Source organism: Furipterus horrens, unplaced genomic scaffold (genome assembly GCF_987537825.1).
Source record: "Furipterus horrens unplaced genomic scaffold, mFurHor1.1.pri manual_scaffold_8, whole genome shotgun sequence".
NCBI lineage: Eukaryota > Metazoa > Chordata > Mammalia > Chiroptera > Furipteridae > Furipterus > Furipterus horrens.
The window spans coordinates 40977338-41118452 of NW_028327178.1; the positions used below are offsets into that span (position 1 = coordinate 40977338).

At 37.2% G+C, this 141115-nt stretch overlaps 2 protein-coding genes across 4 annotated transcripts; one reads left to right on the forward strand and one right to left on the reverse strand.

The window, feature by feature from the left end:
- The first annotated feature begins 462 nt into the window (after window positions 1-462).
- USP14 (ubiquitin specific peptidase 14) lies at window positions 463-55108 on the forward strand. 3 transcript variants are annotated; one of them, XM_090285756.1, is made up of 16 exons: window positions 464-777; window positions 5016-5161; window positions 11538-11570; window positions 15929-16033; window positions 16762-16865; window positions 33600-33658; window positions 36996-37126; window positions 38522-38602; window positions 38938-39023; window positions 39698-39812; window positions 43019-43084; window positions 43240-43332; window positions 44868-44996; window positions 50346-50406; window positions 50794-50901; window positions 52069-55108. In XM_090285756.1, the coding sequence occupies exons 1-16, from the start codon at window positions 762-764 to the stop codon at window positions 52218-52220; spliced, it is 1485 nt and encodes a 494-aa protein (XP_090141882.1). In that variant the 5' UTR covers window positions 464-761; the 3' UTR covers window positions 52221-55108. The 3 variants fall into 3 exon arrangements, with proteins under 3 accessions (XP_090141884.1, XP_090141882.1, XP_090141883.1); XM_090285758.1 differs by lacking the exon at window positions 44868-44996 and having other exon boundaries at window positions 463-777; XM_090285757.1 differs by lacking the exon at window positions 464-777 and having other exon boundaries at window positions 5000-5161.
- THOC1 (THO complex subunit 1) lies at window positions 55000-108644 on the reverse strand. The gene is made up of 21 exons (XM_090285755.1): window positions 108552-108644; window positions 106363-106436; window positions 106211-106271; window positions 104922-104988; window positions 100911-101029; window positions 100412-100460; window positions 99685-99780; window positions 91220-91302; window positions 88914-88987; window positions 79177-79285; window positions 77934-78065; window positions 67855-67955; window positions 66454-66520; window positions 66205-66255; window positions 66043-66113; window positions 65551-65646; window positions 64959-65024; window positions 62170-62253; window positions 56720-56867; window positions 55900-55975; window positions 55000-55400 (listed from the first exon to the last, which is right to left on the reverse strand). The coding sequence occupies exons 1-21, from the start codon at window positions 108603-108605 to the stop codon at window positions 55105-55107; spliced, it is 1974 nt and encodes a 657-aa protein (XP_090141881.1). The 5' UTR covers window positions 108606-108644; the 3' UTR covers window positions 55000-55104.
- Between the last annotated feature and the right edge of the window lie 32471 nt (window positions 108645-141115).

The window sequence follows — 141115 nt, forward strand, 5'->3', positions numbered from 1 at the left end:
CTACAGCTCTCCCAGACATCGAGGAAGGCCAGCTATGTAAATTGTTGTATGTTTCCGTAGTTACTAGCATCGTTCCCACAACCTCACTTTGCCCTATGTGTCTTAAATTCAGATCCTCAGGCCCCCTTGAGGATAAAAATTAGTTGCACCAATGGTGCTAGGGTGTGCTGAAAACAAACTTGGTCATATTTATTTTTGCCACAAAAATCCTTAAAGGGAGGACGAGAGGACGAGCCATTTTCATTAATAAGTAGACCGACTTGAGATGTAGCACACGCTCTCTTAGCTCTTCAACTGGCTACATTATCAACAAAAATTCCCGGCTTGTGCTGACCCACCGTTTCAAAAAAAGGGGAAAAGACTTTAAAAAAATACAGTCACAGGAACATCAAGTCCCTACACCACCTGGGGCCACAGGGCGAGGGGCGCGGCGAGCAGTGCGCAGGCGCCCACCTGCAGCGGCGCAGAGGCCGCTTGTCCGCCTCCGCTTGTCCTGGCTTCCCTCCCACCGCCAGGGTCTTTCCACCCTCCAGGCCCCGCCTTGCCGCTCCGCTCCTCGCCTCCTCCAGCTCTGCGGGCGGACTGCGTGTTGCTGCGTCATCGCTAGTGGCCGGTTTGAATGAGGCTCTCGTCGCACCCGAGCTGCCGCCGACACTGTGTCTCCATCTCGGCTGCTGCCACAGCTTCTTCGTGTACCTTTCCTGTCGCCGCCCTTGCCGGGCCCAGCCTTCCTGCACTGCCTCCTTCCCTCTCGCCCCGCCATGCCGCTCTACTCCGGTGAGCCCCCTCCTCGCGTCCCGCAATCCTGCCCAGCGCTAGGCCTCTAGTAGGCCTGGCCTCCGGGGCGGAAGCTCGGCTGAGCACGGGGCGGGGGAGAAGGGGGAGGCGGGGGCGACTGCGTTGTGGAGTTGACCCTGGTCCCTTTCCCCTTCCTTGCCAGTTTCTAGCCCTGCAAAGCGAGGGAGCTCTGTCTTCCGGGTCGCCTGCTAGGTGGGGTGGGAGCGGGAGCGGAGACGGGGAAGCCGCGAGCGTCGGCCTCTGGGAGTGGTGACTCTGCAGAATAGTTTCTGTCGCTGTCCTCGTGTGCCGGGAGGGCGAGGGTGTGTCCTGGAGCCCTGGGGACCGGGCTACAGGTGTGGATTTCCTTGTGCTCTTTAGTGGTAGCTGTGGAAGGGAGCAACGGGAGGAGGGAAGCCTGAAGTAAGAGAGGGATGGAGGAACCTGGAATGTAAGATTAACCATCATCCATGGAGCTTCCTTCGCTTACCACTTGCTGCCTTTGGCTCAGCCCCCTTTTTTGTACCAATTTCTGTGTTATCCCAAGACAGATTGCGACTCTTCTTTTGCTTTGTTTTTATTTCATCAGACATTGTATTGCGTTTCTATGTCCGAAGCAGTGTTAGACGAATACCCACATCCACGGGCATAATTTTCTTTTGATTGGCGTTTCACGGATATTTTGCATGATGGTAGTCTAAGGGATTGGCCAGGGATCACATTTTTAGTTAATGAAGCTTCCTGTTTCCTAGTCTGATTCCAAATGGCACCTGGATGAAAGAAGGTGAAGGGATTAGCCAAAGAACGTATATGTATAGCCCATAGACACAGACAACTCTGGTGATAGCCAGAGGGAAGGGGGGCAGGGGCTGGGTGGAGGAGGGCAACGGGTGTAGGGGTGGGGTAGGGGAGGAAATGGGAACATCTGTAATAGTGTCAACAATAAAAATAAAGGAAAAAACCAAGATACTAAAAAAAAAAAAATGTATGTGGTGGTTCCAGTTGGCTATGGATGTGTGATTCCTTGGCCATACCTGACTATCATAATTCCTTTATTGAAGATTCAGCATTTTCAGAGAATGATATGAAACAAAAGAGTAATGTTTAATCTCAAGGTGTATTCTAGATATTGAATCAAATGCATTAATAATGATTGCTTCTTTCTATAATTATTAGCAGTAGAATAATTACACAATAAACAGTATAAGAGTGCTTGAAATATTCCATTTATGCAGTATAGAATTGAGGGGGCATTAAGTAATGGTGCTAAATCCCAGTGTAGGGTAACAAAACCAACCCCTCTAGTCTCAAAAAAATGCCTATATTCACAACCCTGAGTGGTGTGACTCAGTGCATTGGGCTGCGTCCTGAAAACCTTAAAGTCCCTGGTTTAGTTCCAGTCGGGGCCCATGCCTGGATTGTGGGTCAGGTCCCGGTTGGGGCTGTGGGAGAGGCAACCACTGATGTTTCTGTCTCGAATCGATGTCTCTCTCCCTTTTTTTCTCCCTCCCCCCGCTTCTCTATAAATAAAATCTTTTTTTTAAAAAGCTTATATTTACCAAACCTTCTATCTTAAAAATTGAGTTCCTTCGTAAGTGTTTATTCAAGCTTTTTCTCATTTCCAAAAGGAGGGAATTGAAGTAGATTTCTTAGATTTCTTCCTTTGACGTCTGTATTGAGAATCTGTACTTTCAGGTTCTGCAAAAAGCCCTATATTAAAATGAGAACATTTTAAGTGCTGTTTCATAAGTTTTGGTAGAAAATTAAATATCCAGATTCTTAACATGGTTAAGGTAAGTGCCATAAAATTTCATGACCATTTGTGCCTGGCACAAAGTTAGTGTTTTTTACATGTTGCTTTGTTTTAATCTTCAGCATAATCCTGTGATACTGGTATAATTCTCCTTTATGGGTAAGCAAAAAGTTTAAGTGACTTGCCCATGTGACACAGCTAAGTACATTTCAGATGGGTTCCTTTTCATTTGTTTTTTTCTTTTAAAAAAATTTATTGATTTTAGAGAGAAAGAAAGAAGCACACATTGACCCTGCTACTCCACTCAGGCACCCGCAACTGGCCCTGGACACCCAGACCATGAGCCAAAACCTTCCCCCAACCCTGATGTGTGGGGATGATGCTCTAACCAACTGAGCTACCCAGCCAGGGCTCCTCTTCCTTATTTTTGATGTTTTTGGTTTAGTCATGTCTTTTACTTGTACTGTTGTTGTTTCTAGCTTATCTCAATGATTACAATTGTACCCTCTTTTAACCCATTTTCCCTGCTGCTGCTAGAGTAATCTTATGTTCATACTAGACCCAAGTGGCCTTGATGAAAACCTTTTTGAGATTGCATATAAAGCCTGTATGTTTTAGCACAACTTGTTATCTTCCTTGACTTGACCCTTGGCCAGCTTCCAGTTTCAGCTGCTTCCCCTCCATTCTAGGAATTATATCTTTGAACACACCATACTGGTACATGTTTTTGTTCTTCAGGAATGCTTTTATTTTTTCTTTTTCTCTAACGCCTAATTTTTCTTTGAGTCTCAGCTTGATAGTGAAGAAAAGTTGACAGTGATAACACAAAATTATCACGTCTTCTAGGAAAATCTTCCTTACTCATGGAACATTCTTCTGTGCTTCTGTAGCCTTTATAACATTTATATTGCATTATTTATTTTAATCCCCCCCCCCCTTTTCTCCCTTATTAGACTATAAGTTCATAGAGTTTCCCTAATGCTTGTTACTTGGCTTATCATTGAATGAATGCTGAACACATTAATTAAATCGATGATAGAATTTTGAGTTGGAGTCATGGTCAATTTTTCATATTCTGATTTTAGTAGTTGAAAATCAGCCAGCTGTTTGTTGTGAAATTCTCATTTTGAGGAGGTATAAAGTTTTAGTGTAAACATGTATATCCTTGAGTTTATTTTTAAATATTTCAAAAATTAGCTATTTTATGAGGCTAGTTGAAAATTTTTTATTGTGGTAAAGTGTATGTAACATAAAATGAACTATTTTAACCACTTTTAAGTGTACAGTTGTTGGCAGTCAGTACATTTACATTGTTGTGCAATCATCATCACTATCTACCTCCCAAATTTTGTCATGTTTCTAAGCTGAAACTGTTCCATTTAACAATACCTCTCCATTTGTTTCCCTTATTCTACTTTCTGACTATGAATTTGACTACTCTAGGAATCTTACATAAGTGGAATCATATATGTCCTTTTGTATCTGCCTTATTTCACCTAGCATAATATTTCCAAGGGTCATTCATGTTGTACCATGTGTAAGAACTTCATTACTTTTTAAGGCTGAATAATATTTATTGCATATATATGTCACATTTTGTTCTCCCATTCATCTGTTGATGGACATTTGTGGGTTGCTCCTGTCTTTTGGCTATTGTGAATAATGCTGCTATGAACATGGGTATAAAATATCAATTTGAACCCCTGCTTTACCTACTTTTGGGTATATACCTAGAAGTAGAATTGCTGGGTCATGTAGTAATTCTGTGTTTAATTTTGTGAGGTACTACTATACTGTTTCCACAATAGCTGCACCATTCTATAGTCCTATTAGCAATGCACAGGTGTTCTAGTTTCACCACATTCTTATTTATTTTCTGTTTTTTCTTTTTGAAATAGCCATTTGTATGGCTTAGAAATAGGAATTCTATGTTTTTTAGTGATTTAGTTACATTTTTGAATTCTTAATATTTGGCCATCTTATGCTTGGGAACCACACTTCATTTTTAGAATGCAGAATCTATTCCTTGTTTTAAATATGTTCCCTTTTTTTTTCTTTCAAATTACCTTCCTAAAACCTTTTTTTCTCCTCTCTATTTCAACAGTATGTAGATTTTAATGACTGCTTAATTATGTAAGTTTTGGAGTCTGAACCTTTTTCTGTGAAGTATCTCAGTGTGATTATATCTTGCAAGGATTATTGATGTAGGATTCAGAAGACTTGAATATTTACTAACTAGTTTTTTGACATTAGTAAATTAATCAACTTCTCTTAAATGTTGGTTTCCTTGTTTGTCAAATGAGATGTTGGATTAGATCCAGTTAAATGTTATTCAGGACCTCGTGCATTCAGGTCAGTCCTGATTTGGTGTAGACATGAACATGAAAAAATGAATGACATAGTTTGTCTTAGAAGAACTAGCTTTCTAAATCTGAAGTTTTGTGATTTTGTAAATGAAAAAAATAAGTTATGGTTTTGTTTGCAGTTACTGTGAAATGGGGAAAGGAGAAATTTGAAGGTGTAGAATTGAATACTGATGAACCTCCAATGGTGTTCAAGGCTCAGCTTTTTGCACTGACTGGAGTCCAGCCGGCCAGACAGAAAGTTATGGTGAAAGGAGGAACATTGAAGGTAAAACTTAGTCTATATTTTCATTATACACTCTTACTGTATCATTAGTGAAATGTAGCATTTGAGGTTTATTTGGTGAGTATATAGTTATGGGATTACAACTATTTATGTTAGTGTAAGGAGGAACACTGTAGCCATTTCAAACATTACATTATAAAAGCATTGTTACATATTTTATTTTCAAATGCATTGTATTAATGAATACCTCTGGGGGTCAGGGGAGTGGGGCACTTCCATTTATTTGTATTGTTTAATTTTTTTTCCTAGGAGGGTGAGTTAAAAATATTACTTTTATTTTTAGACTATTATAAAATATTTATTTTCTTAGTAATTTTCTGTTATGGGGTGGAAAATTTTATTTCTGGTAAAAATATGGAACAATATGGGAGATTTTTTAAAAATAAAAAGACTGCTACAAAATGTACATGCATTTGAATATTGAAATTCAAAATATTTCAGTATTTTTACCAAAGCCCTGGTTCTGGGATACTGGAAAACTTAACTTTTTCTTGTGCCCTTTTTGCATCCAACCCATTAAAAAAGAGCTCCTTTCTCTTAAGAGTAATTGCCATCTAACATCTATCTGGAGGTGGGAGAAAAAAAAATTGTTGAAGAGAGGGAACTTAATTTTTCCTTTATTTTCCTTGGAATGATCACATTGAGTACAGTTAAAGAGTCCAAGCTTACTAGCATCATTGATGAAGGGCCACCAAAAAGATACAAAGGTATTTTTTCATTGTTGTTTGTAATATTGTATAAGTATAGTTTTTAAAGAGTACTTTTTCAGGAGTTAGATATGAAATTCTAAAGAGCTATAGTTAACTTTATTTTTATTTAAAACTTAAAAAAATGCTTTTCTTTTAATTTTATTATTATTTTTTTAGAGAGAAAGAGAGATACATTGATTTGTTGTTCTGGTTATTTACGCATTCATTGATTTGTTCTTGTATGTTCTCTGATTGAACCCACAACCTTGGTATATCATGAGGGTGCTCTGACCAGCTGAGCTACCAGGCCATAACTTTAGAGATAAGAGCTGGCTACCCTTATCAGCTGGGCAGTAAAACAGATGTTGGTGAAGAATTGTTTCCTTTCCAAGTTGCAGTATGAACTTTTGAACATTGATACCCAAATTTCTGCTGAGCTTGTATAGGTATACCTCAGATATATTGCAGGTTTGATTCCATACCACTGCAATTAAGTGAATATTGCAATAAAGCATGTCACATAAATATTTTGGTTTCCCAGTGTATATAAAAGTTATGTTTATACTAAAGTCTATTTATTATGTGTGCAATAGCATTATGTCTAAAATAACAATGTACATACCTTAATTAAAAAATACTGTATCGCTATAAAATGATAACCATTCTTTGAGATTTTTTGCTGGCGGAGAGTCTTGTAAAACACACAGTACCTACAAAGCACAATATAGCAAAGCATAGTAAAACGTGGTATGCCTGTATTATTGGTGTACTGTAGAAAATTAAAGAAAAAAGCTAATTAAATGGAACTGACTACTAATAGCTACCACTTATTTAATACTTATTTTTATTTATTTTTTATTCTCAACTGTATTTAAAAATGATGAAAGTAAATGTATTTTATATATTTTATAAATGAAGAAACAGCATCATAGAGCTTTAAGTAATTGACCTGTAATTTACAAGTCAAGCAGATCTGGGTTCATTTCCCAGTTTGTGCTCTTGGATAAGTAAGTTTTCTGAGGGCACATATATAGTTATCATTACAGATGATTAGCAGTAGTATCCCTTAAACTGAGAAGGGTCTTTATGAAGTTTCTGGTCCACTTTGAAGTAGGGTGTCCAGAGAGAGAATTCATGGCACCACCAAAGGGAAGCAGATTGAGTGCCTGGTACCTTCCACAGAAGGTAAGGCGTGATATAGAACTGACTTTATTCTGTGAAGGGAAGGGCTTAGCTTCAGTAGGCCAAAACATTCATGGACCAATCATGACATTAAGAAAAAAATCTTGATTTACTTGAACATATTCAAGTAAAAGTATTTCTTAATTGTTTCATAGATGTGAAATTTAGTATTTGAGAAACATTTGTGGACATGGCAAGTATTATTAAGGGTTGGTTTGCCTTGGGTAGTCCTATTTACTCTTCTGGTATAATTTTTTTTTAAATATGCTTTATTGATTATGCTGTTACAGTTGTCCCAATTTCTTTTCCCTTTGTTCCTCTCCACCCAGTGACCCCCCTCTCTCCAGTTGTCCACCCCACTTAGTCCATGTCCATTGGTTGTGCGTATAGTTCATATAGTTCTTCTCAAGATCTTCCTATCTACTCCACTCCCTTCTACTATGCTTCTTAATTCCTGTACCATCTCCTTTCCTTCCCCCCACCCCCTCCCAGCTCACCTACCCCCAATATGTTCTCCATACCTATAATTCTTTTCCCACTCTTGTAGCCTACTTAATTTGCCTTTGTTTCAATTCCCTAGCTTCTGTTGTTGGTTGTGATATAGTTTTCATTTTAATGTTCATGCTTTTGATCCTCCTTCTAAAGAAGTCTCTTTAACATCTCATATAACAGTGGTTTGGATCTAATGAACTCCTTCAGTTTTACTTTTGTCCTGGAAGCACGTTCTCTGCCCTTCTATTCTGAGTGGCAGCTTCTCTGGATAGGGTAATTGTGGTTGTAGATTTTTGCTTTTCATTACTTTGAATATTTCTTGCCAGTCCCTTCTTGCCTGCAGAGTTTCTTTTGAGAAATCAGCTGATAGTCTTATTGGGACCCCTTCATACGTACTTCTCTTCTCTCTTGCTGCTTTTAAGATTCTCTATCCTTAATTTTTGACATTTTGATTATAATGTGTCTTGGTGTGGTTCTCCCTGGGTCCAGTTTTTTTTGAACTTTCTGTGCTTCCTGGACCTGTAATTCTATTTCTTTTCCCAAGTTAGGGAACTTCTGCTTCATTATTTTTTTCACATAGCTTTTATTTTTTTTTAAGTATATTTTATTATGTTGTTACAGTAGTCCTATTTTTTTCCTCTTTGCTTTCCTCCGCCCAGTACCCGCTTCCCTCCAGCAATTCCACCTCACTTAGTTCATGTCCATGGGTCGTGCATATAAGTTCTTCGGCTTCACCCTTTCCTATATTCTTAACTTTCCCTTGTCTGTTTTGTACCAACTGATTATGCTTCTTAATCCCTGCACCATATACCCATTTCTCCCCCTGCCCCCTGGCCCAACTGATAACCCTCCAAATGATCCCCATACCTATGATTCTGTTCCTATTCTGGTTTGCTTAGTTGGATTTTGTTTTTATTTTTTAGATTCAGTTGTTGATAGTTGTGAGTTTATTGTCATTTTAGTGTTCATAGTTTTGATCTTTTTTTCTTAAGTCCCTTTGACATTTCATATAATAATGGTTTGGTGATGATGAACTCCTTCAGCTTCACTTGTCTGGGAAGCACTTCATCTGCCCTTCCATTCCAAATGACAGCTTTGCTGGATAGAGTAATCCTGGTTGCAGGTTGCCATTCATCACATTGAATACAGTCCCTTCCTTCCTGCAAAGTGTCCTCTGAGAAATCAGCTGATAGTCCTATAGGCACTCACCTGTAGGCAACTCTACCTCTCCCTTGCTGCCCCCTGGACTTTCTCTTTCTCTTTCACCTTTGGCATCTCAATCATGATGCGTCCTGGTGTGATCCCCTCCAGGTCCAGCTCACCCGGGGTCCTCTGTGCTTCCTGGATTTGTATGTCTATCTCCTTCGCAAAATTTGGGAAGTTTTCCTCATTTTTTTCAATTCTTGCTTTCTCATTCTGCACTGGTTGACTGTTTTTCTTCCTTATGTTCCAAATCATTGATTTGAACCCCAGTTTCATTCCCTTCACCATTGGTTTTGTGTGGATTTTCCTTCGTTTCACTTAGCATAGCCTTCACTTCTTCTCTTATGCGTTTGCCGTACTCAAGCATATCTGTCAAGCCTGTGAGCATCTTTATCACCAGTGTTTTGAATTCTACATCTGTTAGGTTGTCTATCTCATGTGTTAGGTTGGCTATCTCCTCCTCACGTAGTTCTCCCACTGGAACCTTGATCCGTTCCCCCTTTTGGGCCATACTTCTCTATCTCCTCATTCTGACTGGCTCCTGTGTGTGTTTCCCTCCATGTCCCAGGTAGAACTGTCTCTTCTGTTACATTGTAAGGGGCGGAGCCTTAGGGATTCGTCAGTACAGAGCGACCTGTTTCACCACGTAGTGGCGCTGTATGTGGGGGAAGGGCCTGAGAGCGAACAATGCCGCCTGTCCAGCACTCGCTCCTTTTGCTGGCACCTCTCCAACTTCCGCACCTGACTGGTGCCCCTCTAGCTGCTGCCCTGGCCATCGATCCCAGAGTGGATGGGTCTGCAGATGTTCTAGGACCATGCAGGTGGACTCTGCTGAGCGACCAGCAGTTTCTGCCTCCACTCCAACCCCCACTGGTCTGCATAGTCAGAAGCAAGGAGGCTTGATTTTCCCCAGGTGTCCCTCCTGACTTTTTAAAATGTGTGACTGCACTTTCCACTGGCCTGCTGCTCCTGCTGCTGCTGCTGCCACCACACCACGTCTTCTCTGCCCCAGCTTCGCCCATCTTACCTGTCTGGATAAGTATTTTTTCTTTATATCTTTGTTTACTGAACTTCCATACAGTTTGATTTTCTGAAACTTTTGGTTGTTTCTAGTTTGAGGTAGTTGTACTCTTTCTTAGCTGTGGAGGGAGACACAGCGTGTCTGTCTACACCTCCATATTGGCTGGAAGTCCATAGTTTTTCAATTTCTAGCTCTTCTTCTTCATCTTCTGGCAACCCTATGATTCGGATGTTCGCCCACTTATAGCTGTCCCATAGGTTTCTGATCCTCTCCTCATTTTCCTTACTTTTTGTTTCCTCTTTCTGCACTGGTTGACTGTTTGTTCCTTCCCTATGTTCCGATTTGTTGATTTGATCCCTGGTTTTCCTTCTCTCTCCACTTGTTTCTTAAGTGTTTTTGTTCATTTCAGCAGGACTAGCCATCATTCCTTCCCCGTCTTGTTTAAGATTTACTGTCAGGTCTGTAAGCATTCTTATAACCAAAGCTCTGAACAGTGCCTCAGAAAGATTTCCTATCTGCTGATCCATTAGATTAGATATTTGCTGGCTGGTCAGCTGCGTCACCGGGATCTCTATCATGATCTGTGCCATCCTGACAGTTTTGTGTTTCCCTTTGCTTCCTGGGCAGGGCTGTCACACCTCCTACACTATAGGGGGCGCAGCCCTGTGCACTCGTCAGTACCAGGCAACCCTTCTCACCACACTGTGGCGCTTTGTGTGGGGGCAGGGGTCCAAGATGGATTCCTGCCGTTCCTCCTCAGTCCCCATGTCCTCTGGCCGTCACAGTCCGAGACAATGGGGGTCTGCCTTCCCTGGCGTTGGAATTGCAAGATGAAGGGTCTGGTCTGCAGCCGGGGGTGCTCCCCAAGTGTTTCTCGCCTCTTTTTAAATATGGGTGTCTGTGCTTACCTCCGTCCCGCTGGTGTTGTCGCAGCCGCTGCTGCCAGCACAGCTTTACGTCTCTGCCCCCGCTTCGCCCCTCCTACCCATCCAGATGAGCACCACTTCTTTAGAAGTTCTTACGGTGAATTTCCATGTAGCTTTATTTTCTGAAACTTCTGGTTATTTCTGGTTTTGCAGTAGATGTATTCCTTCTTAGCTGTGGAGGGAGACAGAGCGGCCTCCATCTTGGCCGGAAGTTCTGGTATAATTTTTAATAGCATTTTCTCAAGAGTCTCCTGATTTTTATGATAAATTCTATAATTACCCTAATTATGTAGAACTTATTTTATGTTGCTCTTCATTCTTGTCACCTAAGCTAGTTATTAGCTCTGCTGGTTCCAAACATGCAACTTTCATGCAAAAAATTAGCATCTTTTCATTTGTCATCCATCAGGTGTTTTTTAGTACTTTTGGTGCTGCCACGTTTACTGTCTTTTAGATTGTGTCTTATGTAAGTAGTTGAAGCAATTGATAGACTTCCTATCTTTAGGACTGCACCTATTTTTTAAAAAAAAAAAGGGAGGGAGAAAGAGAGAGAAACCTTACTAGGTTGCCTCCAGCCTAACTGGGGATCTGGCCCACAACCCAGGGATGTGCCCTGACCAGGAATTGAACCAGTGACCCTTCAGTCCATGGAATGATGCCCAACCGATTGAGCCACACCAGTCAGAGCTGCATGTATTTTCTTAAAAGTACTTTTGATTACAGTAATTTAAATAAAATGTGTTGACAGACATTTCTATTTGAAAGTGGCTTAAAATTAGTTGATTGTTAGATTACATTCTGATTGTACAGGGGTGATTAATGTTTTTTATTTGTCTTTAAAACAGGATGACGATTGGGGAAATATCAAAATAAAAAATGTAAGTATTATCCTAAGAACATTTATTTATTTATTTATTTGCAAGATTATTTATTTATTTATTTTCAGCAAGAAGGGAAGGGGGCATGAAAGAAAGGGAGAGAAACATCAATGTGTTGTTGCCTCTTGCGCACCCCCAAATGTGGACCTGGTCTGCAACCCAGGCATGTGCCCTGACTGAAAATCAAACTAGCGACCCTTTGGTTTGCAGGCCAGCGCTCAATCCACTGAGCCACACCAGTCACGGCAGGACACTTATTATAGTGCAATTTTCTAATTATTAAATACATTCCGAATGCCTTTTTTTCCATGTGTATACCCAGTTGTTCCAGCACCATCTGTTGAAAATACTTTTCTTTTCCCATTGACTTGTGTTGGAGTCTTTCTTAAAAATCACATGTAGGTCTATTTTTATATTCTTTTTTCATTGATACATTTGATGAAACAAATTACTACCACAAGGTTTTTATTACTAAAGCTTTACAAGTCTTGAAATATTGTTTAAGTTCTTCAACTTTTTCTTCTTTAAGATTATTTTAGCTCCTTTGCATTTCTGTATAATTTTAAAGAAGTCTGTCAATTTCTATAAATGGATGCCTGCAATTTTGTTTGAGATTCCATTGAATTTGTAATTCAGTTTGGGGAGAATGAACATCATAATGGTATTGAGTATTAAAATACTTGAATAGGGTGTGCTTCTCTTAGCAGAATTTTGTAGATTTTCAGTTCAGCATAGAGGTTTTGCATGTTTTTTGTTAGATTCCTGGAACTTAATGTTTCTTAGCTGTTGAAAATGATAATTTAAAAAAATTTGTTTTCCAATGTTTGTGGCTAAATTATAAAAATAGAGTATGTTTTTCATTCTGTGACCTTACTAAATTCATTTATTAGTAGGTTTTTAAAAATTTTTATTCCATTAGGTTTTCTCTGTACATAGCATGTTATCTGCAAATAGAGGCAACTTTCCTTTTCCTTTTTCAGTCTTTATGACTTTAATGTCTTTTTTATTGCCTTCTCTGGCATATATAAGTATAATTAATTATATATTGACCTGTATCCTGTGACTGCTGATTTTATGTATTAGTGTCTAAGAATAATGTAAGTATGCAGTCATGTCATCTGCAACAAAGAAGAATATAATTTCTATTCAGTTCTGTGGTTTTTATTTCTCTCTTTTGCTTGTTTTATTGAACTGCTTAAAATTTCAGTACATTGTTGAGTAGAAGTGGTTGATAGTGGACACCATTGCTTTTTTCTTATTAGGAAAGTCTCTGGACTTAGCTAGAAGTGTGTTTTTTACAGGTCATCATAGGTTGAGGAGATTCTCTTTTATTTCTAGTTTGCTGTAGTTTTTAGCATAAATAAGAGTTGAATTTTGTTGAATACTTTTGCTGTTATCTTTTGAAATGATCATTGATTTTTTTTTATCCTTTAATATGTTAATGTGGTGAACTACACTGACTTTTTTGAATAGTAAACCAACTTTATATTCATGCTGGATTCTACTTGGTAGTATTTTGTTAAGGATTTTTATGTCTACATGAGAGATACAGGTTTGTAGGTTTCTTGAATTGTCTTTGTCTGAATTTGCTATCTGAAAGAGTTTGTACTGTTTTTTCTTTACATGTTTTGTAGAATTTTCCAATGAAGCCTTGTAGATTTGAAGCTTTCTTTTCTGGGAATACTCTCAATTAAGAACTTAGCAGGACTATTGAGAAACTATATTTTCTTTTATATCAGTTTTGATAATTTGCATCTTTTAAGGAGTTGGTCCCTTAAATTTAAGTTGTTGAATTGCTTGGCATACTATACTCATTAATTCTAGAATCTGTGGTGCTGTTTTCTCCTTTCCCCCTGGTACTGGCAAATTGTGATTTCTCAGGTTTGTCGATTTCATTGATTCCTACCCTCTTAAGAATCAGCTTTTCTTGCTCATTGATTTTTTTATTGATTTCCCCTCTGTTTTATTTCCTCCTTTTACTTTGGTTTTAATATATGCTTTTTCTAGTTTAAGGTAGGAACCTTATTTTTTTTTGAAAGCCATTTTTGTTTTGTTTGTTTTGCCCATTTTTCTATTGTGTGCTTGCTGTAATGATTTTTTTTTTTAGGTACTCATTTTTTTAGGTTGTCCTTTTTAATTTTGATTATAGTAATGTTTTATGGAAGTTTTAAAGATTTCATCTTTTATGTCAATTTAAGAAAATATAACATGGCAAGATTTTTTTGATTCATTTACATGTTTTTGTAATTGTTTAAATTATTTTACATTTAAATCTTTAATTTGTAATTCATTTTGCTATAGCAAACCATGAGGTAGCAAACTGAAACTATTTTTTCTCTAAATCATTACCTGCTTTACCTCAACATTCTTCATTGTATAGTCTGTTTTCTTTTTTTTTAATACTTTATTTATTTATTTTTAGAGAGAGGGAGAAAGAGAGGGAGAGAAACATCAATGTGTGGTTGCCTCACGCTTGCCCGAAACTGGGGACCTGGCCCGCCACCTAGGCCTGTGCCCTGACTGGGAATTGAACCGGTGACCCTCTGGTTCATACTAAATCCACTGAGCCACACTAGCCAGGGCGAGTCTGTTTTCTTAATAATATTAAATGGCATTGTTTTGGTTTTTATTCTTTTTCAGAAATTTCTTAGTTATTATAATGGTTATGAATTTGGTACATGAATTAAAGATTTTGTAAAATTTCAAAAAGGAATTTCATTAAATTTGGGTAATAATTTGGAATCATATCTTTATAGTAATCTTTCAGTCCAGAAACCTGTCATTTCTTTCACTTATTTAGGTGTTTGTTTTTTTTCTATCCCTAACTAGAGCTTTATGGTTTTTTATTACATATTTTTTATTATGTTCACTGTAGATATTTATTGATATTCATTCTTTCTTGTTGTATTTTCTAAATGGTTGTCACTAATATATTTTTTAAATATTTGGTTTTCCTGACACAGTTGTCTTCAGAAAAAGGTTTTTTAGCACTATTTGGCCATTATCTCATAAGAGGTTTAAGTAAAAACAACAGGTGATAGAATGAGGGTTATTGGATTTCAACATAGGTTCTCTTTAAGACTGTGAGTTAGTTCATTGACCTTATTTTCTAATTTTAATGCTCATCTAGACAATTTTATTTTATCTTTCTTTTTGTTTTTAAATCTCCAGTCGGGTTGTTTTTTAAAAGACCTCTGTACTCTTTTCTGTGTTCCATGTATTAATGTCTTCCAATTAAGATATTGAGTAAGATCTTTTTCACATTTTAGGATTATGAGACTTAGGATGACAGTGTCTTCATTTGTCTTTTGTTGTGTGGAATGTTACATATGTATTGAATACAGTATTTCCTCATTTATCGTGGGTATTACGTTCTAGACCCCCTGCGAAGTACGAAGTTTACATTTATTCTACACTCTTAAACCTACGTAACTTTTAACAACATATGTATACAGTACCGCAAAGTCCTGTGATATAGTGAAAAATCCACGATATATTATTAAATATAATATTTTTAAAAATCCCGCGATACAGTGAGGCCATGAGAAGTGAACCGCAGTATAGTGAGGGACTACTGTATAAGCATTCTGTTAGGTTAACAATTTGTAGAATTATAAAATTGAGTATTCTGACCTTACGTGTTTGATTTTATATTTTCCAATAATGGAGAAATCAGTGCTCTTAAAATATTTCTATTTAAATGTAAATAATTGCTACAGTTATATAATAGATATTCACAGAAAGAATCTTACCAGTGTTTATTTGTTATGGGAAGAAATTATGCCATTAAATGATGATGATTGTTTGAAGAATTCCCTTCTCTGTGATAATGTAAATATTCTCAATTTTCTTTATGACAATATTTTTTCCTTTAGTTTTATTAATTTACATTTTACATAGAATAAAACTTGCCTTTTTTTAGTATAGTCATGTAACCATACCACAGTCAAGATATAGAAGTTCCACCACTCTAAAAAGTTTCCTTGTGGTTCTTTGCAGATAAGCTGGTGACCTCTGGCCTGAAGCAACCATTTTAGGTTTTTTTTTTTTTTTTTTTTTTTTTTTTTTTTTTTTACCATTTCAGTGATTTTTAGTATATAGAGTTGTGAAACCTTCTCTACAGTCTTATTTTAGGACATTTGCATTACCCTGAAAGAAATGTGTGTGCATTTAAAGTCACTCCCTCTTTCCACCTTCAGCCCCAGCAACTGCTAATCTACTTTGTGTGTCTATAAATATACCTTTCCTGGCAAGTAGAAGCATGTAATATGTATTTTTTCTATGTCTGGCTTTTTTCATCAAACATAAAAATAGTCAAGTTTTGAACATTTTATGGAATTAATTTTTTTGAAAAACAGGGAATGACTCTACTAATGATGGGATCAGCAGATGCTCTTCCAGAAGAACCCTCAGCTAAAACTGTCTTCGTAGAAGATATGACAGAAGAACAGTTAGCATCTGCTGTAAGACAAACCATATTTTATGTGATCAGTATCTTTCAGAAGTACAGTTACTAAGGTGCCTTTCAGAAAGTAGTATCATCTGAATATTTTGAAGATTTAATAGTTAATATCTAGATCTATGGGTTTTTTTGAAGTTGACTTGAGTCTTTCTATAATTGCATAATTCATTATACCATCAATATCTGTAATATAAGTCTGGCGAGTTGTCAATACTATTTAAGTATTTACTATTAATTTTATGGGGAGGTTAAGTAGTTCAAATGCTGGGTATTTAAATTCTTAAAACCTTCCATGTTGAAAATACATACAGTTTATTCTCAATTTAAATGCAATATTGGTTTAGAAACTGGCCAACATATACTTATCAAACGTTGTTATTTTACTACCCAGCATTTATATAGTACCATTTCTTTTTTTTTGGAAGTGTTTCTGTGTGTATTTTGTCATCCTTTTTTAGTGATAAGCCTGCAAAGAGGGCAGGATTGATATCTTTGCCCTTTTATTATTTTCAAGAAAGGAATTATTGATTAAAACATGGAATGGTTGTTAGTATGATGCAAGGAAAAATTTTTGGTGGAGATATAAAACATGTTACTTTAGAATAAAAGTAGAATAGAAATTGTTATGAGTTGGTAAATTATACTTCCTTTAAAGTGTGAACTTAATGTTCTATATATATATATGCTCTGTCATTTTATTAAAAATGATTTAATTCTTTTCTTTATCAGATGGAATTACCATGTGGATTGACAAACCTCGGTAACACTTGTTATATGAATGCTACAGTTCAGTGTATCCGTTCTGTGCCTGAACTCAAAGATGCCCTTAAAAGGTAAGGCACAAAAGAGGAATGTATTAAGTCTTTTGGGTAAGAGAGGTTCACATTTGGGTGAATAGTTCTTTTTTGTTTTTGTTTTTGTTTTTGTTGTGTGTGTGTGTGTGTGTGTGTGTGTGTGTTTAGCTTTATTGAGGTATAATTTATATAATTCATTCTTTTAAAATGTTCAAGTGGTCTTATTATATTCACAAGGTTGTGCAACAATCACCACATCTAACTTCAGAATATCCTCCCCCTCCAAAAGAAACTGCATACTCATTAGCAGTTATTACTTACACGCTTTCCACCTGCAGCTCTAGGCAACCATTAATCTGCTTTTTATATTTGCCTCTGTTCTGAACATTTCATATAACTGGAATCATACAACATGTGGTCTTTTTGTGACTGGCTTTTACTTAGCTTATTATTTTCTAGGTTCATTTATGTTATTGCATGTATTAGTACTTCATTCCTTTGTATGGCTGAATAATATTCAGTTGAATACCACCTGTGTTTATTCATTCATCAGCGGATGGATATCTGGATTGTTTCCACTTTTTAGCTTTTATGAATACTGTGACTGTGACCATTCAATCACAAGTTGTTGTGCAGATGAGTTGTTCTCATTTCTCTTGGTTATGAGTGAATTGCTTGGTAACTATGTTAAGCAACATTTGGGGGACTTGCGGAATTGTTTTTTTCTAAAGTGGTTTAACCATTTTACATACTCACCAGCAACGTAAGATAGTTCTAGTTTCTCCACATCCATGCCAATCTTGTTACTGTATGACTTTGATTATAGCCATCCTGAAGGTGAAAGTATTTCATTGTGGTTCTCATTTGCATTTACCTAATGACTAGTAGCATTGATTATTTTTTCATGTGCTTATTGGCCATTTGTATTTCTTCTCTAGAGAAATGTCTGATCAAATTCTTTGCCTATGTATTAAGTCACTTATCATGGGTATTACGTTCTAGACCCCCCCCTCCATGAAGTAGGAATCTTACATTTATTCTACACTCTGAAATCTACGTAACTTTAAAAACATATTTATACAGTACCGCAAAATCCTGCGATATAGCGAAAAATATGCAATAAATAATTAAATATAATACTTTAAAAAATCCCGGGATACAGTGAGGCCGCGATAAGAGAACCGCGATATAGTGAGGGACTACTATATTCTGGACACGAGTACATTTTCACCCTCTTCATGGTATTGTTTGTAGCACAAGTTTTGAATTTTTTTCTTTTTTTAAAATTCAATTTATTGTAACAGTTAAGTTTTAATTTTTGGTTAATATATTTTTTGGTGCTTGCTTTTGTGTGTTTGTGTGTGTGTGTGTGTGTGTGTGTGTGAGTGATGTAAGAAACCATTGCCTAATCCTAGGTCATAAAGATTTACTCCTATGTTGGGTTTTTTAAAGAGTTATGTAGTTTTAGCTCTTATATTTAGGTTTGTGATGCATGTTTATTTTTATGTATGGTGGGAGGTACATGTCCCATGCCATTTTTTCTTTTTTAGAGAGAGAAGAAGGGAGAGAAAAGGGGTAGAGAAATATCAATCTGAGAAACATTGACTGGTTGCCTCTCATGTGTGCACCCACTGGGGACTGAACCTGCAACCCAGGCATATGTCCTGACCGGGAATTGAACTGACAGCCTTTCGCTTTGTGGGATAACATCCCAGTGAGCTACGCCAGTCAGGTTTCATCCCATTCTTTTCATGTGCATTCTTGTGCATGTGGATATTCAGTTCTTCTAGCACCATTTGTAGGAAAGACTAATCTTTCTCTGCTGAATTGTCTTAACATCTTTGAAAGTCAGTTGGCCATTATGTACGTAATGCACTTTCTAGACTTTTCAATTCCAGTCTAGGAATAAATGCATTGATTTGTATGTCTGTGCCAGAGTATAAAAGAAATAAACTTTGTTTTATATCACTATACAAAAGAAGAGTAAATAATTATTCATGTTTGAGAACCTTTCAAATAGTCTATAAATGAGAGTTCCTTCTCTCCAATGAGTGTATATGTTTAACTTTAAAAAATATGTAACTTAATTCTGACTAAACTTATTATAACTATCATAATATATACATGTAGGGTTTGTTTTTTTAGTTTTTTTAAACATTTTGTTACAGAGGACAAGGGGCTCAGTCCTTCTTGGCTGCTGCCTTCCTCATGGCTGCAAAGACATTGCTCACTTTCACCCTTTTCTTTTTAAAAAATATTTTATTTATTTATTTTTAGACAGAGGGTAAGGGAGGGAAAAAGAGAGGGAGAGAAATGTGGATGTGCAAGAGGAACATCTATCAGCTGCCTCTTGCATGCCCTCAACCGGGGATCTGGCCCACAGCCCAGGCATGTGCCCTAACTGAAATTGAACCAGTAACCTTTCAGTTGGCAGGATGATCCCAACCCACTGAGCCAAACCAGTCAGGGCCCCACCCTTTTCTTGATGAATTTCAGGGCATTCTTGCCCTTAGAGACTCTGAGCAGCTCCATTGTATGCTGGTCATAGGAAGCAAACCCACACACCTCTCGGATAATGTTCGGCATGAACTTGGTATACTTGGTGAGGCACCTGCGGTGGTAGCTGTGCCTTGGCTTGCTCACGTTTTTGTCACCTTTTGGCCCTGTTGAGGCCCTTGGCCATGGGGTAGCACAAAGCCATGGCTACTGCTCCTTAATGGTTGCCACGGCAGAATGCTTTATTGCTATTCTTGATGTATGAAACAGTTCTAAAGTGCAATTTGGTTCTTAGCTTCCTGAATGTTCTTTTTTTAATCCTCATATAAGGACATGCTGATTTATTTTAGAGGAAGGGGCGGGGGTGAGAGAGGAGAGGAGAGGAAAACTGATGCAAGAGAGAAACATTGTATGCTCCTCTCATATGCCCCAATCAGGGAACATACACCTAAATATGTGCCTTGACCAGGAATCAAAACCTGCAGCCTTTCAATTTACGGAAGACACTCCACACCAGACAGGGTTGAATGTTGATTTTTTTATTTCCTTAGCGGCCTCTGAAGAGCTTTGATAGAACTGAGCGTTAGAGAGGAGATAGAAGGAATATGCAGAAACCTGAGAGTAATTGAAGGTTTTTCTAAATTCCTCTGAAGTGAATACTTGTCAGGTGTTTATATGATGTTGCCGAGAGTGCAATTGGTGTATTATCAGTGAACAAGACACAGTACCTATTTTTAAGGCACTTAAAATCGAATTGAGAAAGATGATCAAGTAAAGAGGTACTGTTTCAGAACTGCTTTGATAGGAAATGTTATTTTTCCTCAGATCCCTAGTTAGTTCTCTGTTTTAGTGTGCCCATGGTTACTGATGAGAGGTCTAATATCATTCTTAATTCTTGCTCTTTTCTGTTAATGACTTTTAGGGTTTTCTCTTTATTTTTCAAAGTTTTTCAATATATAAGTGAGGATTTGCTTTTGTGTACCTTAGAGCTCTTGTCCTAAGCTGCAGAATATTTTTGGCCATTATTTCTTCAGATAGCTACTCTTCTATTTTATCTAGATTCATCTTACATTTTGAATATTAGAACTTTGAATCTATATTTCATGTCTTTTTTTTTTCCTCTGCACTTCTGATTTATTTTTATGTGCTGTGTTCTGGGAGAATGCCTCAGTTTTGTTTTACTTACATTTAATTGATTTATACATTAGTTTTGTTCCACAGCTGCTTATTTATTACAACCTTGTGCTCTTTTTTATAACTTCCTGTCAAAATATTTGGATATGGGTCCTGTTTTTATTTTTTTGAGACTTTAAAATATTCTTATTTAAAGTTTCTCTTTTCCTTTAACTCAGTTATCTTTGGATGTAAAGAATGATCTTCCTTTATTTGTTTGAAGATTATGTACTTATTTTATGTAACAATATTCTCTTCCTCATGTCCTGATTGTAAATTATCTGAATGAGTAACTTGCTGGAGCAGCTCCCTGCTCTACAGGGTGGCTAGTTGGGAAGGACTTGCCTAACTTCCAAGACTTCTTTCATCTGGGATACCTTATAGCCTTTATTTGAAGGAGAGCTCTCTTTTATGTATAGGAGTTATTTCTCTAAGTTTGTATAAGCAGAGGGGATTTGATCCTGATTCTGTTTTCTTGAAACCAAATGATGTATTTTTTTTGAATTCTAAGTTTTCACAGGGGTGGAAGACCTTGTGCTCGTTAACTTAATCGCTACAAGATAACATAAATGGCGTTGTATGTCATGGGACAAATGGTACTCACTGATAAAATAGGAATGAAATAAGAGAAAAAATTACCAGAAAGGTGTTCTACAACTGGAAGTGCTGAAGTTTATTCTCAGATAGGGTTTTTATTTGGTAGGTTCTAGAGAGCAGGATGTAGAAATGATGAAGGGTAGAAAGGTAGTGCATTCAACAGAATTAGACTGGATTGGCTGAAGAGATAGTGAAAGCCAAGAATTATAGCTACAGGTAAAATCTGGTTTGCCCGATGCTACCCATCAGTGGAACCTCATTGTAGTGTGGGAGTTAAATTTAGAACCTAAAGTATAAAGTGCATATAATAAAAATTACCCTTGAAAATTCTTTAAGTTACTCATAAAAGACAGTGTCACTTGGCCATATTTTTGTCTTAATTGGAGACAGGCAAGCCAACTAAAACAAATTTTTTTTAAATTTATTGTTTTTATTGAGAGAGAAACATCAATTTTGTTGTTTCACCCATCCATGCATTTATTGGTTGATGCTTGTATGTGCCCTGACCAGGGATTGAACCTGCAACCTTGGTGTATTGAGAGGATGCTCTAATCAACCTAGCTACTCTGCCAGAGCTCTGGCAAGCCAACTCTTGATCAGTACAACATAGTCAGTTTTTCCATTAGCAATTATTAGATTGCCATTTTACTTTAATTTTCAAAATATGTATAGGAGTGATCTTTTCTTGATATAATTTACTCATAAAATTGGCTGGATCCATGCTTTTTTTTTTTTTTTTTTGCATTTCAAATATATATTTTCTGTGTCTTTTTGGACCTGCATTTCCCCTCTTTTATTTGTTATATTTGTTTTTTTCTCCTTTGATTATCTTGTATGTTTATGTATTTTATTTTTCCCAGAATGAGCTATTAGATTTATTGACTCAGTTATTTCAATTGTCTGATTCATTCTGCTTTTATTATTATTATTTTTTGATTAATTTCGTCTGTTTTCCTTATGTTTGTTTTATTGGTTTTTAACTTCTTAAGTTGCATTCTTGGGTCATTTATTTATACGTATATAGTAATGAAAGTATTTAATTTTGAGGTTTTGCTGTTGTTTTCTATTTATTAGATATTATCAGATATTTTTTAAAAAACACTATAAAATCTCTTATCTCTTACTGTTGGCCCAGTGTTTGATATTAGTTACTTATAATTCCATAAAAGTATACAAATGAATTATCCTGGAATGAACACATCCATGTAACCAGCACAGATAAACACAAACCTGTCAGCAGTCCCCAAATTTCCTCACCCTATCCCTTTCTAATCACTACCCCAGCCTTCTTTCAACAAAGTTGTTAATACTAACCTGTCTTATTTTGACTATTTTGAACTCTTTGTGAACAGAAACATACAGATTGTATTTATTTGGGTTTGGATCATGATTTTTTGTTTATCCATGTTCTGTGTATGTGTAGTTGTAGTTCATCTATGTTCGTGCTATATATAGTATACCATTTATACATACACTACTGTGAGAAATGCTCACAATAAAAACCGGGACTCAGGACTTGAGCAGCACAGCGAGGCTTTTATTCACGAGTCTGCAGAGTCAGGTGCACCCTCACCCAGGAGAATGTGAGCGCCAAAAGAGGGAGTTGGCTGCTTTTATCCCTAATGCATCTAAAGCCCCCCTCCCTCTCCCTTTCCTTTCCCATTTCTCCATGCTGGATACTCCTGAGTTACAATCTATAGTGTTCATCTAAAAGCCCCTATTGTGACTTGTGAATATGCTAATGCTGTCAACTCCCTTCTCAGAGATCCTCTAATTACATTTGCTCTTCGTTATTAATGACTTTCTACTGGTTTGGGAGTCACTATGTCCTTATTTCTTACACAACCAATGAGCCACACCAGCCAGGGCCCTCTTTAATTATTTAACAGTTTTTCTTTGTAAAGTTCATTCTTAATGTTATTTGGCTATTTGATGTTTTTATCTTAAATTAGGAAGTGTATGTTTTGTGATATTGAGAGATTTTTAGGGAATTGGTAAGAGAGACTCTGGGTCCTTCGAAGTGGATGAAGAAACCACTCAGACACTCTACATCTGAGGAAGAAGGAAAGGAGGGGGTTTTCTCTAGTGGAAAATCGCCCTTGTTTCTTTATTAGCTAGGGTTTTTATCCACTTTCCACATTCGGAAGTACATAAGGAAAGTATGCAGCCCTTCCCCAAATAGTTGGGAGTGAAAGGGAAATGCAGACCAATACAGGGTTGAAACATCCAGGTATTTTACACAAGGTCAAAAGCATTTCCTCTAACTTAATCGTTTTGTTCTTCGCATTTTACTGGCAAGGATTTGAGGCTGTACAGAGAAAAACAGAGCAGGTTCCCTTTTCCTTAAAAGCCACTTTGTATTTCTAGTCTATCTTTAAAATCCCCAGAGAGTGGGATTCAAAGCAGGCCTAGAAGACAACCTGCCGGCTAAGGGCCCGGGTGGGGGTGGGGGCGGCTCTGCACAGCGGTCAAAGTCTTTTAAACCAAACCTGTCTGCTTCCCACATCTCCCCAAGCCTGTCTGTCCCCCACAGAATGGTATTAAATTACCTGTGATTTTTCTGTTCTCAGTAACTTGAAAAAGATGGATAATTCATTAATGTAGTTTTTGCTATAAATGTAGAAATAGTTACTCATGTTACCCAATAACTAGAAGCAAAATTCAGTAATAATAGCAGTTATGTAATTATGTGAATATATCTGCTCTATTAGTACTTCATTTTATTATCAAAAGTGCTTTTGAAAAACCTGCTATACTGTTTGACAGGGAAACTATTATGATATCTTTTCTTAAATGAATATACATGAGGTCTGCACAAAAGGTATCCAGTCATGTAATATGAAAAATAGAGACATTTATTGACAGATACAAGATACAAGAAAGATTGTACATAGGACAATGACGCCTCAGTCCCTTTCAAAGTAGGCACCTTGGGACCTCACACAGTTCTCCCAATCGCTATCAGCTGCTCATCGTATTTTCCTGAATCTCATCAACGGTCTGAAACCTCTTCCCTTTCAAAGGTGATTTTAGTTTTGGAAAAAGCCAGAAGTTGCAGGGTGCCAAATCTGGACTGTAGTGGGACTCAGTCACCTGGGTGATTTGATGTTTCACCAAAAAACCCTGCACGAGATGCGTTACACGAGTGGGCACATTGTCATGATGAAGCTGCCAATCACCAAGTGCCCATAACTATGACCTTCTGAATCATCCAAATAATTTCTGCAGAGGACTGTTCAAGCTTAACACAAAATTCGATGTGGATTTGTTGCTCTACTCGCTCAGTCATTTTGAATGCGATGGCCACACAGTACATGTGCTCACTCAGTGTCCTTTACCGCTCACACTGACTGGTACAATGAAGTTGTCATTTTTCAAACATGCACATTCCAGTCCACTCCCCTTGGCTGCCAGGTTACATTTGTGTCTTGCAAACTGTTCTTGTTATGTTAACGATGGAATGGCTGGACTTTTTCCTGACACCTTGTATAATTTAGACATGAATTATTGTATATTGAAAATTTAAAAACAACTTAGTTGCAGTAACTTCCAACAGATCTAAATAAATGAAAAAAAGAAAAACAACTCCAGTTGAATATAATTTAACAACATTTTCTGTGACTTTTTTAAATCATTTTTTTAATTGGTACTCTATTACAGTTGTTTATATTTTTTTCCCTTTTGCCCTGATCCACCTGCTCTACCCCCAGCTTCTGCAGTGAATTTCCACACTGTTATCCATGTCTGTGGGTCATTCATACATGTTCTTTGACTAGTCCCTTCCCCATTTTTCCATTGTTATCCTCCTCCTCTCCCTTTTGTTCACTGTCAGTCTGTTCCATGTTTCCATAACTGTGATTCTATTTTGTTCATTAGTTTATTTTGTTCATTAGATTCCTCTTATAGGTGAGATCATATGGTATTTGTCTTTCTCTGACTGGCTTACTTCACTTAGCATAACATTCTCCAGTTCCATACATGCTGTTGGAAAAGATAGGCATTCTTTCTGCTGTGTAGTATTCCATTGTGTAAATTACCACAGTTTTTTGATCCACTCCTTGACTGATGGGCACTTATGCTGTTTCCAGCACTTGGCTATTGTACTGTATATAGTGCTGCTGTGAACATAGGGGTGCATAGGTTCTTTAGAATTGGTGATTAGAGATTCTTAGGGTATATACTGAGCTGCAGAATTGCTGGGTCAAAAGGCAGTGCCATTTTTAATTTTTTGAGGAAATTCCATGCTGTTTTCCACAGTGGCTGCACCAGTCTTCATTCCCACCAACAGTGTACTAGGGTTCCCTTTCTCCACATCCTTGCCAGCATTTGTTTGTTGATTTATTAATGTTGGCCATTCTGACAGGTTGAGGTGATATCTCATTGTGGTTTTAACATCCACCTCTCTGATGGCTAGTGATGTTGAGCATCTTTTCATATGTCTATGGGCCAGTTGTCTGTCCTTACTGGAGATGTGTTTATTCAGGTTCTTTGCCCATTTTTTAATTGGGTTGTTTGTCTTCCTGGTGTTGAGTCTTATGTGTTCTTTATATATTTTGGAGATCAAACCCTTGTCCAAGGTATCATTGGCAAGATATGTTCTCCCATATGGTCAGTTCCCTTTTCATTTTGATGATGGTTTCTTTAGACGTGCAGAAGCTTTTTAGTTTTTTGTTGTCCCATTTATATATATTTTCCTTTATTTCCCTTGCCCTAGGGGATATGTTGGCAAATATATTGCTATGTAGGATATCTGAGATTTTACTGCCTATGTTTTCCTCTAGGACTTTTTTGGTGTCACGGCTTACGTTTAAGTCTTTTATCCATCTTGAGTTTATTCTGGTGCATGGTGTAAGTTGATGGTGTAGTTTCATTTATTTGCCCGTACCAGTCCAGTTCTCCCAACACCATTTATTGAAGAGGCTATTTTTGCCCCATTGTATGCTCCTGCCCCCTTTGTCAAATATTAATTGACCATAGAGATCTGGGTTTATTTCTGGACTCTCTATTCTGTTCCATTGATCTATGTTTTGTTCTTATGCCAGCACCAGACTGTTTTGATTACAGTGGTCTTGTATTATAGTTTGATATCAGGTATTGTGATTCCTCCTACTTTGTTCTTCTATCTCAAGATTGCTGAGGCTGTTTGGGGTCATTTTTGGTTCCATTACCTTTTTGAAATAATTGTTCTAGGTCTGTGAAATATGAAATAGGAATGCAATAGAAATTGCGTTGAATCCGTAGATTGCTTTGGGTAGTATGGACATTTTAAGGATGTTAATTTTTTCAATCCATGAACATGGTATATGCTTCCATTTATTTGAAATCTTCCTTAATTTCTTTCTTCAGTGTTCTGTAATTTTCCGAGTACAGGTCTTTTTACCTCCTTGGTTAAGTTTATTCCTAGTACTTAAGTTTTCTTGTTGCTATAGTTCATGGAATTTTTTTCCTAGTTTCTCTTTCTGATATTTCATTTTTGGTGTACAAAAATGCCATTGATTTCTGATTATTGATTTTCCATCCCGCTATTTTGCCAAATTCACTTAATAGGCTGAGTAGTTTTTTGGTGGAGACTACAGGGTTTTCTACATTCACCATTATGTCCTGTGCAAATGACAGTTTTCCTCCTTTCCAATTTGGATGTCTTTTATTTCCTCTTCTGTCTGATCACTGTAGCTGGAACTTCCAGTACTATGTTAAATAAGAGTGGTGAAAGCAGACATTCTTGTTTTATTCCTGATCTTAAGGGGAAAGCTTTTAGTTTTTGTCTGTTGAGTATGATGTTGGTTGTAGGTTTCTCGTATATGGCCTTTATTATCTTTTCTTTTTCTTTTTTAATCTTGAGGTATGCTCCCTCTGTTCCCACTTTGTTGAGGGTTTTTATCATAAATGGGTCCTAGATTTTATCAAATGCTTTTTCAGCATCTATTGATAATATGTGATTTTTTACTTTCATTTTGTTTATGTGGTGTATTATGTTTATTGATTTCTGAATATTGTACTATCCTTGAATCCCTAAGATGAATCCCACTTCATCATGGAGTATGACCTTTTTAATGTTGCTGAATCCAGAGTGCCAATATTTTGTTGAGGATTTTAGCGTCTATGTTCATCAGAGATATTGCCCTGTAGTATTTTTTCTTTGTTGTGTCTTTACCTGGTGTTGGAATTAGGATGATAGTGGCCTCATAAAAAGTTTGGGAGTCTTCCCTCTTCTTGGATTTTTTGGAGTAGTTTGAGAGGAATAGGAGTTAGTTCTTCCTTAAATGTTTGGTAAAATTTACCTGTGAAGCCGTCTGGTGCGGGGCTTTTGTGTGCTGGGAGTTTTTTGATTATTGCTTCAATTTCACTAGTGGTTATCAGTCTATTCAGGCTTTCTACTGCTGCTTGATTCAATTATGGAAGATTGTATGTTTCTAGAAACTTGTCCATTTCACGCAGGTTGTCCAATTTCTTGGCATATAGTTGTTCGTAGTAATTTCTTACAATTCTTTGTATTTCTCTAGCGTGGTTGTATCTTCTCATCTTTCGTTTCTGATTTTATTTATTTGGGGCTTCTTTTTATTGATGAGTCTGGTTAAAGGTTTGACATTTTGTTTATCTTTGCGAAGAACCAGCTTCTGGATTTATTGATCCTTTGAATTGTTCTTTTAGTCTCCATGTCATTTAATTTTGCTCTGATCTTGATTATTTCCTCCCTTCTGCCCTCTCTGGGCTTTGTTTGTTGTTGTTCTAGTTCTTTTAAGTTGTTTATTTGAAAATTTTCTACCTTTAGGTAGGCCTGTATTGCTATGAACTTCCCTCTTAGTACTGCCTTTGCTGTGTCCCATAGGTTTTGGGCTGTTGTGTGTTCATTTTCATTTGTTTCCAGAAACTTTTATTTCTTCCTTCATCTGATTGTTGATTCATTCATTATGTAATACATGTTATTCAGTCCCCATGTATTTGACTTCGAGTTTTTTTCCTTGAGGTTGGTTTCTAGTTTCAATCCATTGTGATCTGAGCACATGCTTGATATGATTTCAGTTTCTTGAGTTTGTTGAGACTTGTGTGTGTCCTACCATGTGGTCTGTCCTTGAAAATGTTGTTCATGTGCATTTGAAAAGAATGTATATTTGGCTCTTTGGGGTGAAAGGTTCTGTATATATCAATTAAGTCAATTTGATCTAGAGTATTTTTCAGTACCACAGTATAGTTGTTGGTTCACTCTTTGTTTGGAAGATCTACCCAATGTTGACAGATGTTAAAATCCCCTAAGATGACTGTGTTGTTGTCAGTATTTTTCTTGAAGACCTCCTATATTTTCTTTATATATTTAGGTGCACTTATGTTGGGTACATATATATTTACAAAGGTTATATTGTCCTTTTGAATTACTCCCTTAAGTATTATGTAGTGACCTTTTTTGTCCCTTTTTATAGTGTTTGTTTTGGAGTCTAAGTTTTGTCTGACATAAGTGTTGCTACCCCATCTTTCTTTTCATGTTCATTTGTTTGGAATATTTTCTTTTCCATCCCTTCATTTTCAACCTGTGTAGATATTTTGTTCAGAGGTGGATCTCTTGTAGACCACATATATGCAGGTTGTGTTTTTTTATCCATTCAGCTACCCTATGTCTTTTGATTGGAGCATTTCATCCATTTAAGTTTAAGGTTATTCGTGATAGGTACTTATTCATTGCCATTTTTACGATACCTGTGCCCCCCCCGCCCTTCTCTCGTTCTTCTCCTTTATATAGTTGTCCCTTTAGTGTCTCTTGCAGTGCTGGTTTGGTGGAGATGTACTCTTTTAGCCTTCTTTGGTCTGGGAACCTCTTTATTTCACCTTCCATTTTAAATGAGAGCCTTGCTGGCTATTCTGGGTTATAGGTCCTTGCTTTTCATTACTTAGAATATTTCATGTGAGTCCATTCTGGCTTGTAATATTTCTGTTAAAAAGCAGCTGATAGTCTTATTGGAGCTCCCTTGTATGTTACTAGCTGTTTCTCCCTTGCTGCCTTTAAGGTTCTCTCTTTGTCTCTAAAATTTGCCATTTTAATTATGATTTATTTTGTAGTAGGCCTCTTTGGGTTCATCTTGATTGGACCCTCTGTGCTTCCTGGACTTGCATGACTTTTCTCTTACCACATTAGTGAAGTTTTCTGCCATTATATTTTTCAAACAGGTTTTCTCTCCCTTACTCCTTTTCTTTCTGGTCTTCTGGGATGCAAATGTTGCTATGTTTCATGTTGTCCTGAAGCTCCCCTAAACTATCCCCGTTCTTTTCGAGTCATTTTTTCGTTTTATTGCTCTGACTGGGTACTATTTCTTTCTACCTTGTCTTCCATCTCGCTGTTTCGGTCCTTGGCTTCATCTAGCCTGTTTTTAATTCCTTCTAGTGTATTTTCAATATTGTATTCTTCATTTCTTCCTGGGTCTTATTCATAGTTTCTGTGTCCTTTTTCATGCTGCTGTCGTTCCCACTAAGTTCCTTGTAACTCCCATAAAGATCCTCGTAGTTTCCACTGAGTTTCTTGAGTATCCTTATAACCATCATTTTGAATTCTATGTCTGATCGATTGCCTGCCTCAATTGCATTGAACTCTTTCTGGGGATTCCTCCTTTCCTTTCCGTTTGGGGTTATTTCCTTGTCTCCCCATTTTGGGTTACTCTTTTCTTGTTTTGGTGTCTCAGGTTGCTTTGCTTTGCTTGCCTGTCTTTGTGGGGTGTTCTTCTGTGGGAAGAGTTTGTGGGATTAAGTGCTTCAGCTTCTTTGATCTCCTGATCTGTGTGCTCTAGGGTTACCCTTTATTCAGTTTGTATGGGCTGTCTTGTACTTGATTATTGAAGGCTCATTGATTGATGGCTTTAATTATTGATGAGTCATATGTTGTTGGGTTCTCCCGTCTTGCTGGCTGACTGGGAGTCTCCACTCCTGCCATATCTTGTATGCTGTTGTTGTACAGGTGCTGGTTAACAAGGCAGTTCTACCCAGAAAAACCTGTGCCAGCAAAAATAACCCCCTACCACATCAGCAATATCAACAGCAATTGAGCAAAGATTAATAAAGGTGGAGAGGGATTAAGAATATTATAATAGGAAAAAGGGAATATGAGATGACTAAAGGAGAGAAAATTATTTTGAGTGGGAAGAGGAAGGAGAAATAGTAAGAGTAGGAAATAGAAATAGTGAAGAAAGAGGGTAAATAAAATTTAAATTGTAAGTTAAACAGAAAAGAGTGATGGCAAAATGGAGTAGGAAAAGGAAAAAGAGAATAATAAGAGGTTTGAAATAAAATTTAAAAAGTAGTGAACCAAAGGGCACAAAATTGCAGAGAAACCACAACAGGGTCAATAACAATGTCAGCTTAGCAAAGATTAATAAAGGTGGAAAGAGAATAAAAATATTATATGAAAGAAACAAGAATATGAAATGTCTACAGTAAGGAAAAATGATTTTGAGGGTATAGAGGGAGGAGAAATAATGAGAGTAAGGAATAGAATCCAGGCTAAGAACAGGGAAAAATAAAATTGCAAATCAGATAAGCAAGGGCAGGAGGAAGGCAAAATGAAGTAAGATGGGGAGAGTAACCTATGAGATTTGAAATGAAAAAATATAGTGAACAAATGAGAATACAGTTGAAGAAGAACAGCAATAACTAATAATCCACACCAAACAAGCCACACTGTATAAAGGTGGAAAGAAAATAAGTATATTATAAGAAGGGGGAAAAAGAACGAGAACTCACTAAAGGGAAAAAGAATGATTTTGAGATGATGATTTTGAGAGGAAGGAATAGGAAAAAGGTGTAGCATTAGGGAAAATAAGATTTACAATGAAAAGGGAAGGAAAAGGACAAAATGGAATAAGATAAGGGACTGGTACAGTGTGAGAGTTGAAATAAGAGTAAAAATAATTTTAAAATTGATATAAAAATAATATGTAAAAGGCAGAGAATAGTGAATTAGTTGGAATACAGTTGATGCAACAAAGAAGTCTTAAAAGGCTATGTAAAAGAAAAAAAATAATGCAAATTCTGAAGAGGAACGAGGTGGAATTATTTTCAGCAGAGGTTGATGTTCACCTTCTGACGTCTCTTTCTCCATCTGCCTCTGTTTTTTTTTTTTTTTTTTTACCAGCTCAAGGTCCTGGGGTGGGTGGTCCAACTTCTGGCTGCACCTACTGTATCACCTTCACCTGCCTGTAGAGGGATGAAGGTGGGACCCCTGAGTCTCCCCTGGGAGGCACTGTTCAGTCTTCTGGGAAAATTGTGGGTGTGCCCCTTGCCCCTGCACCTCCTGTCTTGGTCTGTTCCAGTTTGTTTCCAGTAATGTATAGTTTCTGATGAGTAGCTATGTAAGAGGGTCAGCTCTTTCCTTCTTGGTGCTGAGGGCAGCTCTGTGTAGGAGTGGAGACTGGGCAGGGCCCTGAGTCCCTCTTTTTGCACTGATTTCTGATCTCCCTGTGTTGCTGGCCTCAGTGGAGTGGCACCCTAGGAACCAGTGTATTTTGTCTCCCTGAGAGTAGTTTAAAATGGGCTCTTTAGTCATTTCTCTTTCTGTTTTTCTCCTGTGGATTTGCACCCTGCAGGGGATTCTTGAGCCTCTCCTGAGTGTGATCCTGCAGGATGTGTGGGCTGGGTGCATCCTTCCCTTCTAGGAGGTTCCATCTCCCCTTGGGGTCTGGCTGTAATTAATGTCAGGTGCTCCACTTCCTGCCTGCTTAGTTCCCAGCCTACTGCCCTCACAACAGACAGAGTCCTGAACTCTCCACTCTGCGGAGCCTCCCCTGTCAGCTGCACCAGCCTGGGGCCAAGAAATCCCCTTGTTGTGCATCTTTCTGCTTTCTCTGCCTAGCTGCACTGAGTGGGAGCAAACAGTGCCCTTAAGCCTTTCCCCTTGCTGGCAGGGCAGCTGCACATGGGGTCCCTGCCCAGCACTCCTCAGCTCCCACTGCAGCACTGAGTCACTGTCCGGCTTTCATTACACACCACCTCTTAAAAAAGTCAAGAGTCCCACAGTCACGGCTAGTCTTGTCCTGTCACTGCCCGGCCCAGAGACAGATAGAATCCTTCTCTCTCACTGACACTCTTCCAATTGGCGTTAGCCTGGATCTCCCCAGCTTTGTGTATCCAAGTCACTTCTGGCCTGGGTCTGGGCATTCTTTGCCCAGGAGGGGAGGGAGCTGCAGAGCTGTGATCTGACCACGCTCTCCGTGGCTGGCACCTTCCATGGGGTATTTCCCCTTCCAGCTATAAAATCTCCTTACCATCCATTGTAAAGTGTCCTCTGTACTTCCTGGCTTCCAAACTTCATATCAGCTAAGTTCTGTTGAATGATCAGTTTATTTTTCAGAAGTTTAGCTAAGTATCTGTGTTGAGGACAAGAGTAAGTGGACTCAGCTTCCACTTGGCCACCATCTCTCATTTTCTACTAACATAGCACAGAATTTTTGTTTTTTGGTTTCTTTTTAATTGAAATTTAATCTACATATAGTGAAATGCATGTATCTTCAGTGTTCAGAGTGATACATTTTGACAAATACAAATTCTCTGTAACTCTTCTTATAATCAAATTATAGAACATTTCCACCATCCCAGAAAGTTGTCTTGTACCTTTTCCAGTCAGTCCTCATTCCCTCCCACTGCCCAAATGCCCAAGATGCTATTGATCTCTTATAGTTTTGTGGATTCTAAAATTTAAATTGTACAGAATGTACTTGATTTCTTGGCTTGGCTTAGTTCACTCAGTATAGTTTTTGAGATTCATCCACGTTATTGACTCTTTATCAGTACTGATTGCTCCACATTCTTGCCAGTCTTGGGTGCTATCACTCATTTTCATTTTAGTGGGAATGTAATACGTAAGCATAGTTTTGATCATAGTAAATATGCACTCCCTCTCCTACCCCCAATGTTTGAGTATTACCTGAATGATGATTTCTGATCTTTTGTCATAAGACATTATATTAGTAAATACTGTGTTTTGAATATTTCCTTTGGATGGCCAGTCCTTTGTATTATTGTAAATTAACTGAGAATCATAAAGCTGAAAGTGCATTTAGAAATTATTTAATAGAAATCCCTCATTTTATAGATCAGCAAACTGACTTCAAATTTAAATGACTAGTTAGTTTTGAATGTAGGTGAACTGATTTTGATTTAATGTTTTTGATCTAATGCCTTTTTTCTTCATTATTTTTGAAGTTGTATTTTATTTTCTTTGTAATGGACAGTTAATCTGTACTTTTTGTTTTACTCTGTTTTCAGAAAATGTTTGGTACAGGTGAGTTAGACAAGGGGAAGGAATTTTAAGTGGCTTCATTTATTTAATTTCCCTTTTCTTTAGCACTCCATTTTTTGCCCTTATGCTTAAAGAAATAAGACCAGAAGACTTGAAAATAGAAAGGTGGGAGAAATTCTGAGAAACTTGCAGCTGAGGATGTCATAATAAGTTCTTTTAATTTGTTTCTTCTCATTTGAGCTTCAGAATTTATTGAATCCTATTATTTAATCCTGCCTTAATGTCCCTAGGTATGCTGGTGCCTTGAGAGCTTCAGGGGAAATGGCTTCAGCACAGTATATTACTGCAGGTAAGTGTCTTAAAAATATGTACTTTTCAGGAGAGAGTATAGTATTCAGTGAATGTTATTTTTCACTCATAGTTTGTTAGTTACCTTTCAATTTACGAAATCTCTTTTGTAACACATCACTTCATTAAAATTGGACTGTATACTGTCAACTACTTGGGACTTACTTTAGTATCCAAATTATAAACCCAGTGATGTGTGTCCTTTTTGAAAAATAGTATTTGGGTTAAATTACAATTTCGACTTTAGGTTCTATTAGTAAAATATATCTTTGGGGATATCCGGAGATAGGCTTTATTATAGTTGATGAAGTCATTAATAAAAGAGAGTCTAGTGGGTATTAGTATAAGGAAGTGGTATGTGAGGAATAAGGTGAAATAGAAATAGTTAAAGGATAGAAATAACTTATTTCTTCATTACATGAAACCATGTATCCCCCTGTCTCATTTTGGGACAGTCGGGCAAAATGAGTACCCTCTTCAGTCATGGGGCTAGCTTGATAGGGGTTTTACAGGTGTGGTCTTTTTTTTTTTTTTGGTAGCAGCTTTATTGAGATATTCATATACCATACAATTCACTCATTTAAATTGTACAATTCATTGTTTTTTAGTATATTCATGGAGTTGTGCAGCCATCACCAAAAACAATTTCAGAATATTTTCAGCACTCCAAAAAGAAACTATAACTTTTAGCAGTCACCTTGTTTTCCCTTCACCACTCCCAGCCCCAGGCAACCACTAATCAGCTGTCAGCCTCTATAGATTTGTCTATTCTGGACTTTTGGTATAAATGTGTTTTGGTATACAATATGTGGTCTTTTTGACTGGCTTCTTTTCACTTAGAATGTTTTCAGGCTTCAACCAAATTATAGCATTACCAGTACTTCATTCCTTTTTATTGCTCAATAAGATTCTACTGATTAGATACACCATATTTCATTTATCCTTTCATCATTGAAAGACATTTGGGTGGTTTCTACTTTTCGGCTATTATAAGTATTGCTGAACATTCTGTGTACAAGTCTGTGTGGACATATGTTGTCATTTCTCTTGGGTAAGTCTAAGAGGAATTGCTGAGTTATATGGTAACTATATTTAACCTTTTGAGGAACTGCCAGGCTATTTTCCAAAGCAGCGGCATCATTTTACATTCCTTTCAGTATACATGAGGGTTCCAGTGTCTCTGTATTCTTGATATCTCAGTAAGGCTTGATGGTTTTTGTCCTTGATAATAGCCATTCTAGGAATCTGAAGTAGTATCTTACTGTGGTCAACCATTAATTTTTAATACTACAAACAGTAAGTTTCTTTGTGTCACTTGGAATTAGAGATTTCCTCTAACCTTTTTCCCTAAAAATAGATTTATTTTTTTGAAATGAAGTTTTTAATGAGAAAATGTGATCACTTATATCTAGTTCATTTGATTCCTTGTGTATCTTTAACTCAGAATTTTCAAAAACTTCTCCAATGTTATATAGAAGCTTGTATTGATGGGATGAAAAATTCTGTTCTTTACTTTTTGCTTCTTGACTTTTTAAACTTTTTTATTTTATTATTTTACACATTTTTTTAAAGGTTGATTTTTAGAAAGAGGAGGGGGAGGAAGAGAGAATGCATAGATTGTATCTATGAATTCATTGGTTGCTTCTTGTTTGTGCCCCGACCAGACATCAAGCCCACAACCTTGGTGAATTGGAATGAGGCTTTAAGAAACTGAGCTACCTGGCCAGAACTAAACTTTTATTTTGAACTAAATTTAAATTTACAGTGAAGTTCCAAGATTTCACCAATTATGATTTTTTTTTGTCACTCTGGTTCATCATTCTCTATAATGCATATTCTTTTTTTCTGAACAATTTGAGAGTAAGTTGCACACATTGTGTCTTTTATTTCTAAATAATTAAGTATGTATTTCCTAAGAATTAGGACATTCGTAACCAAAGGACAATTTTTAAAATTTCGGAATTTAACACTGATACAGTACTCTAAAATATAGATGTTATTTATTTATTTTTAGTCCTTACCTGAGGACAAATGTTATTTAAATTTTGATAATTCACCCAATATTGTTCATTGTAAAGTTGCTTTTCTTTTTTGCTTTAGGAGCCAGTTTTAAGATCACAGATTGCATTTAGTTTTTGCCATGTCTCATTAGTCTCTCTCTTTTTTTTTTATTGTTGTTCTTTTACAGTTGTCCCAAATTTTCCACCATGCCATGCCCTCCACCCTGCTCCAACAGTCAGTCCCCACCCTGTTGTCCATGCCCATCACTCCTTTATACTTGTTCCTTGATTAGACCTTTCCCCTTCTTTCCCCCCTTTTCCCCCTCCCCTCTGGTCATTAGTCTGTTAATATATAGTGTGTTCTTGACCTTTTTTAAAACTAATGAAATACTTTGAGATGCTCTGTTCATGGTATATATTAAATAATCTTAAACCATTTTTGAGTATTGTGCACTTGAAAATATTACTGTAATTTAGGCAATTTAGGCTTTTATATTTTACAAATAATTAGCTCAGTGATGTTTATATTTCAGCCTTCCAAAAATATTTTATAAACATTGTGCTTAGTTGATTTATTCAGGAACATTTTATTGAGCACTTGCTGTGTGCTGAAATGTAGTATTTTCTGGGTTTCAGTCTGTAAAACAGTAATAGATAGCATTTCCCATTTTAATTAACAGGACAGGTCAAGATAAGCTAGATTAGAGTTTTGTTGTACATGAAATAGGGCAAGATGTGATAGCTAGGAAATCAGCAAAGGAAAAATGTTCTCACCTCTGGAAGGCAGGGCTGAGTCCATGACAATGGGATTTGTGATATTGACTGGGAATAAACAGAGGGCAAATTAGTTTTGTTTCTTAGCTCTTTGGTAGAATCAGGAAATATGTTTAAAGAGCCAGGTTTCAGTATTCTGGAGTTCAGAAGATGGGAACCAAGTAAAGGAAAGTGGATTGGGAATGGTGCCCTGATGACCTGATAATAGCAGAGTGGCAGAGCAGTAACATTATACCTGTTTGATCTCTAGACAGAAGTTCTATATTCTTTATATTGAATGAGTATATACCCTGCTTTGTTTGAGGTGACAGTGGCTGGAAAAGAGAGAAGGTCAGGGCTCAGAAGATGTTTATAGCTAGTGATTGCATTATAAAGTCTGGTGAGTTCCTTACGATTTAAATACACATGTTTTTGTTATTAGGAATCTAACAATTAAAAAAGGAATAGATGTATATAAAAAGTCATCAAACAGTTTTTTGTTTATAGTAATTGAGATTTAATTTATAGTAGCATGTGCTAAATATGCCACTGTTTTACTAAGGTACTGTTTGCTTTGTTTTTAAGCCCTTAGAGATTTGTTTGATTCCATGGATAAAACTTCTTCTAGTATTCCACCAATTATTCTACTGCAGTTTTTGCACATGGCTTTTCCACAGTTTGCAGAGAAGGGCGAACAAGGACAGTATCTTCAACAGGTAATCAGGGCAAGGTTTTTGGTTTTCATTTTGTAAATGTAAAACTTAGGTTTTCTATATTTACCATACTTAATTGGAGTATATTTGGAAATACAAATATTAGTCTTCTCTAGTTCAAACCACTATTATGTCTTGCCTGGAGTGGTGCAAGTAGTCTGTTAACTGATCACCTTGCTCTGCTTTTGTTTCTTTGCAGTGTTTCTCTAATAGCCCTCAGACTCCCTTTAAAATGTAAATAAGATTATGTTGGTCCCTGTTCAGTACTTTCTAGTGTTTTTCTAATCCTAAATAATTTAAATCCTAAATAATCCTAAATAATCTAAGCCTCTGGCTACCTTTCTGAACTCGTCATGTGCTACTGTCCTCCTTGTTCACTTCTCTCCAGGTACTGGCTTACTTACTATTTTTTAAACCCTCTAGAATTTTGTTTCTGCAGGGCCTTCGCTTTTTTTATTTTTGTTTTTATTTTGGAAGTACATTTATTATAGCTGGGGATAGTGAAACAAGGAAGGGTCCAGGATAGAAGAAGCAACAGGAGAGCCTGCCTAGGTGGGGCTGCTTTGGCTCTCTAGAGACATAGGAAAGAAGTCAGCCATGGCAGGGCTGCTGTCAGCTTACTGGAATGTCAGAGCAAAGGGGACCTTGGAGTCAGGTTCAGGGGTCAGCGCAGGATGAGCTGCCATTGCCCATTGCTCCCCTGGTTGCAAGTCTTGTGGGGACCCTTAGAATTTAGGAGAAAGAAAGTTCACATGGACAGGAGACTTGAGTGGGCGTGCCCCAAGGAGGGCACCTAGGGTCTTTGCTCTTGTTCCTTTGGCTCTCAGTGCATGACTTTCCTCCTTACCCTCAGGTCTCATGGCTCAAATGTTGAGGCTCAGAGAGGCTCTCCTTGATTATCTTATTGAAATAGCACACTTTTTCTTCCCCCAATTGCTCTTTGTTCCCATATTGCTTTTTTTCCCCCTTTATTACCCTTCTCTTTACTTGAATTTATGTTATATTTTGTTTATCTAGGTTTCCCATTAAGACTTTTTCTATTTTGTTTACTCTTATGTGTTCCTAGTGTCCTTAACAGTGTTTAGCATAATCAGGACCTCTGTAAACATTGCTCTCTTTTTTAAAATTGAATTTATTGGGGTGACATTGGCTAATAAAATTATATACGTTTCAAGTATGCAGTTCTACCATAAAAACATCTCTTGAATAAATGGAAAAACTTTTGGAATTTCTTTGTTGTTTTGAATATCATAAAAGATCAACACAGGCTTAATATCTTTAAAGAAAAAAATTAGCTTGCTTCTCCTTCCCTAAGGACACTAATTATTTTGGAAGGATTCTATAGACCAAACACTGTCACAGCCAGGATTATTTACTGTGTCATTTTTAAAATTACAGGATGCTAATGAATGTTGGGTACAAATGATGCGAGTATTGCAACAGAAATTGGAAGCTATAGAGGATGATTCTGTTAAAGAGGTAATTGAAATATATTTGTCATTGTTGGTTTACATTATATTGAAATAAGTTCATCTTAATAGACGTGTACTTGCATACTTTAGATGTTTAGTCTGTAGTTGGAATTTGAAAGCTTGCATTTGACATTTGAATTTAATGTATTTTTATTAAACCTAATTGATATTATTGAGCATCTGTAGTTTTTCATAATTTTTTTGAACAGTAGAAGGATTTTTCAGAAAGGGATTACATTTTGAAAAGCGTAAATATGTTTTGTGAAATTGGGTTGTATGGGAGGAAATACACATTAATAACCACATAATGTAAAATAGGAATTTTTATTTTAATTTTTGCAGACAGATTCTTCATCTGCATCAGCAGTGATACCTTCTAAAAAGAAAAGTTTAATTGATCAGTTCTTTGGAGTTGAGTTTGAAACTACGTATCCTTATGAGCCAAGATATGTATAAACTACTCATAACTTATTAGATGTGTATGAAGTGAATTGGTATAAATAGTGTTGACTGATTGGAATGGTGGGTGGTATGAAGAAAAATTCTTCGTAGGTTTTTTTGTCTAAAAAATATGGAAATTAAAGGTTTGGAAAAATATACCCATTAGAGTGATCTTGAAACTTAGATAAGGCTATACTTTAAGGATATTTATTATTTTTTCCTAAGAACATCTTAATGAAGATTAATTTGCCTCATAGAGAATTAATTTTTAATTGTATGGAATGGAGTGCATCAGTTATGTAAATGAGATTGAACCAATTCATTAAGCATGAATTTAGGAAAGTAGTATTTTCTAGGTGATGGATAGAAACTTATGAAAGATTTCTCTTTATATATCTTTGGGTTATTAAGACCATTTTAAGACTGTATAAATAACATATTTGTTTAATGTTTATCCTTTTTCATGCATTCATTGCTCAGTATTGTTGGTAAGTGAATGAGCATTTTAAAATATGTTCAAATAAATCTATATTGGAAGACCAAAGTGTTTTAAATACTAATGAATGAATGCTATTAATTTTAATAGCATTAGGATAGCTTATTCAAGATTATGTAATAAATTGAATTCCTGTTAGCATATTCCTTATCTTACTTCACAAAGCATGAAATGTACAGAATCTGAAGAAGAAGAAGCCACTAAAGGAAAGGAAAGTCAGCTTCAGCTTAGCTGTTTTATCAATCAAGAAGTGAAGTATCTTTTTACAGGACTTAAATTGGTAAGAAAAATTAGAGTTGTTCCACTTAATTTGTGGATTCCATATTTGCAAATGCACCTACTTGAAAATTTATTTGTAACCCAACATCAATACTTGTGGTGTTTTCATGGTCATTTGAAAATATGCTTAGTGTGGCAAAAATTTTATTTTATTTTTTATTTTTATCCTCACCTGAGGATGATATCCTTTTTGATTTTTAGAAGGAGAGAAAGGGGACTGAGGTGGGAGTGGAGAGGGGGAGAGACAGAAAAAAGAAAGAAGAAAAGGGAAAGAAAGAAAGATGTGAGAGAAACATTGATTGGTTGCCTCCCATAATCAAACCTGAAACCTAAGTATGTGCCCTGACCGGAAATTGAACCTGCAGCCTTTTGGTGTATAGGATGATGCTTCATCAACAGAGCCACGTGGTCAGGGCTAGTGTGGCAAAATTTTGAGTCGTCTGGCACACAGTATCTCGCCTGAGGTCTAGTAAGTTGATGCTCTGACTTTTTGTTACAGCTCTCATACTATAAACTAGTGTCCTTTTTTGCAGTCATTTTATAGTGTCACATTTTTGTATTTTTGTGCTTGCTGATTTTACGGTTTAACATGGCCTTCAGATAAAGTGCTGAAGTGCTATCTGAAGTTTTAAGTGCAAGGAGAAAATTAATTTTCTTAGATAAGTTTTGTTCAGGGATATTTCAGTGTAGTTGCATGTAAATACCATATTAATAAATAACAAATTATGAGGTATAAATTGGGATTGTAATGTGCAGATCAGGCCATATAGTCATTCTGTCTTCCATTGCACTAGAATTGCAGTTGAGGCTCTAGAACTTAAGTGACTTAATTTGGTTTATGGCAGAGCCAGATCTAGAACTTGCTTCTCTCATTTTCACTTAGTACTGTTTGCTTAGGGTCATACTAAAGAATGCACTATAGTGAGCAGATTGATAAAATATAATGAATATGCTTGCCACCATATAAATTTGATGTGATTTGGGGAATATGCACATCCTTTTGAAGGACAGGCAGTGAATTGGGGCAGGAATTACATTCATATACAGGGTAATTTGTAGCCTGAGGAGTAGAAAGACAGACATCATCATTAAGATATGTATAATGACCAAAGGCTTTCCCTCATTGGCTAGATTAACAGGGTTTTTATGGTATGATTTTTCTCAAATTGAACAATAGTTGATTGGTTCTGGAAGGCTTTTATACATCAAGCATAAAGAACAAGGATTTCCTCCATTCTCTTCACTTTTCTCTAATATGAATATTTTTATAAACCATAAGTAGAGGAATACCATAAAAGTCTATCGTATATTATGTAAAATGCAGTACAGACTCTCAGAATCTGAGTCACATTTGGGTCATAATTAAAAAACTTTAAACACTATATATTCCAGTGAATTCACACCAGTGTAAAGTTTTTGATGCCTTCTGATGCCTTTTAAAATTAAACCATAGTCCTTACTGGTGTGGCTCAGTTGGTTGGTCTTTATTCTGTAAAGCAAAAAGTCACCAGGTTGATTCCTGGTCAAGACATATGCCTGGGTTGCGGGTTTGGTCCCAGGTCAGGGCACATACGAGAGGCAACTGATTGATGTTTCTCACGTCAATGTTTCTCTCCATCTCTTTCTCCTTTCCTTCCCCTCTCTCTGAAAATAAGTAAAATATTTTTTAAAAGAACTAAACCATATCTAAAAATAAAAGTCTTCTCACATTGTCTTTATTCAGATTATTTCTCAGTGGTATAAATCCACTGATGTACGAGGTCTGTCCAGAAAGTATCCAGCCATGTACTATGACAGGTAGAGGCATTTATTGAAGACAGTAAAAGAAACATTGTACATAGAATAATGATGCCTCAGGCCCTTTCAAAATAGGCACCTTGGAACCTCACACAGTTTTGCCATTGTCTCTTCCACTGTTCAAAACACTGCAAAATCCTTTGTTGGAATTGTCATCAGCTGCCCTGTCGTATTTTCCTGAATGTCATTGAGGGGCTGAACTCTCTTCCCTTTCAGAGGCGATTTTAGTTTTGGGAAAAGCCAAAAGTCACAGGGCGCCCACTCTGGGCTGTAGGGGGAGCTCAGTCACTTGGGTGATTTGATATTTCACCACACAGCTCTGCATGAGATGTGATATGTGAGTGGTGCATTGTGATAAAGCTGCCAATTACCAGTTTCCCATAGCAGCTGCCTTTTTTGTTGAATTGCAGTTCTCAACCAATGAATAACATTGAGGTAGTACTCCTTATTAATTATTTGGCCTGGAGGGGTGTACTCGTGATAGACAACACCTTCTCAATCAAAAAACACAGTTAACATGGTCTAGATCTTGCTGCAACTTTGCCACACCTTCCTCGGGCATGGAGATCCAGGCGACTTCCAGGGTGACTGGGTCTGTGTTTCCAGATCGTGGCCATAGACCCATGATTCATCTCTGGTTATGGCCTTCTTGAGGAAGTCTGGTTCATTGATAGCGGTTTGAATCAAGTCATTAGCACTGCACCATAATGTCCCTGCTGCTCTGGTAGCAGAAACCATGGAAAGAATTTTGCCACGACACATCTCATGCCAAGAAGATCTTGCATCAAAATCTTGGACACAACAGTTTTTGGAATGCCCAGATCAGCTTCTAGCTCTCACACTCTCAGTTGCCAATCTTTGTTGATTGCAGCCCGTACATGTTCAGCATTCTCAGGTGTTCTACTTGTTGCAGGCCTTCCAGAATGTGGATCACTTTCAACAGTTTCTCGACCATCTTTGAAGCATTTGTGCCACACTTTTATTTGCACTGCACTCAGTGCATCATCCCCAAAAGCCTTCTGAATCATCTGAATACTTTCCGTGGAAGAATGTTCAAGCTTAAGGCAAAATTTGATGTAGATCTGTTGTTCTGCTCACTTAGTTATTTTGGATGCAACTCTCACACAGTACACATGCTCACTCAATGGTGTCTACGAGTCCCGCTGACTAGTACAGTGAAGTCATCATTGTTCACACATGTGCATTCCAGTCCACTCTCCTTGGCTGCCAGGTTACATACATGTTGCGCAAACCCTCCTCGTTATATTAACAGTGACTGGATGTTTTCTGGACAGACCTTGTACGTTGTCTATTAAGTAGTGCTAATTTTTAAAAGAATTAAACGTGTGATTCTATATAGTGGAAAATTTTTTAAACTAACATTTGATCTTCTATTATGTACCTTTTAAGCGACTACAGGAAGAAATTACCAAACAGTCTCCAACATTGCAAAGAAATGCTTTGTACATCAAATCAGTAAGTTGTGCATTGTTTTTGAAGTTGAATTCCATTTTGTTAGAAGTTTTTCAGTTAATTAATGTTGCACAGTCTTTGTTTTTACCAAACCAAGGAATTAAAAACTTGTGTGCTATTTTCAGGTAATAGGATTTCTTTGTATTTTCTCTCCTCAGTCCAAGATAAGCCGGCTGCCAGCTTACTTGACTATTCAGATGGTTCGATTTTTTTATAAAGAAAAAGAATCTGTGAATGCTAAAGTGCTTAAGGTTAGTAATGAACTTTTTAATTTTTTACATTTATTGATTTTTAGAGAGAGAAAAACAATGATTTGTTGTTCCACTTACATATGCATTCATTGGTTGATTCTTGTATATACCCTGACCAGGGATCTGCTACCTTGGTGTATTGGGATGTTGTTCTAACCAGTTTGAACTACCCGGCTAAGGCAGTAATGAACTTTTTAGTGTAATAAAAAATTATTATTTTTTTTAAGACAATCCCTAAGTTACAGTAGGTTTTTTATTCTTTTAGGCATAGTTAAATTTTCTTTGAAATACTGTAAATAGAAAAGTTATTAACATTATACTAGTGCTTGTTAACCAAGATGTATATTGGAATTATCTATTCTTTTTTTTAAAAAAATTATATACATGCCTGGCTTCTCTAGGTTTTGATTAAGTGGGACCTGAGGTAGTACATTTTGGAAAAGATTTCCAGATAATTTTGATGGGTATCCTCTAGTCCCCAGAAACACTGGCTAAACTCCAGAGATACTGATGTAGCAGGTTTAAGGATGGCGGTGGGGTAGGGTGTAGTGCAGTATAATGCCCTGTGCTCTGTTCTAGGTGGTTTTTTCTTCCAGGTGAAAAGAGCGTTAAATTATTGGAACTCATTAAAGAGTACTTAAATTGTAGTCAGTTAATGTAGGAGTCAGCGTTATGATTTAGCTGTTTTATTAAACTGTAGCTTTGCTACATATCTGGCATCCCTGGTCCTTGGAAAAGGTATATATAGTTCTAGCCTACTGAGCTGAACTTCATAATATGTTTTCAGATATACTTAGTGTTATATTAGAAGGTTAACTGTAGTTGAAGTATCTACTAGTGTTAACTTCATATATTAATATTAGTTATTGAACTATGTCACTATTGTTTCTGTATAAAATTATATTTCACATTACAGTCAAAAGTGACCCAATATTTGTAAGTTGACTCCATTGCTGGTTTTAGGCTCCATTATTTTCACAGCCACTGGTCTAATATTTCTAAAATGCTTCTTTGTCATATAAATTATGGTAATTGCTCTGTGGTCAGTTTCATGGGTTGAAGTGTTTAATGAAAAAAAGTTTTAAAACTTTCTTACCTTAAAGTTAGGACCAGATTGAAAATAGCACTATGATGTTTCCAACTGCATAGATTTCTAAGTGATTCACAGATTTCATTTTCAACTTAATTTTGAATTACGAAGACATTACTTCAAAAGTGTGACAGAGCCCTGGCTGGTGCAGTTCAATGGATGAGTGTTGGCCTGTGAACTGAAAGGTTGCCAGTTTGATTCCCAGTCATGGCACATGCCTGGGTTTTGGACCAGGTCTCCAGGTGGGGGCATGTGAAAGACAGCTGATTAATATATCATATCTGTCACACATCAATGTTTCTCTGCCTCTCTTTTCTCCCTTCCTTCCCAAATGTCTAAAAATGAATAAATAAAATCTTTTAAAAAATTAATAATAAAAGTGTGATAGATATTTAAAATTACCTTTGTAAGTCTGTTTACACATTTTTCTTTGACTTGTATCTAGGATGTTAAATTTCCTCTTATGTTGGATATGTATGAACTATGTACACCAGAACTTCAAGAGAAAATGATCTCTTTTCGATCAAAATTCAAGGATCTGGAAGATAAAAAAGTGAATCAGCAGACAAAGACAGTAGGTTCTTATTGCTGATTTTTTAATCTCAACATCTTAATATTCAATCTTCAACAGTTACTTTGTATTGTTCATCTGTTTTGAAAATGGATGAACCTATATTTTATTTAGCTCATAAACAAATCCAACATATTGGTACAAACCTTTAACGTTTTAGTTGTACTTTAGCTTAAGAAAAAGAACTCTAGTATGGTAAGGGTCCTGTATATTAGAATAAGCCTAATATTTTCTTTTCTCTTATCATCTGCACCTCATGTTCATTTTCTATTTATCTCTTCAAAGCACCTCACATGAAATCTTGCTTAGTATTATCAGTGTATTTTATTATTTTCCTTGGAAGGCATGGAGTTACCTCCATTTTTTAGATGGAAGTGGTAGTACAGAATATTGATTCATTTATGACCACTGAGACAGCTAAGTTGTGTCTTTTAATAAGTGTTGCTGGTGTTCCTGTAACTCCTAACATTATAACCTTATCAACTTTATATTTAACAGATTATATTATTTTGAGTTCAGATAAAGTATAACCAAATTATTATATGTTGATTTTTTTTGAAAATGAAAAAGATTTCCTGGTAAAGATTTTCAGTGTGGTATTATAATTATCAAATTTTAAATTCTTCTGCTGATTACCGTTTGTGTGTATATAAAGCAATTTTTAAAAATTAAACTTTTCTGAGATAATCGTAGAATCATAATTATAAGAAATAAGTCACATGCAGTTCTAAGAAATAACACAAAGAGATCTTGAGTACCTTTAACCCATTTTCCCCTAGTGGTAACATCTTGCAAAAGTATAATTACAATATCACAACCAGAATATTAACACCGATGCAGTCTAGATACAGCCTGTTTCTATCACCACAAAGATCATGCTGCCCCTTTGCAGTCAAACCCACTTAACTTTTGCTCCTGCCCTCTCCTTAATTCCTAGCAACCACTACCTGTTCTCCATTTCTATAATTTTGTCATTTCAAGAAAGTTATATAAATGGAATCATACATTATGTAATCTTTGGGGTTGACCTTTCTCACTCAGCATAATTCTCTGAGATTAATCCAGGTTGTTTCATATGGCAGTAGTTCCTTTTTTATTGCTGAATAGTATTCCATGTGGACATGGATATACCACAGTTTGCTTAACCATTCACCCATTGAAGGGCAGCTGGATTGTTTCCAGTTTTTATCGTTTATGAATAAATCTGCTATAGCATTGATATACCAGTTATACTGTAAACCTAAATTTCATTTATTTGGAATAAATACCCAAGAATGTAATTTCTAGATTGCATGGTAGTTATATACTTAGTTTTTAAAGAAATTGTCAAATGTTTTTTATAGTGGCTGTATCAGTTTAGGTTTTTATCACCAGTTTATGATTAATCCCCCTTTTTTGCATTGAATTTGGTAGTGTCACTTTATTTTAGCCATTTGAATTGGTTTGCAGTGATATCTCATTGTGGTTTTAATTTGTATTTCCCTAATGGCTAATGCTGTTGAACATGCCTTCATATATTTATCTGTTATTTCCTTTCTGGTGAAATGTCTCTTCATGTCTTCTACCCATTTTCTAATTGTGCTGTTTTCACTCTTGAATTTTGAGAGTTCTGTATATTTTAGATACTAGTCCTTTGTTGTATATGTGATTGCCAGATATTTTCTCCCGGCCTATAGTTTTCTTTTCATCCTTTTAACAGTGTATTTTGCAGAGGGAAAATTTTTAATTTTTCATGTAATCTATTTTTTTCTTTGGTTGCTCTTGCTTTTGTTGTCATGTCTAAGAAACCATTGCCTAGTCAAAGGCCATGAAGAATTATGCCTATGTTCTAAAATTTTTATAGCTTTAGTTCTTCCATTGAGGTCTTTATCCATTCTGGGTGAATTTTTGTGGATGAAATGAGGTACAGGTCCAGATTCATTCTATTACATGTGAATATCCAGTTGTTATAGCACTATTTGTTGAAAAGACTATTCTTTGCACAGTGAATGGTCTTGACGCCCTTGTAGAGTCAGTTGGTTATAGATGTATATTTCTGGATTTTTAGTTTTATTTCATTTGTATGTCTGTACTTTTGCTAGTACTGTAGTTTTGTAGTAAGAACTGACTGTAGCAAAGTATGAGCCTTCCAGCTTTGTTCTTTTCAAGATCTCTTTGGCTTTCCTGAATCCCTTGTATTTCCATATTTATTTTAGGATCAGCTAGTCCACTTCTTCAAAAATAGGGATTGCAGTGAATCTAGATCAATTTGGGGACTGCTGGTCATTTTTTAAAATTTATCTTTTTTTAAAGATTTTTTTAGAGAGAGGGGAAGGGAGGAAGAAAGAGGAGGAGAAACATCGATGTGAGAAACATTGATCAGTTGTCTCTTGCACACCCCCAGCCAGGGACTCCGCCCGCAACCCAGGCATGTGCCCCAACTGGGAACCGAACTGGTGACCCTTTGGTTCGCAGGCTGGTGCTCAGTCCTCTGAGCCACAGCAGCCAGGGCTATATTTTTTCTTGATGTTTTTATAAATGGCATTGCTTTCTTAATTTCATTTTTTTGTTATTCATTGTTGATATCTTGTATTTTCTACTTTGCTGAACTTCATTACCTGTTTCTTGTTTCCTTTTCTTTTTGAAGAGAGATTGGGTAGAATTGGTATTAATTTTCTTCAAATGTCTGGTAGAACTGTCTGGTGAAACAATGTGGGCCTAGAGATTTCTTTTTCAGGAGTTTTTAAGTTACAGATTTATCTTCTTTTGTAGTTATAGGCTATTTAGCTAATCTATTTTATAGTTTGTGTTTTTATCGACTTGATTTATTTAATTTGCCCTATTTTATGTATGGGGTTGTCTCTGTTATTTATTTTATTACTCTTTGGATGCCTGCAGATTGTGTAGTGGTATCTCCCCTGTTTCATTCTTGATACTGGTAATTTGTGTCATTTTATTTCCTTTGTCAGTCTTGCTAGAGGATTGTCAGTTTTATTGATCTTTCAGAGAACTGGCTCATTTCATTGATTTTCTCTTAATTTTTCTGTGTCTAATTTTATTAATTTCTACTCTTATTCCTTTCTTCTGCTTGCTTTGGGTAGGTGCTTAAGGTAGAGAAGCTTAGTTTTTATTTCAGACATTTCTCTGTTTTCTAACACACACATTTAGGGCTATAAATTTCTCTCAGCAGTGCTTTCTCTGTGCCCTTACAAATTTCATTATACTGCACTTTTATTTTCATTCTGTTCCTTGTATTTTTTCCTTGTATTTCCTTTTGATCTTGAAGTTTTTAGAAGTATCTTGTTTAGTTTTCAGGTATTAGAAAATTTTTCTGTTATCTTTTTGTTAGTGATTCTAGTTTGATTTCATTGTAGCAAGAGAACATACTCGTGTTATTTAAATTTTAAAAAATTTGTTGAGGTTTCCATTACATGCCTCAGGATGTGTTCTATCTTGGTGTATGTTCCATGGGCACTTGAAAAATATATGTATTCTGGTGTTGAGTGTTCTATAGATAATGGTTGGATCCAGCTGGTTGATGGTATCATTGCATTTCCTATAAGCTTGCTGTTTTTCTGTCTAGTTCTATCAGTTGTTGAGGGAGGAGTGGTAAAGTCTTCAACTAAAATTGTGGATTTGCGTACTTCCCCACCCAGTTCTGTTAGCATTTGCTTTGTGTGTTTTGTAGCTCTGTTATTTTGGTACATACACATTTAGGATTGCTTTGTCTTCTTGGTGGAGCGAACCTTTTATTAAAATGGAATATTCCTCTCTGCCTCTGGTTGTTTTCTTTGCTCTGAAGGCTACTTTAGCTGCTATTAATATTGCCACTGCTACTTTCTTTTCGTTAATGTTTGCATGATGCATCTTTTCTATCTTTTTACTTTAAAATTTTCCACATTGTTATGTTTGAAGAGTTTCTTATAGATATATATTTGGATCATATTTTTTAGTCCACGCTATTAACCTCTTTTTATTGGTATATTTAGACCAGTTACACAATGTAATCATTGATATGTTAGTGTTTAAATCTGTTTTATAGTCTTTTTCTCATTTTTGCCTTCCTGTAGGTTGCTTGAACATTTTTTAGAATTCTAGTTTATATAATATTTCTTTATATAGCTTTTTTTGTGTTGCTGTAGGTTTACATTATATACAGTTGACCCTTGAAAAACATGGGGGTTGGGATGTTGACCACCCACATAGTCAAAAATTCATGTGTAATGTAAGTTGGTCCTCTGCATACACCAATTGCCAACTGGCAGTTGACAGGGAACAATGCTGGTTTGAACCGTGCGGGTCAATTGGGAAAAAAAAATGTGTGTAAGTGGACTCACAATTCAAATCCGTGTTGTTCAAGGGTCATCTATATATAAAAAGGAGTAGCTGGCCTAATTGTATTTTTTTGTTATAGAATTCTTTAACTTCTTGTCTGTCTTTAAGCTGCTTGTATTGTCTTCATTACCATTATAATTTTCAAGAACTTTGTGCCCATATGCCTTGACAAGTTGTTTAATTTTTTTGTATTGCACACGGAACGGGTTGATCCAGGGAGTTCCCCACAAAGATTCTTGTCTAAAGTAATAAATCATGCTTCTTTTAATATAGGTAAATAATTGCTGAATTAAATATTTCAGTTTATTTGGGCTAAAGTGGCAGGTGGCCATGGCTTAATAGATTTAATATTAGTTGCTGTAATTTAATTTTTTTTTGAGGCAGTTTAAAAAAATTTTTTTTAATGTTGTTTGATAGTACAATATTTTGGTAAAATAAAATTAGACACTTTTGATCTACAATACTATCTTCACAGGTGTGCTCTAGCTTCAATGGTTTAACTAAGGTCCTATAATCAGAGGGCCTGTTATTATACATACAGGATTGTATATCGTTCAAGTGTAGGATCTTTGGGTTTCCAATTTCATGTTAACTGTAGTCATATCATTTTAGTCATTTATAAGGCAGGCTGTATTTTGTCTTTTTTTTTTTTTTTGCCTCAATGCTTTGCATTGTGTGCAGTAAATATTAGTGAAAATGAATAGTTTTCCCCACTTTCTAAAAGTTTGCTTTATGCCAGTTCACTTCTGTGAAAGATCTACCTGTTTTAGCTAACTGAAAGACATCTGAAGAGGAATTTTCCTTTTATGAAAACATCCATTACCATACTAATGTAGGTTTTTTGTTTTTTGTAAAAGCGAAATGCATAATGTGAACTTTCTGAAGGTGGGAGATACTCTCTTCAATTTATTTATGCCAGTTTGGTTTATGCAAGTTTTTATAGGAACGCTGTACTTTCAGATACTGGGGAAACATGTACTCACTGAGAATGCAAGTTTTATTTTTGATATGGTTTGAAATTAAACTTTTCCCCTTCAGGGTGACCAAAAGAGTAGTCCCCAGAAAGAAGTTAAGTATGAACCTTTTTCTTTTGCTGATGGTAAGTGTAATATTCATTTCAGTTGTGGGGTGGTGGGGCGTGTGTGTGTATGTATGTGCGTGTGTGTGTGATATTCATTTCAGTTGCGGGGTGGTGGGGTGTGTGTGTGTGTGTGTTTTAAGGTAAAATTACTGTCTTGCCACATGTTATTTTCAGATACTGTGCTTTTATGAAAAGGTTTCTTGAAGTATAATTTATCTCAATGGAACATACAGTAAAAATCAATCTTTTTAGCGGAGTTCTATGAATGATACCATATTTCTTACTGGATTCTAATAATAGAGCAGTGTGCTTCTCTAGGCTAAACTTCAAGATTGTTCTTGTTACCTGGCTTTAGAAAGTACATGTCTGTTTGTCTAATATTACTGGATTTCTATCTTTCTTTAGATATTGGCTCCAATAATTGTGGATACTATGATTTACAAGCAGTGCTAACACATCAGGGAAGGTCTAGCTCTTCAGGTCATTATGTATCATGGGTGAAAAGGAAACAAGGTAAAGATTCTATTATTTTTTTCAATTGTTACATACTGTTTCAACATTTGTTTAATATAAATTTTATAGCACAATGGTTCTCAAACTTTTTGGTCTCAGAACCTGTTTACATTCTTGATTAGTGTGGATGTTTGAGGATTATTTACATAATAGAAACAGAGAAGTAAATTCACTTAAAAATGACATAAAATAACATTTAAAAAATAAAAATAACCATATTTTCCAGAACAAAAACATTAGCAAGAAATGGTATTCATTTACATTTTTGTAAGTCTTTTTGTCTGGCTTAATAGGAGACGGGTAGAGGTAGAGTCTCCTGAATTGTTTTCTGCATTCTGTCTGTTGCTTTATCACAAATCATGTAGCTTCTGGGAAATTTCAGAGCACACTTGAGAGAATGAGAGGGAAAGGCATTTAATGCTTTAGTACTGTTATGAAACTGGCTGGTTTGGCTCAGTGGATTGAGCGTCGGCCTGCGAGCTAAGTGTCGCTGGTTCGATCTTCCAGTCAGGGCACATCAGAGAAGGAAAACTCTGACTCCAAAAAACCTCCGCTGCCTTGCAGCATACCTCTTCAAGGGAAAGGCTAAGGGAGTAAACCCCGACAGAAAATCCGGAGCCGGAGTCCCTAAGGCGGTTTGACGTTGTAGTCAACACCGGCAACTCCTGCGGCGCACCTGAAGCCAAGCTGTATTGACTCCGTCTTTCCCTTGGACCCTTCAGCTGCGAAGAGAGGTGGGGTCTGCTGCATGGGCAACAGCAGACCCTCCATATCACCCTGCCCAGGCTCTGTAGCTTCAGCTTCACTGGAGAGGACACTCCAGCGTCATCGCAAGATGTCGATTCAACACGGGAGGAGACAGATACCGTGTCACTCCCGAGTTGGACTGCACAGCCATTCTCAGCGGTGCAGATAGACTCTTAAGAAGCTACACCATCGTCTCTCGAGACGGACGGCTGCCAACAACAAGTGTTATGAAAATAGTTGTAACCTTTGAAGAACTCCTGAAATGGTCTTGAACCTGAGTAGTCCTGGATTGTGCTTTGAGACCTGTTGATATATGGTAGACAGAATACTGTTGTACATAAAATTAGTACCATTTTTTGAAATGGAATTCTGAAAAAATAGTGTATGATTTTAATTTCATTTTCTTCTCTTGTTCTTCAGATGAATGGATTAAGTTTGATGATGATAAGGTCAGCATTGTGACACCAGAAGATATCTTGCGGCTTTCTGGTGGTGGAGACTGGCATATAGCTTACGTTTTACTCTATGGGCCTCGCAGAGTTGAAATAATGGAAGAGGAAAGTGAACAGTAATCTTCATTTTAGCTATTTATGCTTAGGTGTGAAATAAATTGTTATTTGTTGATCATTTCTGTAATACAGAGCTTTAGAGGAAGCTATGTGTTTTTATTTCTCCTCATATGGAACAAAGACGGCAGAAGCAGACACTTTGTGTATCAACCTAAAAAATAAGAGAAAAGAGAAAATTGCCTCTGGAATGTGCTGCCCTGTATAAAGGTGGCAGGAAGACATTTTTAAAACCTTTATCTCATCCATTAATTTTTAAAAATTCTGAGTTGAAATGCCTTTCAACCATTACCTTCTGTGATAATTTTCCCTGCCTTTTTCAGCTCAAGATTCAGTAATGAAATGTTTATTGCACACCTATTACTGTTATTTGTTGTTGTTCTTGCATGGTTCAAACCACAGGTAATTCAGTAGCTGTCCATCCTTTGCCTTATCTAACAAATTTTGCCAGGAAGATGGAGAAGTGTTGCTCATTGTATCTCAGTGCTGCTGTCCATATTCCGTGGAAACATGGGTACAATCAAGTATTTGTCCAGCCTGATTGTTGCTGGCTTTTCATGACTTTAAAATAAATTGTGATCAATAGTACATTTGATTATACATTTATTACTGTGTCTCTGATGTACTATGGTTTGTATGTTTAACTTTGCAATGGTTTTATAGTAATCAACCTTAAAAAATGTTGACAGGCTCTGATTGCTCATTTTTAGAAAATGGGGATATTTAATAAAAAAAAAAAAAAAGCAGGATTAACAGTTTTTTACCTCAAGTCTTTTGTCTATTGAGTTGGCTGAAGTTCTGATATGTTAATCCTGATGGTTACTTTCTCTACTGTTAAGCATCCATTTAAAAATGTGATCTTTGTCTGCTAGCATTCTATTGTTTAAAAAGAAATACGAAGTTGTAAGAACAGTGGAGTTCTTTGGATGCTGAATGCAGCACTGTTATCAGTCATTTCTGTTCCTTGGCTCAGTTATTTTTACACTCCTGTCAGTTTCCACAATCTTCATGTGTGTTTCACTAGTATCAATGATTTTTAAAGGTAGAAATATCAAGAGTATGAGGTATTTCAATATGGTAGGTTTAATATATTCTAATTAGTTCACCTTTTTTAAGAGCTTGTTAGAGAAATTATAGGATATTACCTCATTGGTCTCTGATTTTTTTTTTTGAGTTGGGTATTTATAATTAAGTTTTAGGGATTATCATGAACTCTCATCTTTGCTTATGTTGTTTTAATGCTCTGCAGAGTATAGCACTGATAACCAGTAGATTCCTAGAGAATAATGGCCAGTGTGATATAATCTGAGAACACTAGGGGGCATAAAATAAAAATTTAAGGGAAACTTATTTGTAAATAACTTTTTCAGCTAATCTTTAATTACTTTAATCTTTGGCAATCAGTACTCCCTTTGCTTTGGGGAAGGGTGCAGAATAGAATGGGGAAAATGAGACTAAGAATCGTGATTTTTAAAAAATATATAAGTAGTATGATGCTTGTAACTTCATAGTTTTTTAAATTCACTCTTATTGGTCTGAAGAAATTTGAAGACATAATTTAGCAGTTAAAATTTAGGTTTTCTGATTGGCAGGATGCTGTAGCTACTCGAGATCAGGTGAGGTAGATTTAGAACAGTATGTAAGCCTTGTATGGAATTGTAAAAATTGTAATTCCTTATCATCATAGAAAAACTTCATTTCCTTTTATTTGATCCCAAAAAGCATTATTCCAAAGATATTTTAAGTATAAGAAATTGACTTATACCAGTGTTGTTTGAAACTAATAAGGCCTATATTAATTCAGCCTTGCATATAAGGTCTTTGAGAATAGACAAGAAAATGTCTTACTCCTGAGTGTGCCTTATATGCTGTACCACTAGCACTGGGGCCCTTTTGATATTAGAGCTCTGCTGTATACCGTTGGACTTACTAGGGAAGTTAAGCCCAGGCAAGACCAATTATAGTATAATACACATTTAAGAGCTGTTTTTCAGGATTCCAAACTGTGATAACCTAATCTTAGACCCCTAAAGGATAATGCTTATATGGGAACAGGAAAGTAGATGCTTCTGTCTCCAACCATTACTGCATAGTACTTTGCTGTTTATAGGGTGTTTTCACTTACATCTATTTTGAACTTCATAATAATCCCTGATTATGCATCCTTATTTTAATGACTTGAGGTTAAATAATTTTTGTAAGGTTAAAAGAACTAGGTTTTAGACTTCACCCCATTTCTTTTAAAGTTGTGGGTCGGCAAACATTTTCTGTAGTGGGCCAGGGAGTAAATGTTTTAAGCTTTGCAGGCTCTAACATCTTTGTTGCAATTATTTTGCTGTTGTAGCAGGAAAGAAGCCATAGATAGTACCTAAAAAATCAGCACAGTGATGTGCCGATAAAATTTTGCTTATAAAACCAGGTGGTGAATGGACCATTGTTTGCTGATCCTCTATTTTAAAGCAAGTGAGACTAGAGCAGTCATATGGTTTCAGAAAGTCTATTCTGGGATTTTCAGAATAGCAGGTTAAATTTTACAACTACTAATGGCATGCAGAATCTAATTTTCGTAGTGTATTTCAGGAAAGACCATGCCCCTAAATATCACATTGACTTCATTATGAATACATTTATTTAACAAAAATATATTGTGACCTTAACTGAGGTCACTTAATTTTGGCCATTTCCCCAACCTACTCCTCCCCCTCCTCCCAAAACCCTGAGGTCAGTTATTGAAAGCCCATATGTGTTCTGTTGTTCTCGGAGCACCAGCCAACTGTACAGCAACTGTTACAAAAATGTTTATTGTTTACCAAAACCAGTGGACCTCTTATCAAATGCTGCTTGGTAACAAAATCTTATCACAGTTTTAATAAAAAAGAAAAAAAAAAAGCTAACTATTTGTCTCATTGTCATTAGTTAGACTCTCTACAAGGTCACTTAATCCAGACTTATTCAGTGCATTAATCAGATTTTCGGGTGTTGCATGTACTCCCTCTTGATCTTGCCAGGCAACTAGTAGCTGCCTAGCTCTCATCTTCATGTCTTCGCTGTCACACTCAATCTGTCTAATTTCCGAGTCTTTCATTTCCAAGTAGGGAGCCAGAATCTTCCACTGTTCACCCAATTTGTTGGCAAATATCTCTATTTGTTCCCCTGTTACAGGTTTGTCTCTCCGAACATCAGGGCCTGGAAAACACAGGAAATGTAAATTATGTACCAAGTATGAGGACATGTACAATTCAAAGCATACAACAGAGTGGAAAGATAGGGGGCCAGTGATATATTCCCTTTAATATGCTTTATTTAAAAACTAAAACAATTCCTTTTTATATTTTCCATGGATTGTGTACTGTTCTTACAATCATGATCATTAGGAAATCAAAGCTAAAGCTGTTGCCTTTATTATAATTATGAAGGTTCCCTCTGAAACCAGCTGTCCCCCTCTATTCTCCACAGGAATTAAATCTTCAAATGTAAAATACTTTCCCATCACTTCCAAATTTTATTGTATAAAATGTAGTATTTTAAGGTACTGTCAAGCAATGTTTTAAATTTCTCACTATAAAAAACAGCTAAGATACACTGTAGAAGTTGAGAAGTAGATCAGATTAAATAACGTACCTCTCAACAAAGAACCACAATCATTTCCAATTTTGTAAAATAGCCAAGAAAATTCAAATCTTACTTTCATTTTCCTTCAGTAAAGCATCATTATCTTCCTCATCTTCATCCTCACCTGTTTTTATTTCTTCAGAAGGAGGCTAAAATGAGTAAGAAGATTGTTTAAAAGCATGCCAACTTCTAAAATAACTGGGGATATATTTGTAAGTGTGACTGTGACATTCCAAGGACAGGGCCCAGAACTTTACCCCCGAGTGTTAAATGTGAATGCCAGGTTGGCATCACAAATGAGCCAGTGTTCATCTGAAGTAGATGGGGAAGACCGAAAAGTTGGGAAGACTGCCCTTGCCCGCCCCCAACCTGGGAAAGAAGGGAGCCAGTAAAAAAGATGGTAAAATGACTTTCAAATCCCAAGCATATAGTAACAGTAGAAACAATGGTCTAGAGAAGACGGGTTGCACAACTGTGTCCTTAAAATTTTTTGAGTGACTTTATTAGGGTTTATGTATTATATAGTTAGTACCATATTGTAGTAACACAATACGAACATTTTACTGGAAAAGAGCAAAAAGGGCAAGTTGCTTACTGCTACACTCTTGATAAAAGACAACATAATGCACCAACAAACAGGAAAAATGGTAATATTTACTTAAAAGTATTATAGACCTACATTAAATTACCTGCTGTATTAAAAATTATCATTAATAAGTTAATGTACTTCCTATAAAATGTTATCTTCAAATGTATTTTTCCTCATTCTAAAACATGGGAGTTTGTGGGATTTTTTTTTTTAATGATTAATTCAGCTTTTTGCTCAAATAATGGTAATTTAAAGATGATAACATCAACTAAAGGCTATTAAAAAGCTGATCTATAATACTTACTGGTAATTCCTTGGCTAGCTTTATTACCATGTTTTCAAGATATTCTGGCAAACTTTTGAACTGCTGGTTGGTTGGCTGGAAGAAGTGAGGGCTTCTCCGGGCTAATAGCCTCAGGGCTCTCCAACCATAGTTTGAATTGTTCACAGCCCTATAAAAAGAGATGTTAGTCTTACAATTCATATTTATTTGTTTTCCCTTCTAGTTAATGTAATTGACCATGTGAAATTCTGTAAGTAGCCTCAGCACCATTCTTTTCATATTGATCATATTCCTAAAGAATCTGTGTGCAGTTCACTTATAAATAATAATAGAAACCAAAAGTCTGAAGAGGCATTTTAAAAGTTTATATGTATTTTATTTAATTTAAAAAAAGTCAACTACTATGTGTCCAGTACTGGCTAGATGCTATATATGCCGAACTGAAATCATCCACTTAGTTATTTAGGGGCAAAAAAATGAGTTCATAATAGGTTCACCATTTTTATGAGTTGATATCCATACTGGCAATGTCACCTACAGGTTTGAGTTCCAGACTATACTGTAAGCTCAACACAGTTTCAATCATGTTAATTTCATCAATATTTGGTTTCTATTTATGTAATGCCTAAACTTTAATTTGCTCAGCCTAATCTCAATGAATAGTAGTGGCTCCAAAACTATGAGAGCTATCCAGTAGTCAAGAGAGTAAGCAGTGATGCCAAGAATAGAACCCAGAGGGTTCCCTAATGAAGCAAAGCAATAATAGGTGGTATCCAGTAAGGTGAGAAATGGAAACCGCAGGGAAAGTATAAAGTTCCTGAAACAGGCAAGTTGCAGAAGAATCCAGAGCACAGGTTTTTTCCACTTAGGAGTTTTTGCAAGTTATTTGGAAACCGCCCCCCAAGTTGTTAGCTTAGCAACCTTTATTTAGAACCTCATTACCTTTAGGACATGCATGTTTGAAAAAGTCAGGAGGGACACCTGGGGAGCATTCCCAGCTCCTGACCAGACTGAGCAGCTCCCGGTCCCAGTATCAGGGAAAATCAAGCCTCATTGCTTCTGACTGTGCAAACCAGTGGGGGTTGGGGTGGAGGAGAAACTGCCGGTCTCTCAGCAGAGTCCGCTTGTTTAAAGGGCCCCTATGGTCCTAGAATGTCTGCAGACCCACCCACTGTGGGAACGACAGCTAGGACAACAGGTAGAGAGGTACCAGTCCCATATGGAAACGGGAGAAGTGCCTAGAAAAGGGGCAAGTGCTGAGTAAGTGGGATTGTTCCCTCTCTGACCCCTCCCCCACATACAGTGAGACAGAGTGGTGAAACGGGTTGCCCATACTGACAAATACCTAAGGCTCCGCCCCTTACAATGTAACAGGAGCGACAGCACTACCTAAAACAGAGGAAAACACAGGAGCCTATCAATATGAGGACGCAGAGAAATATGGCCCAGAAGAGGGAATGGATCAAGGTTCCAGTGGGAGAACTAAGCGATGAGGAGATAGCCAACCTAACAGACGCATAATTCCAAACACTGGTGATAAAGATACTCAGACTAGATAGATATGCTTGAATACGTACAGCAAATGCATGAGGGAAGAAGTGAAGGCTATGCTAAGTGAAACGAAGGAAAATCCTCACAAAACCAATGGTGAAGGGAAGGAAACCAGGTTTCAAGTCCATGATTTGGAACATAAGGAAGAAAAAAAGTCAACCGCTACAGAATGAGGAAACAAGAATTGAAAAAATGAGGAGAGGCTTAGGAACCTCTGGGACAACTTTAAACATGCCAACATCTGAATCATAAGGGTGCCAGAAGGAGAAGAGGAAGAGCAAGAAATTGAAAACTTATGTGAAAAAATAATGAAGGAAAACTTCCCTAATTTGGCAAAGGAAATAAGACATACAAGTCCAGGAATCACAGAGTCCCAAACAAGCTAGACTCAAAGAGGACCACACCAAGACACATCATAATTAAAATAACAAAAGTTCAAAATAAAGAATCTTAAAAGCAGCAAGAGAAAAGCAGAGTTACCTACAAAGGGATTCCTATTCCTGTAAGACTCAGCTGATTTTTCAAAAGAAATTTGGCAGGCAAGAAGGGACTGGCAAGAAGTATTCAATGTAATGAAAAGCAAGGACCTACAACAAAGATTACTCTATTCAGCAAAGCTATCATTTAGAATGGAAGGGCAGATGAAGTGCTTCCCAGACAAGGTAAAGCTAAAAGAGTTTATTATCACCAAGCCATTATTATATGAAATGTCAAAGGGACTTATTTAAGAAAAAGATGAAAACTGAACACTAAAATGACAACTCACAACTATCAACAACTGATTCTAAAAAATAAAAACAAAATTCAACTAAGCAAACAAGAACAGGAACAGAATCATAGGTATGGAAATTTATTTAGAGAGTTATAAGCTGGGAGGGGGAAAGGGGAGAAATTGGGAACTGGTGCAGGGATTAAGAAGCATAATCAGTTGGTACAAAATAGACAGGGGGAAGTTAAGAATAATGCAGGAAAGGGTGAAGCCAAAGAATTTGTATGCACGACCCATGGACATAAACTAAGGGGTGGGATTGCTGGAGGGAAGAGGGGAGCAAAGGGGAAAAAAATTGGGACTACTGTAACATAATAAAAAAAAAAAAAACCAAACCACACAGTGGGGACCTACTAAGTGAACACCATACTATGAGGCTTTCCCTAAAGGGTCATGAACCTTTTTCTGATGCATTTGCTTGAATAGTTTGAGTCTCTTAAGCATTTTATTCTCTATCAATTATACATATACACTTCCTTTTTCTCCAAAGATTCATACCATCCAAGTTCTTAAACTAATCTTACAAGGCTATAACTTTAAAGAAAAATGTACCTAATCTTACCTAGCAATAATAAATCAGTATTCACTCCTTCAACAAATACTTGTGGAGCTGGGCATTAGGAGTTGAGGAGATCCTAAGTTCACCCTGAACACTTAAGGCACCACAACACTGCTTCGAGCAGGGCTCCTGGAGGCCAATGTGATTTTCCTGGCTCTGCCACTGACTAGCTGAGAACTTCAGTAAATTAGTTACCTTCTTCCTTGATTTCCTTAATTGCAAAATGGAGATAAGAACAGTTTCTACCTTAGAGTTATATAAGGTAAGTGCTTAAGAAATAACTGACATAGTAAATGTGGAATCTGTTGCCAAGCATCATTATTGATACACAAGGTGTAAGACAATTTCAGATAGTGATAAGGCTGAGAAACATGAGAAATGAGAATTTCAGACACAACAGGGCTGCATTACAGAGGAAAAAGGCAAGAGCTTGGTCAAGGAAAACTGCTTGATACTTAAGCAGAGAGCTGAGGGGATTACCATGAGGGAAGTTTCATGCAAACAAGTACAAAGGTCTGAGGTAGAAATTATTTTTCTTTTCTTTTAAAGAAATGCCTTTTGAGTTGAATAGAAACGGGTGTATGGTTAGAGCAGAGAGAAAATAAGCAAAGAGAAGATGTGATTGGAGAGATAGGTCGGTAGGTAGGTGTGAACAAGATAAAGGAGGTCTTTTAGATCTCAAGGGGGTTGGATTTCATCTTAATTTTAACAGGCAATAGCTGGGAGATTTTAAGCAGGAGATCTGCCTTGTGTATTTAAAAATCACTGGCTGATGGGTGGAGAACTGACCAGAAGTGGTCAGAGCACTTTTTTTGCAATGCAAACTACGTCATGCATGTTTCAAAGTACGTAAATAATTTTAATCCTCAGAATAACCCTGTGAAATGGGTACTATTCCTATTTCATTGATGATAAAACAAGCAGAGGGGTTCAATTAGCCCGAGTAACCTAGTCAAGCGGTAGTGTTTGAAGACTGGAACCTAGACTGACACCACATAAGGCCTATTCAAAACCATTGGGCTCTGTGGTGTCATTGAGAAAACTTAGTTGAAGAACCTGAGACAGTCCTGAAGCTATTACACAATTCTAGAGTTAGGCAGAGGACGGGGAAGCCAGCAATGGATGTTACAGAGTGGGGGTGTCCAAAAATCCCGAGCCTGTGGGTTGAGGGATGGGGAAAAGGGAACAGCTTTTAAGATGCCTTTGCATGACTATGGCTAGAAGCTTAGTGTCTCAGTTATGCAAATGGCTTTGGTTCTTCCAAGGCCCCAAGAAGATGGGAGGGGTTTTGACCATGGAATGGTAAGGAAAGAGCATACAGAGCCTGCACAAGGTTCTGTGAATGGTCAGAACTGGTTACCACACCCACTGCATCAGAGGACGCAGTCAGTGGTTTAAAAATAGGCAGGAGACATTTTAGCGAGGTTCTCCATGCAATTTTGAGAAGAGGAGATCTCCATGCAGCTTTGAGAGGAGGGAAAGGAGATCCACACGGTTTGCAAGGAGGTCAGAGAACTCCATGTGGCTTTAAAAGGGCAAAGGGAGAACCATGCATGATCTAGTGCAACATGGCACGTGTTTTCCTGGACTGTTATACGGAGGCTGATGACATCGTACCCCAGATCCTGAAGGAGACAGCTGACAGATAAAGGATGGGGAACTTCTGGGCATGTTTCTGGCTTCTAGCCTTTTTGGGAGCAAGGGAAGTGCTGGGTCCCGTGGGAAAACAGGGCTCTAAGCTGAAGTGCTCAATGTCCTCCCCAGGTTGGAATATTGTAAATAAAGACCTGTTTTCCTCAACACTAGTCGTTGGGTTTTACACCAAGGCGCCACGTGAAAGAACCCCCTTTCGCTCTGTAACAGTTTTGGCGACTCCAGATGGGACTAACGGAACCTGTAGACAGGTTCACTCTGTAACTTGGAGACTGAGAAGCAGTGGGGACAAAAGGAAAACCAGTAGGAGCTTTAGTTACATGGATGTCAAGAAGAAAATGTTATCTAACAGGGAGAGATCAACGGGGAAATGCTGCTCAGAGGTCAAAAAAAGGGGTGACCTTGATAAGAGCTATTTGACAGGGAGACAGCCCAGCAAGAATGGGCTTAGGACAAAGGGAGGTGAAGAACAGAAGGCAGCAATTATCAACAACTGTTGGAAGATAAAGACACTGCAAAAAGTGAATATGGCAATAAAACGAGTTGTAATTTTTTTTTGCTGGTATAGGGTTTTGCCTTCAATTTGTAAAAAAACCCACCACTTGTTAAGTGTAATAGAGTGAAGCGCAGTAAAACGAGGTATGGCTGTACTGTGATTTGAAAGGGAACAGAGAAAAGCCGTGATAATTGGAGAGAGATATAGGCTCAAGAGGATTTCTGTAATTTTTGAAAACAAGTGTGATTTTAAGTCGTGCCTGGTAAGTCAATGGGAATGGTCACTGAGATCAGATATGTAATAATGTGAACTTGGTACATAAACGTACTCAAGAGGAAAAGTACTACTCTATCAACTGTCTCCCTTAATAAGCATTCTAGCATACATAAAATTCCTAAGAAAAAAATGTTGGAGAAAAGTAGCTAATGAGAAACATTACTTACTTATATTCATTTTCAACCATGCTTTCAGGGTCTGCCTGTTCAATGGCTTCTTCAAAGAATTCCTCCAAAGTTGGCATATATTCTCTGGATGTTAAAAAATAACTAGTGAGCATCATGTGTTCTTAATAAATACTCATAAAATGGTGGCAGAGGTTCTAATTTTATCCACACTTGACTTAGATTGCTTAGGAGCACGGATTTTTAAGGAGGTAAATGACTGAAAATAAGTTAAACATCTCAAAGGGGGAACACAAAGAGGGGGCAATGTGGGACTCCAACGCATTATCTACTATGTACTATTGAATGTAACACACTGTACTATACACTGTAATGTATAATGATGTTAGTCACAGGGCAGCTTACTAGCATTTGAATTTCTCCAGTAAGCAGGAAAATTTCATATTATATCCACGTTCATGAATTTTTTTTCTTTAAACCAGAATTAAACCAAAACTAATAACCAAACATATGGTTGAGATTTCAAGAGTTTAACTGAGCTTATTTTAGATTGTTGCCATGGTAGCATAGTTTTTAATTGCATCTTGAATTTAGTTTTAGAAATAAAATTTTGAGACAGACTCAAGTAAGATCTAAGGATCTGATCAGAAGACATCTTTGATTAAAACAAGAAAAATGGGCTCTCTAAAGAAAAACCAAGCATCAACTCTTAGGACTTCTGTTACAATAACATGCTCTATGACTGGTGAACATTACAGGCCTGTATGGTTGCTTGTGATTTTGCCATCACTGTTTTCTTCCAGACGTCACACGAGACAAAACAGGGTTCACACTAAAATCCCAACCACTATCATGCATAAATGGTTGGAACCATTTGCTAGTTTTGTAATGAACACCCCAGGCTCCTGCCCTATCTACTTCAGTTTCAAATGCTATAGCTGAGTGTGCCCCTGCACCCCTCCCTAGTCTTGTTCTCTTCTCTCCCCAGAGGCAGCCCTTCTTTAGAATTTAGCATTTATCATTCATGTGCTTTTTTAAAAAAATAAATATATACTGTGTGGTTCTTCAAATTTTTCATGAATGGAATTCTGCTTGGACCCACCTACAACCCTGATTTATCTTTTGCTTGAATTTTCTATATTTACTTTTTCCTCAACTTAGCAACTATGCTTTACTTGAAATCTAGTTATCTCTATCTTATCTGTAACATTCTTTAATTCTGATCACTCCTTATGTCACTTTTTATCAAGTAGGCTAGTTCCACCTTTTAAAATAACTCCCAGTTAGTAATATTACTGTTTATACAGTGAATCCTTGATGAAATTCATTTGTATTTACCAATGTTTGCCTAGTAATCCCTGCAACTGACACATTGTTTCTGGGTTCAGTTTCTTTCTGACAGCTTTTTAAAGTAAGACTGTTGATGACAGATTCTCAGTTTTACTCTGAAAGTAACTACTTCTCAATCACTCTTGACTGACTGACACTGTTTAACTTGTTACAGAATCCGGGTTGATACTTTGACTTTGAAGCTGTCCTTCCATTGTCCGGTTTTCTTTTAGTTTTTGAAGTTTGCTGTCAGCCTAATTTTGCTCCTTTGCAGCAGGTGTTTTTTCTCTGGTGACTCTACTTCAGTGTGTAGAAATAAGGATTTATTCTGTTTATCCTACTTAAATCTGTATACTTAGTGAACCTAAGAATTTATGCCAATTTTTGGTTCTGAAAAATTCTGTTTTGTCCTTGACTACTTCCTCTTTCCCATTCTCTTTTATTTCCACCTTCTAGGAGATGTTTGTTGGACCTTATAATTTTGTGGTTCTTGACTTTTACTCTTTAATATTTTCCATCTCCTGATACCGCTGTACTGCTTTTGGGGTGGTTTTTTAAATCATTAATTCTTATTTTACCTGTGTCAGCCTGACATTTAACCTATTTTGTAATTTCAATGACTATATTTTCTTATTGCTTGGAGTATTATTTATTTTTTTCAAATTCACCTGGTCTTTCTTGAGAGTGTCATCTTCCTTTTATTTTTATTCCTTCTTTTATGTCTTTAATTATCTTAAATAAACTTATTTTAAGCCTTTATCTGATGGTCTTATTTTCCGAAGTGGCTAATTTCTATTGCTTATTTTGACTCAACTCATGATAGATTGTCTTCTTGAATGAACTTAGCTTCAGATTTTTATCTGCAGGGTCCTTGTGTGGCTTAGGTTGAAGATGTAGCCTGGGACTTTTTGCTTCGCCTACTTAGCTCACTGCTGGTAGTATCTATTTAAACTTTAAGACCACATAGCAGCAGACTTGTGGTTATAATTCCCCAGGAATACCTTTTTCTCTATGCCCACAGCCCACGTAGTAACGGACAAACTTTCTTGTTTCTTCTACCAGTATACAAGTCACTCCATTTCCCGCCCTGTCCTTCTATCACAGATAATGTAATCCATCAGGGGGTTCAGCTTTATTCGGGGGGAACTCAGTTACAAATTCGTGCAGGCCTAAAGCCTTACGTTCTGCCCACTTGTGGCTGTTAAAACTCCAAGTTCTGTAGTCCCCAAAAGTGAGAATCATCTGTACTGCTCCACAGCTACAAGTTCATACCTTGGTTTATAGATCCCTCTTCTTTTGTGAATCCTTATTTTGTTGTGATTTCTAAAATTATTTTATTAGCACTTCCTTATAGCAGGAAGCCATATTTTGCTGTGCCGAATTCAACCACAATAAAATTTTATATTTCTTTTGAACTCTCCTGATAGCTGACAGAAGGCCATTCTATTCTACTTAACATTTGAGAAAAGCAATATACTTAATGCGAAACATTCAAAACTTGCCTTGTGTCTGATTTACAGGCTTCCATATTATCAGGGCAGAGGTTCCAAAGCCTTGTTAACTCCTCACTACAAAATAGACACATAAACAAATATATTTTTAATGGACACCATCCTCATATGTCATAAAGTTATAAAAACATCTGAAGTTAAATAGTGGAGTTTTAATTTTCTTTATTAATTTTTGGTACTTAGCAAATTTTCTATATGAGCATATACTGAATGATAATCAACAGTCATTACTTTTTCTAAAAATATTTAAGCACAATATAAAGCAATGAACAGTTAACTAGAAGTAACAGAAAGGATTGTGGTATCTTTCAACAACTAGAAATGAACTGGATCAATCTAACAGCAATTGTACTGTCTGTGATGTGGTAAAATGGTGTAGCCCAGAGCCCTGTATCCTGGAGGCAGGAGACATAGTGGAAGCACGTCTAGTTGCAAGAACCCACATAATGGGCTCTATAGATTGATAGGAGGTGTGTTACTTTAGTCATTTATGCATGTACCAAACACATAAAAAACTGCAAAAACACAAAATCTGGAGAGTTCTTACATAATAACATTCCACATACAGAGGAGGTTAACCTACTTTCCCATCAGAATCTTTTTGTTGGGTCCTCTTCCTAGGAAGTCCTCTGGTGCTGTCCTCTTGCGTACTACTCTCGCTGGCTTGGTATCGGATGTTCTGTGGTGAACAAAACATACTGGAATTACAAATGGACAGCAGAAATGGGAGAGTGCTTAATGTAAAAGAAAATTTATTGTTTTCTTCCTTAAAAAGACTGAAAACTTCATATTATAATAGAACACTCATCAGATAAAAGACAAAAATGCCACACCAGGGTACAAATTACAAGAAGTGGGTATACAACATTTTTTTCAATAATTAATAACAAACCAATTTATTCTGGGAGTTTAATCATAAGAAATTTGATGTAAAAAAAATCAAAATAAATCAAAGTGTTTATTATTATTGAGCTCAACTCACTTTTTTATATGAAATATACATATCTACATAATATAATCATGTCAAATTATATTTTAATATTTCTCATATTGCTTGAAATGAGTATATATTTACCTTTCTTTCACAAAACTTGGGCAGCCTTCATTTTTCCATGAGTTCCAGTTTTCTTCAGTGTTTAATATATGCTGGGAAAAAGAAAGAAATTGCATTAGTATAAGGGGAGCTCCTGAAATTCTATTTGGTGCTAAAAATACTATGTAAATATAAAACACATACCTCTACCATCTTTGAAAATCTTTCTCCATCGGGTGGGTTTTCAGATAGTAGCTGTGATTAGAAAGAATATACTAAGCTTTCAACAACTTTCTGCATCATAGGAGTGGTTTGTAGGCAGAGAACCAAGAAGTGTTTGTGGTCTTGTACCTGAGCTTAACTTTATCCTTATTTTCCTATTTGGGGCTGAAACAAAGAAAATTCTAAATTTCCATTTTGTTCAATCATGGGTTTGTTGCGTGTTGAACTTACTTGATAAACTGATTTTGTAGTATCTTCAATCCAGAGTGATTGCTCATCAGTTAAAACATAATTTGAACTACAAAACAAAGCAATAAAAGCATGCTTGAGTTAACAGCAATGTATATTCAATTTTGTTTTTATACTATTTTGAAAAAACATAAGACATGTAACAAGACAAGAACAATCACAAATGTGAGGATTATAAGAGAACTACTTGTATTTTATCCTCAAGATAAAGTGTATAAAGGAGAATAAAACATTCAATTAATCTGGTTAAATATGAACAGAGCACTGAATGTTTCCTAAAATATTAGGTTTAATATGGGATGAAAGCCTCTGAAACAATATTAACATATTCCTCTGCATGATTCACATTCAGATAAAGCATGCTACATTCCTTTAAAATGCATTCAAAATATGACTAAAACCCCAAAACACTACAGAAGCCTGAAAGCAGACCCAAATTATTAATAGCTGGCATTAATTCGGCTCTCACTATGTGTTGTGTGTTTTATAGTCACCCAATAAAGATCTGAGCACTTTACATGCATTACTCATTTAATTCTCTGCATGAGTAAGAGTGTGTATTAAACAGAAACTACAGAAGTTCAATGACTTGCCCAAGGCCATAAAGATCAAATACAAACCTAGGTCTGGCTCCAAAGCCCTTGATCTTCCTACTATGCTATACCAAACCTCCATGACAAACAGAAGGATAAGCAAGAATACTTGGTGTGCTTCTATGTGTTATCTTAAAATTACAAGTTGGAAAGAGCAGAATTGCTGCTAGTGAGTAATGAAACTGGGCTTTGAAATCAGCAGGTAGTAAAGCCATGTTTTTTTAAACAACTAGTACAATACTTCTTTGAAAAGTTAACAAAAACACCAACAAGTAACAGTAAACTCGTAATTATGGATAGGACAAGAGGAAATGGTCAAGACCACAGGTGGAGGTATTAAGATAGTATTAGAGGTCCTGATTAGGTTTTCTGAAATAGCAAAGAAACTGGAACTACTCCGTGCTTCAAAATTTACTTTCACTTTTTAAGAAAGCTTTATACCTTGTGAAAAAACAGTATTATGTATTGGCTTAGTTTGCAAATCAGGCTTGGAGAAGATATGAGCAAGGTGAGAAAGGGATGATGGAAGACCTCCACCTGACAATACAACTGAGAACTCCCAGGAAGCCCTGGTGCTCAAAGTCAACACCTTTTCTCTAAAACAAATATCCTAAAATCTAGTCTCTCTACAAAAAGCTCAATTATCTAATGCTGCTGCAAAAGAGATGTTCCTCGGTTGTGACCCTATATGTAAAATAAGCCCAATACAAAACAAAAAAACATCAATCAGCAAGTCCTTCTCTTTGTAGTTTACAAACTATTTACTACACATTTATTAACTTATACTTACCTTTTGAATTTGACCTGTCCCTTGAGATACTGGAATAAAATGAGATACTGCAATAGGATGTGTCGTCGAAAATTACTGTCGCTCAGTTGTAAATCCATCAACTAATCAAAAAACAAGCATATACACAAAACAACACATTAAACTCAAGTTTTGCCCAAAGGTACAGGTTCTGCTATTACAGACATGAAAGATTTCATTTCAAAAAACATCTGCTGAAAGCTCACTGCATGTGAGGCATTACTGCAGAAGAACCAGGATGAAGTGGCTTCATTTAAGATTTCTTAACAAACTGATGTCATGACATATTTGTGTCAGTGGATAGTATCTGTGATCCTGAAGTCAGGAAAAGGCAAACATACAAAAAAGTAAAAGGCTGCCACTTTCCCACATACAAAGAAATAATGGCTAAAGGAAAGGTCTATCTATACAGGTAAACACAATAAGGGGTGTTGCTCATTTTTGTAGCCCTCCAAAGTGCCTTCAATAGAGTTGGTGTTCAATAATAAATAAACAAAAAGGTATTAGAGATGAGTCATCTGTGAATTAAATTTTTTTTTTTTTTTACATTTTAGAAAAATTGTTTCATCCTTGAATTATCACAGATAGGAAAGGACTAGCAGGTCACGTATGAGGAAGTTCTCCAACAACCCAGCCTCTTAACTGGTCTTCCTGTAAGAACCACCTCCAGAGGAATATAATCATTCCATTAGGTCCCTAAAGTGCTGAAGGAAACTGAAGTCTATATCCACCAATGTGTGCTGGTTCTGCCTTCCAGACCTAGAGCAACAACGGGAAGCTGTGGTCTGCTCAGTGAATAACCAGTAAGACACCGACAAGCCCTAGGGAGTAGTGTCCTTGGACTCCATTCTACCTACTAACAGCCCAACACTCACTAGCTGTTTCTTCCATACAACTGGCTCTTGCTTAAGTAAACTCCATGACTTTCAAAAAAATTTAAACATTATTTGGCTTCCAGTTAGGTTTTATTCCCCTTTAGACACTGAATATTTGGATTCTGTTATTTATCATATTAATTATCCCACCCCAGATTGGCAGATGGAATGGCACACTTCCAGTCTTCTTTCCTCTGACTCCTGAAGGACTTTACTATCCCCACCCTGGCTCTCAGTTCCTTGACCCACACTCCACTGACAAGACACAGCCCCTCCACTTTGGTCCCCAACTCCCACGGCCACAAGCTGGATCTGGTTTTCACTCATGGCAGCCACAGCTCTGAACTCTTCACAATCCTCCAACCACAACCTCCTATTTTTTCCAGGTCTCTCACTCAGCTGTCCCAATATCTCTAATATTTGGACCTTCCTGAGCCCTTATGTCCCTAAAAGCCTCTATTTTCTGACCATTAATCCACCCTGTTTTTACTATAATCCTACTTTAGTCTAGATAAGGGGTCAGCAAACTTTTAATCAGAGGGCCAGAGAAAAAATATTTTAAGCTATGTGAGCCAAGAGGCATATTATGGATATTATGCAGGTACTTATGTGGACATTTAAAAGGAAAAACAAACAGGCAGTGGGCTGTGGTTGGTTGACCCATGACTTCTTTATCTCTTCAATCACTTTCTTGCCAACTTCCTCAACACCTTGTCCCACACTTCTGTCACATTTACTGAGCAAAATGACAACCTCAGATCAAACCAATTTTATTCCCTTTCTCTATACCAAAGCCAAGGCTTCCAATCTAGGCTGCAGGTGGAGCTGCTTGAAAAAATACTAATCACACAGCTATGTGGATGGTACCACTGCTATGTTACTGTCTCCAACTTATAACTCCTTGTCTAATCAGCAATTTTTCCCTATTTTCCAAGGCTATTTTCTCTCCTATTCTCCACAGCAACTATTTCAAGGCTTTTCCATTGACCAGAAACACTACATATTACCCCTCTCACACTCAACAGATAACTACCTCCACCTAGAATGAGGAGAAAAATTCAACAAACTGGGTATTTCAGCTGCACTCAGGTTCTTGTTTTCTTCATTTTCAGTCACATCTCCCATCTGGACATCCAATCTCCCTCATTGAATTCCATCAATTAACAGCCCCAGTGCCTGTATCATTGTCAACCCCTTCTTTCCAAGCTCCTTTCAATTAGCACTAAATAACTTCTCCCAATGAGCCTCACCTTATCCTCCCCGAAAAGCAAAGGTTCCTGAAAGAACTGGATACATCCACTGTTTCCAATTCACCCCTCAACCTGCTGTCTGGTTCACCAATCCATTGAATGTATATCTGTCAGGATAATCAATGACTTATTTGTTGTTAAGTCCAATGAACACTTCTCATAGTCTTCATCCTACTTGATAGGCCTGGCTTCAATGAGGTCATACTTTTCTAGTTTTTTTCTCCAGTCACACTGGCTACTCTTCAATGTTTTTCTCTCCATCACCCTTCCTTTTTCTTTAAATGCTGTTTTTCTTCAGGATTCAGTCTGATGCTTTCTTCTCTTTCCAGTCTACACTATCCTTTTTTAATAACCGTGCATAAGCTGGTAACTCCCAAATCTATACTTTCAACCTAGATCTTGTTTCTAATCGAATCTCCAGATTTGTATACTCAAGAAGGGATTACACATCTCTGCTTGAATGTTCAACTGACATTTGATCAGATTTCATGTTCAAAATAAAACACATCAATTTTTCCCACAAAGCCTGCTCTTCTCCAGGTTGGCTAATTTAGTGAGAGATTCCAGCATCTGTCTCTTTGCCTAAGCAACTCTAGGAAGACTTCCTGGAAAAAGCAGCAACTATAAACCACAGGAGCAAATTTGAACTTGGGAGAATATGTGGAAAGAAAGAAAACAGGAGGTACAAAGACTCTGAGTCAATTAAGAGATGGGCTTGTCTGAAGACGCTAAGTAGTTTAATCCGTCTAGAGTGGAGACAGGAACTACTGGTTTGCAGAGATGAACTATGCTGACTAGGGGCTGTTTACCAACTCTTCATCTATCTTGGGCCGTAAGTCCCCTTTACCACATTTATTTCTTATGTTGGAAGATAATTTTTCTTGATAGAAACAATTGATTGATAACAGAAATCAACAAGACATTGACTCAGAGGTGGGAAGGTGTGATCATTCAAACTAAGCCCTTCATATTATGTTTAAGAAAACTAGACCTGATGTTTAAGAAAACTAGACCTGTGAAGTTAAAGTGACTTCTACAAGGTTATACTGCTAGTTAATGACAGAGCTGAGACTAAAGGTGACAAACTCAACTGTATTCTTTCTTCCATTATATATATTTTCTAGTTTTCTTTGGTTATTTTAAAAATTACACCATTTTATCATGCAATGGGCCAAATATTTCTTTGTCATCTTTGTTTCTTGAACAAAGGGCCTTTTATCATCCATCCTTATCTTTTATTACACATCTTAGGTCAGGCCTCAGACATCCTGATGTTCTTTCAAACCTAAAAGTCTCAGGCTATTCTTTTCAGTTATCCTTATGCTTTCTGTCAATAAACTGTATATGTAAACAATATTAATGGTACGATTAAATTGAAGTGTGAATTCTTCCATTTCTACCACTTTAACACAAAATTTGAAAAATTGGTGCTAGAAAACAAAATTTTAAGAGCATTTGCATTAATCAAATCCCTACTAATTCGTCAGCATTAACACATCAGCTGAGAGCAAATTATCCAATTTTCACATAATTAAATTTTAGAATGTTCAAAAAGTATAGTTAAGTAATACAACCTTCATGCCCTACTATCCAATTACACATCAAATCCTAATATTTTCACTTGTTCCGTATTTGTTAAAGAACTAGAATATTATAGAAAGTGTTGAAGGTCCCTCCATAATCCTCTCCCCCACCACAGCAAGTACTACTATGCATTTGGTGTTTATGATTCTCATACATATTTCATACTACTACAAGTATCTATAAATATCTTTGTATTTGTATGTTTTTGAACTCTATATATACATATTATTCTACAATAAGCTGTTTTCCTATAAGATGTTAAAATTTACACAATTTAATACATGTGGCTCTATTTCAGGGGCTGGCAAATCTTTAAGGGTTGACAATTTCTGTACATGGCCAGTTAGTAAATTAGTTTAGGCTTTGTGGATCGTAAGTTCTCTGTTACAAGTACTTACCTCTGCTGTTGCAGTGCAAAAGCAGCCATAGACAATACATAAATGAACTACTATGGCTGTGCTCCAATAAAGCTCATTTACAAAAAGAGGCACTAAGCCCAATTTGCTGACTCCTGCTCCATAGAAATCTGTTGTATAAATTTACCCCCTAGTCTCTTGCTCATAAACATTTAGGTTGTTTTCAAACTTTCACTTACAAACACATAACTTACAAACAAGGAGTTTTCTGATACATTTCCTTGTGCTTGTGTGTGTGATTCTTTAGGGACTACATCTAGGAATGAAAGTTTTAACTTCACTAGTTATAAAAGTTGTTCTGCAAAGTGGTTGTAACAATTTAAACTTCAACCAGCAGTGTATGAAAGTTCTTTACCCTCACCTTTGTCAATACCATTTGTTAGGCTTTTTAATTTTTCTTAATTTGATAACTGTGAAGTGATTATCTCATCATTTTAATTTCTTTGGCTACTTGTGATATTTTAGCATTTTTTATAAGCTTATTAGCTATTCAGGTTCTACATCTGTAAATTACCTGTTCATACCATTTTCCAGTTTCCCACTGGGTTATCTTTTGATCAATGGAATATTTAGAGTACTAATTGTTTTCAGTTACATAGGTGGTGAATATCTTCTACTTTGTGGCTTGTCTTTTCATTTATCTCTGATATTTATTATTATCATAGAATTTTACAGTTTAATATTAAATTTATTGATCTTTCCCCTCATGGCTTGTCCTTTCTGTGGCTAAAGAAATCTTTTCCTTTTCCAAATGTACTTTATATTTTCTTCTAAATGTTTAAAAGTTTTACTTTTCTCACTTAGTCTTTTAATTAAACTGCAATTGAGCCTTGTGCATATACTAAGCTTTGGATTAAATTTTATTTTTTCCTATGGATGAATTGTCCAAGCAACATTTATTAATAATCCATCTTTTCCTCACTAATTTGTAAACTTTTTTTTGTAAACTCTTATATATCAAACTTTCCTATAGTTTATACTTTTTATTGTTCCAGTTATTTTTCTTCTTTATACCTATACTAACAATTACCTCACTGTTTTAATTTCTGTAACTTTTATAGGTCTTCATATCAAATAGGACAACTGTTCCCACCACCTTCTTCAAATTTTTCTTTGTTACTCTTGGCTTTTTGCTTTTCAGTAAAGACTGTAAGATCAACTTTTCAAGTTCCTTCATTTGGATTTGATTAAAAACACAAATTTATGGATACATTTAGGAAGAAGTGGCACTGGGTCTTTCTATCCATAAATGTACTCATACCTTTCCATCTTTATAATTTTCTTTCTCCTAGGTGTTAGTTTTCACTACTATTTTGAATAACATTCTGTAATGTTTCTCTTGTAACCTTGCTGAAGCCTCCTTAATTCTAGTAGTTTGTTGGTTCTCTTGGATTTTCTCTGTAGACAATTATATTGCCTTCAAACAGGAGCAGTCTTTTCACTCTTAATATGTATAACTCTTATTTCTTGTTTTCTCTTATTGAAAAGGTGAGGCCCTCCATTAGAGTATTGAACAGAAATGTGGTTAGGGGATATCTGTGCCTTGTTCTTATATTTATTGGGAATACTTTTGAGAGTTTAATAATTTGTTGTTCATTGTTTGATTCTTATATGTGCCCTGACTGGGGATTAAATCCTAAACCTTGTGTATGAGGACAATGCTCTAACCAACTGAGCTACCCAGCTAGGGCTGAAACTAACATAATACTGACTGTCAACTATAATTGAAAAATTTAAAAAGTAAACTCAATCAACAAAAAAGAGAAAAATATAAAGACTGTAGAGTTAGGGATCATATATAGATATAAATTTAAGATAAAGTTGTTGCTTATGCAACACTGAGAACTGAAGATGCAAAACATCACATGCCCTACATTCTCTGTTATAATTCTCTGTGCCTTTTTTTCCTTTCCATAAAGTTTTCAGCTTCTCAAAGATGCTTTTACATCTCTCAAAATATTAACTAATGGATTTTATTTCTTAACCCTGAAAACTCACTCTCCATACTCTTGGTGAAAGTTCACAAAGAATCAGTAAAGGAGACATGAGTCAGAAAGCTGGTTCTGATAAAAGCAGTGAATAAAGATTGATATAAAAGCACTCATTTTAACACTTCAATATGGAGATTTCTCTGAAAATGTATAATCCTGCTGCTTTCTCTTATTAAAATATCCTTGGAAATGTCTTTTTTACAAAAACAAACAATTTTTAAGACATCTAGAAATAGCTGTCGTGTCCTGAGAAATGTAACCTGTAATTCCTAAAAGTACACAAGTCTTATTGGTTCTTGTATTTTATAACTTTTTTGCCCTGATAATATTATTTAAAGTGACATTTCAGCTTTCTGAAAGGTATGAATCTTTGGGAAGATTCTTTATTAAGCTAATTTTCTTCCCCTCTTCTACACAGACTAAGATAAAAAAATTTGAATTATTTATTCAACCACAGTCTTATTTACACTAAATACAGCTGAATTTAAAAAAACCCACTCTGATAACCTGTATTATTAGCTAAATTAACCATTTGAATGCCAACATCACTGTGAGCAATGCTGACAAATTTTCCCAAAAGTGCCAGAGTCGCTCTCAGTGACTCTTTTTTCGATGGCTATAAACATAAATAACAATGGAATAATTCGTATGTTATGTTTTGTTCTTTCTTTTTGTACCTCAGGCTATATATTGATATAATTTTTTCTCATGTTGATCCAAATTTCGAATTATGCATGGCACTCAAAGGGTTAAATCACTTTACAGTGTTGCTATTGATTTATCTGGACTTATTTCTACCAATTTTGTTTTTTTTTCACATTTTCCCATCTGTTGGATTTATAATGTAATCTATATTCCTTCCTGTCCCCTTATTACCCCTTCCTATTTGAGAGCTACAAGTTGTTTTTCTTTTTCTTTTTTTAAAAGATTTTACTTACTTATTTTTAGAGAGGGGAAGGAAGGGAGAAAGTGATGCAGAGAAGCACTGATGTGAAAGAGAAGCATGGATCGGTTGCTTCTCATACCCTCCCCCAAATGGGTAAAGGTATGGATGACACCCAGCCAACTGAGCCACAGCGGTCAGGACTACAGGTTGTTTTTCTTTTGGTGGTTTCCTTTTTAACGCATATAATAAAGTCTAAAGTATTCCTTTCCTCCTCCTGAAGATTATAAGAACCATAGTACATGCGTATGTTTAAATTATTCACTAAATATTGGTTTACCCCTTCCACAGTGCTATCATTTAGTTAAAATTCCACGGTTTTTAAAAGTTATTTTAACTTTTGTTTTTAGCCAATGAGTTTACTGTCATATTTTTCAATTTTTGTGCTCACCACTGGTTTCTGTACCCCTTTCATATGGGTTCAATTTTCTTCTTCCTGAAAACCATTCTTTACTAGTTTTTTAAAAATAAGGGTCTTAGAGTAGTAAGTCTTCCTGGTCTTTGAATAAAAATATCTTTATTTCATCCACAGTCTTAAATAAATTAGGTTGGGTATAAAATTCTAGATTGATAATTATTTTTTTCCTAGTGCTTACATATTTGTCCACTATCTTTTGGTATCTATTGTTGATATGCTAGAATCTGCTAACAAACAGTGGTTCCTTTTTGGCATATTTGTCTTTTTTCTTTTCGTTGGCTTTTAAGATTTTCTCTTTATCCCTGAAGTTACAACATGATGTATCGAAGTATGTATTTATTGTTCTTTATCCTACTGGTAGCTGTAGCACACTTTTAATCTGAGAAGTTGAGTCTTCCTTCAATTTTTCTCAATATAGTTTCTCCATCATTCCCTCCATTTTGGTCTTTGAAAATCCTATTAGATATATGCTACAATTTCTCAGTCTATCCTTCATTGCTCTTCCACATTAACCAAAAAAATCTGTCAGTGCTATATTCTGGGTAAACATTTCATCACTATCTTCCATTCGCTAATTCTTTTGTCTTCATGTCCAATCTATAGTTTGTGTGCCACATGTGCCTCAGTTTCTATGACTATATTTTTAATTTCCAAGAACCCCAATTAATTGTCATATTCAAATCTCTGATTTCATTTCTGCTGAAATGTTTCAGTTTCACAATTTCTTCTTCTGAATGGATGTTCCATCAATTATCCCTTTGATCATCAAAAACATGTATTTTAAAGTCTTGGTCAGGATGTATCTGTATATTCCAGTAGCTGATTTTATTGATCTTTCCTAGCAATAGTTTTTTTTTTTTTTTTTTAGGGATTTTGAAATTTTAATTTTTCAGAGTTATGAATGAGAGTCTTTTGTTTTTGGATGTTTGCTTACTTCTTTCTCTTTGTGTACATCCTTTCCTGTCTAGTAGTTTTACATTTGTTTCCACCAGGGCCCCTGGCACAAACTTGGAAAAAGTTTGATGATGACTTTTTAGAGCTGTTACATAAGTATATGAGAAATATTATACAAGGTCTGTCCAGAAGTCCAGCCATTGTTAATATAACAAGAACGGTTTGTGTGACATCAATGTAAGCCAGCAGCCAAGGAGAGTGCCCTGGATTATGTATCTGTGAACAATGATGACTTCGCTGTACTAGTCAGTGAGGGTGGTAGATGCCCTTGAGTGAGCATGTGTACTGTGTGGCTGTCACATTCAAAATGACTGAGTAGAGCAACGAATGTACATCAAATTTTGCATTAAGCTTGAAAATTCCTCTGTGGAAACTTTTTGGATGACTCAGGAGGCTGCAGCTATGGGCAATTGGTGATTGGCAGCTTCATCATGACAACACGCCCACTGATGCATCACGTCTCATGCAGAGTTTTTAGGTGAAACATCAAATCACCCAGGTAACTCAGCCCACCTACAGCCCAGATTTGGCATCTTGTGACTTCTGATTTTTCCCAAAATTAAAATCACCTTTGAAAGGGAAGAGATTTCAGACCCTGGATGAGATTCAGAAAAATACGACAAGCAGCTGATGGTGATTGGGAGAACTGTGTGAGGTCGCAAGGTGCCTACTTTGAAGGGAACTGAGGCGTCACTGTCCTATGTAAAATGTTTCTTATATCTTCATTAATAAAAATATCTATTTTTCATATTACATGGCCGGATACCTTCTCGACAGACCTCGTATATCTGATCATAGAACGAAGAGATGAATAAAAAGTTGTGCCTTAGTTTTTCCTAGAACGACAACTTCCTGTGAAACCATACCCCTTGGTAGAAAATGGGTGATTTTTTTTTAACTTCTTTCCAAAAGTGAGTTAAGATTCACCCCAGTCTCTGCACGCAGTGATTCTGCCTCTGGCCCCTGGCTTCATAAGAAACATATCTGGTCTCTGTCACTTTCAGTTAAACTCCTGAATGCCACCACCTGCTTAACATACAGAGTCCAGCAGGCCCAAAGTTTCAGTTTTGCTATTTTGCATTTCTAATCAAGATATTTATCTTGTTTCTGGAAGGCCAGTTTTTTTTCCTTTCTCTTTTTAAATATTTACCCGTCATTTGTATTTATTTGGAGCAAAGGGAGTGAGTTTAAACACAAACTCAATGTGCCATGTTGACTAGAAATTTACAAAATCTCTTATATTTGAAAAGTACTTATTTAACCATATAAATAAGATTAATAGGGAATTTTTTAAACCGCTTATTTGTATCTAAATGGAAAACTAACTACAAAATATTTTCTTAAATGCACATTACACCCCAACTTGTGGTTCAAAATATATATACCTGAAAGTAATTAAACTGCATCCATTCTAAAATAAGTCTACAAAACACACTTAATGCAGAACAGCCTCTTTCACCTTTGAAACCAAATTAGTTTTAGTTGTACAATGAAGAAACAGGACTCTAAAACTAACAGTTATTAGCTTTAACCCAAAGTAAAGTAAGAAACATTGCTATTGAACTTAAAAAGTTTATCAAATAGGAAAAAATATTTTTATTATGCTTTAGTGAAAAAGAAAGATTAATACCTTTTCACTTGTTAAAAATTTTGCAAAATATACATGTTCTCCTCCTGTTTTTAACTCTTCCATCTTTTTTCTTGAGGCCTGAGTATCATCTAATTTGTAACTCTTGAAAACAGCTAGAACTTCTTCTGAATACTGTAAAGTAAAAGTATCAATTAGTTTTATTTGGCATTGTTGCCCAATAATTTGTTTAGGATTTTCTATATCAGAATACCTAGAATTTTTTCCCAGTTACCATATATGTATGTTGTAAGGCAAATTAAGAAATTATGATAGCAAGACAAGAGTAAAACTATTCTGTATGAGGTTTCATGGCATTGTAAAAGTAGAAATAAACTCTACTCTCGATGAAATGTGATTTCTTATGCAGTTTGTATAACGAGCAAATAGAGAAAGGAATACTTTGCGAGTATACAGAAATTTACCAGTGAAATTAGCTGATTAGCTGTGGAAACTCTCAAGCATTTCTTGTGCTAAAGACTGTGACAAAATAAAACAATGATGTCCAACCCTATCCAACTGAAGGACAATTCCAAATGATTTTTCACTCACCACTTAACCTGAATTTGGATGGTGATTAAAAAAAAAAAATTGCATACGAAATAAAAACTGTTAAAAATAACACAGGACATATATCATCCTAGTTTTAAGAGCTATCTATTAACCTTGGATTTTGATTATAACAATGAAAAAGGACAACTGATTTTTAAGTAGCCAAAAAAAAAAAAAAAAAAAAAGAATTCTTATAAAACAGAGCTTAGCAAACTTTTTCTATCAAGGGTCAGAGAGTAAGTATTTTAGGCTTTATGGCTCTTATGGTCTCAGCTGCACGTATGAGTTTGCTATCATAGCACAAAAACAGCCACAGATAATATGTAAACAAATGGGTGTGGTTGTGTGCAGTAGGCTAGATCTGGTCCAAGGCCATAGTCTGGAGACCCAGTCTAACAAAAAAGCAGAAATAAATTTGTGCAAAGTAAAGACAATGTATTCTGCAAAAATTCATCAATTCGTGTTGATAATACCATGTTTAAAAAAAAGGCTGTAATTACTAACTCTTAAATTCTCAAGTCATTTATAATCAGTTGTTTAGGTATTTAGTATTTAGCTTCTGTATATAATGAAATAGGTATAAAAACATAGGTAGAATTATATAGTAAAAAGTATTCTGGACAAGAGTCAAGATTTGGTTTTGCCACTAGCTATAGAATACTGGGCTTTTGGTAGTTTGGGACTGGCAACTCACCTTGAGAAATGTTTTCCATGAAATCTTCTCATAGCATTGCACAGGGTTCCTGAAGTAATCTTGAAGTGACCAGAATTTTCTATACAGGTTGTAATCAATTGGAATGGAGCTAATAAAATAAATGACATATTAAATAAATCATTTAAGTTTTTAGAAATATATAAGTGCTCTTGATCTTTCTTGGGTCACAAACCCTTGAAGAAGTTGATGAAAGCAATGGTCTCTTTCCCCAGAAAAGTGCACATTCATAAATACTTATATAATAAGCTTTTATAAATAATTTCAGGAGAAATTAATAAACAAATAGACCCTCTTTACCTATATAGTGATGAAACCCCTGAATTTTGGGGAATACAAGATTATTAAGAATTCAAGAATGTATTTCCTAACCAATTTTGCAGCTAAGTGTGGCCATGTGACTTAACTCTGGCCAATCCGTTGACAGTGGTAGTCCTATGTGATTTATTTGGGGCCTATTTTACCATTTTCTTTTTTCCCTTTCTGTTGGCTAGAATGCAGATAAGATGATGAGCCAATGTGGACTGTAGGAAAAAGAGCAAATACCAAGGGATGGTGGAACAAAAGTTAGAAGAAACATGGGTCCCTAGACTGCCTATCTCCAGACTTTTACATGACAAAGAAATCAACTTCTAAGTTGTTAATGCTAATGTTAATTTGACTATGTTAAAAGCCATAGGCATTATATCCTAACCAATACACTAAGTTAAGAAGTCCTAGTATGAGACAAACATTATTAGGTACACAGCAGTTTAGTTTTACAAAAAGAAGCCCTTCCTTTGGTGTCTTCATTATGGCATTGCTAATCCAACTACTCATTTGGCTATGTTATAAATCCAGTGTCAGTACACACTCTTATGAATTTTAAACTTAGGAGCAATCATACTATAAAATGTTTTAATTTTTAATTTTAAAGCAAACATTTCAGACTTTTTAAATACATAAGATCATTGTTTTTAACAAAATCCTCTACATCATTCAAAATAGCCAATCAAGTCTTTTAGTATTAGCCACATGTCAAAAATGCTTGAAGTGTTTAATATTTCATATCCTGAGATATCCACAAAAATTTTCAACAATATCACTATGAAATTAATATTGTCTGTAATACAACTGTGTACTACCTATGGATTGTATTGTTAGCATTTTCTCTAAGCTTCATACCCACACAAATATTCTAAGTAAGACTGCAATTTTACATGGGAACCAGGAAATAGGTTTAGTGATCCACACAGTACCATGATCTTAAGAATTCTGCCATCTCTGTTCTGGCCAATAATAAGTTAATCTCCTACTCTTCATCTTTAAGATGGATATACTAAAAATGACTTTTTCTGATGCTAGGTAGCATCAGAGACAATACTATAATGCTTTTTAAAGGATTATAGTAAAATAAAATGAGTATAATTTTTACCATCTACTTTGTAAAAGTGCATTTTTGAGAGAACTAATGTTTAAAAGACTAAAAAATGGCCCTGGCTGGGTGGCTCAGATGGTTGAAGCATTGTCCTGTATACCAAAAAGGTTGCGGATTTGATCCCCTGTCAGGGTGTGTATGGAAGGCAACTGATCAATGTCTCTCTCTCTCTCAAAAAAAAAAACAAAAAAAGCAAAAAATAAAACCAGAAATCAAAAATCATATCCTCAAGTGAGGATTAAAAAAGACTGAAAAATGCCTTATTTTCTTTGTATATAAAATAAGAAGCATAAAAATGTATAAGATACTTTGTTAGTGTAAAATATAGTTTTCAACAAAAGTATAAAAAGATATATTAGTGATCTAAGAAAGAACAAAGGAAAAAGTATTTTAGTAAAACATGGAGGCAAGAATCTCACCACAGGAATTTAGTTCATATGATTAAGATGACAAACTACAGAGTCAATATCATAAAATGTCCAATTAAAGAATAATTTTATTAGTTCAAATTTACATCAATAGGCACATCAAATCAAGAAAAACATATACACATCTAATCTCATACTAACACATCACTTATCTTACATTCACACTCTGATAACTTAAACGCCTGGAATAAAGAAAGCTGTGAACTTCGAAATAATTGAAAAAGACCTTGGTCTACAAGGAAATAGCAGTCATAAAGTACATGCATTTTATTTTACAAAAATGTTTGAAATTATGCTTATATACTTACCCAGATTACAATGGCTTTGAATTATGTGTCGAATCGGGAAAATAAATTCAGCAAGTTTACCTAATTTTGATAAATGAACATTAACTTTGCTAGAGTAACTGCTAGTATCTCAAGCATGTGAATCTTGCTTAAGATAAATAATTAAGAACACAGACAAGCCCTGGCTGCTATGGCTCAGTGGATTGAGCATCGGCCTGCAAGCCAAGTGTTGCTGGTTTGATTCCCAGTCAGGGCACATGACTAGGTTGCACGTCAGGTCCCCAGTTGGGGGCGCAGGTGAGAGGCAACCACACAGTGATGTTTCTCTCCCTCTCTTTCTCTTTTCCCCTCTCTACAAGTAAATAAATAGTTAAATAATTAAAAAAAAAAAAAAAAAAAAACCCCACCTACAACTGACTTCTGGCCAAGATGGAGGCATAGGAGGTGTAGGTTGACATGCTGTGTTTCCTTCAACAGCCAGGAAGGAATATAGCTACCTCAAACTGGAGACAACCAGAAGTTCCAGAAAACTGAGCTGCATGGAAGTCCAACAAACAAAGATATAAAGAAATACTCATCCAAACAGGGAGGAGGGCGGAGAGGATGCAGTGTGGTGGCAGTGGCAGCTGCCATAGTGGCTGTGACTGGCCAGTGGAAAGCACAGTACACTTTTAAAAAAGTAGGGAGGTACACCTGGGGAGTGATCCCAGCCCTAGACCAGACCAGGCCAGACCAGACCAGACCATGTTTCCAGCATCAGGGAAAATAAAGCCTCATTGCTTCTGACTGTGAAAACCAGTAGGAGTTGGGGCAGAGGAAGACACTGCTGGTCTCTCAGCAGAGTCCGTTTGTTTAGAGGGCCCCCATGGTTCTCGAATGTCCATAGACCCACTCACTCTGGAAACCGCCGCCAGGGCAACAGCTAGAGAGGAGCCAGTCCTGAGCAAGTGGCATTGTTCCCTCTCAGACCCCTCCCCAACATATAGCGCAACAATGTGGTAAAACACGCCACCCCATACTGACAAATACCTAAGGCTCTGCCCCTTAAATGTAACAGATGTGACAGCTCTACCTAAGACACAGAAGCAAAGACAGGAAACATAGAAGTATGGCCCAAAAGAGGGAACAGATCAAGGTTCCAGTGAGAGAACTAAGTGATAAGGAGTAGCCAATCTAATAGACACAGAGTTCAAAACAATGGTGATAAAAATGCTCACAGACTTGATAGATACACCTGAGTACGGCAAACGTGGAAGGGAGAAAGTGAAGCCTATGCTAAGTGAAACGAAGGAAAACCAATGGTGAAGGGAAGGAAGCTGGGGTTCAAAGCAATAATTTGAAACATAAGGAGGAAATAAACAGTCAACCAGTACAGAATGAAGAAATAAGAGTTGAAAAAAATGAGGAGAGGCTTAGGAATCTCTCCAACAACTTTAAATGTGCCAACATTCGAATAACAGGGGTGCCAGAAGGAGAAGAGGAAGAGCAAGAAATTGAAAACTTATGTGAAAAAATAATGAAGGAAAACTCCCCAAATTTGGTGAAAGAAATAGACATACATGTCCAGGAAGCACAGAGAGTCCCAAAGAAGCTAGACCCAAGGAGGACCACACCAAGACACATTATAATTTAAATGCCAAAGGTTCAAGATAAAGAGAGAATCTTAAAAGCAGCAAGAGAAAAGCAGAGTTATCTACAAAGGGGTGCCTATAAGACAGTCAGCTGATTTCTCAAAAGAAACTCTGCAGGCAAGAAGGGACTGGCAAGAAGTATTCAAAGTGATGAAAAGCAAGGACCTGCAACCAAGACTACTCTATCCAGCAAAGCTATCATTTAGAATGGAAGAGCAGATAAAGTGCTTCCCAGACAAGATAAAGCTAAAGGAGTTCATCATCATCAAGCCATTATTATATGAAATGTTAAAGGAACTTATTTAAGAAAAAGAGGATCAAAACTATGAACATTAAAATGACAACACACTCACAACTATCAACAACAGAACCTAAAAAACAAAAACAAACAAAAAAAATCCCCCCAAAACCCTAAGCAAACCATCCAGGATAGGAACAGAATCATAGGTATGGGGATCATTTGGAGGCTTATCAGTTGGGAGGTGGCTGGGGGAGAAATGGGGAAATGGTGCAGAGACTAAGAAGCATAATTGGTAGGTACAACATAGACAGGGGGAATTTAAGAATAACATAGGAAAGGGTTAAGCCAAAGAACTTACATGCATGCCCCACGGACATGAACTAAGTGGGGTGGGATTGCTGGAGGTAAGGAGCGTACTGGGCAGTGGGGAACAAAGAGAAAATAAATTGGGACAACTCTAACAGCATAATCAATAAAATATACAAAAAAGAAAAAAAGAAAAGAATACCAACAACTTTTAATTGACAGAAATCCAACTTCTGCCAAGTATTGTCAAGAGCCAGCAATATTCCAAAGAATCTAATGGACATGTTAACTTTCTCTTTCTAAATTCTTCCCTAGTACCAAACAACCCTGAAAACAGGAAAACACTGATCTGAACATCAACCTCTTTCTATAATTAAAGTAATGTTAGTGATTTACAAAAATAAGATTATAGGTGTGGGTTTTCTCTGGATCAAATTAAAAAAAAAAAAAAAAAGAAAAAGCCACAGAAAGAACATTTCCAAAAATGTGAAAAGTAAAATGGAAAAAGAAACAGCCATATATAAATTATTTGTATTCATAAATTAATACCATTTTAAATATTTGTGTAGTTCCATATACTTACTAAAATAGTTTTTGAAACAAAATTTTTATTAGAGTATGTATTTATACAAATAGTTTTATGTATATACATTGTCATACACACACAAAAAATGTTACTCAGTTACCACATGTAAAAATAAGTCACTTCTTGAAGTAGCAGGAAAGTTTGTCTCTTAAGAAAACTAGAAAGTTACCTCTTATTAGAGAATGAGAATTAAATAGCCATTATATGTCCCTTTTGTCTCAGTTGCCAGGAAGCTCACATCTAATTTAATATTGATACCAATTATGACCTAACCCAAATTGCTTCTTATCATCTACTTTTAAGGGCATTTATCTGATCTCTCTTCCTTTATCTTTAGTTGGCCTTGTTTGTGTTTGAGATGCTTCACAGAATACATTTTAAAGTAGTGTTAATATATATTAATTGCTAGCATATTTTTATAGTTGAGGACTAATATATATTTTTAAAAATTCTCCCCCTTGATGATTCTATTTCTCTTCTCTAGATTCTGCCTCTCTTTTCCTTCGTAGCTAAACTTGAATTGTCAATATTCAATGTTCCCCACTTCCTTACCTTCTTTTCATGTTTCAACACATTGCATTTTTGCCTTTCACCTTCACCCTTCCAGATACTTTTGGATTTTATATTAATTCACACAAAGTAAATGTAACTACTTATTATATATACAAACAATAACAAGTCAGAGAGTTACTACCCAAAGTAGAATGTTTCACAGTACTACTATCAAAGTAGAAAGTAGTATATTTTAACAAAGATACTCTATAAAACAACATATAGCCCTGGCCAGGTGGCTCAGCTGGTTGGAGCATCATCCTGTGCATCAAAGTGGTATGGGGTTTGATTCCCAGTCAGGGTGCATACCTAGGCTGTGGGTTTGATCACTAGTGGAGCGTGTGTGGGAGGCAACCAAGCAATGTCTCTGTCTCTATCGCTCTCTCCCCGCCCTCTTCCTCTCTCTCTAAAGTAAATAAATATATCCTTGAGTGAGGAATTTTTTTTTTTTAAACCCAAAAAACCAAACAACATACAATAGTCATCCCCTTGTTCGTGGTTTTGCTTTCCATGGCTTCAGTTACCTGCAATTAACCGTGATCCAAAATATTAAATGGGAAATTCTAAAAATAAACAATTCACAAGTTTTAAATGGCAGCTATCTTGATTATGAGATCAACTGTTATGGAACCCAAGTGCTTTTGTTCAAGTAACGCTTTCCATCAGGTCTACAGTAGCCTAACCTACATCACAATGCCTTTGTCATATAAGTTACTTCATATCATCACAGAGGCATGTATCATCTCACATCCTCACAAGAAAGGTGAATATATGTATAGTAAGATATTTTGAGAGAGACCATATTTATATAATCTTTATTACATTATAGTTATAATTGTTCTATTTTATTTTTAGTAACTGTTGCTATTCTCTTACTAAGTTATAACTTAAATTTTATCATAAGTACAAATGTATAGGAAAAATCCGAGCATATATAGACAGGATTTGGTCCTATCCAGTTTTAAGCATCCACTGGGAATCTTAGAACATATTCCTCATGGATAAGTGGGGGACTACTACATTTTTTAAATGTTAAGCTGATGATTTTATACAATAAAATTTTTAATACAAAATTTTTATTAGTGTATTTCAGCCAAATCTGTAGATACACGAGTAATGTGTTCTTTATAAATTGTAGTGCCTAAGAAAGTCTGGTGATAGAGTTGATCACAAAGTAATTCCTCATAAGATTTCCCCCTCCATCAAAAAAAAACAAAACAAAACAAAAACCCACCAGTGATTGTAACAGATTAAGAGGCAACTGGGTGCTGAGTCCTGTTCAAGTGATCTCCCTGTTGCTGGGACTAGTTTATGAACATTACCAATGGAGTGAAATTGTCTGCACAGGCTTAAGCAGAGTCTAACTAGAAAAAACTGCAATGGTCAGTTTGCCTTTGGGACTCTGTTGTCCCAGGTGACTTGTTATCTTGGAGCCTAACAGCTTTGCCCAGGGCTCTTATGTCACCCAGGCCAGACCCTAAAAGCTTACTCTTTCCATAAGGTACATGAACAAGTCTCTTAAAAAACAAACAAACAAACAAAAAACCCAAAACAAAAAACTATGTATAACAGCTACTGGACAATGAATAGATACTGTTCTAAGCGCTTTACATATATTACTCCATTTAACACCAAGAACTACAGTCATAATAAGGATAATTATGAAGTGCCCTAATAAACCACTTTTGAATAGCATCCCACTTAATCTTCTCAATAACTGAAGCAGGTAGTTAGCATTACTACATTTAAAAGACTCTGAAACTGAGTTGCAGGGAGGTTAAGTAATTTGTTCAAGAAAATATGACTAGGAAATATTGGGATTATGCCTAGAGCTATGATACTTTGAGTGTTTCTTTGGGGATATTTGTCTGAATTTGAAATTTGGGATGAAAGGAATACATCTCCCTGTGCAGATATAGGAACCCCTTCCTGATCTTCTGGAAATTCTTTCAATTGCAACTGATGATCATAACTTTTGTCAACTCAGACACATGGAAGAATACTAGTGAAAGTGTTCTTTCATATCTTCACTCTTCCTCATTGCTTCTAACAAGCATTAAAAAGAAATTATTTGGAGGGAAAGAACATGGTTATAAAGGAAGGAGGAGATAAGAAAAAGTAACAGAAGAGGACAGGAGGGAGAAGAGAGAAAGTTTCTTATCCCTCCTACTTCATCAGTCACCTCAATACTGACAGGCATTGAGTCCACAAAACTAAATGGAAGGGAGAGGGAAGGAGTGCTTAGGTTGCTTGTACTTGGTCTTTTATTTATTATTTTTTTAATATGTTTTATTGATTCTGCTGTTACAGTTGTCCCAATATCTTTTCCCTCTTCTCCCCTCCACCCAGTGACCCCTCTCCATCCAGGTGTCCACACACCTTAGTCCATGCCCATTGGTTGTGCATATAGTTCTTTCAACATCTTCCTGTCTACTCCACTCCCTCCTACCATGCTTCTTAATTCCTGTACCATCTCCCTCCCTTTCCCCCTCCCCTCTCCCCACCGCAATATGTTCCCCATACCTGTAATTCTTTTTCCACTCTTGTTGCCTACTTAGTTTGCCTTTGTATCAATTCCCTAGCTTCTGTTGTTGGTTGTTGTAATACAGTTTTCATTTTAATGTTCATAGTTTTGATCCTCCTTCTTCTAAACAAGTCCCTTTAACATCTCATATAACAGTGGTTTGGATCTAATGAACTCCTTCAGTTTTACTTTGTCCTGGAAGCACTTTCTCTGCCTTTCTATTCTGAATGACAGCTTCGCTGGATAGAGTAATTGTGACTGTAGGTTTTTGCTTTTCATTACTTCGAATATTTCTTGTCAGTCCCTTCTTGCCTGTAGAGTCTCCTTTGGGAAATCAGCTGATAGTCTAATTGGGACCCTTTTGTATGTAATTCTCTTCTTCTCTCTTGTTGCTTTTAAGATTCTCTCTTTATCTTTAATTTTTGACATTTTAACTATAATATGTCTTGGTGTGGTTCTCCCTGGGTCCAGTTTATTTGGAACTCTCTGTGCCTCCTGGACCTGTGAGTCTATTTCCTTTCCCAAGTTAGGGAAGTTCTGCTTCATTATTTTTTCACATAATTTTTCAATTTCTAGTTCTTCTTTTTCACCTTCTGGCAACCCTATAGTTCGGGTATTCGCTCTCTTATAGTTTTCCCAGAGGTTTCTGAGCTTCTCATCATCTTCCTCACTTTTTGTTTCCTCTTTCTGCACTGGTTGACTGTTTGTTCCTTCCCTATGTTCTGATTTGTTGATTTGATCCCTGGTTTTCCTTCCCTCACCACTTGTTCTGTATGTGTTTTTGTTCATTTCAGCAGGACTAGCCTTCATTCCTTCCCTGTCTTGATTAAGTCCTGCTGTTATTTCTGTAAGCTGTCTGATAACTATAGCTCTGAACTGAGCCTCAGGAAGATTATCTATCTGTTCATCCGTTAATTCGTGTATTTGCTTTCTGGTCAAGTATGTGATTGGTATCTCTGTCATTATCCCTGCCATCCTGACAGGTTTGTTTACCTTTCCTTCTTGGGCGGGGCTGCCACACCTCCTATGCTATAGGGGGCAGAGCCACATGCACTCGTCACTACCCTGCAACCCTTCTCACCACACTGTGGTGCTTTATGCGGGGGCGGGGGTCCAAGATAGATTCCTGCCGTTCACTCTCCACTGAGACCAGGAGCCTCCTCCTCTGTCCCCATGCCCTCTGGGCCTCACAGTCTGAGGCAATGGGGGTCTGCCTTCCCCCACATTGGAATCATGAGCTGACCGGTCTGGACTGCACCCGGGTGCTCCCCTGGCGCTTCTTGCCTCCCCTTAAATATGGGTATCTGTGTTTACTGCAGTCCCACTGCTCGTCGCTGCAGCTGCTGCCACCAGCACAGTTTGACCTCTCTGCTCTGGCTTCGCCCCTCCTACCCGTCCGGATGAGCACCACTTATTTATAACTTCATATGTTAGACTTTCATGTAGCTTTATTTTCTGGAACTTCTGGTTATTTCTGGTTTTGTGGTAGCTGCAGTCCTTCTTAGTTGTGGAGGGAGACAGAGCGTGTCAGTGTAGGCCTCCATCTTGGCCGGAAGTTGGTCTTTTAAATGTTATGAACATGTATTAAGTAGGCCGTGTAAACAATGAACTGCCCACATGGAAGTTATAAATAAAAGATATTGATAAGCATGATTTCCTTCTTTGTCTATATTCTCACTCTAGAACATGCTAAGTCATTAAGGTATTATCTTTGTAAATTAAGAAATCTTAATTTCTAAAAACTCACCAAGTTGTTGGAGCTTCATCATCTCCCATTTCACCTTCTTCTACATCCATTCCTTCTTCTCTATCTTCAGTGTGCTAAATTAAAAAAAAAAGGTACAGCCTGTCATGAAGCAGTTGTCAGGCAGAAGGTAAACACTGGAATAATGTCATCGCACACTGCTAGACAATCATTAGTAGAGGAGTCTTAGTAATAGTAACTATATGGACCTATGGTTAATCTTTAAGGCAATGGGAATTCTATGTGACAGGGAGCTGAGAACTCAAGACCAATATGACAATGATATAGGACAGTCATGAAGACAATGTGAAAATCTTTAAACCAGTATTTTTCCAAGTGTAGTCAGTGGATTCTCTCTGAGAATAAAGGATCTACAGCAAATATGTTTTGGAAAAATATATACAATGACCTTTTAGATACTTGAGAAAATGATTAGTGTTTTAAGGACCCTAAGAATTGCAGTAAATAAAGTGAATTTAAGTAGTTTTTGTCTCCAATTTCAGTTTCTCTATGGGAGTCCAGCTCTATACTGAAAAGTTCAAAATAAGTTTACGTGGACTAGTCTGAGAAGTACTTAGAAGATACATAAAGGTGGAGGACAAGATTTTTGAAAAATCTTAAGCAAAGTCAACATCACTTCCAAATTGAAAATGATTTTATACTTTAAGGAATAAGTTACATAAGTAGTCTGATTAATCGACGGTGAGATATTAGTTTTATCTAGTAAATAATTTTTAAAACTTTATAACTTGGTCATAAATGAAGAGTAGGTGTTGGATTGTCTTCTGGACATATCACAATTTTTAAAAAAGCAATAGGCAAATAACTGGCTCACTATTTGGAAAAAAATAAAATTATAACTCAATTTATTCTAACTACAATATTTCTCTTGGGTTAAAGAGTTAAAGGAAAAAACAAAACCATGAAAGCACCAGAAGAAAACAAAGGGGTTGATATAATCTTGTGGAATAGAAGCCTTAAGCATGACACAAAATCAGAAACAATAAAACAAAAGTTCAACAAATGTTAATATTATATCCAAATGTAAATGTTCTATTGAGCAAAGGCACCATAAAGTTATAAGAAAAAGCATAAACTGAGAAAAAATGGATCAACATATATGGTAGGCAATGAATTAATTTCTATATAAAATATTTTATGAGTTTCTACACATATAAGAAAAAGACATTTCAACAGAAAATTGGGCAGATGGCATTAATAAGAAATTCTCTTCCTCACTGCTTCAATCAGCACAAAAGAGAAATAAATTTCAATCAACAAACAGTAAGTTCCTTGACTTCATTAATAACCAAGTAAAGCAAGTTAAAGCAAAGATGACTTACTTTTCAAGTACGTATCAATTAGGCAAAGTTTTTAAAAAGTTGATAATTCTCAGGGTTACTGTGAGACTGTGTGAAATGGGCAGGCATTCTCTATGTGCCATCGGTGGTAGTATAAATGGGTACAACCTTTTTGATAAGTAACTGGGCAATAGCCATCAAAATCTGATATATGCATAATTTTGATATAGCAATTTCACTTACAAAATTTATCCTATGGAGACACCTGCATAATACAGCAATGATATACATAATATTATTCATTATAATGCTGTTAATAATTTTTCACTATTAGACATTATCTAAATGCCCATTGACAGGGGACCGTAATATACCAAAAGATTTATCATTAGCCATGAACACTGAGACACATCTAAACATACTGATGCAAAAATGCATCCATTTTTAGTGCTAAAAGACGAAAGTAAATTCCAGAATGGTATGTATTATATGACCTCATTTTTGGACTATAACTACAATACACAAAAAGTTTTGAAAGAATAAACAGACAATGTTAAGAATGGTTATTTTCGGGGCCTTGGATTATGGGGTAGCTAGTTTCTATTTTAAATATTTCTATTTTGTGGGCCCTGGCTGCCGTGGCTCAATGGATTGAGCGTCGGCCTGCGAGCCAAGTGTCGCTGGTTCGATTCCCCATCAGGGCACATGACTAGGTTGCACACCAGGACCCCAGTTGGGGGCGCGTGAGAGGCAACCACACAGTGATGTTTCTCTCCCTCTCTTTCTCCTTTCCCATCTGTCTAAAAATAAACAAACAAAATAAATAAATAAATAAAAATATTTAAAAAAAATTTCTATTTTGTTTGCATTTTTAAGAGAATACATATTATTTCTATAAATTGGAAATAAAGGTTTTAAAATTTTTGACAACTTATAAGGCCCATTCATAGAAGTTACCTCAATAACAAACTTATAAACATGTTCTGTTAGGTTTCATATCAGCCTCACCTTCTGACCCAAGGTGCTTTCCTGCTCATTGGTATTGAAAACAGTGACATTTTCCAGATTAAACTGACTCTGCAAATTAAGACCTATTAAAAATAAGAAAGAAAAAGATTTCAAAGCAAATGTACCAACCACATAAATTTGTTTAAGAATATGTTGTCACATAAAATAATAAATATACAATCAAACAAAAGATCAAGTTACAAATAACAATACACTTGGATTTTCAAATCTTTCTAAAACTCATTTCTTTCCCTGACTGATGTGGCTCAACTGGTTTGGCATAGTCCTGCAATGCAAAAGGTCACCAGTTCGATTCCTAGTCAGGGCATATGTAGGGTTGCAGGCCAGACCTCAGTTGTGGGGCATGTGCAAGAGGCAACCCACATCAATGTTTTTCTCCTTCCTTCCTCTAAAAATAAATAAATAAAATCTTTTAAAAAAATAAAATGAAAATAAAATTCTTTTGAAAGGTCCCTTTAGAGTACACAGAATTCTACATACAACATAGTTGATCCTCATTACCCATGAATATTTAAAAACAATTTCATATAATGCAATATGTAGTAATTTATAATTCTGCTGAATCACAGACAAAAATTGTGTAATCAAAAAGCGAGTGTATAACATTTATGGGAAATATATTGTAGTTATTGAGAGCCAGGTTTCTCACTGTCAGAGAAAGAAGTAATAGATAAGCAGGTCTACTGGTGCTAAATACACTCAGAATATTAGTATGATCTCATGGCTTTTGCTGTGGATTATTTAAAAAGGTACAGAGAAAATGTGTGACACTGTGATTTATAAGAAATATATACACTTGGTCATTCAGATAACCAAAAGGTATTTCTCAGATATTTTTGGTCTTCATCCACAGTTCCTGACTCATAGCTCCCAAATCCCTTGGAATTTCCTAAGCAATGATAGCAACAATGGTGTCTCCTATTATGTGAAAGGGGTAACTTTTGCACCCTACCCAAGGGTGGGGGTTGTTTGCCACTAGAGCTGACCAGATAATTACAGAGGATTGGAACTTTCAGTCCTAACCCCTGATTTCTCGGGAGGGGATAAGGTCTTGACATTGACCCAATCACCAACGGACAATGACTTAGTCCATAAAACTCCCAAAAGGACAGCTCGTTGCCTTCTTTTTCAAAGAGCTTCCCAGCCTGGAAACTTGTAAGAGTGCTTCCATGTGCTACCATGCTGAGCTCCAAGCTCCCAGAGGACAGGAGCAACTTTGTTTGAGACCTCACCCTATGCTATTTTCTTCATCTGGCTGTTGACTCATAGTCTTTAACATCCTCTGTAATAAATTAGTACTCTAGTAAACAAATGGGTTTTCCTGAATTCTATGGTCATTACAGCAAATTAATTTAACCCAAGGTGGGGAGGTGTGGGAACCTCTTATTTATAGACAGTTGATGAGATGCACAGGTAAAAACCTGGGCTTGCAACTGGCATCTGAAGTGGAGGGTGGTCTTGTGGGGCTGAGCCCTTTACCTGTGGAATCTGATGCTATCTCTGGGTACATGCATGGTGTTAGAATTGAGATGAATTCAAATGCTTGTTGGTGTGGGGCAGCCACTGCCCCTGACCCCCACCTTAATATTGGAATTGGGTCCAGGGACCTCTTTCAGATAGATACAGAAATAAATACAGATGTATATGTATACACAGGTTTGCATACATACATATATTTCTTAGCGCTGTCCACTGAGAGGGCCTAGAAGCAGTGACACTCCAGTAGTAATGAGCATAAAAGCTATTTTGGCTTCTAAGTACCATTCTTAAGTTGAAGAAATCAAGCTCTTTGGAGAAGTGGGCGATTCCAGAGCTGGGGCAGGGAAAATACAAGATGAGCCCAGACCATCTTCTCATACCAGGAAAACTTGAAATAATTCCCAATGAGCAAAACTCGAGTAACAAAGTAAATAATGATACTATGGGATTATAACCCAGAGAATAAAATAAATACCCATGAGTTCATACTGAAATAATGATTAATAAGTAAATAAGAGAGAAGAGGCACTCTTCCTTATAGAAGAATCCCAATTAGTAAATGTAGAAGGAATGAAAGAAACAGAAACCACCAGGACAATCTAATAACAATCAATGTAGGCAAGAGCGACTAATGAATATGTACAACTAAAACCAAAGGTCTAAGGAAAAAAAGGGTATTTGCATAGCCTCAAAGTATCTCCGTATAGATATTTATTACAAAGGGAAAAGTAGTAATTTTGCAGCAGAGAAATATGGGATCAAAGATAGTAGCATCACTAGTAGTAAGACCTATCAACATCATGTTGAAATGATGCCCTAAGAAGGACACATCACCTCTGTAGTCTTCTTCCCCCAAATCCATAACCTTAATCTAATTTTGAAAAACATCAGAAAACCGAAATTGAAGGGCATTCTACAAAACATCTGAGCAGTGGTTTTCAAGTGTTAAGGTCATGAAAAATATAAGCAAAGACTAAACAACTCTCACAGTGGGGAGAGTAAAGCAACGTGACAAAAAAAACACAATGTGGGATCCTGGTTAGATCCTTTAGATCCTTAAACAGGAAAAAGAAAGCAGTGATAAATTGGTAAAAGCCAAATAAACTCTGTAGTTAACACTCCTGTGCAAACCTTGATTTCTCGGTTTTGATAACAGTACCACAGTTATGTTAGGGGTTAACATCAGGTGAAAGTGATTCAGATACTCCCTACACTTTCTTTGCAACCCTTCAAGTCTAAAGTTATTTCAAAAAAAAGTTAATAAAAAGCTAGTATGCTAGATCAAGTAAGCTAGTAAATCAACCTGGCTGACCATTTGGCTTTGACTACTTAAAATACCTTTGTCTATTCTCTACTTATTACTTAATATAGCATATGACATAATTCTCTTTAAATCAAAGATTTCAGTCATACTTTCCTATATTTAATGAGTAAATTAAATGCTAAAATGGCCTTTTGAAGGTCTTGGAATATACCCTAGGTCGTCGGTGGCGGCGGCAGCCGTCCGTCTCGAGAGACGATGGTGTAGCTTCTTAAGAGTCTATCTGCACCGCCGAGAATGGCTGTGCAGTCCGACTCGGGAGTGACATCGTATCTGTCTCCTCCCGTGTTGAATTGACATCTTGCGATGACGCTGAAGCTACAGAGCCTGGGCAGGGTGATATGGAGGGTCTGCTGTTGCCCATGCAGCAGACCCCACCTCTCTTCGCAGCTGAAGGATCCAAGGGAAAGACGGAGTCAATACAGCTTGGCTTCAGGTGCGCCGCAGGAGTTGCCGGTGTTGACTACAACGTCAAACCGCCTTAGGGACTCCGGCTCCGGATTTTCTGTCAGGGTTTACTCCCTTAGCCTTTCCCCTGAAGAGGTATGCCGCAAGGCAGCAGAGGTTTTTTGGAGTCAGAGTTTTCCTTCTCTGATGTACCCTGACTGGAAGATCGAACCAGCGACACTTAGCTCGCAGGCCGACGCTCAATCCACTGAGCTAAACCAACCAGGGAGATACCCTAGGTAAATCTCAAGTATTATATTTGCAAATGTCAAAAAGAAAAAAGAAAGTAGTATAAGAAAATATCCCTAAATGCTAACCTAGTTTATGTTAGGGTCGTAGGGCTGATTATGAATAGTGTTCTTCCTTCACTTTCCAATTTTCTGAAAGAAGGTTGTTTTACTTTTATAACATAAAAAATAAATTTAAAAATATAATTTATTATAGTTTAAAGTAACCATTAACAATGTATTGTTAGCCTTTCAAATAGTTAATAAGGGAAAGGAAAATGTGGTTTCTCTTTATCTTGTCAATTTGGAAATACAGTACATTAAAAAAGAGATTTAAAAAATAAAAATGAGAGTGGAGACTGGAGATAACCATAAAGAACAAAAGAATGGCTGAGAATGGAAACCTTGTTCTTATGTCTATAAATTCCAGAAAAAGAAATCACAAATTAGTACTTAGGAGGGGCATACTTCATTTCACAAAGGAAAAGAGCCTTCATTCATCACAGATTTAAATAGTGACTAGGTATCTGGCACTCTTCTAGGCACAAAGAATACAGAGGTAAACACATAAATACACTAAAAATGCCATATGGTATTAAATGCTAAGAAGAGATTTGTAATCAGGTGGTGATAATATGTGACTGGAGTGGCGGGTTTAGATTAGATGCTCAAAGAGGAAGTGAAATTTAAACTGAGATTGAGTGAAAGCAAAAGTCAGTAATGTGACAATAATGAATAAAATGATGACAGAGGGACGACTTACTGCCAAGTCCCTAAGTTTCAAATGATCTTAATATTCTGAAGGCATAGACAAGGTGAGCTACCAATTCAGTGGGGAAAGAATAGATATTCAATGAATATTGTTGGGACAACTCAGTATCCACATATAGGCTGAGGCAAAAGTAGGTTTACAGCCCTGGCTGTGTAGCTTAGTTGGTCAGGATGTTGTCCAGATATTCCAAGGTTGCAGGTTTGATCCCCAGTCAGAGCTCATTCAAGAATCAACCAATGAATGCATAAAAAAAAATGGAACAATAAACAAAAAATGTTTCTCTCTTTCTCCTCCTTCCTCTCTAAAAATCAATTAAAAAACTTTAAAGGTTTATAGTTGCCCATATGGAAAATAATTATTTATACATAACACAAGAACAAAGTTTGTGCTTCATGTACTCACAACAATAAACATGTTTTGTCCCACCCCATAAAAAGAATGAAATTGGACCTCTATGTCATACCATATACAAAAATTAACTAAAAATGGGTCACAGACCTAAATGTAAGAGCTAAAACTTATAGAAGAAAATATACAAGTAAATCTTTATGAACTTGGGTTAAGCAATGGTTTCTTAGATATGACACCAAGAACACAAGCAACAAAGAAAAAGAGATATCAAACTGTCAAAATGTAAAACTTTTGTGAAGTAAATGATACTATCAAGAAAATAAAAAGGCATTTCATAGAATAAAAGAAAATATTTGCAAATTGTATATTTGATATAGGTCTTGTATCTAGAACATAAAGAGAACTTATACAACTAATTAATAAAAAGACAAATAACCCAATTATTAAAATGGGCAAAGAATCTGAATACACATTTCTTTAAAGAAGATATACAAATTACCAGTAAGCACATGAAACTCACACTTAAGTCTTTAGTCATTAGGAAAATGCAAATCAAAACTGGAATGAAATAGCACTTTATACCCCTTAGGAAGACTGTAATAAAAAAGACAGACAACAATGTTAGGACGTGGAAACTGAAACCCCTGTGCATTGATGATACGAATATAAAATGTTGCAGCCTCTTTGGAAAACAGTTTGGTTGTTCCTCAAAAATTTGAAGAGTCCTGGCTGGTGTGGCTCAGCGGATTGAGTGGTAGCCTGAGAACCAAAGGTCACCAGTTTGATTCCCAGTCAGGGCACAAGCCTGGGTTGTGGGCCAGGTCTCCAGATGGGGGTGCATGAGAGGCAACCACACATTGATGTTTCTCTCCCCCTTTCTCCCTCCCTTCCCCTCTCTCTACAAATAAATAAATTCTTTAAAAAAAGAAAAAAAAAATGAAGTTACTACTGTATGACCCAGTAATTCTATTATAAAAATATATAAAAGAGAATTTAAAACAGAGTTACCATATGACCCAACAATTCCACTCAAGGTATAGTCCCAAGAGAAATGAAAACATATGTCCGCACAAAAACCTGTACACAAATAATTACAGCAGCATTATTCATAATAGCCAAAAAGTGGAAAAAACCCAAATGTACACCAATCGATGAATGGATAAAGAAAATGTGGTATATCCACAAAAAGAACAGTATTCAGCCATAAAAAGGAATGAATTAGTGATACACGCTATAAGGCAGAAGAACTTTAAAAATATTATACTAAGTTAAAAGAAGCCAGTTACAAAAGACCATGTTATATTATTCCATTTTTTAAATGTCCAAAATAGGAAAATCTATGGAGACTGAAAATTAGATTAATGGTTGTTTAAAAGTTAGGGAGAGGGTAAGGATGGAGGTAACTGGGACTGACAGTTAATAAGTACAGGTTGCTTTTAGAAGGAAAAATGTTCTAAAATTAGAATCAGATAAAAATGTGACAGTAGCACAACCCTGTGAATATACTAAAAAACAAAGAATTGTATACTTTAAATGGTGACTTGTCCAGTATGTGAATTCACATCTCAATAAAATGGCTCAAAAGTGTAATTAAATAAAAAAAAGTTAAGTTTCCAGTAATGGAAGGTTAATTAATTCATATTAACCCTCCCACCGAGGAACTAAAAACCTGGATAAATTACATTAATTCTATAAACATTTATAGATCATAAACCATGTTCATAGCACTGTTCTGGGCAATAAAGTAGAAAAATGATTTTCTTAAAAACAGTAAAGACCTGACAAAATAGTAAGGAATATCTAGCAAAAAATTCAGAAGGTAAGAAATATAAAGAATGCATCATTCAGCCTTCAAAGCCACTTGTCTTGAGGACATTCACCGAACAGGAAGAATCAGTTGCAAAACTGAACTATCAGCTTCCTGAAACTAGGATATAAAAGTAAATCTCTGGGCCCAAGGAAAGTGGGGAACCTAATAAATCCCACCTCAACCATAACCATCAACAAGGATTGGGACTTGTAGTCTACATCATCAGTATGGATAAAACAAACGGTCTTCTCAATGATCTAAGGAATCATAGGCCTTGAGCTGGGCTGGATTAAGGCAATCCTGGACTAGCAGTATCTCCCTTCAAAAGGTGCCTTTACTATAGAAGTAATGAAAACTGTATCTGGAGAAAGGTGTCTATCCAAAGTCTCAAAATTATTCCCTCAAATATAACATCAAACACTAACCAGACACACAAACAGATAAGACATCATGAGTGAGAAACAGTAAAAAAGACACTAGAGGCAGACCAACGAAGACTTAAAATACTGGAATCATCAAAGACAGAAAATAAAAATAATAAAGGTTAGCCTGGTTAAAAACTAAAAAATAAATTTGAAAATATCAGCAGGGAAGAAGAAACTAAAACGTGACATAGTAGATTTTAAAAACACCTTCTAGAAATAAAAAATATAACAAATGAAATTAAGAACTCATTTAGCAGATTATTTATAGCTGAAGAAAGAAGTAGTGAACTGGAAAACAGTTCTGAAGAAATTCTTTAGAATGTGATAGACAAAGAGGTGAAAAATATAGAAAGTCTAGATATAGAGGGTATTTTGAGAAGGTATAAGGATGGTTACTGGAGTTCTAGAAAGAAAAAAGAAAAAGAGGCATACACACTATTTCAAGAAATCATGGCTAAAATTCTTACAAACTTGACTAAGGATACCAATCCAGATTCAAGATACCCACAAATCTTAAGCATGATAAAGAAAAAGAAATCCATGCTTACAAACACTATAGTAAAACTGGAAAAAGAAAATCTTAAGAGCAAATAGAGAAACAAAATCTAGATTATCTTCAAAGGAATTAAGACTGACATTTGACTTGTCTATAAAAAAATGCAAGAAAATGCAAGGAAAGTAATGATGATCTTCCACAAAATAAAATCTGTATCTAGTGCCATTCTAGAATCTTGTCTTTCCTGAAACCATTCAAGAATGAAGATATAAAGATGTTCAGACAAAACACATACCCGCACTACAGAAGAGGTGTAAAAGAGAAAATGACCATGGACAGAAAGTCAGCAATACAAGTGGTTAATACATTGGTAGACCTAGATTAATCCTGACCACATTAAATAAGCAGGAAAAAAACAAAACAAAAAACCTCAACAGAGATTTAGCATGACAAAAAGGAAGCACAAAAAAAACCACTGCTAACAGATGCAGGCTATTGTAAGCTCTTCCCATATTTTAATTCATTTAATCCTTATAACATATGAAGTAGATGGTATATTAGCCTGATATTAAAGAAGGGAAGACTGAAGCAAAAAGATATTAAAATCTGAAATATTTAAACAGACTGTGGATGGCTCTGAAGAACTGGCAATGTTCCAATTCTGGATCTGAATAGTTACACAGTATTTGCTTCATAATTACTTTAAGCACTTTCCTTTATGAGTATTATATTTCACAGTAAAAAAACAAATGGTAAAAGAAATGGAGGGAGGTATATTTGACTAACAGCAGGATTTAGGGAGAAAATGGAAGCAGAAAAACAGGCATATATTATAAAATGATATAAAACATGATGGTTCGTATCTACATATTTCAGTATGATTCAAGAGTACATTATTATTAAGCTTTGAACTTAAAGAATCAACGACTTGAAGGGTTATCTATATTATAAGGACCAGTAGAACTGTCTACAAGTAAAAGAAAATAAAATAACAATTTTCTATGCTATTTTTTAACTTTTTAGAACCATTTTTTTTGTTATCATTACAGATTCTAATCCATTAAAAACTGGAAAAGATTTTCCTATAAAGCATTTATTTAATGTAAAAAAGCTTACCTGATTTCTCAGATAAAGGGAAAAGCCTGGCCAAAAAGAGTTGAATTCGTCCACAGAAAACTGTATTTTGGGATTTTGATAATCTTCTTAAGAGATCTAACAATATATGGAAATGAAGGTTATACAGAAGAAACCATTCTTCTTTTACATCACACCCAAGTTATTTAACCAGCTTTTAAGAGCATTTTCCTACAGCAGTAGTTCTCAAGATGGGGGTAGAAACTACTCTGACAAAGAAAGCACTAAAAAACCAGAAATATTCAATAGAACAAGGTTAGCATAGGAAAGAGAAGCTTTACAATTTTGGGGTTGGGGTGGGGATTTCATTAAGTTGCCATACAAAAGAGAAACAGTTTAATTTAAAGTCAATGATCAGTTTTGCCCTAGCTGGTGTGGCTCAGTGGATTAAGTGCTGACATGTGAACCAAAAGGTTGCTGGCCAGGTCCCCAGTTGGGGGTGTGCGACAGGCAACTGATAAGATGTTTCTCTTGCACATTGATACTTCTTTCCCTCTCTTTCTCCCTCCTTTCCCCTCTCTCTAAAAAATAAATAAAATCTCCAAAAATATATAAAGTCAATGATCAGTTTTAATAAATCAGACTTATTTAAAAATTAAGATACTAATCTATTTAAAAAGTTTTATTACTCATGGTTAAGTGAACCATATGTTTTTCTGGCCACATTTACATTAAAAAAATAACAATCATTTACCACTGAATTACTTACCATTGCACATACGGAGTAAATAATTTTTCCCAGCAGAATAGAATGTATTCTGAAATTAAGATAGAAATTTTTACTATAACTCAGAACTTGTTGCATGTCTTTCAGTAAGTCACGGGAAATAAAGTATTAATAAGTACTAACATGCACTGAGAACTTACTATGCCACTTTCACTTTTTCCACGCAAATAACATTTTCAATGAAATAAAAATATTTTCAGATATATAATATAAAACATACTAAGAAACTGTTTCAACATGTAAAAGTGTACATTTTTAAGTTAGTTACTAAGTGAAATTTTGTACTTCAACTTTTTCTTCATACATGATTCTTGCTTCCCCCAGAGAACAGAACACAGTTCTTTCAACAGGGACAAACTTTTTGGCAATCAGCAATATTAGAAATAAAAGCAAAACAAAAAACCAAACAAATAAACAAAAAAACACAATTTTGGATCAATATAAAGATAATCTTAGTAGAAAAAGAATGTAAGGCACTTACTGATTTCCAAGTGGCAACATTTTTTTCCACAAAAGTGAATATTGTGTCACACTGATCCAAAGGAAGACAATCCAAAACATCTCCCAGCAATACAAAAGGTGTGGATGCAGTACAAATACCTTCAAGTGGGGCACAAATCAATTTAAAAGTTTAAAATACTGTCAAGTAAAACAGCCCATGCAAAATCATTCTGAAGAATATCTTAAAGATACACTTTGTCAATCATAAGGCTTTAACAGACAAGAAATGGGAGGAAATGAGAAGTCCCCAAACAGGACATACTTAAGTTTTGGTATGCGCACTCAATAATGATAATTATTCTTGATAACACTTCTAGAGCATTTACTATATGTCAGGCACACTCAGTGCTTTACACATACTAGCATATTTAACCCTATGAGGTTGATAATATTATCCTCAGTTTACAGAAGGGAAAAACCGAGACACAGAGAAGTTAAATAACTTGCCCAAGGTCATAGAGCCAGTAAGTGGTAGAGCTGGGATACGAACCCAGGCAGTCTGGCTTCACAGTCTGTTTTCTTCACCACTAAGCTATTCAAAAGAATATAATGCAGCCAATTAAAAACGATGGTTATGATGACTATAACTTGGAAAATGCTTATTATATAACGCTATGTGAGAAAGGCAGGACTCCAAATTGTATGTGTATTATGGTTACAATAAAAATTTTTTAAAAGATTAGAGAAACTAAAACCATGTATCAAAATGTTTTCAATGTAGAGGAATTATGACTAGTATTTTCCCCTTTTCTCATTTGCAGCTGTTCTATAATGTCGCTAAATTGTATTTGGGACTTGAAATGATTATCTTCAAAAAGATAACAAGAAAGTTTGATACTGATTTCAACTATTATTAAACTTTTAAAATTATAATATTGTTTAAGGGGACAGAATAATAAAGTAAAAAGTTGTTTATTTCTAAATTCAACATCACAAAAATAAAGCAATAAATTAAAGATTTTAAGAAAAAGTCATTTAGACTAGCTAACACTACATTTATCTCCCTGCTCATTCTTCCATTTTAAGGTAATAATTACTAAAACTTGTTAATTGTTTAAGAAAAAGTAGCCACTTAAGCATGGTATGTAAAAAAGCAAAAAACAAAAAAGTCTCTCGGGTACTGTAAGCCCAAAACATTGCACTAATACAATTTATTCAGAAAAAAGAAGTAAGATTTTTAGCTCTGCTCTGCTCTGCACTGGTAAGATCACATCTGCAATGTGATGTGAGGGATACTACCTAGAACCAGTGGGTGGCATAAGGCAGCAGATTTCTACTCAATGCAAGGAAAATATGATAATCAAAACTATCTCACAGAAATTAAATAGTGAGCTCCATCAATGAGTGCAGGTTGAACCTGCCAGGGATGTTACTGAGGGCAGGCAGATAAGTCAGAGATGAGGTGGAATAGATGACCTCTGAAGTCCCTTAACACTCGGATTCCATGATACTACATAGATGCCCTGTACATCCAAGAGATTTGAAAGGCATACTCCTTGCCCTTAGTTGCAGTATAGTTTGGAATTAGTTAACTCACATTTGATAATTACAGAACTTAAAATTACCTAGATTTTTCTGCCAAAGATTCTGATTCAGTAAGACTATTCAAAAATAGAGATCACAGGTTATTTCGATGAGCTGCGTTATACAGCATGATCCTTCAGAACTTTCACAACATGTGTCCCAGCCTCTGCATGGCCCTCTTTGCTTCACCTTAACCTTGGCCACAGATACCCTCTTCTCAGTTCCCAAACACCTTGCTATGTTCATACTTCCATGATTAAATAGCTCTCCTACTCTTTATCATGGGGTAAATTCCTACTTAATCTTTCAAAGCATAAAGTACAAAGCATATCTAAAAAAAATCCCACATACCTTTGAGCAGTCCACCTGATGCATGAAGTACACTGTACATAAATTATAGCACTTATTATATCCTGTTTATCTTTGTTATGTGTACTATGACCTTTCTAAAGGTAAGCATTTTTGTATGTATTAACCAGTAAAGTGTCTGACACTGAACAGAAGCTCAATAAATATTTGCAGAGTTGAATTTAACAAAATAGTTATGGACAATTTGAAAACATGTCACATACATAAACAATACTATATTCTCTTTCAAGGAGGAGTTTTCCCATCAAAATAAAATGAAAAAAGCATTTATGTGTATTTATTTACAGTTTAACTAAAATTGTAAGTTCTCATCTTTCTCAAATAAAGTGAAAGTTCTACAGACTTTGTACAACTTCAAGGGTTAAAAACATTACTAGTCTACGAGAGTAACATATCAATGTAATCAATGAACTAGCAGATGCTGCAAACTGGCAGGAATACTCCATTGTAGAACTCATTTAAATATGCTCAATGCATAAATGATGAACAAGCATTTTATATAAAAGTTTAACATGTAAAGTCAGAATTTATGAATTATGCTGAGTTCACAAAATAGCTTGCACTGGAAGATCACTTTTACCTTGTATATTCCAGTTTTCAAAGGAATAAATATCAAAATAATAAATATGTGAATGCTTCACAGACTAAAAGACATTTTTCACATAAATCATCTGATTTAATACAAATTTTAACCAAATTAGTGTTAATGAACTATTTTTTTAATGCTTCTTTCTGCAAATATTTAATGAGCACCTACTACATGTTAAGCACTGTGTACTTACTACGCCTAGCCCTGGCTGGTTTGGCTCAGTGGATTGAGCGTCGGCCTGCGAGCTAAGTGTCGCTGGTTCGACCTTCCAGTCAGGGCACATCAGAGAAGAAAAACTCTGACTCCAAAAAACCTCCGCTGCCTTGCGGCATACCTCTTCAGGGGAAAGGCTAAGGGAGTAAACCCCGACAGAAAATCCGGAGCCGGAGTCCCTAAGGCGGTTTGACGTTGTAGTCAACACCGGCAACTCCTGCGGCGCACCTGAAGCCAAGCTGTATTGACTCCGTCTTTCCCTTGGACCCTTCAGCTGCGAAGAGAGGGGGGGTCTGCTGCATGGGCAACAGCAGACCCTCCATATCACCCTGCCCAGGCTCTGTAGCTTCAGCTTCACTGGAGAGGACACTCCAGCGTCATCGCAAGATGTCGATTCAACACGGGAGGAGACAGATACCGTGTCACTCCCGAGTCGGACTGCACAGCCATTCTCGGCGGTGCAGATAGACTCTTAAGAAGCTACACCATCGTCTCTCGAGACGGACGGCTGCCGACGACTTACTACGCCTTTTAAAAATCTTTTGAAATTATGGCCCTTCCACTATCCCATTTTAAATGTCCCCTACCTAGTTTTTTCCTGCCAGCAGTTTCTCCCAGTACAACTATTCTTCCACATCTCCTCGTTAGCATGATATACAAAGCCCTCTACACTAATCTATCCTTTCCTGTGTCTTTCCTTACCATTTTCCTCATTCATTTATTCATTTTTCTCCTCTGCTCCACAGTTCTTTAGCCATGCTGAGTTTGGCCTTTACATATAGCTTTTCCCATTTGTTTCTGACAAATTCGTCATCCCTCACATCCCAGTATCCTTTCTAAGACCTTCCTGATTCCTTTAGAAACTGAAGTTGAGTACTTTAACCACGTTTCATTCCCACTTCAAATGCAGTAATTATACCCCAGTAAGACATTTACACACCTGTTTTCCTCCATCAGCCACAAGGCCCCTTACAGGCAAAAAATGTTTCATTCACCAATGAATCTCCAAGTCCTAGCTTAGTACCAGGCACATAGTAGATGCTCAATAAATGTTTACTGAATAAATGAAACAACTGGAGAACAAAGAAAGTGCTAAAATGTGTGCTGTATACTAAAGATGAGAAATAAATGTGAGTTAATTTAATTGGGACAACTTGTTGGCAAAGAGTAGGCAGAACTTGAAAAATGAACAAAGCCAGATAGGTAGAGAGGTATGAGGAGAGTAAGTTTTAAATAAAGCATATCATGTCCAAGATTGCTTAAAAAGACAAAAACAAAAAACAAACCCATACTTACCTTCAGTTACTCCCCCAATAGCAAGAGAAATAATAGCTAAGACATTTTCACACGATGAATGATTTATCTACCAACAGAGGAGAAAACAATTTAATTTAGTAGCCAGAGTTCATACTAATTTGATAACAATAAAAACATACCCTGACATTAAATTGACTATCACAAATATGGAATAAAGATATTTATCACAGAAGATAAAATTATTTCTAAGTTGAAAATGTAAAAAAATGAACAGAATTACTCATTGTGGAAGTATATCAAGTAAATAATAAGCAGGTGATTCACTTAAAATCCAATGGTCTCATATATTAGCATGATTAAGGCTGTAAGCAAATGAAGTACAGAAATATTGGGGCCATAACTCAATCAATGGATAGGGCAAAGGCAAGACCAGGTGAATTAATTGTACTGTTGCTTCAATATGTCTGAGGGAGGGTTTCAATAGGAGGAAATTAGTGCTTAGGTTTCATAACAGATTAAAAACCAGCATTTACTGAGTGTTCATTAACTGTAGTTTTACAAAACAATTTTGAAAGAATGGTATTTGCCTTCTTACAAGTGAAACTGAGGCCCAGAAAAGCAAAGTAACTTGCCTGATGCCTCACAATAGGTAAGTGAGTAGGTGGAGAGAGGAAAAAAATGAGTTTCGATGCAAAATTGCCCAAAAGAAAGTGGCACTATATTATCACCACAAGACATAAGATCTACCTGCTTGTGACCCAACCTTCGCTTAACCAAGAATAAACTGTTGAAACTTTTCTTTTCCTTTCATTTGGGTACCCCACTAATGTTAAATAAATTCAGATTTCTCATATTAAGATTAAATTTGCCTACTGAAGTTGAATAGGTGCTAGCTATTTTATGTTGATGAGAAGGATATCACAAGAAAATGAGAGTATGGAACCCCAGCTCCTATGCTGAACATCCTTGGACTGGGCTTTCTGCGCTATACAGGATGCGTCACACAGTCTCTACAGCCATGTGAAAGGGCCCATCTTCAAATTCTAGTTCTTGCTCAGGAAGACCTCATATCAACTTTTCTCATACTATTCACTTGGAGAGAGCTCTCTTCATTTATTAAACCAAACCCTTAAACTGTACTTGTGCTGTCAAAAATCCTTAATTATTACATAACTCCTATACTATGATCAAGCCAACTTTCACAAAGTAGCAAGCTCACACTAGAAAAAGTAATCATACTTAGTAATTTTAAGAATAAAAGCAATCTAAAATATAACAATTTATTAATTTGCAAGCAAAATTTTAACAATAAATAAAAGTATACTTACAATTTCTTCTTCTAGAACACCTCTGAAAGCTTGGTCAAGGGTACATTTTTTTTCATTTTCACTATTAAAAACAAAAGACACCTGATTTTAAAATAGCTCAGGGTAAGTATGAAGGTCCAGGTAAGCATATTTCAGAAATATCAATGCCTTACCTGCCAGGTAACTGGCTGAAGGTATTCAACAATGGCTTGATATTTTTGTTGTTTAGGGCCTCTCTGGTAGACTTCTGGAAAAATAAAAGTAGAAAAAAAGTGGAAAGATTTTTGTTTATTATTTACTAAAAAGTATGTTATTCATTAACAGTATGTCTAACTAAAAAACGTTTGTAACTTGGAAAAATTACCTATCAGTCACTCTATCAGTAACTCTTATTCAAATGCCACTTACTGACACAGACCCATCACTTTAAACCTGGCAAGAGATTCCTAGCTTGACTTTCTTATTTGAGTTTTTCCCTCTTACTATCTCTTTAAATATTAATCCATGAGAATATTCTGCTTAAAAAAAAAAGAAAAGTCTCCAATGGCTCCTTATCTACAGATTTTGGTTTTGAAGTTTTATATCTCCTCACAAAGTCTTTGGTAATATTATCCCACTCAGTCTATCCAATCTTATTTCCCACTCCCCCAACACATACTCTGCACTAACATCTAGCCATTCCCCCCCCCCCATAATTTTCTATAAAGCTCACTCTAGCGTATTCACACATTCATGATATTCTTCCCATTAATTCATACAAATTCTATCAGTTCTTCAGGACCCATCTGAAGTCCTACCTCCTCTAGATAGCTTGCTCAGTATAGTTCCTCACACACAATAAACACTGAATAAATACCTGCTGATTGTCTGAAAGTAGTCATAATTGAACGACAAAAATATTGCAAAGTCATTCATTCTGTGAAAATTCACATACACTTAGAAAGTCATCTTATTATTTCACAGGAGGTAAATTTATACTGGAAATGTCTATTCCCAGCTCTGCCAAGAATAGGCAATGTCGTCTTGGGCAAATCCCTTAAGGCTTCATTTTCCTCACCAGTTTTAAATAAGAAGGTTGTCATAGGTCCTTACTACCTGCAGCAGCAGTGGCATCACCTGGGAACTTGTTAGAAAAGCAAAAACTCATGCCTCATTCCAAATCTACTGAACCAGAATTTACATTTAACAATATGGCCAGGTGATTCCACCACACACTGAAGGTGAAGAAAGCACTATACTAGATGATTTCCAATAAAGTGGTTCTTTGCAGGGTTAGCATGATCTTGGATATTCCCAACAACGAACTCTTAGCAGAATCTTACATCACCAGAGATTAGATTACAGCAAAATGCACAGAACGAAAATAATTCTGATGACATAAACAAGATACAATCTGGTAAAAACAAACAAACAGAAATCAAAATCCCACACTTTATGGTAAAAAAAAAACCCTGCACGTTAGAAAAATTCTTACTAAAAAGAATAAATTTTCTTTCATAGAATTTTCATGCTGACATCGCTATAAATAACTACATAGGCACAGTTAAATATCCGAGGAGTTGAACCATTACTTTAAATACTGGCGTAAATGCTAAAGGAAAATACAGTAAAACAGGGTTCTTCATAATGGGGATGTATGAACAACGTAAGAATAGTGGGTTTAAAGTCAGAAAAAAAAAACACTTTAGTAAATCACAACTTTTTTGGAGTTGTCTCAGTTTCTATCTCATCTACAGGAGAAAATAAAACTTAGCCTCCTTAACAGTGCTAAGAGTTATATAAGCTAACATGAAAACGCTCTGCAAGGTGCTTCTCAAACGCTAAAACTACTCTCCCCCAACGAGTGATAAGATGATATTTGGCAAACCTTCCCAAGCTGATCTATTTGCAGTTTCCCACTTAGGATCTTTTAATCAAGCTCTTAGGAGTGAGATGTGGGGAGTAGGGGGCCGGGACAACCACCTAGCAATCAGGAGGCGGGGCAGGAACCGGTTTTTTGAGCTAAAACCACTCCCGCCCTCCCCTTTCAGCAGCTCCCTCCCGGGTCTGGAGACACCTGTCCGGTTAAGAGAGCGCTGCAGAGAAACTGGACCGTACAGGTGAGCCCCTCACGCAGGGCGCTCAGAACGCAGGGTCCTGAATCCCGCCGGCGGGATGACGGAGGCGGACAGCAGAGGGCACGCGTAAGATGAAGATAAATCGCCTTTACTACCTCGCAGCTCCCAACGGGGTCGAAAGCCAACGCTGTGGCGTACACACCTCTGTCGCATCTTTACCTCAGGACAAAATTCCAATAATTTCAAGGAGAGGAGGGCAAAGATTAGCGCCGGGTCAAGCTCGCACCCTCCCGCCTTCCACTCACCGTAAACCGCGACCGCGCTTCTGGTAAACTGAAGAGCGGCGGCGTCGGAGACATCTTCTCGGCTGCGCGTGCCCGCGACCACGCTGTGGCGCAGGCAGATGACGTAAAGCCGGAAGCAACGAGATTACCGGCTCCGTATGCGCCTAGAGCGGCCTGTGAGCCGACGGGTGGGACGGCTTGCAATTGGGAGCTTAAGCAGTGACCGACCTCGGGTGAACGTTAGAAACCTGAGCCAACCACACAAACCCAAGTCCAGGGTGGTGGGTAGACCTTGGGTTGACGGCATATGGGCAGCAGCGCCCTGTAACCTCTGCGCTGCCGGGCAGGGCACAGGCGAGACGGGCACCGCGGGGCTCTTCCGGGTTTGGGAAAGCCAGGCTAGTGGCGGCTCAATGGGCTGCTTGGGAGGAAGGGTAACCGCTGCCGGAGAACGTAAGGCAGGTGGATTATCTGGGAAAGCTCCAGGCTAGGGAAGTGGTAGCCGTGGCAGTGGCCGTGGGCTGCCAGACCGCAACCATTCTTCTCGAAGGAGTAGACTTAGCTCCGGATTTACACATCAGCCCTGTAGTTCGGCTAGCTCATTGGCAGCTCACTCTTACGTGAAATAGAAATGTTGCTTATGCCACAGGACTACTGAAAAGCGCTAATAAAATAATGAATGCAAGTGTGTTTTGTATGGCAATTTAAGGATTATTATTAATATTTTGGAGTCAATGAACTTTGCTGGCATATATAGGTCTCTACAGAAAAAGAAGGACCGAAGAGGAATGCAGTTTTCTGAGCTGACAGGAAAATGGGTGGCTCCGCGTCCAGTGTAGAGGCACCCATTGCAAAACCCCGTTTCCTCATCAGTTTCTTCCCTTGTCTAACTGGAGACGCGAATGCGAAGCCAAGTAGCAGTAATTTTCTTAGTTGAAATTATGCTGTGGGGAAAGAAATTATCGACCCAACCGTAATAACTTTCTGCCAGTTTTTTTGCTTCCACATGCACCTAAAAGAAGAAACATAGGTGTGCTTTACTTAAGCTTCATTGGCATCCAAAGTGAATACAGGAAGCCAAAAGATAACTGTACAGTGTAACCTGTAAGTGGGAACTGTGAACAATGATGGCTACCTGGAGCATTGCAGTCTTATTTAGAATCAGCAGAATCATTTAGGTTTGATTGTATAAATCTCAAAATTGGCAAATAAACTGGTATAACTAATTTAATACATATCTGTTGTTATAGGATTATTATCATATTACAAGTGATTATTAACTATCTAGAGCGCAACTAAGACCTGGGAGAGAAAAAGTTATATTTTTTACAAAAAAAACAAAAGTTGGAGTTTGTTGACTCATCTCTCAAAGCGAAGTCACTTAGCGTGTTGTTATTCAGCAAACATTTGTTGGGTACATTGCACACCATGGACAATATTTACTGAAAGAAGAATTATATAAACAAATGAATGGGCAAAATGATAAAGCTTAATTCCTATTTTGAGGAGCTCTTAGTTTGGTTAACAAAAGAAACAAACAATTATGGTACGTATACAATATTATAAGTAATTTAGATAATAGCTGCCGTAAGAGATCAAAGGAGAGAGAAATTGCTAACATGGTGGTCAAAGAGCCTTCACGAAGGAAATAGAATATGAGTTGGACCAAGAAGGATTTCAACAGAGGAGGGTAGGAGTGGGAAGGGGTGAATGGGAAAGACATTCCCAGTGGAGAGAATGGTATGAGCACAGGTGTGGAAGGGAGAAAGCATAGTGAAAGATAGCTTTTCACTTTAACATTGGGTTCTGAACAGAAACAGAGGTGAAACATCAGGTTGGAACCAGATTGTATTAATGTTTGAGGCCAAAGGAAATTATGGATTTAAAAATGGCTCTTACAGTTCCTGCTAAGTAATACATGATAGTATATTTGGGTGGAAGGAGAGAAATGAACTATTTTTCTGCTGAGTGGAGAAACACCAGATAAAGAAACAACAGGAAAAAGGCAATCGTAAGGGGATACTGAGGCCTTATTGTTTAATGGGTACAGATTTTGGCTTGGGATGAAAAAGTTCTGGAGTTGGATAGTGGTGATGGTTGCACAACAATGTGAACATACTCTAATGTCACTGAATTGTACACTTTAAAATAGTTAAAAATGGTTAAAATGCTAAATTTTATGTCTGTTTTATTTAAGTAAAAGAAAAAAAAAGCAACCTGATCTAGATAGCTTCAAAAGGACAAAGATATCATAGATGTCAGTATGATTTGAGACCTTAAGATTATATTTTAAAAAGCCAGGAAGTAGTAAGTAATGCATTTTAAAAAGATGTCCATCAAATATCATTATAGTAAAAATAGTTTAGCATTTAGGTCACCTTAATAAATGCTTTATAATTCTCAAAGCACTTAACATATAATACCTCATTTCATCCTCTGAGTGATATCTTGAGGTGAGTAATAACCACTGTTAGGCCCATTTTACACACAAGGATATAAGCTCAAAGAGATAGGGTTCTTGATAGAGGTAACTGGCAAAATGAGACTACCCAGGGGCTTTGATTCCAAATGTTATGCTCTTTACACTTATGTTATACTGTTGTAATGGTTAAGTTTTAGTTAGAACCTTCTGTGAGCCACACTTTTCTTGTACTACTTCTCTACTCCTTACAGCAACATTGTATATAGTTATATATCAGTGAAGAAACAGGCTTTTTTCCTGGGTCACATGGTACAGAGAGCTGATTTAGAATTTGAGCCTGGCTTTAATCCCAAAGCTTGTATTTGGTCTTAATTTCTGGATCTTTACAAACCCATTGGCCTAGTTAATGTCTCATAAATTATTTTCTTATAGGCGGATAAGGTTAAGGATCATATTGTCATCAATAACACATGAGTTTTTTTTTTTTAAGTATGTAGTAATAATCAAAAGGCAGACATCCAATAACAAGTAATCTCTTCACTAGATTTATTGTGCACTTGTTTTTCCTCTTATGCTAGTGAAGGTAAGATGAACCAGGCACTTTCTCTCTGTTAGAAAATACTCTCCTTGGGAAATTCTAGGCTCAGTGGTTTGGGTCAGTTCTAAGCATTGACATCTTTATTCCTCTTCTTTTTCTTGGTGGGATCTTAGTTGGATCAAATTACCATTGGAGTGGTGAGATCTAGCAGAAGAGGACCGTGGGGGCACCTTAGTCTTCTTTTGTTTAGTCAAAAAGAAACTTTTCGTTCCAAGCTCACCTGTCAGCCACATTAGGATATTGAATTGCAGCTTTTGCTGGTTCAGGTTCTTGGCCTTTGCTATCTTTTCCTTTCTCTCTCTAATTTCAATAGATTGAAAGAATTATATTGACAAGGAACTGATGTTTCAGAGTAAAAGCTGAGCAAAAAGAATGAGACTCCTTCATAAAGAAAGGAATGGAACTTGGAAGAATAATAATGGGAGAGGGATGGCACTTTGTGAGTATTTTTATTAAAAAAGAGAAATTACATGAAAACTGTAGGTACTGTATTTTTATGGAGTGATGACATTTATTGAGTGCCTATTATCTGCCAGTGACAGATACAATATTGGATCATATATGCAGTATTATTGTTTTATAAAATTCTAAGTACTATATATATATTATCTAGTTTGCATGGTAAAATCCTGTTTGGTGAGTTTGGTTGGAAAACAGATGAGCATAGTTCAAAGTGAGAAATAGAATAATGGATTACTTCTTGCCCTGATAAGTGTAGCTTCCCCACACAGTTAGGCAGAGATTTTGCCTGAAATTGTATCATTGCTTGGTTTGTTCTCATTTCCTGTCCTGTTTCTCTCTTCCCCTTACTGGTTTCTTTTGAGATTACCTTAATAAATCATTTGCTCACAAATTCTCACCTCAAGGTTTGTTTCTGGAGATCCCGATGGTGTTGGTTTGGGTATACTGAGAAGCAGACACCAACTGTTAGGGTTCCATGAGCGAGAGGTTTATTATGGAGAGAACAGGGGCAGGCAGAGAGAGTTTACAGACTACAATACAGTTAACACCTCTCAAAGGAAGGACAGTTAGGTAGGCAGTTTAAGTGAAACACAGGACCAACAAAGGTTTGGCTTAGCCAGTGGGCAGTCCTCAGGTCAAACCTCCTAGCTGGAAGAATACTGGGGTCTACTGTCTCTGCCGTGCTCAGTCATTGACTAGAAGCAGCCTTAGAAAGCCTGGCTCTGTGCAAATGTGATTGATCCAGAGAGCAGTAGCTGGGCTCAGCCAATTGTGCTGCCCACAGCAAAAGATTTGAGTGGACCATTTTCATGGCTACCACACTGTCCTAGGGTATTGTTATTTATTCATATTCAGAAAATATTTTCTTGGTTTGTTTATTCTCAATAAATATATATAAACCTGGCACTGTGAACAAAATAGAAGAGTTACTAACCTCATGCAGCTTTTACTCCGTGGGAGAGCAGGGTTTTTTTTAAGTAGATAAAAAAAGAATTTTACTATGTGATAAATGCTATGATGGAAGTAATAGCTAACATTTATTGAATGCTATTGTGTGCTTGAATTCTATGTGCTGGTTTGGCTCAGTGGATTGAGCGTCGGCCTGCGAGCTAAGTGTCGCTGGTTCGATCTTCCAGTCAGGGCACATCAGAGAAGGAAAACTCTGACTCCAAAAAACCGCCGCTGCCTTGCGGCATACCTCTTCAGGGGAAAGGCTAAGGGAGTAAACCCCGACAGAAAATCCGGAGCCGGAGTCCCTAAGGCGGTTTGACGTTGTAGTCAATACCGGCAACTCCTGCGGCGCACCTGAAGCCAAGCTGTATTGACTCCGTCTTTCCCTTGGACCCTTCAGCTGCGAAGAGAGGGGGGGTCTGCTGCATGGGCAACAGCAGACCCTCCATATCACCCTGCCCAGGCTCTGTAGCTTCAGCTTCACTGGAGAGGACACTCCAGCGTCATCACAAGATGTCGATTCAACACGGGAGGAGACAGATACCGTGTCACTCCTGAGTTGGACTGCACAGCCATTCTCGGCGGTGCAGATAGACTCTTAAGAAGCTACACCATCGTCTCTCGAGACGGACGGCTGCCGACGACATGTATGAACTCACTTAATCTTCCTAGCAACCTTACGAGGTAGGTACTTTTTATTCCCAATTTTCCAAAGAGCCTCAGATGAACAGTACTTAAGTAACTAAGCCCCAAGTTCATTCAGAATCAAAGGAATGAGAGACTAGTAGAGAATGCTTAGGCAGCATTTATTTATTTATTTTAAATACAGTTGACATTCAACACTACTAGTTTAAGGTGTACAGCACAATGGTTAGACATTTATATAATTTACGAAGTGATCCTTCTCCCAACAAGCACAGTACTCATCTGGTACCACACATAGTTTAATAATGAACACTATTAGCCATATTCCCTATGCTGTGTTTTACATCCTTGTAACTACTTTGTAACTGCTAATTTGCACTTTCTAATTCCTCCATTTTTTTCACCCAATCCTTCAACCCTCCTCCCACACAGCAACCATCAGTCTGTTGTCTGCATCCACAAGTTCCTCTCTGGTAGGAAAGACCTCTCTTAGGAAGTGCTATTAAAAAAAAAAGTATTTATTGACATGAGAGAGTGAGTGACATAATTATCGATTTGTTGTTCCACTTATAATATTTATACATTCATTGGTTGATCCTTGAAAGTACCCTGACTGGGAATCAAACCAGTAACCTTGGTGGATCAGGATGACACTCTAACCAACTGAGCTACCTACCAGGGCCAGGAAGTGCTATTTAAGTTAACACTTAAATGATGGGAAGGGAATTAGTTATATTTGTGAGGGTGAGATTTGACAGGGGAAGACAAGAAAGAACATTCCAGGTAGAAGGAGCAGCGTGTGCAATGGCTTGTGTTAGGGAAGAGGTTAACATATTCGAGAACTGAAAGAAGGCCATAGTAAAAAAGATGGAGAGCAGTGGAAAATGAGATTGGAGAAAAGAACAGGGCCAGATTCTTCAGGACTTCGCACTTCTCTAGAATTTCATTCTTTTCTGCACACTACAGTTTTCTGGAATCTCATGGAACATAAAGTTTGTTTTTAAAAGTTCTCTACTTTTTGCATAAACTGTTTCAGAGGAGAGTCATTTGCTTTCACTGGTCACCTTCCACTCTGTGGAGCATCTGATTTTCTTCATATGACTGGTGATTTTTCATTATGTGTTCATGTTTATAAATAGAGGTTAAGATTGTTCAGTCCTAATAGTTATTGCAGGGGCTGCTCAGCACATTTCCCACTCTTCACTCGCCATTCCCACCCCCTTTTACCCCATTCTTATAATAGACAAAACAGTTGTGGGCACATGACCAGACCTGGCCAGCAATAAGTCTCTGAAATTTTTTTCCTGCAGCTGGAAAATATGGCTGCTGTACGTGTCTGAATTCGTTTTTATAAACAAGAGACGCCTACTTTGATTAGTGTTTTGAGAAGTTATTGGGAGGGTATCAGGAAATTCATACAACCAAGTAGAAGGCTGGAGATAAAGCTTGGGCTAAATGGAAGCATGACATAGTTTCACTCTTAAGATGTCCCTGCTAACATCATCTTTAATGGTTTGGCTCTGCTCCTAGATTTCGTTGCCCCATAGACACTTGCCACCACGTCACTGAACACTCACCACTACACCATGCTGCTGCAGCTGTCCTGCATCATTTCCAGCTTTCAGACCTTTGCACTTTTTCCTCTAGATTCAAGGTCTTGGCTGGAAGTACCTGAAAGACTACACTCAGGTCTTGTGCTTGTGCTTTGGTTTCCAGAGAACAGGGAATGTTATGCCCATTCTTCCTCTTTCAGCTTCTGCGGTGAGCTACAGAGCCCTGTTTTGGGAGTTCCCTCCTACTGGAAACGGTATTTGGATGCTGTGCAGCCCATAGGTGGTTCTGTACAATTTTCAGTTATCTCAGGGGCTGTGGTGAAAATTGAGCCAATGATGTTCCCTATCACTTGAGAAAGCCAATTTACAGAAAGAGAAAATGAGGCCAACCCACAGAGACAGCTGAAGATGGGCTACAGGTAAAGAAAAGAGAATAACAGAAAGATGTTCGGTGGGGAGGACAGATGTAGGGAGGAAAGAGAGATGGAAGGTGATGGGAAAGGAGATTAATTGCAGATTATTTTGATCTTTTTCATGTCAGATGACAGCTCAATTATCCGCTAAGATACATGAACTATTAAATCCCTTTTATGTTAGCTTAATGCTGTCTGGTGTTGGATTTCATTCATTTGCCATAAAAGAGTGCCAATTAATGTAAGAGTTAAGGCAGTTTCATCTACAATTTTGTAAGTTATTGTGTAGTTTCCTTTTTATTTCTCAATGCCAGAAAGGGGGCTGGGCCACTTCTATAAAGTTCTTAATGGAATGGGTTGACTTTCAAATAATCCATTGTGCTGGAGATTATGGTGTAGCAGTTTTGCACACCTCTATTACCTCCTGTGAGCCGAGTGAGATCTGTAGTTGGGTTTTACCTTTGAGCAGTGGTGAATCTTTTTTTTTTTTTTTGCATGCACAGGGAAGTAGCAGGCGTGCCTAATCTTAGGTGAGGAGTGACTTTAGTGGCTATAGGCTTTAATATGAGCCTATCATTGTATGACTGGAAGTGATCTGGTAAATAGGATTTCTTTTCTGTATTAATGATGACTCTAAGACCTCAACTCATGTCAACAAATCTTGGGAAATTTTAGAGAGGGATTGAAGAGGAGTGTTTTAGTCTGGGTTACCCCCCAAAAGAGAGTCAAAGACTTGTGTCCAGGTAATTTATTTGAGAAGTGATCCAAAGAAGCAGTGGAACTAGGGGAAGAGAAACAGGAGGAAAAGCCATCGCAAGTGTACATTAGGTATTGCTCACCAGTGCGGGTTGACTATAACTCAATTTCACTAGACTCTTTTCAGAAGACATATATAATGTATCTCAAAATTGCCTGCTCAAAGGAAGGGGGAAAGCATTTACCCACTGACACCCAATCCATATTCATCAAAGACTGAATCAGGAGACATTGCCGTTGTGCATACATTAATACATAGAGAGCCCCCACAGGGATTATTTGCAACCATACACTATTAGAGAAGCTCTGGGGCAGAAACACAAAAGATGTATGTATGATGCAGGTTAAGTGAAGTGCTTTCAGTTTCACCTGTGTGGATGGACTTGGCTGTTATAGCAGTGGCTGGAATAAAAGTGGGTCCAAAGGATGGGAAGCAGGACCAAGAGGTGTCCAACATAAGGGGGAAAATGTACTGCCTTCTTTAAAATGTATTTATTTATTTATTTTAGAGGAGAAAGAGTGAAACATTGATTTGTTGTTCAACTTATTTTTTTAAATGTATTTTGTTGATTATATTGTTACAATAGTTCCAATTTTCTCCCCTTTACTCCCCTCCACCCAGCATCTCCCTCCCCCAGCAATCCCCCCCTAAGTCTATACCCATGGTTTGTGAAAAATAACTACCCCTCCCTCTCAGATATTAAGACCCTTTGTAATCTTGTAAAGGACAATGGACGAAGGTCTCAGGCTCCTCTAGCTGCTTCAAGCTGGACATGGTCATCGTCCTACCTACCCTTGGGTCCAGAAAACCCTAATAATAGTGGGGGTGTGGAGGGGAGGGTGGCCTTCCCACATGGGGAAGGATCGTGCAGACTCCAGGTCAGTTGGGTGTTCCCGGACAACGGCGTGCTTGGTTTAACAGGCTGGCATCCTTGTTGTGTTCTGGGGGCAACAGATTTGGCAAAAAGGGTTAAAAGACATCATTCAATCATACCTGCCAGATGACAAAAGGCAGGGATTAATTTTTCAATGTTTCACATTAGGAGAAATTAAAAAAAAGAAAAAAGGGGCTTCTTTGGAGGAACCTGTGCTACGCACCTCTCACCTGTCCAAAACCCTTTTGCTCACCATACTTAGTTTGGGTTGAGGGAAATAGTTTAGGTTTCCCCCCTCTCAGACCTCTGGGCCCTTTCTGTCCAAGCCATTAGGATAGAAAAGAGAAACCAGTTTTAAAGTGAAGCCCACAGACCACCCCATTCTTCACCAACCCAGCCATTTAGTTCAGCCAAACTGTTGAGTCTCAGGAGGCAGCGCTGCAGAGAGGATTAAGTGAGGCTTATGCATTCAGACAATCACTCAGGTAATGCGGTCATAGGCTTATGCCCTTTGAAAACAGAAAACACATGTTAATTTATGTAACATAACCCACAAACAAGTCTCTAAATCTGTAAGACTGTCTTATTGGGAAGACATCCAGTTGCAAGGCACTTGACATTCTACTTGCCTGCAACTTGAATATCTTTGATGATGTCACAGACATGGTTTAATTTTCAAGTGAAACCATTTTTTAAATGAGAAGAAACTTTTAAGACTGTTAGTTGCCCTACTTTATAGTCTACTACTGATCATTGTGATTTTCCTTGAATAATGATTTTTCTCCCTAAGATTACCCTCCTTGTCTTTAAAGGGACTACATTAAGTCCATTTTTAATTTATCCTGTTCATTTGCATAAACATAACAAGAGCAGCAAATGATCACTTATGATCTTTAGTTCTGCTTTGCTGGAACTTACCCAAGGAACATTTAGGGTGACCCTAAGTCTGCTCTTCAGGCACAGAAGCTGAGCCACATACCTGGCATTCATCCTTGCCTGTACACACCTGTCCTTTCCAAGTCTTTCTGGTTTTTCATTGTGCCTTAAGGTCCCTTCTAGCCATCTTTCGGGAAAACAACCTTTGTTCCTTCCCTGGAAAGATTGCTGTGGACCGCACAACCAACCATGGTACCAGGCCTTTTATCTCGCGGGCTTTTATTACCTTTGAAAGTCATTCCCCATTCCTCAGGGCTTTTTGGTAACAACCTGAGCCCAAGTATGTCTCCTTTAGGCTTGACATTCCAGTCAAAGACTTGGTCAAAAAAAAGGAACCTCTATTGACAACTGGTCTTATTAGTTCTATGCAAAGAAACTTATGTCATTACTTACTTGTTTAGAATGCCAAACTCTGGAGGGGTCAAATAGGGAGAAAAATATACAATGTGAAGGAAAATCTTTGTCCTAATATTCACTGAACTGGCATTTCCATTCTTCATATTTTCATTTATCCCCCACTAAAAAAAAAAAAAAAATTGTTTGTTTTTCCATTACAGTTGTCTTACTTTTTTCCCCCTCTTGCTTCCCTGCACCCTGTCCCTCCCTTCCCCCACATTCAGTCCCCACTCAGTTGCCCATGTCCGTGGGTCATTTATACATGATTTTTGACTTGACCCTTCCCCTTCTTATCCCCTTCTCTCCCTCCCACCTGCCCCCCTGTTACTGTTAGTCTACTTCTTGTTTACATAGCTCTGGTTCAATTTTGCTCATTTGTTTGTGTTGTTCATTAGTTTCCTGTAATAGGTGACAGCATAAGGTATTTTTCTTTTGTTGCCGGGCTTATTTCGCTCAGCATAATTCTCTCTAGTTCCATCCATGTTGTTGCAAATGGTAGAAGTTCCTTCTTTCTTTCTGCTACATAGAACTCCATTGTGTAAATGTACCACAGTTTTTTGATCCACTCATCTACAGATGGGCATTTAGGTTGTTTCCAGCACTTGGCTATTGTAAATAGTGCTGCTATGAACATTGGAGTGCATAGGTTCTTTTGAATTGGTGTTTCAGGATTTTTTGGATATAATCCTAGCAATGGAATTGCTGGTTCAAAAGGCAGTTCCATTTTTAGTTTTTGAGGAAATTCCAAACTGTTTTCCATAGTGGCTGCACCAGTCTACATTCCCACCAGCAATACACCAGGGTTCCCATTTCTCCACATCCTCTCCAGCACAAGTTGTTTGTTGATTTGTTGATGATGGCCATTCTGACTGGTGTGAGGTGGTATCTCATTGTGGTTTTTATTTGCATCTCTGTGATGGCTAGTGATGTTGAGCATACTTTCATATGTCTATGGGCCCTCTGTATGTCTTCTTTGGAGAAGTGTTTGTTCAGGTCCTCTGCCCATTTTTTAATTGGGTAGTCTGTCTTCTTGGTGTTGAGTCGTATGACTTCTTTATATATTTTGGAGATCAATCCCTTGTCTGAGATGTCATTGGCGAATATATTTCCCCATATGGCTGGTTTCCTTTTCATCTTGCTGATGTTTTCTTTAGCTAAGCAGAAACTTTTTAGTTTGATGTAGTCCCATTTGTTTATTCTTTCCTTTATTTCCCTTGCCTTAGGAGATATATCAGTGAAAATGTTGCTCCTGTTGTTCAACTTATTTATGCATTCATTGGTTGATTCTTGTATATGCCCTGATCAGGGATCGAAACTGCAACCTTGGTGTATCAGGACAAGGCTCTAAATAACTGAGCTACCTGGCCAGGGCTGAATTCTTAATCTTATATAAAGGGGGCTAAAATAAACTGTTTAGTTGGGTCTCCGCTAATTAAAAATAATAGATTCAGGTATATGGATTTTTAAAACATAAATGATAATCATTTCTAGAACCTAGAATAATATGCACATCTCCAAGAACACTGGAGAAAATAAGAAAATCATGCAGCTTATAGAGAGTTAGAAAATGGGCAATGAAAGCAAAAATAGATAAGTGGGAGTCTATCACCTGAAAAACTCCTGCACAGCAAAGGAAACAAAATTAAAAGACAGCCTACAAGCTCTGGCTGGGTAGCTCAGTTGGTTAGAGCATTGTCCCCAATATGCTAAGGTTGTGGGTTCAATCTCCAGTCAGGACACTCAAGAAGCATCCAATGAACACCTAAATAAGTGGAACAACAAATCAATGTTTCTCTCTTCTCCCTCTCCCTCTCTCTTTCTCTCTAAAAATTAATTTTAAAGAGAGAGAGAGAGAGAGAGAGAGAGAGAGAGAGAGAGAGAGAGAGAGAGAGAGACAACCTACAGAATGGCAGAAAATATTTGCAAACCATACATCTGGTGAAGGGTTAATATCCAAAATATGAGGAACTCCAGCAACTCAATCACAAAAAATCAAATAACCCAATTAAAGAATGGGCAAAGTTCCTATGTAGAGATTTCTTCAAAGAACACATACAATGGCCAACAGGTATATAAAAAGGTGATCAATATCACTATTCATCAGGTAAATGGAAATCAAAACCATAATGAGATATCAGCTCACACCTGTTAGAATGGCCATTATCAAAAAGAGAAGATGAATCTGAGGATGTGGAGAAAAGGGAACCCTTGTATACTGTTGGGAGGAATGCAAAATGATGCAGTGACTATAGAAAATAATATGGAGGTTCCTCAAAAAGTTAAAAACAGAACTACCATATGACCTAGCAAACCCACCTGTGTGTGTGTGTGAGTGTGTATGTATACACATATATATCCAAAGAAAATGAGATCATTATCTCGAGATTATCTGTACTCCCAGGTTCATTGCAGCATGTTCACAATAGCCAAGATATGGAGACAACCTCTGTGTCCATTGATAGATGAATAAAGTAAATGTGAGATATATATATATACACATGTATATATACACACGTATATATGTATATACACACTATAAGTTGTGTGTGTGTGTGTGTGTGTGTGTGTGTGTATGTATGTATATATAGTCTGTCTGGAAAAACATCCCGTCATTGTTAATATATAATGGGAAGAGTTTGCACAGCATCTATGTAACCCGGCAGCCAATAAGAGGGGACTGTAATGCACATGCATGAACAATGATGACTTCACTGTACTAGTCAGTGAGGGCAGTAGACATCGTTGAGTGAGCATGTGTACTGAGTGGCCATCACGTTCAAAATGACTTGAGTGAAAGCCTGGCTGGTGTGGCTCAGTGGATTGAGTGTTGGCCTGCGAACCAAGTGTCGCTGGTTTGATTCCCAGTCAGGGCACATAACTAGGTTGCATGTCAGGTCCCCAGTTGGGGGTGCGAGTGAGAGGTAACCACACAGTGATGTTCCTCTCCCTCTCTTTCTCCTTTCCCCTCTCTCTAAAAACAAACAAACAAATAAATTATTTAAAACAAAATGACTTGAGTGAGTAGAGCAACAAATCTGCATCAAATTTTGTGTTAAGCTTGAACATTCCTCTGAGGAAACTATTTGGATGATTCAGAAACTGCAGCTGTGGGCAACTGGTGATTGGCAGCTTCATTGCGACAATGTGCCTGCTCATGCATCACGTCTTGTGCAGAGTTTTTTGGCAAAACATCAAATCACCCAGGTGACTCAGCCCCACTACAGCCCACATTTGGCACCCTGTGACTTCTGGCTTTTCTCAAAACTAATACTTGTGAAAAGGAAGAAATTTCAGACCATCAGTGAAATTCAGGATGGGACAACTGATGGTGACTGAAAGACCTGTGTGAGGTGCCAAGGTGCCTACTTTGAAGGGGGCTGAGGCATCATTGTGCTATGTACAATTTCTTGTATCTTATTCAATAAATGTCTCTATTTTTCATATTACATGGCTAGCTAGATACCTTCTGAACAGATCTCATATATATGTACATACATTAGAATATTCAGCCTTAAAAAGAAATTCTGCCATTTTGGCAAAATGGATGAAACTGGATGACATTATACCAAGTGAAATAAGCCTGATGCAGAAAGACAAATACTGTATGATCTCATTTGTATATGGAATTTAAAAAGCTGAACTCATAAGGGCAGAGCAGAATGGTGGTTGCTAGGAGGTGGGGGAAATAGGGAGATATGTTAAAGTGTACAAACTTAGTTATAAGATTATTAAGTCCTGAGAACCAGAATTTATACAGCATGGTGACTATAGCTAATAATACTATATTGTGTACTTGAAATTTTCTAATAGAGAAGATCTTAAGTGTTATCACATACAAAGTATCTGTGAGGTGATATGTTCATTAGTTTGATTGTGGTAATAATTTCATGATGTGTCTGTATATCAAAACATCATGTCATACACCTTAAATATATACAGTTTTTATTTGTTAATTATACCTCAACACTGGAAAAAATTTAAATTTGTCCTACCAGATATAAATCTATAACAATAGAAATTAAGATACTATAGTTATGGTTTAGGGAAAGACAATTAGATTCTTGAAAGAGAATAAGGAGCCCCCCCTCAAAGTCCCACACACTATGTAGATACTTTGTATTTCATTGTATCGCATGAGACATTGTGACTCACAGTCAATAGAAAATGCAATCCTCATATCAAAAAGTTCCTGGTGGACTAAAGACATAATATGAAATGCAAAACTAAGTTATTTAGTATATATCTTAATTACCTTGCAATAGGGAGGGATTTCTGAAACAAAATTGAAAACCATAAAGGAAAAGACTGGTAATTTTGGCTACATCAAAATGAACTTTTAGCTCATCAAAAGACATAACAAAAATGGAAAGGTGGGACTTAGAGTGCTAGAAGATATTTCCAACTTATATAACCAGCGATTAGCATCTGGAATATATTAAACACTTTCATAAATCATTTAAAAGTGGCAAAACTCCCCAAGTTAACAATGGCAAAAGACATAAACAGGACATTCATGTAGAAGAGAAAACACAAAAAGGTGCCTAATCTCAAGTCATCAGGGAAATGCATTAAACAATACTGAGATATTGTTTTCTCACCTATCAGACTGGCATGAGTTAAAAAGCCTGATGCGTGAATGTCGATGAGGTGAAGCCTGTATACTTAGCAAATGGAAATAAAATCTGGTACAACCATTTGGGAAAAGTAAGGTTGAAGATGTATAATAGTCTTCAATCCAAGCATTCTACCATAGGTGTAAACACAAGAGGATTTCTTAACACATATGTAAAGAGACATGTTCAAGAATATTTCAATGCTGTTGGTAATGCCACAGAATTAGAAACATCAAGTGTCAGTCAATGAATATAGTTTTAAATATTCAATTGATGAGTGTGAAAGGCAGTGAAAATTCAAGAATAGATTTACTTTTGTCAATGGGAATAAATGCCTTTTCACTGGTTGAAGTGAACATGGCTTATAATTTCCGAAAGGAATATAAAATCTTGTGGAGTAAAGAGAGAAAGTTCTGGGGATTACCAAAGAAAAAGCATTTTTTGGGTGAATTTTTTTCGTTAAAATATCATTTAATTTCTATCCATAACACAAATTACCTTAAATTCCATTGAAATGATAGCTTCTTGAAATAACTGGTTCTTACCACAAGAGGTCAGCATTTGCATGGAAATATTTCCGGTAAAGCAGCATATTGGAAAAACGGACAAAAAGAGAACTTTTTGTATTTGAATGTATTCTATCTGATTTGGATTCTGGCACTGACCTTCAACTGCCTTAGTAAATGCAAATTTTAAGTACATTATTACAGAAAATGGTACTTCACTTTCATTAGTTCTAAGCAACTCCGCAGCTCTGTGCTGCATGCAGAAGGCAAGAATGCTCATCTTGACCTTGATACTGTTTTTCTTTCAGGAGTTCCTCTAAAGGCTGTTTATATCAGTTAAAAAAAAAAGTGACACATACTTACATCAGGAGGAATTACAAAGTCATGATTATTTTATGAGGTTTTGTGACCCTCACTTAGGATGTAGTATTTTTAATATTCTTAGGAAAATGGAACACTTTGCCCTCAGGGCTAGAAGAAGGCTCTGCCACTTCGTTCTGGTTAGACTTTCCACTACAGTGTTTTTTTTACCCAACTCCAGCTTCCTTCCACCCACTTTGTAAATGGAAAGTAGTGAAGAGTTTCCTGTTTTGAAGTCAGCACCAGACCTACACTAAATTGTCACCATTGATGGCGGTGAATAAAACTGGGAGACTAAGATAGCATTTTTATTCAGACACCTTCCCCACGGTACTATGCACACTGCCTTGTACTTGAATGTTTGCCTTAATGAAAACAGAAACCTGATCAATCCATTCCCGGCTAAAAATTCTTCAATGGGTCCAAGTAGCATTTAGGACCTGCTTGAATTAGCTCCATGTTCTAAAATATTTATAATGTGGCCCTACCTACCTTTTATATTAATATATTCATAGTAAAATCAACTATTATATGCTAAGTACACATTATATGTCATTATTGTCTTTCAACATTTATATACATGATCTCATTTATTCCTTACTTTTTGAAATATTGTATGCAAATAAGAAAAACTAACACTCAGAAAACTTTAAAAAAGGTTTTATACAACTGGGAGTTGAACTTCAGTGTATTTGACTACAAAGTCATAGATATATAATACACTTCTCTCATCTCGCCTCTCCTCACAACCACACACTGCAGTCACATGGAACTACTCTCGGTTCCTTTTATGTCATAACTTCTGCATACATTTTTGCTTCTTCTGAAATTTCTTTCTCACTTGCTCTACCTGGTCAAATCCTCCCTGTGTTTAAGACTCAGCTAGTCATCACCTGCTGTGGTTGACCCTCCCTGATCCTTTCTGTTGTGTGCCTGCCCCTGCTCTGAGTTACGGGGTCATAGTTCGAGTAGTTTTTCTTAAAGAGTGTGTGTGTGTGTGTGTGTGTGTGTGTGTGTGTGTGTGTGAGCAGAACACTGGCGAAGTAATTGCTGATGGGACACTGAAAGAACCATTGCTCTGTGTAGGATGGAAATCCATTTTTAACTTAAACCCAAACAAGAAGTGATCCTTCCTTCCAAAGGAAACAAAGTAAGTCCATCTCCTTTAACCCCAGCATAAGTCACTAGGAGGGAGGGAGAGAGGAAAGAGGGCCTGGGGAGAGACAGAGAGAGAGAGAGGCTGATTGAAGCAGTAACTAAAATTTCAAAACAGAGCTCCCAAGTTAGAGGGAGTTACAGGGCCAAGAAAGCAGAAAAGCGTTACCTGGGTTAACAACTCAAATAGACAGCTGAACTTTGAGTCTGCAAAGGTAAAGACCAGAGGGGCTTGGAAGGAAGGAGCAACAACCCCGGTTTAAACTACTGTGGATGGAGGGTTTGGGTATTCAGGATGGGCAAATACAGTGAAGCAACATTCCTTTCTTAAATTTATTTCTTAAGGTAGCTCATTGTTATTTGAGCATGCTATGTGGGAACAAAAATTTTGAGGGATTGTAGTTCCAACATTTCATTTGTTTCTCAAAAATTGAGAGCTAGACTCTTTAACTAAGATTTATAATATAAGCATTGCCTTTCTTATTTAGCTATGACTTCTTCCTCTTTTTTATTGCATTTTGAACAGTTTTTTATTTTATGAGACTCTGGAAATTTCCAGGCTAAATTATGGCTTCATTCTCTTGAGAGGAAGGAGTTCTTTAAAGATGTGGTCTTATTAGTTTCCCATTTCAAGTATTTTCTTTTTATCATCCATTCTCAAAATGTTATGAGAAAGGAAAGGGAATCAGCATTCACTAAGCATATGCTAAGTGCCAGACAACTCTTTCACATCATCTCATTTAATTCCCAAGACAGTTCCTATGATGTGTTAGTATTTTCACTATTTTATAGAGGCAGAGATAGAGAATGATAGAGATTGAATAACCTGCTGGTAAGGGGGGAGCTGAGATTAGAATAGCATCAAGTCTGATTCCACTACCCTAGGGTCTCCCAAATTTGAGGCAATGATTTCCATAGATCCCTTGTGTTGACTAAAATTATTGTAATGTTTCTTAAGTGAATAGGCATAAAACTAGATGTGTTATGCTTCTGACATAAGCATGCTTTATGATATATGTGTGTGTGTGTATCTCCAGAACTAAAATCAAGCACAGAAGTTAAAAAAAGACTTCAAATAGTATGACTTTGTTGAAATAAAATTGAGGCTTGCAAAATAAATACAATATTGATTCTTATGGTGCAGTTTTTTTTTTTTTTTTTTTTTTTACTTTGGTATTTCTAACTGCTATGTGGTGATTTCATTTTCACATTATTGTCTTCTCTTTGAGCTATTGTGAAAATCCTAGATTTGTATAGCACATCATGATACAATGTAGACTTTGCTTGGCCCAATTGATTATTTTGTTATGAAATCCACCTGTGTTCATTATCCCATGACAACAAGAAAAAGAACTATATTACTGGAATGTTCACTCCTTGAGGGTAGGCCCTTTGTTTGCTTTTTTCACTGTTGTACTCTTGGTGTCAAGAACACTGCCTGGCACATAGTAGGTGCTCAATAAATGTTTAATTGATATGAGTTAAGAAACAAATAAATACTTGGGGTTAATACATTTTTAAATGTAAATGCGGGGCCTGAAATTTTGCGGCAAAAAGGGATTGTAAGGTGGTCATCCAGGTGATTCAAATAGTCCTTATATTGCAGACAGCGTATTTCCAGATAATTATTTATTGAGGTCTTGCTGTGTTATCCCTCTCCAGCCCTATCCTTTCTTCCTATCTAAACCATTCAAGAAGGTACCTGGGCTCTAGGCCTATGACCTTCCGGGAGAGATCTGGTTGGTCAGAAAAGCAAAGATTGTTTGCAGACTCTCTTGGTTTGTGTTCCGTAAGTCTCCAGATGAAAGCCATTTTCATATACACCGTTCCTTAATGTGCTGCTTATCTCCCTTTCATACCTTCCAATCTACCCTTCATTCTTCTCAATCCTGATCTGTGCCCTCGGAGGCTGATTATATGAATTTTATCATCCAGACCCTTGCCCTTTGGCTTCTGCTCGGATTTGGCCATGGGGAGGCAGTGGCATGAGATGGAGGGCCACAGCTCCATGGTGGCTTGTTTGGACAGATGGTCTTCCTCCCTCAGAGTGCACCATGCTTTGGTGCTTGGGCTCTGTTAAAGGTCGTGGAATTGTGACAAAACCCTGGAGATGTCAGGTGAGAGAGCAAGGGGATCTGAGGTTGTCCTCCTGGTGGAATGGTAGACTCAAAGTTAGAAATTAAGTTCAATTACAGAGAATTAAGTAATATGTTTTTCCGTGCATAAATTTACATACCCTCTGGTATTTTTTTAAGGTTATCATTAAAGTGGAAACTTAAAACTTTAAAATTGTCACAGTGAACTCAATGAACCCCTCCAGGAATCCAATTTGAGATACACTCTGTTATGTCATGCTAAACTTTGGGTTGTAAAATTCTAAAAGCTTATTTCTTGTGTGCATGAGTAAAAGTTGTGATTAGAAGTTACACTCTGGGGGCCAAGATGGAGGCTAAGTACACGCGCTGCTTCTCCTCACAACTAAGAAGAAATTTACAACCACTTCAAAATTAAAAAAACCCACAAAAACACAGAAAATCCCCCAAATCAAAACTACAGGGAAGTTCAGCAAGAAATAAAGAAGAAATAATCAACCAGAAAGGTTGGAGGGGTGGAGCTGGGATGGAGAGAAAGAGAAGAGGAGCGGTGACTGCGGGGGTGGTGCTTCTGGGCAGCATGGCTAGAGGCGGCACACCTAGCAGCAGCCCTGACAAAAAACACAGTCATACTGATTAAACCCAAGAAATAATTCAATCCCTAAACTAGACCACAAGGCTTGCAGTTCCAGAGCCTGAGAAAATAGGGCCTCATTACTTCTGACTGTGAAAGCCAGTGGGGGTAGGGGCACAGGAAGAAGCTTCCAGTCTCCAAAAGGAGATAGCTTGCTTAGTACTAAAAGGGGAAGAAGTGCCTGGAAAAGCTGCAGCAACCGGCACTTTTCCCTCGCAGACCCCTCCCCCACATAGCGCCAAAACGCGTTGAACAAGTCGCCAGTGCTAACCAATACCTAAGGCTCCACCCACTATAACGTAAGAGGTGCTACAGCCCTTACCCAAATCACCGAGGCAAACACAGAAAGATGAGGAGACAGAGAAGTACGACCCAGAAACGGGGGCAGATCAAGGTCCCAGTGGCACAACTAAGCAATGAGCAGATAGCATGCCTAACAGATGAGGAGATAGACAACTTAAGAGATGCACAGTTTAAGGCATTGGTGATTAGGATGCTCACAGCTCTGACAACAAAGATTAAACAGGACAGGAAAAGAATGAAGGCTATCCTGGCTAAAATGAAGGAAAATCCATATGAAACAAGTGGTGAAGGAAAGGAAACCAGGGTTCAAATCAACAAATGGGAACATAATGAAGAAACAAACAGTCAAACAGTGCAGAAGGAGGAAATGAGAATTTTAAAAAATGAGGAGAGGCTTAGAAACCTCTGGGACAGCTATAAACGTGCCAACATCCAAATCATAGGGTTGCCAGAAGGTGAAGAGGGAGAGCAAGAAATTGAAAAATTATGTGAAAAAGTGATGAAGGAAAACTTCCCTAATTTGGGGAAGAAAATGGACATATGGGTCCAGGAAGCACAAAGAGTTCCAAACAAACTAGACCCAGGAAGGACCACTCCAAGACACATCATAATCAAAATGCCAAAGGTTAAGAATAAAGATAGAATCTCAAAAGCAGCAAGAGAGAAGAGGAGAATTACTTACAAAGGGGTACCTATAAGACTGTCAGCTGATTTCTTAAAATAAACTTTGCAGGCAAGAAGGGATGGCAGGAAGTATTCAAAGTGATGAAAAACAAGGCCTTACAACCAAGATTACTCTATCCAGCAAAGCTATCATTCAGAATGGAAGGGCAGATGAAATGCTTCCCAGACAAAGTAAAGCTGAAGGAGTTCATCATCACCAAGCCATTATTATATGAAATGTCAAAGGGGCTTATTTAAGAAAAGGGATATCAAAACTATGAACATTAAAATGAAAACAGTATCACAACTATCAACAACAGAAGCTAGGGGATGGAACAAAGGTAAACTAAACAGACAACTAGAGTGGGAACAGAATCATAGGTATGGGGAGGATGTGGGGGGAGGGTAATTGGGAGGGGGAAGTGGGAGAAGGAGGGAAATGGTGCAGGAATTAAGAAGCATGATAGGAGGGTGGGGAATGGACAGGGGGATGTTGAGAAGAGCTTTATGCACAACCCATGGACATGGACTAAGGGTGGGGGAAGGCTGGAGGGAGGGCAGTTGCTGGGTAGAAGAGAGCAAAGGGAAAAGAAATTGGGACAACTTTAACAGTATAATCAATAAAACATACACACACACAAAAGTACAAACTTCCAGGTCTGTGACTTTAATGTACAACATGGTGACTATAAGTTAACAATACTGTATTGTTATGTCCTTGAAAGTTGATAAAAGAGTAGATCTTAAGTGTTCTCACCACAAAAAAGAAATTGTAATTATAGAGTGATGGAGGTGTTAACTAACGCTATTATAGGGTTATATGTTTCACAATATATGTGTATCAAATCATCACATTCTATATCTCAAACTTACAGAATGTTATGTCAACTATATCCCAATAAAGCCGGAAAGATAAAATCTACATTGAATTAAAAAAAAAAGAGAGAAGTTACATTCTGGGAGCCCTGGCTGGTTAGCTCAGTTGGTAAGAGTGTTGGGCTGATAGGCCAAGGTTGTGGGTTTGATCTCCAGTCAGGGCACATACAAGAAGCAACCAATGAATGCATAAATAAGTGGAGAAACAAATTGACACTTCTCTCTCTAAAATTAATAAATAAATTTTTTTTTTTAAATTTAAAAAGTTACACTCTGGGAGGCAGCAAAACACAGTGGATAAGAATGAAGAATCTGGATTCCAAATCCAGCTTTGCCCTTTAACAGCTACTGTATATGACTTTTAGTAAATTGCTTAATCTCTGTGCCTCAGTTTTCTCATCTGTAAAAGTACACAAAACTTTGAAGATTAAATAAGATATTATGTTCAAATAACTTAGAAAGGTGTACATAGTAAGCTCTCAATAAGTTGTTATTATTACTAAGATCTCAGTAATCACTCAAGCATTCGTTTCATGAATGTTTACTCGCTGTAAACCCTGCCAGGCACATCAGTGGGCACTCATGCAAAGATGACTAAAGCATTTATCTGCTTCCAAGCAGATGGCTAACCCTTCACCAAAAAAATCAATTTCTTCTTTTTGGGGGGAGCACGCAGGTAGACTACCTTTCTTGTACCCTTACAAGTAGGCATAGACTGTAACTAGGCAATGATTCGTTCTAGCCAATGATATGTGAGTAGAATTTTGCATGTCACTTTTGAGCCAGAGTTTTAAGAGGCAGTTCTGCCCTCTTTATTCTTGTCCCCCTTCCTGTGTTTTGATGCAGAAGAAGACAAGGCCCTAGGAAATGACACAACCATCAAACATGGAGTCTGGGTTCCTGACTTACCTACCATGTTGAAGAGAGCTGCTAAACAACTTGGAATACCTCTCTCACACTGAATTATGGGGAAGAGATGAACTTCTATGGTCTTTGAGCTATTATATACTTTTTTGAGGGGCTGTTTATTATAGCAGCCAGTATTATCCAAATTAATACACTTCTTATAATCATATTGGAAGACACAGAAAGAGTGGAATTTTGCAATCAAATATGATATCTAGTTGGATTCAAATTTTCAGGGAGTGGGAGTAGAAGCTAGAAAAATGGAATCCTTTCACATCCTGGTTTCTTTTTATTGTTTTTTTGTTTTTACTGAAGCCAGACCCTCCTACACCCTCCTTGTCTCCCATCGCATTTCACCCTGGGCAGCATTTCCCCACAGCCCTTCTCCATCATTTTCCTTGTTATTAGAGCTACCAAACAGCCGCCTTCTCAGCTCAGCCACAAAAGGCATCTGCTAAAAGTGCTGGCTCCTTTTTCTATCTGGGTCATGCTTTGTGTGTCTTTATGCATTAGTATGATAAAAAGCTCTTCCTGACCCTTTGGTTCCTTTCTCAACCGATCAGTTGGCAGTTTGTACAGAGAGGTGTTGGTCTTCCAACAGTCAATAAATAATGTGACTTACTAATCAAAGGAGTTTCATAATACACAGGGCACTTAAATGTTTCTCTTAAAATATAATTTACTGTTATTTTTGGAAGATATTTTTTTAGATTTCAGGTTAACTACACACCTTCCTCTTGAGACAGAATACCTTACTTTCAATCAGCACTTCTCTGGAATAAAAGGCCTATACCTTCACTAAATGACAAAAACAGGTAATGGTTGCCATACTGTTTTATCACCATCCTACAACCTAAATTATGGATTTGACAGAGACACTTCTTAGGACATGAACACACACCCATTTAGTAAATCCGTATATGTCCACTCTCTGCAGAGTGGGCTTGAGCGAAGCTGGGGTCTGGTAGCACAGGGAGGCCTAGCTTGGGTCAGTTCCAGTGTGGTCCTGCTCCAGGCATGGATGGAGGTGTGGGTGGTATCCAGTTCTCTCCCTTCTCCAGGGCACTGCCAATTTGCAACCTTGGCTTGAAAAGTGTAATAACACAACTAAAAACAAATCATAGGCGCATTTTTACCTGGAGTTGCCAACTGTCCTGGCTTGACCGTTCTCATCCAGTAAGCAAACCTGAATCTCAGAGAAAAATAAACACTTCAGAAACATTTGGAAATTTTCTTGCCCTCTCTTTTTAACTCCCAAACCCTGAAACCAAAAGAAGGCAATACTTCTTAAGTTGCTATGTGCAGATTCAAGTGCCTACATTGATAATATTTGCTATTGGGACTTCATTTTATATTTTAGAATAATATTACAACTCTGAAAAAAATTACCCTTTTGGCATGTTTTCAGAAAATAAATGCTTACCATGTGAGCTTTTAGAAAAAAGGAAGGGAAATTAGTCACTCAATACTTTGAAGCATCTAGCAACTTCTAAATCCCTTTAAAAAATGAACACAAGGCAGGCCTCTTGCAGATTTCTTAATTTTTAAAAATTCTCCTAGGAATTCCAATCTCTCAGAGGGCTGGAGCACAATTTGTGAGCCAAGATTGGCCAAAACCAAATTGTGGTTTTTCATTTTTCTGTAGTAATGGCGTTCAAACTGGTAATAATAGCTGCAGCCTAAAGTGTGTGCCCAAAAGCGGGCAGAGTGGGGTCTGGCACAGAGATATTTTTCTGACCTGCTATGCAGAGAGTGTCACACTCTGGCCCATTACTAGAGTAGTAGTGACCACCCACTGGGCAGGGAACTTATGGGAGAAATTCTGAATTCTCCAGCTCAGCACTACCCTCTGGTTTGGCAAGGAGAATCACCAAGGAAAAACACAGACTTAAGTTCCAAAGAGCTTCACTCACAGCACATCTTTTCCCTGAACTTACCATAGCAGGAAAGTTAACCGGCCACCTACCGCCCATTTACCAGCACAGTGGAAGAGAAGGATCACTGATTCTCGGTACTTGGTGGAAACGGACAGTTGCCACATTAAAGCTCCTCTTCGGGTGGCCTTGACAAACTAGTGAGGGAAATTCCTCCGATGGACAGAGATGCAAACATCATATTTGGTGGCTCACTTCATAAAAAGGGAAAAGCGGCCTGAGATGAACTCTTGAACAAGGATGAATGACTTGGCTGCTTTGGTCAGGGCTCACAAGGACCCAGATTGGAAGGTCTGTGATAAGGTAACCTGGGAAAGAAGCATGGTGATGAACCTGTGGTTGTGGGCACAAAATTTGTGTATCTTATTTTAATGCCCACCGGGGAACTCCTACTGCAGAGAAAGCTCTCGGCAATGAGGTAGATGAGATGTCTAATTCTGTGGGTGTGGATGGCTAATGATGAGCCTGGAGGAAACCTGACTATCCGTTTGGTGGCAGAATGATTTCAATTTCAGTCTGTCCTTACCAAAACTGACACCTGCTCTGCACACATCTTTGTTAGTACCACCATCCAAGGGCTCACAGAATTCCCAATTTATTGAAAAGGCATCCTGCACAACATTGTGGCAATGGGAACATGACCACGAGAGCCACTGGCCCCACCAGATAGCTGATCAACTACACGTAGCTAGTCTCATTGGACAGTGGAAAGACTATTGAAGCCTCAGGTAGGGTACTAGCCTTGGGGCAATAACCTTTAGTGTTAGGGTGCTGCCCTCTGGTGTTCAGTATATGCACGGAATCAATGGCTGTGTTGCTATGTTCCCAATAATTAGAATTTACACGTACAGGAACCAACGGGTAGAAGTAGAAGTTGGTGCGGCTCCTCTTACAATCACTGCTTCTCAAGCTTGCAGCTTAGGGTTCTGTCATATTATAGGTCCTGGTTCCTACAAGGGAAACACCAGGCAGTCATTGAACTTGAAGCTATGACTACTGCCAGGTCATCTTAGGCTTCTCATGTCAATGGAAGAACTAGCAAAGAAAAGAATTATGGCATTGGTGGACAAAATTGCCCATAATTACTATGAGGTTTAGGGTTGCTCTTCGTAATGAAAGCATGGAGGAGTTGACGGGAGCCCAGAGGACTCAGTTGGGCATCTCTTGGTGTTTCCATGCCAGGGATAATGGTAAATGGGCAACTTCAACAGCTATGCAGCTAAGGACTCAGGGCTGAGGTTCTGGGTCAGCCCATCAGGCAGGCAGGTGAGTTAAATCTAGAGGGTGGTGGAGGAGGGAAATGAAGCCTTTATCTTGGGATCTGCTTTCCAAGGAACTCTAGAAAGATCCCCAGCAGCTGGCATAGGATCTGGAACATAGTAGCAAGGCCCGTTGTGGTTGACTGTATGAATCTTTGATGAATATATGAATGTAGAGCTGTGCCTTGTCCTCTGTAGTAAATGTGCTCAAGTTAATTCATGTTTGAGAAGGACTTAGGGATCTCAGGGGTAGTCTGTGTGTTAACACGTGGCACTCCCAGCCTCTGTTTCAGCAACGTTCACTAACTGTCCCTCCCACAGAAACAGGGTTTCATGGTAAAGGCACGCACACAGCTTTGGAACTGCACCAAACCACCTCTCTGCTTGCCTCCCCACGCCACTGTGTCACCAGCAGGAACTCATTATTCCCTCGGAGTCGGAACAGCAGAGAGAAATACAATCGCTTAAGGCTTAACTATTTTCTTTCCCCCCCAAATAAAAAAACCAAGTCATACATGGCTACAATTTGGATGCCGTGTGACTTTCACACTTTATTGCTCCAAACATAAGCCAGTTGAATGTTTTTGTAAGTGACTGAATGAATTTAGTTTTTAAATTATCCCATGTACCTTACCCCGATAAATTACCAAAATAAACAGCAAGAGTAATATAATTACAGTGTTGACAGTGGTTTAAGGCTCAGTTAGATTAAAAAAATGGCTTCCCTCCACCCTGTCTTTTCTCTCTCTTGGGATCAGCTGGTGGGAGATGAATTCTTCAACATATGAGCCATCTTCTTGAAATGTAATCATAGGCCTGGATGGGCACGGAAGTGGTTTTTTATTTTTTATTTTTATGCCTAGTGCCTAATTGTGAAAGCAGAGGCTTTGCAGATACGGTCAGAAATCTATCAATCTTTCACTCTGGTCCCATCTTCTTTGCTTTCTCTTAGTAAGATGTCACAGTCTTATGTATGACCTAAGTTAAGAACCATGGATCTATCCAATTGTGATGATTTCTGTGAAGAAAACAGTGTAAGAGTTACAGGTCATGTTTGTTAATATAAATTATCCAAAACTTGGAAATCAGATAAAAGGATGACTATATATCCATGCAAATGTCATCTTGTCACTTTGAAGCCAACAATCTTTTCTAAGGGCCAACCTCTAGGGGAATGAAACTTTGACAACTTATGTTGATTATGGCTATACTCTGTCAAGTTAGATATTACTGAAGATAACTGATAAGCTGCTAATGATTTTTGTCCAACAGAGGGGCAGATGATTTCTCTCTGACTGAAGAGATAACTCCAAAGGTTAAGGACCTATTGCTCTGTAGTATAGTTTTATATCTAATTTAGTAACTTTTATTTTTGTTAATACTTTATTTTTCAGAACAGTTTTAAATTTATAGAAAAGTTGAGAACATAATACAGAGGATTCCCTTATAACCTGTACTCAGTTTCCCTTATTTTTAACATCTTACATTAATATGGTACATGTTTTATATTAGTGAACCAATATTGATATATTATTATTAACCAAAGTTCATATTTTACTCATATTCCCTTAGTTTTGACCTAATGTCCTTTTTTTCTTTCCCTGGATCCCATCCAGAATAATACCATATTACATGCAATGGTCAGATCTTTCATGCTCCTCTTGGCTGTGGCAGTTTTTCTGTTTGTGACAGTTTTGAGGAATACTGGTCAGAGTATTTTGTAGGATGTCCCTCTATATCACACTGTGTCCCATCTTTTGTGCATGATTAGACTGGCTTTATGAGCTTTTTGGAGAAAGACCACAAAGTGGTCCTATGTTCATTGCATCATATCAAGAGGGTACATGCTAGCAACATGATTTATGGCTGTTAATATTGGTCTTGATCACCTGGCAGCATTTGTCAGGGTTCTCCACTGTAAACTTACTTTTTTCTTCTCCCTTTCTACTCTGTTCTCTTCAGAAGGAAGTCACTGTGTGCAGTCCATTCCTAAGGAGTTTTGCTCCCCCTCCTTGGGGGTGGAGGATCCACATAACTTACTGGGAGTTCTTCATGGGAGATTTGTCTCTTCTCCCCCACCTATTAATTAATTCAATCACTTATTTATATCATGTTTATATGAACTCATGGACACTAGATGCTGAGTGTACTTGTTCCTAGTTGAATGTTATTTTTCTTAGGCCCTCTCATCCGTCAGCACAGAAATATGTGTGCGTATATTAGCCCCAGTGTGTGTACACATGTCTATGCATAGCTCTATATGTAACCATCTGTACCTACATAAAGATAAACAGGAGTTCTTACTGATATCTTCAATTCCAACTATATGGATCTTTTTGGCCTCCTCATCTTGCTTACCTATAAATTTTCACTTCAAGAGTGAAAATCGTGTCTTCTACCAGCCCCCATCTATTTAATAAATTGTTCAGTTCTAGGATATATATAGAACAGTATCATAATTGTTAATCCATGCCATTGCAGGAAACCACATTATCTGCTAGAGTACAGTGCTTATGTCTGACTCCTTTTGCCTTCAGTCGTACAGACTCCACTCATTGCCAGAGCAGCTCGGGACAGCACACTTTCCCCTTCCCTCTTCAGTGAGGTTGTTCTATAGCTTTGTAATACAGATTCTTACATCCTGGTCTGCCTTACTTCCTGGGATCCACCAGCCTCCTAAATGATTTTTTAAAATATTGCACACATTAAGGTTCACTCTGTGCTGTAAAGTTCAATGGGTTTTGACAAATGTATAATGTCATGTATCTGCTGTTACATTTTCAAACAGTTTTACTGTCCTAAAAATCCTCTATCTGCCCTGGCTGGTGTGGCTCAGTGGATTGAGTGCTGGCCTGCAAACCACAAGGTTGCTGATTCAATTCCTGGTCAGGGCACATGCCTGGGTTGTGGGCCAGGTTCCTGGTTGAGGGCAGGTGGGAGGCAACTGATCGATGTTTCTCTCACATATTGATGTTTCTCTCCCTCGCTCTCTCCCTCTCTTCCTCTCTCTCTAAAAACAATAAAATCTTTTTAAAAAGTCCATTAAAAAATCCTCTATTCTTCACTTATTCATCTGTCTCCTTTCTCTTCCATTTCCTGACAACTACTGATCTTTTTATTGTCTCTGTAGTTTTGCCTTCTTCAGAATATTATATAATTGGAATCACATAGTATGTAACTTTTTACTTAGTAATATGCATTTACATTTCCTCTGTTTTTTTTTTTTTTTTGTGACTTGATAACTTATTTGTTTTTGTTACTGAATAATATTCCATGCATGGATGTGCCACAGTTTATTCACTCACCTTCTGAAGGCTATCTTGGTTGCTTCCAGGGAATTGTGAATAAAGGTGCCAACAACCATTTTTGTTGTTGTTGTTGTTGTTTTTTTACTGACTATATATACATTCATGACTTGTGTACTTCTTTGAACCAGCTTTTCTATCCTGCTAGTTCCTTCATTAACAACATGTGCCCACTATATATTTCTATGAGAACTATATTTTTAACCTTTTGACAACTATATCTTGACTTACTATTTTTATAACATGTCTCTGGGGTGATGTGAGATATTTCTTTTGTGGCTTGGGACCTCAAAATCATGACCACCAACCTTATTTCCACAGGCATGGACCTTGATGTGGTTTTTGATTGGTTGAGCACTTCTAAGGGTAGCCCCAGGGGAACATTTCTGATGAGTGGTGCTGTTGTTGGAGAACTCTTGCAAGAGAGGTTGCTGAAAGTACTACTTTGCTTTTAAAGCTCCTCAAGATTATTCTGTGTGCCCTTAACACTTCTATCAGGTCACATTAATGACATTGTTATTGTAGGGAGAGTGGGATGGAAACAGTGCTCGGTTTGAGGACCCTTCTGCTACTCATTGCCAAGTGCAGTAACACATTGAGACTCAGCTTCTTCATTTTGTAAAGCAGGAAACATTATAGCAATGTAATTATACTATGACTGATAAACTACCTTCCTCCATTGAGATGTTTGTCTGAAATAAATGGAATTATATGTATGTAATGCTTTCTACGCACTATAGAAGTATAAGTTATCACTGTCTGGTACAGGAGTTGGCAAATTTCTTCTGTAAAGGAACAGATAGTAAATATTTTCAGCTTTGCAGACTATTCAACTCTGCCCTTGCAGTTCAAAAGCAGCCACAAGCAGTACATAAACCAATGAGCACAGCTGTCCAAAATAAAACCGTCATTTATAAAAACAGACAGTTGGAAGTACTGGGCCCACAGGTTGTAGTATGCTGACTTCTTGTCTAGAATAAATGTGGAAAGACATAAACCACTCCTTGCTCCCTTCCTCCTGAAATCTCTTCCAAATACATTGCTGAAGAAGACATTCAATTATTTATTGAGAGTTTTGACTCACAGACTACAAAGTCCCTAGGTGGGTTGAATTACTTATCAGCCCAGCTTTTTTAAAAACACAACTACTTCTCTAATTTCTTCGTGGGTCCCATCTTCTCCATGCTTCTGTAGGAACCACCACTTTTGTCTCTCCATAAAACTACTCACCCACTCTCCTGGGCCATGTTATTAAGTGCCTGGGATGACTAAAACCCTGTTTTTTCCTTAGCTAAACTAGAGAATTGAAAGAGAGAACCGCAGGAAGGGAAAGGACCTAAGATCTTTCCTTGCATCTTATGAGCCAGACACTCTGCTAGGTGCTCTTTGTATCAAACTCACTTAAGACTGGTAATAGTTCCATGAGATAGGTATTAGCACACTCATTTTACATTTGGCAAGTTTAAATTTTGTAATTAGAATATGCAGTTTTCCATATATGTACATTTCTTCTGAAGTCAAGGACATCCCGATTTCCACAGAAAGCAGAAAGTTTAATTTTTTCAACTCGAGGTAACTCAGTTACTTCTGGTTTTAAATGTAGCTGGTCGTCGTCGTCGTCGGCAGCCGTCCGTCTCGAGAGAGGATGGTGTAGCTTCTTAAGAGTCTATCTGCACCGCCAAGAATGGCTGTGCAGTCCGACTCGGGAGTGACACGGTATCTGTCTCCTCCTGTGTTGAATCGACATCTTGCGATGACGCTGGAGTGTCCTCTCCAGTGAAGCTGAAGCTGCAGAGCCTGGGCAGGGTGATATGGAGGGTCTGCTGTTGCCCATGCAGCAGACCCCCCCCTCTCTTCGCAGCTGAAGGGTCCAAGGGAAAGACGGAGTCAATACAGCTTGGCTTCAGGTGCGCCGCAGGAGTTGCCGGTGTTGACTACAACGTCAAACCGCCTTAGGGACTCCGGCTCCGGATTTTCTGTCAGGGTTTACTCCCTTAGCCTTTCCCCTGAAGAGGTATGCCGCAAGGCAGCGGAGGTTTTTTGGAATCAGAGTTTTCCTTCTCTGATGTGCCCTGACTGGAAGATCGAACCAGTGACACTTAGCTCGCAGGCCGACGCTCAATCCACTGAGCCAAACCAGCCAGGGTAAATGTAGCTGGTACAGTTTTAAATTCAATCGATACAAGTCTCCCCCTTCCCCACTCCTCACCTTTACCTCTTGTCTTTGGGGGTGAGCTAAGTTACTGGGGATATTGGCTTGTATACTATCCTGAGGGGAAAGGTGGATGCTGGCTTCTGTCCTTGCTGATTTTCCTGAGAAGTTTGTCTTTTCTTGTCTTCATGGTTGTCATGGTTTGATTTCATGTCTTTGAGGAGCATACACTCCTCCTCCTTCTTGTCCCAAACTCTAGTTCCTTTGGGACTGTGGTTCCTGCTCAGTCACTTTCCTATTTGTCCAGGGGCCCATAGGAACCTTTGCTTATGGGTCTATGAGGCTTCCCTGAGGATCACCTTACCAGGAAATTCCCTCAGCCATTGTTAGGCTGCTCTACTGGGGCCATGCTGAACATGAGGCTTCTTCATAAGACTTGAATTCTCTGAAGTACTCCTTGGGAAGCCAGGCAATGGTCTCTTTGGCTCTGGAGACCCTGTAAGATTATCAGGGTGTTCTCTTACCCCTTTGGTCCAAGGTTTTTGATCCATTGAGGGAGCACTTCTTTGGGAACTAAATGTTGGCTATAGTCCTGCTGTCCTACAATCATTGAATTCATCCTTATATCTTTTAAGCAGAGAAAAATTTATGTCATCCTACATTTTTCCTCTGTTTTTTAGCTCATAGTATAAACTGGAGAATCCTCCTAGTCTCCAAAAAGTGTAATTTTAAAACTCACAGGTAATTTTTTCCTTAATTTCAGCATATTTGCCTTCCCCCTAAGAATGGCTTAGGAGAACTGCTTTCATTTCATTTGTTCATTTTTTTCCAAGAAATAAATATTATGAAAAGCTTAAGATCAAATCAGTATGGATCAGTTTAGGATTCTGTTTGTTTTTTGTCTAAATGATGAAGGCAAAGGAAAGGGCCAAGGAATCAGGAGGAGACACCTTGGATAGTATCTCCAGAATACCATTAAAGCTTCCTCGCCTATGAAGAAACCAAGGCCCTGAGAGGTTGACCAGCTGGCCCAGGACCACATTGGAGAGAGTGGAGGACTCAGAGCTTCTAGCTCGGTTAGCCTCCAGGTCTGCCTGACTCCAAAACAAACACTGGGGTGCGAAAGGAGTCCTCAGTTTTAGCAGTTTCAAATGCTGAAGAGAGGCCTAGTCGATAAGAATGAAAATGGGTTTTCAGATGAGGGCTTCATGGTTACCTCTGACAAGGCTGTGCTTTGTCCCACATTAGCACAAGACTGCAGACTGAGAAGTCCTAATCCAAAGGCCAGATGCACCACTGACCTATTACTGATTGTGGAGAGTCCCCCCAGGAGTGTGTCCTTACAGCACTTTATTCTGCGTGTCCAGTAGGAGAAGACCCTAAAGACTAAAATATCAGCAAGGATGTACAGTACTTGACATTGTATAATATATCTGAGTGAGGGAAGGTACCAATGTGACAGAACTAGGAAAAAGAAGGTGGTGTTGAAGTGAGTGGATAAAGGGGTTTGAGTAAAGGCATGAGGGTGCCCCCAAACTCCCATAGTGAAAAGTACTCACAAAAGAGAAGAGCCACAGATGAAAGGGCTACTTACTCTGAAGACAGGCTAACAGTTGTCATCCATGAATTATTATTAATTATTATTTTTTTTTTACTTTTTGAAAACTTTTGAAAATAAGTGGTATCAGTTTGCAGTTCCTTCCTAGCCGTGTGCTAAGAATGCGGTGTTTGTTATCTTACCCTGGGAGGGCTGGCTGCTGTCTTCGTCTAGGAGGACAAACTTTATTCTTTTCTTTTTTTTCTTTTCTTTTTTCTGGGA

What these genes read in the sequence shown, in the direction of transcription:
- USP14 (XM_090285756.1), top strand. An exon ending in TGAAAGGAGGAACATTGAAG is followed by an intron (nt 5,162 to 11,537) that starts GTAAAACTTAGT and finishes TCTTTAAAACAG; the next exon opens with GATGACGATTGGGGAAATAT. An exon ending in TGAATCAGCAGACAAAGACA is followed by an intron (nt 44,997 to 50,345) that starts GTAGGTTCTTAT and finishes TTTCCCCTTCAG; the next exon opens with GGTGACCAAAAGAGTAGTCC.
- THOC1 (XM_090285755.1), bottom strand. Translation starts at nt 108,605, where the DNA reads ATGTCTCCGACGCCGCCGCTCTTCAGTTTACCAGAAGCGCGGTCGCGG. An exon ending in CCCTTTATCTGAGAAATCAG is followed by an intron (nt 91,303 to 99,684) that starts GTAAGCTTTTTT and finishes TATTTTTAATAG; the next exon opens with GTCTTAATTTGCAGAGTCAG. An exon ending in CTACAAAATCAGTTTATCAA is followed by an intron (nt 66,256 to 66,453) that starts GTAAGTTCAACA and finishes TTCTAATCACAG; the next exon opens with CTACTATCTGAAAACCCACC.